This window comes from Taudactylus pleione, unplaced genomic scaffold (assembly GCF_031769625.1).
Source record: "Taudactylus pleione unplaced genomic scaffold, aTauple2 ptg001123l, whole genome shotgun sequence".
NCBI classification, from domain to species: domain Eukaryota; kingdom Metazoa; phylum Chordata; class Amphibia; order Anura; family Myobatrachidae; genus Taudactylus; species Taudactylus pleione.
Window position 1 is genome coordinate 782,619 of NW_028285524.1, and position 144,179 is coordinate 926,797.

Consider the following 144,179-nt stretch of genomic DNA (forward strand, 5'->3'; position numbering starts at 1 on the left):
CAGTCCAGCCAGCCCCTATGGACTTTGGAGGAGTGGACACAGCCCCTATGGACAACAGCAGCACAGCACAACACAGCCAGCCCCTATGGACTTTGGAGGAGTGGACACAGCCCCTATGGACAACAGCAGCACAGCACAACACAGCCAGCCCCTATGGACTTTGGAGGAGTGGACACAGCCCCTATGGACAACAGCAGCACAGCGCAGCACAGCACAACACTACACTGCACTATACTACACTACACAGCCCAGCCAGCCCTAACTCCCACCCTCCCTCTTGACTATCCACAGCCGAGTGAGAAAATGGCGCCGACGCGGGTACCTTATATAGGATCCAAAACCCGCAAGACCCGGAAGGCGGGACGATGACGTATTGCCTCGATTTCAGATCTGAGTCAGGCGGGAAAAGTCGAGTCTGACTCGGATCGGGAGGGGTTCGGATTTCAGAAATCTGAACCCGCTCACCCCTAATATATATATATATATATATATATATATATATATATATATATATACACACAGCCACATATAAACGGAGATAACCATATATATATATATATATACACACACATAGCCACATATATACACAGATAACCATATATATATATATATATATATATATATATATATATATATATATATATATACACACATAGCCACATATATACACAGATAACCATATATATATATATATATATATATATATATATACACACAGCCACATTTATACCAACACTGAAATATAAGGAACATATGTGCTATTATTACCTTGTTATGGTACCACGTTATCCCTGAGCCGGGTGCTCTCCTGTGATGTACTTAACAACTACCTCCACAGCCTGCACTCTGCCTGTCTCCACCTCAGCACTCTCCCCAATCAGTTCCCTCTTACAGTGTCACTAATAGCTCGATCCCCACAGCTCCTGGACCTCACCTAACAGAGAGGAAGGAAAGGGGGGGTGGGGGTGTATTCAGCATGCGGGACTCGGGAGCCGGGCATGCTATCCTGATGGGAGATGGTCCTCGGGAAAATGGCTGCCACTCCTTAACTCTTGCACACACACCTGTTACTATACATATTCACACTCTAGTGCCCAGACCTCCCCCTAGTGCCTGCTTCAGCGTGACATGACCAGCTGCTGGATTCTATGGGGACGCGGAGCGCTGTCCAGCGGCAGCGGAGTCTGTGCTGCTAGGAGGTGACTTCTAGGGTGGGGCGATCGCCACAATCGCCCCCCCCCCTGGATCCGCCAGTGAGCCATGCTGCAGCACAGATGGTTAAATCAAATTAACTGGGATACTAATTAAGTCACCTGTGCTCAAGTATGGCTATCATTAAAACCAGGACTGTTAGTGTGCCTTGAGGACCGTGGTTGGGAACCCCTGGCTTAGTGAATAGACCCCCTTGTGCCAAACCACCACTGCTTCCACCGCCTATATTCCCAGCCCAGGGCTAAAACTGATCTCGACAGGACTTGGACATTGCGGTAGTAGACGGGGCTGACAAAGTGTTCTGCTGCTGCCTGCATGTAAATCACGCCATCTATTCAGCACCTAAATTAGACCCAAACAGAGCAGACGAAGATGGGTACCAGGCCAATCTCAGGCAGAACTGGCTAATACGCTAGATTGTAAGCTCTCATGAGCAGGGCCCTCTCTACCCTCTGTCTCAGTTCTGCTCCTTCTTTAGCTGCCTCATATGTTGTGGTTCTGCTGTAGGATTTTTTTTTTTTAATGTATGATTTGTTAAACCGACCGTCCGTCACTGAGAAGTTTTGTGTCTCCTTACAAATAACGGATAACCTACGGAAAAAAGGGGGAGAAGGACAAGCGCCTGATAGTGTAATATACAGTATTAAGTAACAATTAGTCCAAATTAGGTATTCCGATGTATATGCGTGCCCAGGGGCGTTTTAAGACAGGAGGGGGCCCGTGTGCACTCCTCGTGCGGGGCCCCCTCCTCTCTCCCTGGTGGCTGGCAGCCGACTGACGCGGCTGGCCAGCCACTGGAGCATTAGTAGACTCCGGGCACTAGAGTGTGCCCGGAGTCTACTGCGCATGCGCAGAACACCGGAAAAATGGCCGCGGTGGCCATTTTTACGGTGTTCAGAGCAGCAGTGACACCCGATGTGGGACCTCGGACAGGTAAGTTTAAAAAAAAATGTGGGTGCAGTGTGTGCGGTGCGGGGCCCCCCTGGACCCGGGGGCCCTTGTGCCCCGCACACACTGCACCCATTATAGATACGCCACTGTGCATGCCATGTATACACTTGTCAGTTAAGCATATAAAGCAAATCTAATGCTGCCCATCCACTAGGCGATTAAACCTAGTGATGGATCGATAACGACGGTCGTTATCGCTCTGTCGCTTGGTAATCGCCTGCAAATCGGGCAGTAAAATGTTAAAACGACCAGCGATACGCACGCCCGCTGGTCGTTTTTAACATCAGTCATCGCCCGAACATGACGGTCAATCTGACGACCGCCATCATGTTGCCAAGTTCGGGGACAATTGATCTGCATACACTGAATGTTCAGTGTATGCACTTCACCCCGCGGGAGACGACGACGTCGTAATCGTGCCGTCATCCCCGCATCGTGTAGTGGATGGACAGCATTAAACAATCAGCTTCAGGGCTTCCCACCAGGGAACAACTTCAGATACCTCCTTCCGCTTAGATATACGTTCGTCACCAATGATATCACAGCAACGATTTATGGATATCTGACGCGTATACTGCTGTACTGCCAGTTGCAGACGGTCTGTCTTCGCTCTTCAAATAAAGACTGCCTGCGGTGCCAGCTCTCTTATTTTCTCCTATCCCACAATTCTCCTTCTGGTTGTTACTGATAGGCAGAGGGAGGTTGGATCTCATCTCCTCATCTCACAGCAACAACAAAATGGCTGCTGTGGAGGATAACCTACAACTGAATGGACAGATGTTCCTCTGACGTTCCGGCCAATGATATGGCTATATTCTGGACAGATAACTTGCTAAGCCTGAATTTAGGAATCAGCGTTTGCACTGCTCTATAAGAAACCAAAAAGGCAATTGCAACTTGCACCAGTTAAAAGCCAATGGGCGATCAGTTAGTAAAAGTGCACGCAAAAGTACCGTATGCCATCGAGCCATGGGGTCTGATTCTGAGCCGCACTCCACGCCGATGTTCCCGGAGTACAGTGATTTTCTGCTACTGTGCATACGCAAAAAAAACCCCTAAGAACTCTTACAGTGCATGCGTTCCACTGTGTGTACTCAGAGAGGGGCAGATGACACGGAGAAGCAAGGTATCAGAATTGTACTGGAAATTTGCTGGGCGGTGACTGTGAGGCGGCTATTCACAGACACGGAGATGGTCCATCTTGTGGGCGTGTTATGGGAGTGTCAGGGGCGTGCCACTGAACTGATTGCACACACAGATGCTTAATCGCTCACATTGGCGGCCATTGGTGTGGATTAACAGATAGACAGTAAAAAGGTCGACAGTGTCTAGATAGACACCAGATGTTAGACAGTCAATAGGTCGACACTAAATGTCGACATGTAAGAAGGTCGACATGTACAAATCGGCGACAAAAATTGTCGCCACATGATTTTTTAATATTTATTTTAGCCATAATCTTCACCCTAACCCTCCCTCCTGGTGCTTAACCCTAACCGTCAGGGTAGGTGCCTGAGCCTAACAGTCCCTTCTAGTACCTAATGGTGCATACACACTGTCAGATTTTTCTTTATTTAAAAAATCGTTCAATCGCTCATATCTGAAGGAAAATCTGACATATCTACAAATAGAAAGTATGGTGGTCGCTCAAATCAGCTTAATGATATTGCCCAGGTGCTTGTAAAGGGCGGGGTTTACACTGAACCAGAGAAAAAAAAGGGATATTCCCTCCAGCACACTGCAGCAATATTGGCAAAAATACTTGAATCCTACATGATAACAGAAGTCAGAGGTATTAGTTGCATACATTTGCGTGAGGTCACTGGTACCTAGTGAATTAGGCTGCAGTCTAGCAGACGGCTTTCACTTTGAGATATTCCGTTTGACATTAGCTGAACAAGAATATAACACCAGAGCACAAATACATAATATTATTTTTTATTATTATTATTAATAATGAATATCCTGCAAGTAAACACGTCCGCTAACTAACGAGTGACATGCAATCAGGAAGCCTGATTAGAGAAGATAATTACTGGTTTCTGAATATCAATGCTACTCTTTGGGAAATATTAATTGAATAAGTCATGGTTTACTTAAAAGTAAGCGCCATCTGGAGACGCCTCGAAAACGCTTAGTCACAAAAAAATGAATAGATGTGAGCGATTTGTCTGAGTAAATAAAGCAATATAATTATACTAATGATTAAGGCTATTAGTAAAATAGCTGCAAACTACAGCAAAACATGATGCACCAAGCTATAAAGCATGCCCATCTGCTCTAATGATTAATTTGGCATTAAACAGAAGGATGAAGTCCACGCTTGCACTCTACGTGAACATAAGGCGTGGACAACATTGCACATCTGGGTCTGGTAGTGGAATGGACATATACAGATTATGGGGGCAACCATGCTGGCTGGACCAGTATGTACCTAATCATTTACTAGGAACCAGTGACATCATAAAGGCACTGCCTAATATTCATGAGGCCTGCCTAATATTCATGAGGCCTGCCTAATATTCATGAGGCCTGCCTAATATTCAGTGAACAAGTAGATCAGCATGCAAAATAGCTGCATTTGTCATGAGGTTATGTAACAACTGCACAGCATTCTCATACCCCTTTCAGGCATACACCAAAAACCCGGGTTTTCGCTATATGTGAACAGAAATGACCCGGGTCGAAGTCCTGGGTCCATGACCCTGCTCTGTACCAGGGTTTTCCCGGGTGAACCCCTGGTAGGCTGTAGTGTAAATACTTCCAACTCAGGTTTCTAGACCCGGGTTTTAAGAAAACTTTCTCATTGGCTGTTCCGTGCACCTGCAGATGACATCAACTGCAGTCACCCGGACCACGACAGGGGAGCAAATTAATTCAAGTGTGTATTATTTTACGTTTAACTTTTTTATGTGAAAATTTTGTCTTTGTATAGACCAAGACTTATATTCATAATTATCTTATATTGTAATGTAAACATTTATTGGTTTTCAATAAAAAAAAAAAACACATTGGAAACAAAGTTTGTGGCCTTTACTCTAAAAATGGTAATTTTTATACTATGTCATTACTGTGAATAAAAAAAATAAAAATAAAAATGTTCCTTTTAAATCCATACCAAATTTCAGGGCAGACCCGGGTTTAGTGTTAATGTATCCGACCCTGGAATTTCCCGGGTTTTGGTGTAGTGTGAATGGGGGTCTCATCGATTTTGTCCCTCACTATTCTACCTTCTCCATCCATCGACTTCAGCTTTGTCCCTCACTATTCTATCTTCTCCATCCATAGACTTCAGCTTTCTGCCTCATTATTCTACCTTCTCCATCCATCGACTTCAGCTTTCTGCCTCATTATTCTACCTTCTCCATCCATTGACTTTGTCCCGCACTATTCTACCTTCTCCATCCATCGACTTCAGCTTTGTCCCTCACTATTCTACCTTCTCCATCCATAGACTTCAGCTTTCTGCCTCATTATTCTTCCCTTTCCTTCATTATAAATCATTATTCTACCTTCTCCATCAATCGACTTTGTCCCTCACTATTCTACCTTCTCCATCCATCGACTTTGTCCCTCACTATTCTACCTTCTCCATCGACAATGTGCCTCACTATTCTATCTTCTCCATCCATCAACTTCAGCTTTCTTCCTCGCTATTCTACCTTCTCCATTCATCGACTTCATCTTTGACCCTCACCATTCTACCTTTTCCATCCATCGACTTCAGCTTTGTCCCTCACTATTCTACCTTCTCCGTCCATCGACTTCAGCTTTGTCCCTCATTATTCTACCTTCTCCATCCATAGACTTCAGCTCTCTGCCTCATTATTCTACCTTCTCCATCCATAGACTTCAGCTTTCTTCCTCATTATTCTACCTTCTCCATCAATCAACTTTGTCCCTCACTATTCTACTTTCTCCATCCACTGACTTTAGCTTTGTCCCTCACTATTCTATCTTCTCCATCCATCGACTTCAGCTTTCCTCCTCGCTATTCTACCTTCTCCATCCATCAACTTTGTCCCTCACTATTCTACCTTCTCCATCAATCGACTTCAGCTTTGTCCCTCACTATTCTACCTTCTCCATCAATCGACTTCAGCTTTGTCCTTCACTATTATTCTACTTTCTCCATCCATCGACTTCATCCTTCACATTTCTACTTTCTCCAACCCATCAACCTTAGTTTTGTCACTTAGGATTTTACCTTCTCCAACCCATCATCATCACCTTTGCCTCTTACGATTCTACCTTCTTCAACCCATAGACTCCATCAACCTTAATTTTGTCCCTCGCGATTCTACCTACTCCAACCCATCAACTTCAACATTGTCCCTCACAATTCTACCTTCTCCAACCCATCAACTTCATCCCTCGCAATTCTTTCTCCATACCAACAACTTCAGTTTTGTTGCTCACGATTCTACTAATTTTTCTGAAAACTTCTAAAACAAATTATAAATAACCAATACTTAAAATAAATTGTTTTTGCAGCAGTCACCTACAAGCAACTGTAGCAGCTATTTTGTCAACCGATACACAAGAACGCCGTTACGGAACCAGCGACACCACTGAGGAACTTCACAGCTATCCCGTATTGTACCTGTAACACTCTTTTGGTAGTGTCTACAAAGCACCACGCAATGACCCACAGATAGCACTACATGTAAGGAATGAGACTGTGCTTTTGTGCACAAGTTACTCTATGCTATAATCCTATCTCGCTGCGGATCTCACCTTTTCTGCAGGGTCTGTGCTCGCTTTGTCAAACTTTGAGGGTTTAGGAGCCACGATGGATAGCAGCTGAAAGAAACCAAAGTCAAGTAATCGTTATCACGAGATATAGGTCGCTTCCAGGTATTTTCAAATCAGAGGCCCTGCGCATTTTCAAGAAATCACACACTACAATTATCGGGGCGTTTAGTGGATATCGGGTGGGTCGCTCCGATAATTGCATTCTAGGGTGTAGAAGTTAATTTTATTTATTTTAAGTTAAAAAAAAAAAAAGTATCAAAATCTGCACTAATGGTTGTTTTGATGCCATCTAGTGGTCAGTGTTAGAAAATGCCAAGTCCAGACAAGAGATAACAGGCCTGATTCATTACGGATCGCAATATTGCGCCCTCATGCATGCAGTTCAACTGCGATAACATGCAAATCCATTGCAATCGCAATGCAAACTCAGCACTATATAAGGACGCCCACTTTACATTGCACACATGCGTAATACTTAGCAGAATAGCGAAACCATCGGTACAATCGAGTACCATCGCAGACTCATGCACATTTGAACAAGCCCTGACCTTACTCAGAAATTGCTAACAACCACGCACACTTTGAGACCATGTATGGTAATGGACAATTTATGCACGCCCCTGCAACGGCGTGCAAACTGGCACACCTGCGTTTCCCTGACCACCACCCCCAGTCACCACCCAGAAACGGTGCTTCCTGTCAGTCTGCGTAGCCTCTGCGATCGCAGTCCCGATCACAAAAGCTAGTTTGCGCACTGCAAAGCATATGCATGCGCGGACGCAACAATCAGGCGACTGCGTGCGTAATCGCCGTTGCGTACGGTAATGAATCAGGCCCAATGTTGGGTTTGTATCATGGAGATGACCAATCCAAGCGCATTCCGTATCTGAAACCCCTAATCCTGGTTTCCCCGGTTAAAATTTTTTAATTCTGTTACCTACACATCTCAATTCATATGTTCAGACAATAGTAGCCGTTTAGCATGTATGGTACACAATACACGTACAGGACCAGAAAGCCGTTTAGCATGTATGGTATACAATACACGTGCAGGACCAGATAGCAGTTTAGCATGTATGGTATACAATACACGTGCAGGACCAGATAGCAGTTTAGCATGTATGGTATACAATACACGTGCAGGACCAGATAGCTGTTTAACATGTATGGTATACGATACACGTGCAGGATCAGATAGCAGTTTAGCATGTATGGTATACAATACACGTGAAGGACCAGATAGCATTTTAGCAGGTATGGTATACAATACACGTGCAAGACCAGATAGTTTAGCATGTATGGTATACAATACACGTGCAGGACCAGATAGCCATTTAGCATGTATGGTGTACAATACACGTGCAGGACCAGATAGCCATTTAGTATGCATGGTGTACAATACACGTGCAGGACCATATAGCCATTTAGCATGTATGGTATACAATACACTTGCAGGACCAGATAGCAGTTTAGCATGTATGGTATACAATACACGTGCAGGACCAGATAGCAGTTTAGCATGTATGGCATACAATACACTTGCAGGATCAGATAGCCGTTTAGCATGTATGGTGTACAATACACGTGCAGGACCAGATAGCAGTTTAGCATGTATGGCATACAATACACGTGCAGGACCAGATAGCAGTTTAGCATGTATGGTATACAATACACGTGCAGGACCAGATTTTGGGAGTAGCCTCAGTCACATTCATTTCATCCTTGACCCTTCTCTCACTGGTTGTGAGCCACAGAAAGAGTACAGGGTGGGACACACTCCCACCTATAATGGTAGGACCATTTACCATGTATATAATTTAAAAGACTATTTCTGTGCAAACTATCACTCATTAACGTGTGGAGGCAGCTAGGTTACAACTATTTATTTTATGTACTTCCCACCAGTGTTCCTCTCACAGCCAGGTCTGTTACGCATTATTTTATGTACTTCCCACCAGTGTTCCTCTCACGGCCAGGTCTGTTACGCATTATTTTATGTACTTCCCACCAGTGTCCCTCTCACGGCCAGGTCTGTTACGCATTATTTTATGTACTTCCCACCAGTGTTCCTCTCACGGCCAGGTCTGTTACACATTATTCTATGTACTTCCCACCAGTGTTCCTCTCACGGCCAGGTCTGTTACACATTATTTTATGTACTTCCCACCAGTGTTCCTCTCACGGCCAGGTCTGTTACACATTATTTTATGTACTTCCCACCAGTGTTCCTCTCACGGCCAGGTCTGTTACGTATGCACAGCAACCCAACAAAATATAGAGCTCCCTTGCTCAGGGACGAATAACTAATACGCCATTTGATACAATGATCTCTCAGCATTTGGCGCTTTCTCACCCGTAGGGCAGCCGATAAACTCTGGATGACGAAGACGACGGGAATTCCAGCATTTTTAATGGCCTCCACAGCTTCATCGTGTCTGGTTTCTCTCAGATCTACACCCGACACCTGGAAATTATATTCAGAGGCAAATTATACACCTCAAATACAGGTTCTGTGTCACTATTCTATCATAGGAAACATTTTTAACAACTGAAACACATAATCAGTTTTATTGCAAATTTAGTAATGTACAAATTAGTACCAACATTTAAAACAATGCAACTGGAAGGGGGGAATGATCTACATAATGGCCAGACAGGGAGTACAATAATAAAATGCAATAATTCTAGATACCATAGCTTAAACTAATATTTAAATTCACTAGTTGATAACGAAGGCAGAGGTTTTACGGTACTCTGTGTTCGTGGGATGCAATTCCCACACTTGTCTGGGGTAAAAGAATGGTGAGAATGGTAACATGATGGTAACAGGATGGTTGTAATGGTAACAGAATGGGTAAAATGGTAACAGAATAGTTAGATTGGTAACAGAATGGTTAGAATGGTAACAGAATGGTGAGAATGGTAACAGAATGGTTAGATTGGTAACAGAATGGTGAGACTGGTAACAGAATGGTTAGAATGGTAACAGAATGGTTAGAATGGTAACAGAATGGTTAGAATGGTAACAGAATGGTTAGCACCTGTAAGTAACACCAGCGGCGATAGAGGCAGATAATTTATGTAATTGCAACTATTATCCAACAACTTGGTTACCTCTCCTACGGTCTCTGCTATGACTATGCTAAATACTAACAATACAATTATGTCATACAGAAGATTATGGAGATCGTCACAAATATTGGGGGTTGCAAAAAAAAGCTTTGAAGGGCCGCAGCAGACTAAAAGAGCCCTGTATCAGAACATAAGTCATCCGACAGGTCCTTATACTCCTGGCAAGAGACACATGAAGAACATTGAACCTGGTAAACGTCTCAATTGACATATGTAATACTTTAATATTTACAGATATTTTCAAACTTCGCTGCTAAGCAGATGCATGTAACCACACCCTATAGAGAGTCCTGCACTACACGATTAAGCTTCCTTGCAATGCAAGATGCTACCTAAATGAAGTTTGTATATTCATCATATTCTAAAAGGTCCTCCCACAAGTCAAAAATATATTGTTGGGTTATTGGGCTTCGCTTCTGACTAATTTTTCCCTATTGTTTGTGCGCACTTGTGTGCCTATGGTCGGGGGATTAGATCATAGGCTCCACAAATTGTACTGTACAAATGGTTAGATTGAAAAATACAGAAACTGTACAGGAACAAATCTTTAAAGCCTTGAAACTTAGGGTAAGTTGGTAACTATGCCATGGAAGTCCCAGGGGTGAGGAACCGGTAGGCGTCCAGCTCAGTGGAATAAGACGGGAAGGCGACGTCACCAGGAGGAACAAAATTTACAGAACTGTTCCACAAACTATTAGTCCCATGGTGCATTTACAGTGCATCCGGAAAGTATTCACCACGCTTCACTTTTTCCACATTTTGTTACATTACAGCCTTATTCCAAAATGGAATAAATTCATTTTTGTCCTCAAAATTCTACACACAATACCCCATAATGACAACATGTAAAAAGTTTTTCGAGATTTTTGCAAATTTATTTAAAATAAAAAAAAACTAAGAAATCACATGTACATAAGTATTCACAACCATTGCTCAATACTTTGTTGATGCACCTTTGGTAGCAATTACAGCCTCAAGTCTTTTTTGAATATGATGCCGCAAGCTTGGCAACCTAACTTTGGGCAGTTTCGCCCATTCCTCTTTGCAGCACCTCTCAAGCTCCATCAGGTTGGATGGGAAGCGTCAGTGCACAGCCATTTTCAGATCTCTCCAGAGATGTTCAATCGGATTCAAGTCTGGGCTCTGGATGGGCCACTCAAGGACATTCACAGAGTTGTCCTGAAGCCACTCCTTTGATATCTTGGCTGTGTGCTTAGGGTCGTTGTCCTGCTGAAAGATGAATCGTCGTCCCAGTCTGAGGTCAAGAGCGCTCTGAAGCAGGTTTTCATCCAGGATGTCTCTGTACATTGCTGCATTCATCTTTCCCTCTATCCTGACTAGTCTCCGAGTTCCTGCTGCTGAAAAACATCCCCACAGCATGATGCTGCCACCACCATCCTTCACTGTAGTGATGGTATTGGCCTGGAGATGAGCAGTGCCTGGTTTCCTCCAAACATAACGCCTGGCATTCATGCCAAAGAGTACAATCTTTGTGTCTCATGGTCTGAGAGTCCTTCAGGTGCATTTTGGCAAACTCCAGGCGGGCTGCCATGTGCTTTTTACTAAGGAGTGGCTTCCGTCTGGCCACTCTACCATGTAAGCCTGATTGGTGGATTGCTGCAGAGATGGTTGTCCTTCTGGAAGGTTCTCCTCTCTCCATAGAGGAATGCTGTAGCTCTGACAGAGTGACCATCGGGTTCTTGGTCACCTCCCTGACTAGGGAGGTGACCAAGATCCCCCGATCCCCCGATCGCTCAGTTTAGAGGACCGGCCAACTATAGGAAGAGTTCTTGTGGCTCCGAACTTCTTCTTTTTATGGATGATGGAGGCCACTGCTCATTGGGACCTTCAAAGCAGCAAATATTTTTCTGTACCCTTCCCCAGATTTTTGCCTCGAGACAATCCTGTCTCGGAGGTCTACAGACAATTTCTTGGACTTCATGCTTGGTTTGTGCTCTGACATGCACTGTCAAGTGTGGGACCTTATATAGACAGGTGTATGCCTTTCAAAATCATGTCCAATCAACTGAATTTACCACAGGTGGACTCCAATTAAGCTGTAGGAACATCTCAAGGATGATCAGTGGAAACAGGGTGCACTTGAGCTCAATTTTGAGCTTCATGGCAAAGGCTGTGAATACTTATGTACATGTGATTTCTTATGGAGCATACACATGGTCAGATTTGTCAGATCTGTCAGATGAACGATTGAACGATTTTTGACCGCATTAAAATGAATGGAATCGTCCAAGTCTGACTGCAAACACATCAGATGTCAGATATAGTTATCTGACCATCGGGAACGCGCATCATTCAAATCGTTCATCTGACAGATATGTCAGATTTTCCTTCAGATATGACCGATTGAACGATTTTTTAAATCATTATCGTTCAGATCTGAAGAAAAGTCTGACCGTGTGTATGCTCCATCAGTGTTTTTTTTTTAATGAAATTTGCAAAAAAATCTCAAAAAAAATTATTACACGTTGTCATTATGGGGTATTGTGTGTAGAATTTTGAGGACAAAAATTAATTTATTCCATTTTGGGATAAGGGTGAACATAACAAAATGCGGAAAAAGTGAAGCGTTGTGAATACTTTCCGGATGAACTGTAGCTGTAAGTTTTGAACATTTCAATTTTGGAATTTACTCTTAAATTCTCCTATTCCCAATCCAACCACATCACCCGGTAGAATGAAATGATCGTGGCAGTTCTGCAAACCATACTGCAAATTTACAAATACAGTGCAGAATTGAAAAGGAAAAAGCTGGATAATGGGGCAATTCAATTAGCGGCCTGGCCGTGAAGTGCTGTCCAGGAAAGTTACATCGCGACCAGCAACATCGCTAGTTTCTCCTTGCACCCCATAGAAAACTAGCGATGCTCAGCCTACCCTAATAGGCAAATAGGAGCGCAGCCAAACATTGCGGGATGTGTACAGCGGCACAGCGTCTCCAATTCAATTGGTCGGTAAGACTGTATTGTTTGTATTTGCTATTACACTTACTTCTAGAATTTTATCTCCAGTCTTCAAGGCATTGGTTCTCCCCGCGGGACTGTCTTCCAGGACCTGCTTAATAAAAATCCCTTTCAGCTCCTCCCCATTTTTGAGGCGTTTTATAACGGTTTGCCCACCAACAATGCTGATTCCAAGGGAAACTTCAGGCTCTCTCCAAATTTCTACCCTGAAAGGAGATCAGAAAACAGGAGATGGTTGGACAACAGTAATGCAGTTATTGGAAGTGGTTAAAGACAGGGACGCACACTGACAGCTATGACATACACACGTGGGGCGCTCCAGTGGCTGAATGTTGGGGTCTCCTCTCCTTCCCCTTCTTCCCGTTCAGGTGTTTCCTATAGATAGAATAAAAGTGACAAATGTAATACAGAGTACAAGACAGCAGTGCATCTTACTGCAAATGCCATTACTGCCATGCAAGTACCATGTACCAGTACATCCATGCCCTGCACCTGGGGCGAAGCTGGGAAGATAGAGAGCACTGGGCATCACAGGAATTTTTTGAAGTGGCCACTAACTGACTTCCATCGTTTTGTGCTGTTCTGCATAGACGGCTATAGGCTACATGAGCTATCGTATACTACTGGAAAAGAAGGATACAACCGTATATACTCGAGTATAAGCCGACTTTTTCAGCACATTTTTTGTGCTGAAAAAGTACCCCCTCGGCTTATACTCGAGTGAAGTGTAGCGCTGACCGGACGGAGTTCGGTAAGTGCTACACACTGCCAAACACACAGCCGCCGGAGCCGGCAGCTGCGTGTTTGGTGTAATCAGCAGCGGCTGAGAGTCTGTCAGACTCTCAGTGGCTGCTGCTGCTCCCACTGCGGGAGCCATCTTCCGGCTCCCGCAGTGGGTAATGGGAGACACGTCGTCATGACGACGTCTCTACCATGCAAAGCGGCCGGAGGAGTGGATAGCGGCGGGACCAGGAGCGGGAGTTTCAGGTAAGTGATTTTTTTTTTTAATTCTTATCACGTCTCTCTCTATTGGGGGGGGGACTACAGGGGGCACTACCAGGGGGCGTTTACTACAGGGGGCACTACCAGGGGGCGATTACTACAGGGGGCACTACAAGGGGGCGATTACTACAGGGGGCACTACCAGGGGGCGATTACTACAGGGGGCACTAAAAGGGGGGATTACCACTGGGGGCACTACAAGGGGGGGATTACTACAGGGGGCACTATAAGGGGTGATTACCACTGGGGGTACTGCCAGGGGGGATTACTACTGGGGGCACTAAAAGGGGGGGATTACCACTGGAGGCACTGAAAGGGGGGATTACTACTGGGTGCACTACCAGGAGGGATTACTACTGGGGGCACAACCAGGGGGAATTACTATAGGGGGCACTACCAGCTGTTGCCATTTCCCACACTAGGCTTATACTCGAGTCAATAAGTTTTCCCAGTTTTTTGGGGTAAAAGTAGGTACCTCGGCTTATATTCGGGTCGGCTTATACTCGGCGTATATACGGTAATACAACATTAAAGGCACTGTACCATCATTAACGTAATGTCCAGACAAGTTATTATCCTGCTTTAAAGAGACACAGAGGAGAACACATTTGGTGCTTCTTACAAAGTTCGTACAGTGAATATAATGGAGAAAATAACTTCATATTAACTGCTGGCTCGTAAAATAAGTTATTAGACTTCCAATGAAAACCTGGGAAGAGTAACTGTGCAGCCTTTGGCTAATCACTATTGGTACCTCCGATATGGGACCGTTAAAGTGCCCCCCCTTCGTCTACACACAGTGAAGACCGACAATTTTGGGGCAATATTCATCACTGAGGCAATAGGCAAAAAAGTGCCTTGTGCCTCAGTGATGTCACTGATCATTAGGAAATAGCTAAATCAAATATGGGCTCTTCATGCAAAATGTTCCAGGCGCCCTGCAAGTGTGTAAGCGACATTAAAAAATGCACAGTACAGGCAACATTATTAACCATGACAAGGAATTAACGCTGCTACTACAGAAAAAAAAACTTCCAAAATACTAACAGGAAGCAAAATTACAACAAAACTCTACATCTATCTATGTTAAACAAAATTGAATCAAAGACGCAGTCTCACAGCTTTAACATTTAATGCGATCATGCCCAATATATTATTAAGTGTGACACCTACTGTATTTGCCTGAATGTATAACCGTTTATTAGATATCTAGATAGAGCCAGGAGCAATACAGGTTGAGTCTCCCATATCCAAAATGCTTGGGACCAGGGGTATTTTGGATATCGGAACATTCTGTATTTTGGAATAATTGCATGCCATATTAAAATATCTTAGCTATAGGGCCCAAATCTAAACACAGAATGCATTTATGATTTATATACACCTTATACACACAGCCTGAAGGTCATTTTATACCATATTTTCAAACAAAGTTTGTGTACATACATGAAATTTATTTATGTGTCATATACACCTTATACACACAGCCTATTGGTCAATTTATACTTTATTTTTAATAATTTTGTGCCTTAAACAAAGTTTGTGTGCATTGAACCATCAAAAATCAAAGTTTTCACTATCTCAGTCATGCTTAAAATATTCCGTATTTCGGAATATTTGGATATGGGATACTCAGCCTGTATCAGAAATGCATTCTAGAGAAGGCAAGGCAGACAGCACCACCTAGAGGAGACTAAAGAGCCAACAAATTACAACTAAGGCCCGTATTCAATTTGAGGTGAAAAGTCCAGACTTTTCGCCTGCTGGACTTTTCGCCTCCTTCACCTGTTTTCCAGGCAGAAAAGTATTGCGCGCGTGCCCACTATTCCCCGTATTCAAAGGACGCGAAAACGAGACCCGGCAAAACTGGGAGCGGCAAAAACAATGGGAATTTTCGGGAAAACATCCTTGGACCCACCTAAAGATGAAGACATGGGGGTTCACTATGGGTACCCCCGTTTTTGCCTGCTGAAGGGAAGTCGGGTTTTTAAATAGCCGCGGCAGGTGCATAAATGCGGCTTTGAAGAAGGTGATACAGAAGAGGATTTAGCAATTTTTTTGGGGGAAAAAATAACTATGCCCATCAAATTTGGGGTACATGAAAATGGGTGCAAGCATATTTTTAACTCCCTAAAATGATTTTTTAAACATTCTTCAATAATATACCTGCCGCTACCACCCGCAATGCAGAAAACACCTTCCGCATATAAGGGAACCCCTGTGGATTTATTATCGCTATTTTAGAAGTGTGTTCCCTATTTTTTTACAACCAAAATTAAAAGTTCATTTTTTGGGGTGCCCCTTTTTTTTTTTTTTTACATACATTAATTTGAGGGGCCATTCCCAGTGGTGCAGGCTATTTTTTTTTTAAAGCCTGCACCCCTAAACCCCAATTCTGCACTTTTTTTCACCAGCTAAAGGAAGGAGAAAACTTATCCCTGTTTTTTTACAAAGACTTTTCGCACCTATGAAAAGTCTTTGAAATTGAATACAGGGATAATGCAAACAGGCGAAAATGATAACGGGTTTTCGCCTCAAATTTAATATGGCCCTAAATGTGCAACTTTTTTTAAAAAATGTTTCATTTCAGTAACTCTCCAATAGTCATTTTGCTGCAAATGGAGTACCCTCATTTTAAAGTAGGTGGACAAAGATTGGTACAGTAATTTTAATAAAGGAAATTATGTTTGAACTAATAATGATGCACAGTGATTCAGTAAAAGTTGATGCAGTAATGTAGGGAGGAAAAATAAAGATTACACTGAAAGGATGAATAGTTAACGTGCCCTATTTATACCAACTGTGCATACTGTACTTAGGGGCAGATTAATACTACATCACGCCATAGACCCAAAGCCAAATATTTATTTTATGCCTGATAACCCCCTACTTTACACCATTTATTCTGTATGACGCACAATAAGCCTCATGCTTCCAGTATTTGCTGCTGCATCTCCCCAAGTTCATTGTAATATTCTGCACACCAAGATCATTTACATTACTCTGGCAGTCTGAATGGGTCCGGACATTGTGTACAGCAAGTTCCACTGACAGGCGTCACTTGGAGACGTGTTGGGGGCGCTGTCCCTCCAGGAAGGCACCTGAGCAGGATCTTTATTTGGATACGTGAGTGCCGGGGTTTGCCAAAAAGTCTATTATATATATATATATATATATATATATATGTATATATATAAAAATTATCGGCACTCACCAGGTAAAGAGGCATAGAAAGGTTTAATTTACCATTAAAACAATAAGGTGCATAAGATCAGTCGACGTTTCGATCCCATTTAAGGATCTTTATCGAGACATAACAGCAGTTCCCAATAGCAAGACAGCCAAGTGCAAAGTCTATATATAATATATTTTTATATATATACATATCTTGGAGCTGTGGCTGTACATTGTTGATATGTCTGATTGTCGCTATCGTTGATATGTGCTATTGGCTTGAAAAAGGTCTGGATATGACCGAAACGTCGCTATGCTATTTCAACTTTTTGATAATATTGGAAAAAATCATCTTTTTGCTACATCTGACTGGTGAGTGCCTCCATTGGGATATAGATATATATATACACACACATATATACACATATATATACACACATATACATATATACACACACATATATATATATATACACACATATATATATATATATATATATACATATACACACATATACATATATACACACACACATATATACACATATATATACACACATATACATATATACACACATATACATATATACACACATATACATATATACACACACACACCTGTGAATGTTCAATGCAGCTCTTTATCACAAATATACATTTAAATTCCGGCAGGACCATTGTACGCGGACCCAAAAAGGGATGGGGCTTCAGAGGGTGGGTGTGGCTATTGTGCATTAGGGTGAATAAGAGGCACAGACAGTGTAATGGTTAGCGTTACTGCCTCACAGCACTGAGGTCATGGGTTCGATTCCCACTACAGCCCTAACTGTGTGGAGTTTGTATATTCTCCCTGTGCTTGTCTGGGTTTCCTCCGGGTACTCTGCTTTCCTCCCACATTCCAAAAATATACTGGTAGGTTAATTGGTTCCCAACAAAAAATTAATCCTAGTGTGTATATGTGTGTGTACATGTGATAGGGAAAATAGAGTGTAAGCTCCACTGGGGCTGGAAATAAATAAATAAATGAAATAAATAAATGGTTTCCACAGATTATTTTGCCCTGATTTCTCCTGGATAAATGTTAGGAAGTATGACATAAGGCAAGCTGTACCTTCGGTAGGGATTTCCATTGAATGCAATAGTGAGGGGGTATATTGTGCTTGTGTGGGCGCTTCCAGGGTCAGAGCAAGCCTAAACTATGACTGTGATGAGTATCCCTAGTATAAAACTCACAGGAAGGTCAATACTGGCAATGAAAGGGTGTCATCCCATTGAGTGCTCTGCCATCAATAGCTGAAGGTTTTGAACTATAGTCGGACAACAATTTATGGCTGAAACATCAATAGTTCGCAGCCACGCATGCGCAAGCCTCTGAAACCAATGGTAAAACTAGGGGTGTTAAAATGGTAATTGAAGGCTCCATAGCAAGAGTTTGTAAGGGGCCCTTTGTACCACCCAATGGTGAAAAATATATAACACACTTAACTTTGAGAAGGAAGATGAGCCCCCCTCAGCTCTGGGCCCCACTGCAGCTGCATCCTTTACACCTATGGTAGTTACGCCCATGGGTAAAACCATCTACCTTTGCCAGCTAACCATTGATGGTCAACCCTAATTTTTGCCACCTACATAGGAGACCCATGGGATTTCAGGTACCTTTACCATAAGGGTCTTGTGTTATTATTTATGGTCCAATTCCAGAATTTAAGCAAAGGCTTTGTTCTGTCTCTTTCTGTGTGATCGATCAGGATCTACGAGATCTGCTTCACTTTCCTGCCAGCCCTGATTATCACCTTCACCAGTCCACTATCTGCTCCCAAGGGAGATTACTACAATAGGGGCTAGAACAGGGCAGCCAGTCCGCTAATAAACTGCACTAGAAAAACATTGGCCCTCATTCAGAGGCGGTCGCAAGAAGCGATCGCTCTCTCTGAATGAGGGCGGCCGCTTCCTTTTTTTTTTAGTGTGGCCTCCTGGTCGCTAGCTAAGCTGTGGGTTACCACCCACAGCTTAGCAACCGACCAGGGTGATGGTCGCGATGGTGAAGACCATCGCGACCTGCAACGAGACCCTAAGGTTGGGTCTTGGCAAACGCAAGCCCCAGGGAGCTTCCTGCTCTGATTGAGGTCAGTGCGGCCGCCCACAAAACGGCAGGAGTTCCTTAAGGAACGCCTCCATTTGTGAAATAACCCCTCGCCCCCAAAAAACAGGGTGAGCTGTCGATCAACATCGACAGCCGCCCCTTTTGTAGAGAGCTCCGGAGTGAGAGAGATTCCAAAATTGGCCCCTACAGTGTATCACCGGTATAGGGGCATATTCAATTAGATGCAAAAAGTCCCGTACTTTTCGCTGACATCACTGGTTTTCAGTGCGAAGAAGTATCGTGCTCGTCCCCGTTTATCCCCGTAATCAAAAAGAAATCAGCGAAAACGGGACCCGGCGAAACTGTAACATGCGAAAAGTGCTGTCAGATTTGGGGAAATCAGCCTGACACCCCCCAAAAGATGCATCGACATTGGGGATCACTATAGATACCCCCGAATAGCTCTGCTGAAGGTATTTGGGGTTCTTAAATGGTCTCAATAGCTGCTATTTAGTGTCTTTGCATTAGTGGTGAAGAAAATTATTTAGCAGGTTTTTTTGGTGAAAATAAGTAGTCCCAGCAAATTTGGGGTACATGAAAATGGGTGCTAGCATATTTTAAAGTTGCTAAAGTGAACTTTTAATAAACGTAAAAAATCCACCTGCCGCGACCACCTGCAAACTTAAGAACACCTGGGGCATACTTGGGGACCCCCTGGAGTCTATTTTGCTAGTTATTAAGTTTGTAACTCAACTTTGGACTTTTTCGCCCCCAAAATGAAAACACTTTTTTGGGGTGATCTAAAGTATTTTTTAAACTTTTTTTACGCAGTTTACCTTTGGGGGACTGTCCCAAGGGTGCAGGGAGGTTTTCCGAGGTTTGCACCCCAAAACCCCAATTCTGTACTTTTTTTTGACACCTATTCATAGGCAAAACTTTTCACAGGTTCAAATACATTGGAGTTTCCGCACCGGTGAAAAAGTCTCCAAAATTGAATACGGAGGAAACTTTTCGCATGGCGAAATGTCACTCGCGATGCAGTTTTCTGCGAAAAAGTTTTTCGCACCTAAGTGAATATGGCCTATAGAATGGTCGATGTAACCTCCATAGCTGCATCAGTCATGTACCCAGCATCCCAATGCACCCGATTTAGGGGACTGTCCCGCACATCAGGACTATTGTCCCAATTCCAGGAGAACTGTGCCCCACTAATGGATTCCCCTCAATGCTGTGTGTGTGAGGGACAGGTGGGTGGGCACAGCAAGGGTGTTTGTAGAGCAGTATAGAGAGGACTGGGAGTGACCCAGCACTTTGGAAACTCTGGGTATACCCAAGGGGCACATGGCCCTGTTCTATTCTCACACATGGTCCTGAATACTATAATATATAATCTGTGAGGATCTGCCACCTCTTTATCTGGCCTAAGTTGTGTTTTTTCTGTCATTTATGTACCTTGCAATGCCCAAATAATTCTCCCCCCACCTTCCCCCCAAAAATTATATTACAAAAATCATATAACTAGGCCATTCCTTCAAGCTATTGTATGAAGAGGCGATGATCACAAAGAAGGCAGTACAGCAGCAGGATTTACTGTAAACAGAGCATAGGGAAGAGAAGGCAAACAATGGCACCTCTCCTGAACGAGAGCTCAGCAAGCAGATTATACTAGCACCAACAGAAGTTGTTCAATAGCATGAATAATTATTATTATTATTAATCATTTCAGTTTATATTAGACAAATTATAGGGTTACAGTTCTTTTAAATATTTTTCTTACGGATACAACTTTGGTAAAATAGACGACAGCTCATTAATTCTCAGCTTGGAGGTTTGTCCTACACACTCATGCTGTAAGCAGATCTACTTGTGTCACTCAGAGTCTTCAGATGCCCTCCTGATTAGGTCATAACAAAATAAAATAAAATTCTACCCAAGGGAGATGAGAGAGCATAAAACTCGATTGGCAAAAAAGACGTTAATGGCACTGCACGATACCCTTCTGAAACCGAATTTATCATTCCATTACCGAGTCAGAAGTAGGGAGCTCATTATATCGTAATAAAATTATACACCTTCTGAAATGTTGTTAACGAAAACACAATAATGTTTTATGTGCCATCCTTACAAAAGCCAAATAGATCAAGCCTCAGAAACCCTTGCCGCTCTGTTGCCTCTTCTAGATCGTCAAATGATTGATCAGACTTCAACAGAATACGCATAAATATACCGGCACCTCCAGATTTTATACCCAGTTTTTAAACTGAGAATATGCCAAGTTTAATTTCAGTCCAAAAAAAGAGTAATAAAAGTACAGAAGCCTTTGGCCCATTTTTATTAATGATGGAGGAGAGACAAAGATACAGTTACAGAAATTGGCTATTAATGGTTGGTGTAAGGTTCTATACCAGGGGTCTTCAACCTTGGCCCTCCAGCTGCTGTGGAACTACACATCCCAGCATGCACTGCCATAGTTTTAGCATGCTGTTATATCAAAAAGGTGGCAGTGCATGCTGGGATGTGTAGTTCCACAGCAGCTGGAGGGCCAAGGTTGAAGACCCCTTTTCTATACTATATTACTGGGTACTTTGCACTGAAATTTGTCTTTTTGTGATCAGTCTACAACAGAGGTTTTCAAACAGTTCCCGATTTCCAGGTCACCCAGCAGGTGCACAGGTGTACTCATTACTCACTGACACACTTTAAACGAGCCACAGTTGGAGCTAATTATTTCACTTGTGATTCTGTCAGGAGACCTGGCAAACATGACCCGTTTGGGGTCCTGAGGACCGAGTTTGAGAACCTGTGCTCTACAAAGATGATGTTCAAACAATTGCTTGAAGAGCCTTCAAAATACTACAAAACTTCTCCTACTAATAAAGTGTGTTTCAATGTTTTTATTTGGATGACACGTCAGGCCTGAGCCAAGTCTGTCCCTTACAGCCAATATAAAAAGGCTTCAGGGAGATAGATGTGTCCTCCTAAATCTATCCTCAATACGCCATGCAGCGCGACATGCCTGACGTGAGGGAGCCGTCAGGTCCTGTGCAGCACTGGTCGCATCGGTAGTCTTTTTGTGCCGAAAATGCAGATCCTACAATGTGACCCCTTCCACCTGGTACAAAAAGCTCTGCTCCTGGATTTCTCTCTTAATTGATGACTGCAGCTACTTGTGGTGAAACACCTGCCTCATCTTTTAGCTAGCTCTACACAGGTGTCTGTAATCATTAATTAAGAGAGAAATCCAGGAGCAGAGCATTTGTACCGGGTGGAAGGGGTCATGTTGGAGGGTAGGAAAATGCATCTAAGGGCCGTATTCAATTAGGCTGCGAAAAACCCGTTATTGGCGATACTTTATCGCCGATGACGTCATTTTCTCAGTTTTCACTTTTCCCCGTATTCAATTTCAAAGACTTTTCACAGGTGCGAAAAGTCTTTGGCAAAATCTAGGGATAAGTTTTCACAATAGAATAGGTGGCGAAAAAAAGTACAGAATCGGGGTTTTGGGGTACAAACTAAAAAAAAGTACCCTGCACCCCTTGCACTGTCCCCCCAAAAGTATTCTGTGTAAAAAAAAAAAAAAAAAAGAGTTCCACAGGACAGGACACTCCACAAAATGCAAAATGTATTTATTTTTGGGAGCAAAAAATAAAAATTGGGGTGACAAACCTTTTAAACTAGCAAAATAGACTGTGCGGGGGTCCCTAAGTTTGCCCAAGGTGTTTTTTGATTGCGGTTTGTTGCGGCAGGTGGATTTTTTCACTTTAGGGACTTAAAAATATGCTTGCATCCATTTTCATGTACCCCAAATTTGATGGGACTAGTTATTTTTCCCAAAAAATGTTTGTCAAAGACGCATAAAAGCACCTGTAGAGACCGTTTAAAGACCCCACATACCTTTAGCAGGGCTATTCGGGGGTACTCATAGTGAACCCACATGTCAGAGCATCTTTTGGAGGGTGTCAGGCTGATTTCCCCTAAAATTACAGCACTTATCGCAGATTTCCTTTTCGCCGGGTCCCGTTTTCGCCAAAATGCAACGGAATACGAGGAATCGCGTGGACAAGCGCGATAACTTTTCACTTCCAAAACCTCCGAAAAGACCGGCAACTGACTTTTCGCCTCAAATTGAATATGGCCCAAAGTCGCAATGCAATGTCACTAGGAAGCACCAGGAGACTGTGCTGATTAATATAATATGTGACACTTGTATATCTGTGTCTGCGACTGAGAATGTAAACGGTGCTTGGCGTGGGAAAAATCAGTGGTCGCTGCATTGTCGCACTTTGGGCCTGATTCAGACCCACTCGCGAGCGGCTGTACGCTCGCAAGTGGGTCGATGGTCTGCACTGAGCATGCGCACGACGGAGGGAGCTCCGTCGTGCGCATGCGCCAGACACGACGAGCGAAGGACTTTCCTTCGCTCGTTGTGTCCGATCAAAGGGGGCGTGCTGTCAATGTTGATTGACAGCACGCCCCCTTTGGTGGGCGTGCCGGGGGCGTGCCTCCCTGACGGGGGCGTTCCCACGGGAACGCCTCCCGTCAGAAGCCGGCCCACTGACATCACTAGTGATGTCAGTGGGAGTGATTTTGGCTCTGATAGAGCCAAAATCACTCCGGAGCTTGCGGTTGAAAACCTCAACCGCAGGCTCCGGCTCGCAATTTCGATGGTCGCGATGGTCACGACCATCGCGGCCATCAAAATGCACGCTCGTATAGCCTGTGGGTGGTGACCACGTCCAGGAGGACGCTCCATGAAAAAGGAGCCCGGCCCTCAGGTGGCTACGGCATATACAATATTTCAGCAGATACAATTGTATATTCTGCAAAGGGTTCATTGGACCCCACTTACACTTTTTGAGTTTGGAGGTTCTGCCGTGGACTCCTGTCCCAAGCGCCTTGCTCCGTCTGCTGAATTCTGGCATCTCCTCTGGTCACGCCCCTGTATTGCTTTGTTTTGGACTAGTGTGGTTACTGGTGTGCGAGATACGGGTATTCATGTACCTCTATTAACTCCACGTATCTGTTTATTTGGCCTGGACTTGGAGGATTCACTCTCTGGTTTCCATAAATTATATGTCAATAACCTTTTAATTGTGGCAAGGGTTTGTATTCCCCTCATGTGGATGGCCCCTGATCCGCCCACCTTTGCATCCTGGGTCGCCTTGGTTAATTTTACAACATCCAATGAACGCTATTTGTATCAGAAACGTGGCTGTCCGAGTAAATTTAATAAAGTCTGGTCTTTGTGGCAGAGATCCCGTCACGCCCTCTCTAATTAATAGTGATTATGATTTATTAGTTTTTGTGTTTGGAGTGCCTCGTCAGCCGTTTATTTATAAGTGCTTTTCACATAGTATTTTTGTAAGTCATACATGCAAGAGTGATAATGTCAAAATTGAGTGATTGTAATTGTTCACCCTCTGCTTTAAAGTATGTACTATAGAAATATTATTTAGATGTTTGCCGGAATGTCAGATACTCTGCTACTGTACTGATTTGTATGTAATGCTGTACAATACTGATCGTTTATTTCTTTATTATGTGTACTTTGTTTTTCTTTTCTATTGATAAAAGAAAATTAATAAAAATATTTGTTTAAAAAAAAAAAAAAAAAAGCACATTGAGGCAAGAAAATCCCTCAAGTATTTCCCAGAAGGTACAAAAACTTGTACCTTCTCACTGAACCATCCCTGCAACTGTGTTTATTTTATTAAAGACAGATGCATGCATCACGGATCTCCCCGTGCGTGCATCAGTCTATTTTTTTTTTAACAAATGACGCAGCTCGAACGCATGATGCACCGCATACTGAAAAACACAGCACGATCAGCATACGACGGATAATATGGGCTGCACATCTGATCATACGATACATTTTAAGAGTAGCGGGAGCGCGCATCGCATCGTATCCTACCTTAAAAACTACACGATTTCCACACGATTCATCGTACGACGTGTCGCATATCGGGCAATCGGCTTGAAATCGCACTAGAGTATGGCCAGCTTTACATTAAGGATGACCTATGAGTAATCTCCTGTACACACAGTACGATAACATGTCAGATTTCAATGATAATGATCCTATCGTTATTGTTAAAATCTGACAGTTTCTGGGCCCTGCTAACGACCATACGATGGACGATGCGCGTCCACATATGTTAGTTGACGACGAACTACCGTCGTCTGTGCAAGCAGGCAGACCTGGTCGATATCGACCAGGTAAGCCTGTTTACTATAGGGACCAGTGATCGTTGATCGGGGGTCATTATAGTAGTGGAGGGTCTGCTGCATGTGCTGGATGCCCGACCCAGCACATGCAGAACGTTCAGACGATCGTCTGATCGTTATCTGATCGTTGCTGTCGTACCGTGCGTACGCAGCATAGCAATTAGAATGTAACACAATGTAACATTGTATATCCTCAACATCTAAACATATAGGCCCTCATTCAGAGGCGGTCGGAGGATGCAAGCGGTCGTTCAGAAACTGGGTGGCCACTTGCATCCTGACCGGCCGCCTGTTTCGGTCGTTAGGCTGTGGGTTTACACCCACAGCTCTAATGACCGCTAGGGTAATGACCATCGGGGCTTACGACGAGACCCTAGGGTAGGGTCTCACTTGTCATAACCCCCGGAGAGCTTCTGGCTCTGTCAGAGCCGGAAGCTCTCCACTGACATCACTAGTAGACCGTACGGCCGCCTCTGAATGAAGCCCATAATCTCTGCCAGTATATAAAATATTCAGTTTAAAGGCATTTGGTGTATTCTTTCATCAGGACAATATATGCCCACGAACTGTGTTATGCACTACATAAGGAAAAGAAAAACAATTATTATAGTTCATGCTACCAGACTCTTACAAGCTGAATAGGCTACCTATTACAATAGGTTTATTCATATTAGTGTGTACTAAGTGCAGGGGTGGATTGGAAAACTTAAGTGACCCTGGAAAATTTTCATAAAGTGGCACACGTTGGCTAACAGTGATAGCAACCAGCACTATTCACTACTTGCATGGACGGGCCTACACCAAGTAGAGCCGGGGGGTGAAATGTCTGAAGGAAAAAAATGTAACTATTTTTTGTGTGTACTAAATAAAAATACACCTTAATTGTATTGTGGTTTCTCTGCAACGGGGGAACCTCTGAAGAATAGATCCTTCCTGGACTGGCAGTGTCGGTATTCACTATCCATGCAGGTGTTCAAATGGTGCGGAAGCCGCCCGATTGCCTAGGAATAAAGCCAACATCATCATCATGCAATAGCGATTCAACCAGATAATCCCACAATAACAGAAGTTTTGGGGCAGGGCAAAATGTGAGTATCTCTGATCTAACAATTTTATATTAATAAAATATATTTGCTAATTTGGTGCCATTTGTATATATGGTTTTAAGAATTGATGTTTTAATGAAGATTATTGACCCGCCGGCCTTTTTTTCTAATCCTACCAGCGGTCCGGGATGCGGTCATAATACCGACTGTGGGTATTCCGCTGGTCAGAATGCCGGCGCCGGAATCCCAACACCTGACAGAATCTCGGCGCTGGAATCCCAAAGGTAAGTAGTGGCATTGGGGGAGGGTTAGGGGTTGGTTTAGGCGCTAGGGGGAGGGTTAGGTTTAGGGTGCGGGGGTGGGAGGGGGAGGTATAGGGGTAGGGAAAGGGGGGGTTAGGATACAGACCAACCGATGTCGGTATCCTAACCCTGTCGGGATGCCGGCGTTGGGATTTTGTCCGCCGGGATCCAGAGAGCCGGCATCCCGTGCCCAACCAAGTGGTCCTAATGATCGGGTGGGGGCGGAGAGAGTGATATATGAGAGGGACACTGGGCTAGAAGAAGGGACAGTGAGATGGGGGTGCACCTGTCTAGACGGGAATGAAGGGCAGTGAGATTGGGGGTGGGAAGGGGGAACACTGGACTCAATGGGGTGGGCACTGTTACTGGGCTGGCTGGGTTTTTTTAAGAGGTGGAGCAGTGATTGGGGAGATGGTTGTGGAGGGAAAGGGGAGACAATGGGATTGGGGACGGGGAAGGGGTCAGTGAGATGGTGGGGGTTTGAGAGACACTTGGCTGAAGGGGGGTGGAGACACAGGGAAGGGAGTACTTACCTGGGTTGTTGAGCATGCCTGGTCCCCGCAAACTCACTGGAGCAGCATCCGTAGCCACAGCAGCCTCCAGAGCACCTCAGCTGGGATTTGGGAGGCAGGAGCTGAGGTCCAGGAGCAGAGTTGAGAGTGGAGTGGCATGGCATGGTGTGGCGGTCAGGAGAGCCGCACCGGGCCATGGGGAAGGGGTGTGGCCTAACTGCGGGAGGCATGGCCACACCCCCTTAGAGAAAAAAACAACACAGTTTTGCAGCGCCACGGAGGTGGGCTTTGTGAGACCCGGCACATAGCCAGTGGAGGGGGGTGCAATCAGTATGATTGCTCTCCCCACAGGAACTGGAGACTGCTGTGGCTGCTGCTTTAATGTAAGAGGGAGGGGGAGGCAGCACCGGGCCCCTCCATCAAGGCAGGGGTCGGGTAATTAGTACCCGCTCCCCCCCCCTCTCGGGAGCACTGGCGGCAGTGTGGCCCGGTGGGGTGGGACTGCCGAGCAGTCAGTCTAAGGTAGCTGTCTGAACAGAGGCTGCTGAATTCATTGGAGGCAGGCCTCTCTCCAGCTAAGGAACATGATATGAGGGCGGGCCTCCTCCCGATCAGTGCTGACCAAAACACTGGACCTCAATCAGAGCCGCTCGCAAAATGCGAGAGTTCGCTCTGAATGAGGTAGGCCGCTACTTTTTTATGAGCCGGCCTCCTGGCCGCTCACTGGGCTGTGGGTGACCACCACAGCTCTAGCGAGCAACCAGGTTGATGGTCGCGATGATCAAGACCCTACCTTGTATACAGCCTGGCTACACCCTTTCATCATACCCTCCCAGCCTAGAGTCACCTTGTATACAGCCTGGCTACACCCCTTCATCCTACCCTCCCAGCATAGAGTCACCTTGTATACAGCCTGGCTACACACCTTCACCATACCCTCCCAGCATAGTCACCTTGTATACAGCCTGGCTACACCCGCTTGAGAGATATGGTAAGAACTTACCCTTGTTATCTCTCTTTCTTCGAAGTCCACAGGGTTGACCTTTAGGTACAGCTGGATCTGGATCCACGGGCACCACACAGTTAAAAGTTTTAGCTCTCAGGATGCACTTGGTCCATCCTCCTTTTTACCCCGCCCCCGAGCCACAGGCACCTCAGTTGATAAGTAGCCAAGGCCGGCCGAGGAACAACAGAAAGAAGGAAGACTGGAACACACAAGAACCATACTCACAGAAAGTGAGATGGAAAACCAGTGACCAGTAACACAGCCCATATGAAGCCAGGTGCGTCAAGGCGGGTGCCCTGTGGACCCTATGGACTTCGAAGAAAGAGAGATAACAAGGGTAAGTGGTTACCATATCTCTCATTTTCTTTTTCAGGGTCCATAGGGGGTCCACAGGGTTGACCTTGGGGATGTCCCAAAGCAGTCCAATTAAGGATGGAGACGCTCCTGCGCTGAGAGTAGAATCCAGTGCCCAAAGGAAGCATCCTGAGAGGCGAAGGTGTCAAAAGCATAGAACCTCAGGAAGGTCTGGATGGAAGGCCACATAGCCGCCTTACACAGCTGACAGCCGAGGCACCACGGCGAGCTGCCCACGAGGAGCCCACAGACCGAGTAGAATGAGCCTTAACAGAAACTGGAACAGGCAGGCCCGTCTGTGTATAAGCCTCAGAGATAGCCAAACGAAGCCATCTAGCCAAAGTGTGTTTGTTTTCTGGCCATTCCCTCTTGTGAAATCCAAAGAGTACGAATAAGGAATCAGATTTCCGAAGGGAACCGGTCCGGTCCCATAAATTTTGAGAGCACGGACCACATCCAAGGAGGCCTCATCAGCTGTGAGGTCTGGTGACTGAAAGGCCGGTACAACAATTTCCTGATTAATATGGAAATTAGAAACAACTTTAGGTAGAAAACCAAGATGAGTGTGAAGCACCGCCCTGTCCTGGTGAAATATCAGAAAGGGAGGACGACAGGAAAGCGCCCCCAATTCTTATACCCTCCTGGCCAAAGCAATTGCTAGGAGAAAGAGTCTTAGTCGTCAACCACTTGAATTCCACCGACTCTAGTGGTTCAAATGGAGGGCCCAAAGAACTACTGCAAAATCCCAAGGAGCCACTGGGGGGACAAAGGGAGGTTGAATCCATAGGACACCTTGGAGGAAGGTGTGGATATCCGTTAGCGGAGCAAGTCTACGTTGGAACCATACTGACAGAGCAGAGACAAGCACTTTCAATGAGACCAGGGTCCAATCCAGCTTGAAAGAAGGCCAGGACTCTGGAAATCCAAAACACCTGGAGGTCGTAACCTCTGGGACGAAACCATTGGAAATACCTATGCCACACTCTGTGATAGATCTTAGCAGAAGCTGGCTTACGTGCTCTAAGCATCGTGTTGATGACAGAGCTAGAGAATCCTTTGGACCTTAGGAGGGATGTCCCAAGAGCCATGCTGTCAAAGACAGACGACCCAAGTCCGGGTAAAGGCAAGGACCTTGAGACAGCAGGTCCGGTCGTTGAGGCAGCAGGAACTGTGTTGATGGAGAGACTCCAAAGATATGAGTACCAATGACGCCTGGGTCAAGCTGGAGCCACTAGCCGGACAGTGCCTCCGTCTTGTCTGAAATTGCGATGAACTTGAGGAAGAAGAGAGACTGGAGGGAATAGGTACGCAAACTGGAAGGTCCACTTCACTGATAATGCGTCTACAAAGGTTGCCTCGGCATCTCTTGTTCTGGACCCGTACACTGGCAGTTTGTGACTGTGCCGGGAGGCTATGAGGTCCACCTTTGGGAGGCCCCATCTGTTCACTAGGAGTTGAAATGCCACTTGGTGAAGAGACCATTCCCCGGAATACACGTCGTGACGGCTGAGGAAGTCTGCTTTCCAATTGAGAACTCCCGGAAGAAACCCAGCAGAGATGGCTGGAAGGTGACCCTCAGCCCACGTTTGAATGTGTGACACTCCTGTCATTGCTGCCCGACTTTGAGTGCCTCCTTGTGAGTGATGTAAGCCACTGTTGTGGCATTGTCGGACTGAACCTGTACAGGTTTTCCGTGAAGTATGTGCTGGGCTAGTTTGAGGGCCCTGTAGACACCTCGAAGTTCCAATATGTTGATTGGCAGGGTTGATTGGACTGATGTCCAACGGCCCTGAAAGGAATGCGGACTGGTCACTGCGCCCCAGTCCCGGAGACTAGAGTCCGTTGTTAGGATTACCCAGTCCGGGATCCAAAAGGGGTGAACCCTTGATTAGAATAGATGTCTGTAGTCACCAAGATAGAGACAGAAGCACCTCCGGAGAGAGCACCATCGTTTGAGCTTTGATCCGATGTCTTAACCTGTTCCATCTGGAGAGAACTAGCCTCTGCAAAGGCCTGTAATGGAACTGAGCATATTCCACCATGTCGAAGGTGGACAACATGGATCCCAGAACTTGCATTGCTGAGTAGATCGACACTCGGTGACTGTGAAGACATCTGTGCACTCGTACTCGAAGTGTGGAGATCTTGTCTGATTTCAGAAAGATTCTCTGATCCTGAGAATCCAGCAGGGCCTCCAGATGAATCATTCTATGTGAGGGATTCAGGGAGGCCCTTATTTCCAGATGATTAACCAACTGTGCTTGTGAAGGAAAGCAATGATTAGCTATAGATGGCTTTTTAAGCCCCTCTAGGGATTCTGCTAATAGCAGGAAGTCGCCCAGATATGGTAGCAGTCGGACACCCTGACCATGCAGGTGGGCTGCTATGACAGCCATAATTTTTGGAAACACCTATGGAGCTGTGGACAGTTCAAAGGGCAGAAAACCGGAGATATCGGTAATGAGAGGGCGCTATAGGTACATGTATGTACTCGTCCTGAATATCCAGCGATACCATAAAGTCTCCCAGCTCCATAGCTAGGATGATGGAGCATATGGTTTCCACCCTGAACCTTAGCACCCTTAGGGATTTGTTCAGGGATTTGAGGATAAGCCGATGAGACCTATTCAGCTTCTGAACCAAAAAGAGTACAATTATAATCAGTCCCTCGCTGAGATAGCAGGACTGGCACAATTACCCCTGCTTGCAGCAAGTACTGTATGGCCTTCTGGATTTGTATAAAAACTGGTGGGGAGGCAGTCTGAGAAAGTAGAGGGCATACCAATGAGAGACCACTCCTCTCATGGTCTCCAAGCATCCGTGGTGGTTTGACACCAATACTGGGCGAACTGAAGAAGTCGGCCTCCTTCTCTGGGAACCCCTAGAGGGAGGCCCGTCCCATCAGGATAAGGGGTTTATCCTCGGGTTTTGAAGCAGGGCGTCTGCTTGGTTCTGGTTTTGGGGAGCCCTCGTGGAAGCCAAATGCCTAGAAAAGGATTTCCTTTAGGCTTTCCTTGAGGAGGAAAGGACTTAAAAAGATTTAGAGCCTGATTCAGACCTGCTCGCGAGTGCATAGCACTCACAAGTGGGTCGATGTTTGGCCCCTGCGCATGCACCGCCTCTGGCATGCGCGAGACCCGGCTAGCGACGGGCGCTCCGTCGCTACGGGTCTCGTACCAATACAGGTCAGCTGTTGATTATGATTGACAGCTCGCCCTGTTTTGGAGGTGGGCAGGGGGGGTTGGCTGGACAAACGGAGGCGTTTCAAAGGGAACACCTGCCGTTTGTAGGCAGCCCTACTGACATCACCAGTGATGTCAGTATGTGGACTTCCTGCTCTATTAGAGCAGGAAGTCCACTGGGACTTGCGATGGACGAGACCCTACCTCAAGGGTCTCGTCACAAGCCCGATGGTCGCGACCATCACCTGGCCGCTCGCAAAAGCTGTGGGTGGTCACCCACAGCTATGCGAGCGGCCAGGAGGCCAACACACACAAATAAAAGAAAAAGGCCCTGATTCAGAGCGAGCACTCTGAAAGAGCGTCCGGCTCTGAATCAGGGCCATAGTCCGAGGCCTTGTAGTAGAGGTAGCTGAAGGCAGAAATGCCGCTTTTGATACTACCAACGTGGTTACGATATTTGTCAATGGGTCAAACAAGATCTCCCCATTATAGGGTAATCCTTCAAGGCCTTTCCTGGAATCCACATCTGCCTTCCATGATCACAGCCACAGGGTACGGCAGGCAGACAAAGAGGCGGCCGAAACTGTGGAGGTTAGGAGACTGGCATCTAAGGTTGCTTCACCAATATAGGAAGCTGCATCTCGAATGTGAGCAACAAAAGACATCTGATTCCTAGAAGCTTCTGAGGGAAAAGTGTTTTCAAGTGCGTCAGCCCAGCTCTCTATAGGTTTAGCTACCCATGTGATAGCCATGGGTGGACGGGCAACAGTCCCTTAAAGAGAGCATATCGATTTCAGGCAAGCTTCCACCTTCCTATGTAGTTCAAGGAAGTAATTGTAGGAATAGGCAACGTATTTTAATTAAACACGTAACATGGGAATCCACAGGGGGTGTTTCTGACTTTGCACAATGAGCCACAGAAAAAGGGTAACATGAAGTTAGCTATTTTTGTGGTTGAAACCTCTTACCAGACCGATTGCCAGGCTGCAGCCATGTGTTCAGCTAGCTGATCCGATATAGGGAAATCTGCTGAAGTCCCTTTCTGCCATTTAAACAGCGGGTGCTTGGATTTAGGGGCTGGCTCGTCATCTTCTATTAATAAGATGGATCTGACAGCTCGCACCAAAGCAGGAATATTATTTTTGACCGACTCTCATTCTCCTCCAGAAGGGAGTCAGGGTTAAAGAGATCAGCATCTTTTACCTCATCGGATGATACCTCAGAATCTGAAAGTTGCGTGGACTGTGACGATACCACAGGACGCTTAAAGGGGTTACTGGGAAGGGGCTTCTTACCCTGCAACATGGAGTGAAAGCCATTAGATGTAGCCACCAGACTCTGCACTGAGTTAGAAAGTACATCTACCCATGGTGGCAGTACAGGGGGCTTGTATCGCCTGAACCTGTTGAGGCAACCCCAAAGGGGACATTACTGCCTGCTGTGATAACCCCATAGGGGGAATTACAGCCAGATCCGCTATGCGGTCCGCAATAGTGGCTAGTACCTTGGAGAAAATTAAGCTCAGGAGGGCCCTAGCACCGGCTCTGTCTGATGGGCCAGGTGGAGTATAACACTTACTACATAGCCCATCTTGTATGAAATCCTCCTCACTTAAGCCTGCAGCACATAACTTGCAAGATAGCAGTATGTGAGCAGATGCCTGTTGTTACTCTTGCCTTTGCTAAACATAGCTGCAGAGTAAATTGCACACAATATGGCACTGGGTATAATGCAACCTCTGTGTTATTGTAGGATACTAGTAGCAATGCAAAATACTGGTCGTGTCTTATGCTTGGATAAGCAGCATGAGCCCACAGCCCAAATATGGCACAGTGCAACGAACTCCTGTATGTGACAAACCTCACAAATACTTAGTTCTATAGAAGTGAGGCATTGGAAACCCCCTGAATACACCTGTATGTTAGGGTAATAGTCAGAGAAAAGATAAGGATAAATTCCATCCCATCATGGTACCATAATAATCTATGGTATTTAGTGTTCCCTCTAGCTCCGGCGGCAGGCAGGGCGCCGGAGCTAGAGAGGGCAATGTTGTGCGCGCGGCGAAGGCGCGCGCGCCCGAAAAGGGGGCGTGGTTACGAAAATGGGGCGTGTCTATAAGACACGTCCCCTTTTCATCATACTTGGGGGCGTGCTCGGCACTTACGGACATGCCGGGCAGCCCCCAAGCGCTGCAGAAAGGGAGAATAGACGCCGGGCGCATGACCGGTTCACCGCATGTTTGTCCACCCGTTGGACACTGCGTCTCGCGGGTGAGAACGGCTCCCGCAGGCTGTTAGGGCAGGGCGCTTTTTGCCCTCCTCCTGGAGGGCAGGATGCTTTTTGCATCCAGTACACCAGGACGATCAGCCAGCGATATCATTATCGCTGGCTGATCGGTCCATGTGTACGGAGCTTTATAGAGCACTTTCCGGCCCACTTAGCTCCGCCCACCTCATTTGTCAGCCCGCCCCTCAGCCCCGCAGGATGACTGCAGACTGTAATATATGCCTGGCCTCACACTTTAGCCTGCCGTGTGTAATTTAATGCGGTCCGGCCCCACTGCAGGCTGCCTCGGCTCACGGGGAATCTTCCTGCTGACTCCAACAGCCAATCCACCCCTGGCAGAAGACACACAAATGCAGAAGGTCAATGCAGCGATCTTTAGCATCTGTGAGATATGGCAGCAAAAGACCCACCAGAGTGCCCATTAACACTACGACACCGGATACAGCGCCTCACCTGGGCTCTTGACGTACAGTAAGGTGCATAAATATTGGGACATTGACAGAATTTTCATATTTTGGGCTCTATTCACCACCACAATGGCTTTGAAATGAAACAAACAAGATGTGCTTTAACTGCAGACTTTCAGATTTAATTTGAGGGTAATTACATCCAAATCAGGTGAACAGTGTAGGAATTACAACGGTTCTATATGTGCCTCCCACTTTTTAAGGGGACAAAAGTAATGGGACTATCAACTCAAAAGCTATTTCATAGACAGGTGTGGGCTATTCCCTCATTATTTCATTATCAATTAAGCAGGTAAAAGGTCTGGAGTTGATTCTAGGTGTGACACTTGCATTTGGAATCAGTTGCTGTCGACTCTCAATATGAGATCCAAAGAGCTTTCACTATCAGTGAAGCAAGCCATCATTAGGCTGAAAAATCAAAACAAACCCATCAGAGAGATAGCAAAAACATTAGGTGTGGCCAAATCAACTGTTTGAAACATTCTTAAAAAGAAAGAACGCACCGGAGAGCTCAGCAACACCAAAAGACCCGGAAGACCACGGAAAACAACTGTGGTGGATGACAGAAGAATTATTTCCCTGGTGAAGAAAAACCCCTTCACAACAGTTAGCCAAATCAAGAACACTCCAGGAGGTAGGTGTATATGTGTCAAAGTCAACAATCAAGAGAAGACTTCACAAGTGTGAATATAGAGGGTTCACCACAAGATGTAAACCATTGGTGAGCCACAAAAACAGGAAGACCAGATTAGAGTTTGCCAAACAACATCTAAAAAAGCCATTACAGTTCTGGAACAACATCCTATGGACAGATGAGACAAAGATCAACTTGTACCAGAGTGAAGAGAAGAGTATGGAGAAGGAAAGGAACTGCTCATGATCCAAAACATACCACCTCATCAGTGAAGCATGGTGGTGGTAGTGTCATGGCGTGGGCATGTATGGCTGCCAATGGAACTGGTTCCCTTGTATTTATTGATGATGTGACTGCTGACAAAAGCAGCAGAATGAATTCTGAAGTGTTTCGGGCAATATTATATGCTCATATTCAGTCAAATGCTTCAGAACTCATTGGACGTCTCTTCACAGTGCAGATGGACAATGACCCGTAGCATACTGCAAAAGCAACCAAAGAGTTTTTTAAGGCTAAAAAGTGGAATGTTATGCAATGGCCAAGTCAATCCCCTGACCTGAATCCGATTGAGCATGCATTTCACTTGAGGAAGACAAAACTGGGGTGTGTTCATCTAGCATGGGTTGGGGCCACCTGAAAATGTCACTGACCGTTAACCTCTACGTTGCATAGCTTTATGACCATCTGCAGCCCTTCATGGATTTCATGCACCCCCACAATGATGGAATATTCCAGCAGGATAATGCACCGTGTCATCGGTCCCAAGTCGTCTAGTATTGGTTCGAGGAGCATTCTGGAGAGATTTGACAAATGGTGTGGCCACCATGTTCTCCCAACATGAAATCAAATCTAGCATTTATGGGACGTGGTGGAGAGGTTCATTCCTGCATCTACAAATATCAGGGAGTTGTGGGAAGCTATCCAGACAGCATGGGTCACATCTCTCCAGAAGTCTTCCGTCCACTTGTGAAATCGATGTCATGTCGAGTTGCTGCACTTCACCAGTCTAGAGGGCTTTCTACACGATACTAGGCATCTATCCCATGAGTTTTAGCACTTTTTTGTCAGCAGGGATTTATTACAGACATTGCTGCTGCAAGGGAGATCTGTCTCAGGAGATGTCAGATGCTGTTAGCTCTGTCACATGTAATCTAGCAATTCTAATAGTAGGAAAGACCAGACAGAGGCTCCCAGACTAAGCATATGTACATAAGGTGAACGTTCTAAGGCTGCACAATAGAGCTGGCCCTAGCCAATTTGGTGCCCTAGGCAAAATTTTGACTGGTCTCCCTATCAAATAATCCCACCACCAATCTAAGGTCCCTATTTATCAACGAAGCATAACCCCTTTAGCGCTTGCTAAAGGGGTTATGCCATCTTTTCTGGAAAAAACAGTTATAATCAAAGATTACCGCTGTTTGTCATTATAGCTCTCGCTATCTTTTATATATACACACATTTTCATATATATATATATATATATATATATATATATATATACACACACACTATACGGACAGAGGCCGGCGCCACAAAACAGAGACCAAAGCTGACCCCAAACGCAGAGAAGCGCAGCACTCCATGGACTTCAAGGAAATGACCACAGCACAATGCATAATTTTACGAACATTAAGCGCCGTATTCAAACAGAGGCGAAATCGGCCGTTTTCGCCTTCGTTTGCGAATCAGCCGATTTGCGTACGATTTCGCCAACGACGGCGAAAAACTGACATTTTTCGCCTAAAAATTGGAGAAACCTTTTCTCCACCCTAGGGCAGGCGAAAAAATTTACTAAATCCCTATTTTTGCGGAAAAATGTGAGGATTTCTTACAGAACCCTTTGGACAGCCCCCCTAATGATAATTTAGCGAAAACACATTTCGTACGTTGCGTACTTTGTCAAAAAACGGCTGCTGAAATTTCAGTCTAAAGTTTTTTTCCCCGTAAAAAATGTGTTTAACATATTGGGTCTGGTATTTCGGAGGGCCATAAGGCTGCGCCAAGTGTTTTAAACATCGCACATGGCTGGCGCAGGTGGATTTTTAAAACCACTAAAAAACCACCTGTGCCGGCAACGTACGATGTTTAAAGCACTTGGCGCAGCCTTATGTCCCTTCAAAATACCAGTCCCAATACATTAAATATATTTTTCACAAAAAAAACCCAAAATTTCAGCTGTCATTTTTCACCAAAGCACGCAATTTATGAAAAAATGTTTTGCCAAAGTATCATTAGGGGGGCTGTCCAAAGGGCTCTGTAAGAAATCCCCACATTTTTACACAAAAATAGGGATTTTGCCCATTTTCCACCTGTTTAAAAATAAAGGAAAGTTTTCTCCATTTTTACATGATGGCGATAATATCGCCGAAAAATTGGGTGATTGAATACGGCCCTATGCCTTGTGCCGTGGTTATTTCCTTGAAGTCCACAGAGTGCTGCAATTACTGCATTTGAGATAGATGAGAGATCTCTATCTATCTATATATATATATATATATATATATATATGTATTTGAGATATATCTATTTGAGATACATTATATATATATATATATATATAATATGCAAATGGCCCGGCACTCTGCAAACCCTAGTCAGGGTATATACCTTGCTCCAGGTGCCCTCTGGTCCTTCAGTGCACTTGGATTTAGCTTATTTTATATAAATATGCTAGAACCAAGTGGGCTAAAGGACCTTTTATTCTCTGGACAACGTAATTAACCTGTTTTATATAAGTTTGCAGCAGCCACGTAGGCAGAATTACCTGGTCCTTTAGCCCACTTGTATCTAGTCTTTTTAATATAGTTAAGCTAGAACCTAATAGGCTAAAGGACCTTTTATTCTCTTTGCAACGTAATTAACCTGTTTTATATAGGTTTGTAGCAGCCACATAGGCAGAAGGACCTAGGTCCTCATTCAGAGGCGGTCGCAAGAAGCGACCGCTTGCTCTGAATGAGGGCGGCCGCTTCTCTTGAAGTGCAGCCTCCTGGTCGCTAGCTACCCACAGATTTAGCGACCGACCAGGGTGATGGTCGCGATGGTCAAGACCATCGCAACCATCGGGGCTGATCGAGCAGGAAGCTCCCCACTGACATCACTGCTGATGTCAGTGTGGCCATCCACAAAACGGTACCTCCGTTTGTGTAGCCACCCCCTGCCCCGCCTACAAAACGGGGCGAGCTGTCGATCACCATTGACAGCCGCCCCTTTTGTAGTGAGCTCCGGAGAGATTTTCTTTCTCGCTCCGGGGTTTGCGCAAGCGCAGTGCAGCCGCAGGGCCTCAACATCGACCCGGTTGCGAGGGCTTGCGACCGGGTCTAAATGAGACCCCTGGTCCTTTAGCCCACTTGAATCTAGCCACTTTCATATAGTTAAGCTAGAACCAAGTGGCCTAAAGGACCTGTTATTCTCTGGGCAACGTAATTAACCTGTACTATATAGGTTTACAGCAGCCACATAGGCAGAAGGACCTGGTCCTTTAGCCCACTTCCAACTAGCCATTTTTATATAGTTAAGCTAGAACCTAATAGGCTAAAGGACCTTTTATTCTCTAGGCAACTTAAGTAACCGGTTTTATATAGGTTTGCAGCAGCCACATAGGCAGAAGGACCTGGTCCTTTAGCCCACTTGTATCTAGTCTTTTTAATATAGTTAAGCTAGAACCAAGTGGGCTAAAGGACCTTTTATTCTCTTTGCAACGTAAATAACCTGTTTTATATAGGTTTGCAGCAGCCACATAGGCAGAAGGACCTGGTCCTTCAGTGCACTTGGATTTAGCCATTTTTATATAGTTAAGCAAGAACCTAATAGGCTAAAGGACCTTTTATTCTCTGGGCAAATTAACTTACCTGTTTTATAGAGTTATATAGTACATCATCCAATAAGGTCAACGGTCAAGGGGCTTGATTCAGATTTGTACACAAACTCATTAGGCTTGCAGAGTATGATGGTGAGAGATCTGCACTTGCACAGATGTAGCACTACTGATGTGTAGATTTTGTGCTCACATGACCCCTTTACAACAGATCCTTCTCCTCATCTGTGTGCCCTACATACAAACGGCTTTTTCCTCCAATGCCGTCACCTCAGCATGAGCTTATTCCCTACACTGCACAGGCTCCGTATCGTAGCCTCTTTTATTGCATCACGAGGGCCTGGTTCAGATGTGCACGTTATTGTAGCTGCGTCTATGTATTTTTACTCAGCGGAAATGCATCTTTATGCTAATGCCGTAGCCGATGGGTTTCCTACTGAGACACCTGTCGGCTGCGGTGCTAATCCTCCGCTGTGAGCAGTAAGACACACTATTGTTGGCACCATCAGAGATTTCACCAGCACTATGGAGGTGCAATTTATCCTTCTGAACATGGCCGCCATTGTAAGCGCAGCTGTGTCTGGCTAGCCACCCCGTTACCTCCCTGAGATGCTCATATCACTGCATCACTGCATACAATCATGATTAGCATCTTAGAGTGGTAAATCATTGGGACAAATGCACCTAGTGAGAATATCATCAACAATGTGCGCCTGTGACACAGGCTCTGAGCCCGCCAGAACTATCATATTGTAGGGGTGTGGAACGATTGGCAAACTATGGCTCCTATTGATTATCCCCATCTGATGGTATAGAAAACTAATCATCGGTGGTAAAGAATAAATGGATGTGGAGTACGGATGTGCATCAATTTCCAATAATTCAACAGCATTAATGGTCATCTCCCAGGACATGGCGATTAGGATAGTTTCTTTAGGCATGATGTAGTGATAGAATTGATCCTAAAATCACAATGCTGCAAAAATTAAATTACCTTTCATGAATGATGGTCACACACAGCAAACCAATGCTATGTCCTCAATGCAGAAGCGGGTCACAAGAGTCGTCAGGAGACATTTATTTACGCGAGATGCCTCTTGCAGAATTTCAAAATTTGAGCGCTGTGTATAAAGATACACCAGTTGTTCACTAATTAACTTACAATCAGCCCCAATGTCCTATTTTATATAGTTAAGCTACAACCAGGGCCGTATTGTGCCTCCGTTAACACGGAACAGTTGATGCTGTGTGTCCTCAGTGGCTTACCACAGCCCTTGGACTTCCACTTCAATCCACAACTAGCTGGCTACAGGGCTTGATTCAGACTTGTGAATACAGTAAGATAGAGCAAGTAACGGTGCACCTGGACAAACCATGCTGAGATACAAGCGGGCAGATACATACATTATGTGTGCATGCAGGGTAAATACTGGCTGCTTTTGCATGTAGCCCACAAGTACTGCACAATTTTATTATTACACTGCAATTTACATCTCAGTTTGGACACATCCCTCCCAAATGGGATGCGTTCTGCATCACGGCAGCTGCAATGCCTGCCCTGATATTAATCCTGAAGCCTCTGAAAATCCCGGCTCCGGCATCCCAACCACTGGTATACCGAAGGTAAGTAGCGGGCTTGGGGGAGGGTTAGCATGCGGGGAGGGAAAGGTTAGGCACTAGGGGGGAGGTTAGGCACAAATAAGTGTCGGTATGCTAGCCCTATCGGGATGCCAGTGACGGGATCCCGAGCACCGGCATCCCATACCAATCTCCTCAATATCTCTCATTTTAAATCAGACACACCTGCAGTGCAGCATGGTGTTAGCAAAATACTCAGTTACTGCTCAATCTTATTGTATTGGCAACTCTGTATCAGGCCCATAAATAGGTAATTCTGTTGGGGCTGGCGTCACCCCCCCATCACAGCTCCTCTTCATTACAGCCAGCAATGACTTGGAGGCGGCCCCTGCACACGGACTATCTGCGAGGTTAGCAGCCGAACAGATAGAGTGACAGCCGTATGTGCTGACCTAGTGGTCTTACTTGGCAATGGAGGCTCCTCATCTCATGAAGTTCAAAGATGGTAACTGCCAAGGACTACAATTATCATCATACACTGCACCAGCATCATGTTATATGTAGGCGGGTATTTAAATATTGCTGATAGTAGGATCCTGTGGGAGATATATTCCACAGCTGGGCCAGTACTCTTGTACCTGTGCTGTGCCTGTTGTGTGGTGAGTGATGGAGGATGCAAAGACACATTGCGCTCTGTATATGTGAATGAGACCTATGGAAAGGTTACAGCTACAGTATACAGACTGGTCCTTCCCCAGCTCTGTCCGGTTGGTCTGTTATAATCTTGGCTTTAGCAAGGAGATTGTATTGTACAGTGACATCACCTGTGCTAAGCTGGATAGTAATGTGCAAAGCCGATTACTCTTCCAGGTCTCAGACTCAGGGGACTATTCATGATGTTAATTATCGGGGTCCAACTTGCTGCAGAATCCGGAATGTCCCGCTGTGTATGGGGACAGCGGGACATTCCGGGAGAGAAGGGTAAGTAGGAGATATCTGTGATACTAGTGTATGGGGACAGCGGGTCATTCCGGGAGAGGAAGGCAAGTAGGAGATATCTGTGATACTAGTGTATGAGGACAGCGGCCGTTCCGGGAGAGAAGGGTAAGCAGGAGATATCTGTGATACTAGTGTATGGGGACAGCGGGTCATTCCGGGAGAGGAAGGTAAGTAGGAGATATCTGTGATACTAGTGTATGAGGACAGTGGCCGTTCCGGGAGAGAAGGGTAAGCAGGAGATATCTGTGATACTGGTGTATGAGGACAGCGGCCGTTCCGGGAGAGGAAGGTAAGTAGGAGATATATGTGATACTAGTGTATGGGGACAGTGGGTCATTCCAGGAGAGAAAGGTAAGTATCTCCTGCTTTACCTTCTTGAGGAATGGGCCGATAACTTAATTTTTGCAATTACAGGTGAAAATGTTCATTTTCACCTGCTTTTGTAAAACATTAAGTGATGATGAATAGGCCCCTCAGTCTGCATGCATTAGCAGTGAGGGTAGAGAGGCGCAGTGTTAGACCTGGCCCCCAGAGGAAGTGAAAACTTCCTACATGGACATCTTCTATCGACTTGCAGTAATCTGGTAAAGGAGTATGCTATGTAGAGTGCTTCTGTAATGGTCCTGTAGCAGCAGAGGAGCTGAGTTCATCACGTTTGTCTCTCTTTATACCCCTTTCAGACAGAAGGCACAGTAAATACATGGGTCTATCAACCCGGGAAAATTCCCAGGTCTCAGTCCGAGACCCCTATTTACACTACACCAAAAACCTGGGAAATTCCAGGGTTGGATACGTTCACACTGAACCCGGGTCTGCCCTGGTATTTATTGTTAATTTAAAGGGGACGCTTAGTTTTTTTGTTCACAGAAATGACATAAAATAAAAATTACCATTTTTAGATTAAATGCCACTAAGTTTGTTTTTATCAAATGTTTTTTTTTTTAATTGAAAACCAATACATTTTTTATATTACAACAATAGAAGAAAATTAAGAAATGAATATAGCCTCTGGAAAGTTTTATCTTATACAAAGACAACATTTTCACATAAAAACGTTGAACATAAAATAACACATTTATATTTGTTTGCCTCCCAGTCATGTGGTCCGGGCACCCGAAGTTGATGTAATCTGGAGGCGAACCAAACAGCCAATAAGAACGTTTTCTTAAAACCCAGGTCTAAAAACCCGTTCACACTAGAGACACGTTTCTGTTCACATACAGCTAAAACCTGGGCTGATGCATGTTCATGGCCAAAAACCCAGGTTTTTGCTGTATGTCTGAAAGGGGTATTAGTTACTGTAAGCCTATTTTTATTCATTAGGGTAAGGTGTCCGTTGCGTAGAATTTGTTGTGCAAAATTGCACTAGTGCTATTATATCAAGTTAATTCACTCACTGCGAAACTTCTGCGCGACTTATGTAAAAGGCAACACAAATATTATGTAATAGTGTGATATTGTACAAAGCCGCATTATATGAGGAGATAACCAGGGCCGTCCTGGCAAAACTTCACGTCTAAAACAGAGCAGACAGACATTTGCAAATTATTGCAGACCAAGGGGGCCTCAGAACTCCTGGAACAGGGGCTGACAACCACGCTAATGTGGATGTGCTTACAGCTCTACCCCAGGTACCCGTTCCTGGCTTATGCTCAAATCCTCTCCGCTAATCGGTCACTCAAGCTGGCAACAGCTGCTCTATGGACAGGTTCACCTGTATGGTGCCCCTGTAATGGTGCCCCCAGTAGTAAGCCCCCCTGCAAAAGTGTCGCGCAAAACAAAAAACAGAATACTTACCTTAAGCCTCAATCCTGTGTCCGCTGCCGTCCGATGCTCCTCAGAACTATGGGAGAGACGTCATGCCGTCTCTCCCATAGTGCCCGTGGGGGGAGCCGGACGCTCGAGCTCAGGAGTGAGCTCCGGCTGCCGCTGAGGGGAGTCGGGTGCCCGCTGGTAAAATTTCAGCGGTTGCCCGGCAAATGGTGCTTCCCTGTGGCCGGGGGCCCTGCGACTTACCCTTGCAAAACTTGGTTGCCAAGATCAAGTTCTTAGTCGCCATGGCGACCGGTATTTGCTGAGCCCTGAACTAAGCGCTCTCCCTCTTGTAATGCTTAATTGCCACTGGATACAAAATTACCTGCGTGAAGCTACTAAATATCTGCACCAATCATCAGTAATCGTGCTGAGGATAAAAAATGTGTGGATCCCATGGACCCCTCACTCTAACAAATGTGGGTCCTTTTCCACTGTTTCTGGGTCCCATCACACATTATGGGGGTTGAGGGCAGAAAGCAGTTGGGACAGTGCTGGGGGTAGGTAACAGTTGGGATAGAGGGGGATAAGGACAAGCAGCAGTTGGGGTGAGAGTTGGGAGTAAAGGCAGGGAGTTGGGGTAGAGCTGGAGCTAGAGGGGAGTAAGGGCAGGAAGAGCTGGGGGTAGGGAGGGGTAAGTGCAGATAACTGTTGCAACAGTGGTGGGGACCAGGTGGGGGCAAGTGGCAGGTGGTGCTGGGGGTAGGGAGGGGGCAATGGCAGATAGCAGCAATGCCAGTACTAGGAGGCAAGGAAGGAGTTTGGGGCAGGCAATACTGGGGGCAGTTCTGGGGTTAGGGAGGGGATCAGGATAGCTGCTGGGGCAGTACTGAGGGTAGGGAGGGAGTAAGGGTAGACAGCACTTGGGTTAGTGGTTACCTCCTTGCTTTTGCTGGGAGCCCTGGACGGGTCACTATTGCAGCTCCCATACAGTGTCCACCTCCTGCATGCAGGGAGCTCAGCAGGCTGAGGGAGCGCAGGCTGGTAGAGGGGCCCGCCACCACCGACAACGCTGCTGCAACCAAGGAAGAGATGCCCGATGCAGTGCAGTGACAGACTCGGGGAGAGCCCACTGGCGGGCAGGAAGGGAAAGAGGAGGTATCAGGACTCAGGGCAGCGATTGGCTGGGGTCACGCTGCTGGGCGCCATTCGGCTGCTGCAGCTCACACAGCGGAGCGCGTCCTGCAGGACCCGCTCTGTTTTAAAAACCGGGTCCACAAATGCCTGTAGCACGTAAAAACGCGCTAAAGGCACCAGTGTGATCTGTTAATGTCATTTTGAAGGGGAAATGAGAACACAAGTGTGTTTTTTATGCATGGACTTTTTTCTCCCAGTTATAATAATCAGCAGAACTGAAGCTTATTAATCAATTATTTTTTGATGCTCATTGTATGTGTTGTTATATCTATTTTTTTATTTTGTTTTAATAAAATTATACACTAATTGCGCTCCCTTGGTGGAACTTCTCTACTTTATTATAATGCTATAAAATGGCTGCTCAGCATATAGGAGAGGGGAGGAGAGAAGGGAGGATCTGTCTGGGGCTTACTGGTCGCATAGGGAAAGCACACCCAAGGGGTGGGGGAGGGGCAAACAGGGAAGCGCCAGCCTCCCCATCTGGCATAACCCTCAGGGAACATGGCAGGCGCTGCCATGAAGCAGCCCTTCCTCCATATAGTAATCCCTGGTGGTCTAGTGTTGAGCGTGGTTAGACTGGGTGCCCCACTGCCAGCACCGCCTGAAGTCTCCTGCTCCGGCGGTGACACTGCACACAGGGAGTTGACTTACTTTGTTTTCCCCGATGAGTGCCGGCTGCGGCTTCGGATGTGTAGGAGTCCGCGGCCGAAGTCAATGACCCAGTCGGCAGTGCTGCGGCCCCCTTACACTGCCCACTCAGAAAAAAGCTAAGTAAAAATAAAATTAATTAAAAAAACAGTGCAGGACCACCTAAAGACGACCCCCATAATCTGGTGCCCAGCTCCTGCCAGAACCAAATATATACATATATATATATACACAAAGATGCCCTGATGAAAGTGCGCCATAAAAACGTTGGCTTTTGCTACCTGGTGGTCTGTTGTATCTTTTAAATCCCTGAGTGCCGCCGATTGTGTGACTGTGTAGAAGATAGTGGTTACCATCATCTTCATGACGGAGGGCAACGGGGTCAGATCTCCGCAGTATGCAGTGAGTGCCAGGAAATGTGTGTGTGTATATATATATATATATATATATATATATATAAATATAACATGGGGAGAAGGGAACAGGGTGGGAGGGCAGAGTACACAGGAGAGCAGAAGAGGTACAGACATAGGGAGAGGGGAATGGGGCACAGGTGGGAGGGCAGAGTACACAGAAGAGCAGAACAGGTACAGACATAAGGAGAAGGGAACAGAGGTGGGACGGCAGAGTACGCAGGAGAGCAGAAGGGGTACAGACATGGGGAGAGGGAAACAGGGGGCACAAGATAAGAGTACAATATATTTAAGATTTATTTTTACAGCAGTTCCTATAGTAAACATGTGCTAGCTATGTAATAACAATAATACACCACAGCCTGTCCCATCAGTATAACAGGATGCCAAGGTCTGCTTCATTATATAATAACAGGAAACTAGAGCCTTCCCCACCTGTATGATAGTTTCTCCACTATTATTATAAGAGGACACAAGTCAGTCTCCCCATATAATAATAACAGGGCACTAGTGCAGTGGTTCCCAAACTTTTTTGAATCACGGCGCCCTAGAGTATCAGCATTATTTTCACGGCACCCCTAAAGGGGCCTATCCATTTATAGACTTGAAGGTCTGAACGTCTAGCATTCAGACTTTCAAGTCGCCGGGTGCTGAGCGGCACTGAAAGACGTTCGCTGGACATCTTTTCAGTGCAGCCGCTGCTGCACGTCCGGCTTCCTGTCTCCTAACATGCCGAACCTGACGACTGTCGTCATGTTGACCGGCATGTTGGAGAGATAGTCAGGGTTGGCAAGGACCCAGCGTGCACGCCTTGCCGGCTATCCATTACCCGACTTTGTGAACAATACGACCAAAACCTCCTGGTTTTTCTTCGGATTGTTCACAAAGTCGGGTAATGGATAGGCCCCTTAAGTTTAAGTTTGTTGTTGAGAAATTCAGAAAAAATTTTTGTAAAATGAAGTAAATTGTGCTGACCTGTCATCCCTGGGTTCAGTTATGTGGTGGTGGACAGGTTTGCACTTCTGTTTATTCACATTACATTGATCATAAATTTGATTTGGTTATGGACCACCAACCTCAGGTGCCCCTGCAATTGTCCAAAGGCACCCCAGGGTGTACAGTTTGGGAACCACTGCACTAGTGGGTGCTGAAGCTGTATTATAACAGGGCACTAGAAATTCTCCCCTGTATAACAATAACTTTAGGACACCAGGCTCTGCTAATGTGCTATAAAATGAGAGATATGGTAAGAACTTACCTTTGTTATCTCTCTCTTTCTTTGAAGTCCATAAGGTCCACAGGGAGACCTATGGGGGCTTAGGTGATGGCAAGGGCACCACGCAAATAATTTTTTGTCCCAGGATGCAATGGGCCTCTCCCTATACCCCGCCCCCGGGCCAGAGGCACCTCAGTTCATAACAAGCCAAAGGCCGGAGGAAGATAAAAGAGAGGGAAGAAAGTCTGAAACACTAAATAATCACATTCTCACATATAAGGAGACGGAAAACCGGTGACCAGAGCGAAGCCCATCTGAAGCAAGGTGCATCAGGGTGGGTGCCCTGTGGACCCTATGGACTTCGAAGAAAGATAACAAAAGGTAAGTTCTTACCATATCTCTCATTTTATTCTTCAGGGTCCATAGGCTCCACAAGGAGACCTAGGGCATGTCCCAAAGCAGTCCTTTAAGGGTGGGGATGCTCCTGATCTGACAGGAGAATCCGGTGCCCGAAGGAAGCATCCTGAGAAGCAAATATATTTTATTTATTAACAGTTTCTTATATAGCGCAGCATATTCCGTTGCGCCTTACAATTGTAAACACTAACAGAATAAAACGGGGTAATAACAGACAGATATATAGGTAGGAAGGCCCTGCTCGCAAACTTACAATCTATAGGGAAATAGGCATTGATACACAAGGATAGGTGCTATATATTGGATTTTGGTCCAGCCAGCACAGTTTCTTGGTGGGCTGCATGATCCATTCACACCGGAATGTCGGCCAAATGTCATGAGGATGTGAGAGAAAGACGATGTGTGAGGTTGTGTGTTGACTGTGAAAGGGGATGTAATTAGATATGGAAGCTATGAAGGTTATGTGGGCAGTTCTGGGATCTGATAAGGTGAGTTTTCAGGGATCGCTTGAAGGATTGGAGTCTAGAGGAAAGTCGTATTGTGCGTGGTAAAGCATTCCATAGAGCGGGTGCAGCCCGAAGAAAGTTCTGTAACCGTGAGTGGGAGCAAGTAATGCATGGGGATGAGAGACGCAGATCTTGTGCTGAGCGGAGAGGTCGGGTAGGGAGATATTTTGAGATGAGTGAAGAGATGTATGTTGGTGTGGTTTGGTTAATAGCCTTAAGTGTAAGTAAGAGTATTTTGTATTGAATACGGTAGAAAACCGGCAACCAATAGAAGGACTGACAGAGCGGAGCAGCAGATGATGAACGTTTGGCAAGGAAGATAAGCCTTGCAGCTGCATTCATAATTGATTGTAATGGCGATAGCCTGTTTTTGGGAAGACCAGTAAAGAGGCTATTGCAATAGTCAATGCGGGAAATAATGAGTGCATGGATTAGAGTTTTTGCAGTGTCTTGTGTGAGATATGGTCAAATTTTGGATATGTTTTTTAGATGTATGTAACAGGATTTAGAGACAGATTGAATGTGGGGAACAAAGGACAGTTCAGAGTCAAGGATGACACCAAGGCAGCAAGCTTGTGGGGAGGGTGGATTGTCGAGTTATCAACAGTGATAGAGAGATCAGGTTGGTAACTGTTATTGACTGGTGGAAATATAATTAATTCTGTTTTAGAAATATTAAGTTTCAGGTGGCGAGATGACATCCAAGATGAAATTGCAGAAAGACATTCAGTGACACGTACCAGTACAGATGGTGATAAATCTGGGGAAGATAGGTAGATTTGAGTATCATCCGCATACAGATGGTACTGAAATCCAAAAGAGCTGATTAGTTTGCCAAGAGAGGAGGTATAGATTGAGAATAACAGAGGCCCTAAGACAGAGCCTTGCGGTACTCCAGCTGATAGAGGTAGCGAAGAGGAGCCAGAATCAGAAAAACGAACAGTAAAAGAGCGATCAGATAGGTAGGAAGAGAACCAAGAAAGAGCAGTGTCCTTAAGACCTAGGGATTGTAGTGTTTGTATGAGAAGAGTGGTCAACAGTGTCAAAAGCAGCAGAGAGATCTAGAAGAATTAGGAGTGAGTAATGGCCTTTAGCCTTGGCAGTGACCAGATCATTTACTACCTTAGTCAGTGCTGTCTCTGTGGAGTGTTGGGAACGGAAGCCGGACTGAAGTGGGTCCAATAAGTTGTGTGAGTTAAGGAAGTGTATGAGGCGGGTGTAGACAAGTCTCTCAAGTATCTTGGAGGGGCATGGGAGCTGGGAGATAGGACGGTAATTTGAGAGAGTGTTGGGGTCAGAGTTTTGTTTTTTTTCAGAATAGGAGTAATCACTTCATGCTTGAACAGTGATGGAAAGTTGCCAGTAGAGAGAGAGAGAGAGAGAGAGATTACAGATTTTAGTTAGGGTTGGGATGAGCACAGGAGACAGAGCTTTACTGATTTGTGAGGGTATAGGATCTAGAGGAGAGGTAATAGAGTAGGAGGATGAGAAGAGGGAAGATACTTCATCTTCGTTTGTGAGATCAAATGAAGAGAAAGTGCCAGAGGATTCAGGTAGGGAATTGAGCAGGTCACTAGCTGAAGAAGAGCATACCAATTCATTTCGGATCTCATCAAAATATATCAAATGCATAGAACGTTAAAAACGTCTGGAGAGAAGACCACGTGGCCGCCTTACAAAGCTGAACAGCCGAGGAGCCACGGCGAGCTGCCCACGATGGAATCACAGACCGAGTAGAATAAGCAGTAACAGAAGGCAGTACAGGAAGGCCCTCCTGAGTGTAAGCCTCAGATATGGTCATACGAATCCACCTAGCCAATGTCTGCTTATTGGCTGGCCATCCCTTCTTGGGAAAACCATAGAGGACAAAGAACGACTCTGATTTCCAAAGGGAACTGGTATGGTCCACATAAGTCCTGAGAGCACGTACCACATCCAATAAGGCCTCATCTGCCGAGAGGTCTGGGGATTGAAATGCCGGAACAATAATTTCCTCATTAATGTGGAAAGTAGAGACCACCTTAGGAAAGAACCCAGGGTAAGTCCAAAGAACCGCCCCTGTCCTGGTGAAAAATCAGGAATGGGGAACAACAGGAAAGCACCCCTAAGTCTGACACCCATCTGGCCAAAGCAATGGCCAGAAGAAAAAGTCAACCACTTGAGATCCACTGAGGCCAGTGGTTCAAATGGAGAACCATAAGGACAACAGCCAAATCCCAAGGAGACACAGGAGGGACAAAGGGAAGCTAAATCCACAGGACACCCTGCAGTAAAGTACGAATGTCCGGTAAAGGAGCAATCCTACGTTGAAACCAAACTTATAGAGCCGAAACATGCACCTTCAGTGAGGCTAAGCGGAGACCAAGGTCCAAACCCGCTTGAAGGAAAGCCAAAATTATAGGTATCTTATATCCCAGAGGGTCATAACCCCTGTGACGACACCACTAAAAATAAGTATGCCACACTCTGTGACATATACGAGCAGAGGCTGGTTTACGGGCTCTGAGCATGGTACTGACCACATAGCTGGAAAAATCTTTAGACCTTAAGAGGTAAGTCTCAAGAGCCACGCCGGCAAAGACAAACGACCCAGATCCGGGTAAAGGCAAGGACCCTGAGACAACAGGTCCGGACACTGAGGCAACATCAATGGAGTGTCGATGGAGAGACTCAAAAGATCTGAGTACCAAAGTCTTCTGGGCCACGCTGGAGCCACCAGCAGGACCATTCCTCCCTCTTGCTTGAACATTTGAATGACCCGAGGAAGAAGGGAGACTGGAGGAAACAGGTATGCAAACTGGAAGGTCCACTTTACTGACAGAGCATCGACCAGGAGTGTCCCGGCATCTCTTGTCCTGGACCCGTAACTTGGCAGCTTGTGGTTGAGTCTGGAGGCCATGAGTCCACTTCTGGAAGGTCCCACTTGTCCACTAAGAGTTGAAACACCTCTTGGTGAAGAGACCATTCCGCTGGATGCACCTTGTGCCGGCTGAGGAAGTCTGCATCCCAATTGAGAACCACCGAAATGAACACTGCCGATATGGCTGGGAGATGGCCTTCCGCTGTCATCACCACCTGACTTCGAGTTCCTCCTTGATGATTGATGTAAGCCACTGCCGTGGCATTGACTGACTGAACTTGCACGGGCTTTCTGTGAAGTACGAGTTTGGCTTGCTAAAGGGCGCTGAAGACCGCCTGAAGCTCCAATATGTTGATTGGTAGAGCAGACTTCTCTGCTGTCCACTGCCCCTGAAAGGAGTGTGGACCCATCACTGCGCCCCAACCCCGGAGACTGGTGTCTGTCGTCAGGAGGACCTATTCCAGAATCCAAAAGGGGCGCCTCTTGGTGAGGTGACACGTCTGCAGCCACCAGGCAAGGGACAGATGCACCTCTGGAGAGAGCACCATCAGTTGTGCCTTTATCCGATGGGGTAATCGGTTCCACCTGGAGAAGATCAATTTCTTCAGAGGTCTGGAATTAAACTGGGCATATTCCACAATGTCGAACGGCGATATCATGGACCCCAGTTTTTGCATTGCTGAGTGGATTGACACTTGGCAACTGTGGAGGCATCTGCGTACTCGCATCTGCAAAGTTGTGGTCAGAAAGATTCTCTGCTGTTGGGAATCCAACAGAGCTCCCAGATGGAGCATCCTCTGAGATGGAGTAAGGGAGGACTTTATCCAATTGATCAACCATCCGTGAGCCTGAAGCACAGACACTGTCAGCTGTAGGTGGTGTTGAAGTACTTATGGAGACCCTGCCAACAATAAGAGGTCATCCAGGTAAGGCAACAGTCGAACCCCCTGATGCCGTAGATGGGCTGCCATGACAGCCATAACCTTGGTAAACACTCGAGGAGCTGTGGAGAGACCAAACGGTAGCGCCCGAAACTGGAAATATTGTTGCTGTATAGCAAAACGGAAGAAACACTGGTGAGATGAAGCAATTGGAAAATACTGGTATGCATCCTGAATATCCAGCAATACCATAAAATCCCCCGGTACCATAGCCAGTATAATTGAGCGGAGGGTTTCCATCCTGAACCGAGGTACCCTGAGGAATCTGTTCTGGGACTTGAGATTGAGGATAGGCCGATATGATCAGTTTGGTTTCTGAACCAGAAAGAGATTGGAGTAATAACCAGTTCCTTTTTGAGGAGACGGGACCTGGATGACAACTCCTGCTTGAAGCAAGGATTGTATTGCTTTCTGGATTTATAATGCCTTGTCTTTGTCTGACAGAGGGCTTGTGCAGAAGAATTGCTGGGGAGGCCTTCTGCGGAAGGCAAGGGCGTACCCGTGAGAGACCACTTCTCTTACCCAAGTGTCTGTTGTGATCTGGCACCTGCACAGGGGGCGAACTGAAGAAGTCGACCACCCACCTTGGGATCCCGGCACCCAAGCTCCACAGCACAACGCGGCCAACAGGAGAAATGCGATGGCTGCACACTGGGGGTCGGGAGCTCTGGCTTCCGATACCCCAGTGCGGAGGAGAGGCAACAAACTGGGAGACTGAAGAGACCGGCTGGCTCCCAGTGCAGCGCAGCAGCAGGGCTGTCTAGGGCAGTGTGGCCGCAGGTTGGGGGGACAGGGAGTATTGGCTCCCTGTACCCCCAGCACTGAGAGGGGACCAGCAGCTGAGCGCAACTGGGTGTAAGGTAAAGCTGCTGTTGCTGCCAGGGCAGGGTTCCAGGCTGCAGAGCTGAGAGCCCTATGCTGGGGCCCGGGAGCTCGGCTCCCAGTGTCCAGCACAGCAGGGCTGGCTTAGTAAAGCCCAGCACTGAGCGCTGGGCACAGTTAAAAACACACACCCCTAGGTACATAATGTTAAATAAAGTGTATACGGTATATTAATTTCCTGTATTTTAAATGTATAATTAAAAGTGAAATGCACTTACCTGTAATTTCTCTGGACAGCCAGGGGATCCAGAGTCCTCAGTGGGCTGCTGGATCCCCCAGCCCCTTCCAGAGAAATAAAATGTCCTCCTATGCAGCCTCATGGCTGGAAGTCGTATGAGGAGGTGCATAGGAAGCTGGCTAAGGCAGCCAGCTAACTGTTCTAGGGAGCTCCAAAGAGCTTCCCTTCCGTGGCCAGGAAGCCGTACACGGGGACCCTGCTTGCCCACCTTTGGAGCTCAGATTCAGGTAGAGATGGCAGGTTTGGTCCCTTAGCAGATTCCTGGAAGTACATTTTGGAGGGAAAACTTTTCCCTTGCAGATGGGATGGAGCCGAGGGTGGCCGATCCCAGTGGGCGGGCTCGGACACCGAGGAGTGACCACTCCCCACTGTCCATAGGGGACAATGTTAAACGTGCATGTGCCCAGCACATGCCCAGGTCATGCACTTAAGGTAATTCACTGGAAACCACAGGGTGGGTTTACCCCCTGTGGTAATGTGTAGCATAAAAGAAGTCTTCGTGCCTGTTAAAATTGTACAGCTTTGAAAATCCTTTGTGGAGAACTGATGTTTGATTTCTGTAACATCTCGTATGCTGATTATTCCCCTTCAATCCAAAGGGACGAGTCTTTTTTAAGACTTTGAGCAATATACACCTTTGCCTTTACTTCGACTTCATCTGTACCCTGTGACTAAAAGAATTGCGCCAAACGCTATTCCGTTCTCCTACTGTTCTGGGTTGATTCAGGCATCTCCGAAGCAAGGCCCCTGCCAGCTACCGTGCAGAGCCTGGTCCACTGTGAGGGATCAGGAGGAAACAACCGACACCAATCAGGGGGTGTGGCCGCAGCTAGTCGACGCATACGCAGCAGAGTGGTTCCAGGCGCCAGCAGTAGGAGCCCGAGTGTACCTAAGAAGCGGTTCCAAACGCCAATGGTAGAATTTGGTGGTGGCAGCATTGTTACGCCCATGGCGCAGTGGTGAAGTCAGTGACAGGCTTACTGACGGTAAGCGGGAATCCCCGATACCCCAAAGTCAAGTGGGGATCGAAACCCCAACCTGTGATCGGGAGTCGGCAAGAGGCCATCCGGTCACAGGGTGCCTGGGGGATGTTAGAAGAAAGCACAACCCGTCCAACACCTGGAGCAGTGAAGTCAGGTGAAACGCACAGTCAGCAGTGATTGGATGAGACGCCACCATGTAATTGGTTGGTAAGATGCTGCCGGTGGTGATTGGAAGAGAACGCCGCCAGCGGTGGATGGCTCTTGCGGCCACTGCATGTGCACCGCAGCAGCCAGTCACTGCCGGCAGAATCTCCCCAGTGGTGGTGATTGGCTGCTCTGCGGCATATTCCCACTAGGCTATTTTAGCTGGGCGCCGTGCCCTGCACGATTTGTAAAGGACAGAATGCGCCCTGCCCCTCTTAGCGGCACCCCATTAAAACAGCCTGCGGGTGGGGAAATTAGGGATGCAGACGTCACCGCCGGTGAATGGATGCCGGGTGCATGCCCAGCACCGGCCCTAGAATGAACACTAGGAGCGCACACAGCACATCACTCACTATTCTGCAATCACTGATTAGGGTACCGGGTGTGTAGAAGGGTACTGGCAGCAGTATTAGGGTACTCTCAGGGTATTGGGGTGTGTATAAGGGTAATAGCAGCAGTATTAGGGCACTGTCGTGGGTACTGGGGTGTGTATAAGGGTAATGGCAGCAGCATTAGGGTACTGTCGGGGTACTGGGTGTGTATAAGGGTAATGGCAGCAGTATTAGGGTACTGGGTGTGTATAAGGGTACTGTCGGGGTACTGGGGTGTGTATAAGGGTAATAGCAGCAGTACTAGGGCACTGTCGGGGTACTGGGGTGTGTATAAGGGTAATAGCAGCAGTATTAGGGCACTGGGGGTACTGGGGTGTGTATAAGGGTAATAGCAGCAGTATTAGGGCACTGTCGTGGGTACTGGGTGTGTATAAGGGTGCTGGCAGCAGTATTAGGGTACTGTTGGGGTACTGGGTGTGTATAAGGGTACTGGCAGCATTATTAGGGCACTGTCTAGGTACTGGGGTGTGTATAAGGGTAATAGCAGCAGTATTAGGGCACTGTCGTGGGTACTGGGTGTGTATAAGGGTAATAGCAGCAGTATTAGGGCACTGTCGGGGTACTGGGTGTGTATAAGGGTAATGGCAGCAGTATTAGGGTACTGTCGGGGTACTGGGTGTGTATAAGGGTAATAGCAGCAGTATTAGGGCACTGTCGGGGTACTGGGGGGTGTATAAGGGTAATAGCAGCAGTATTAGGGCACTGTTGGGGTACTGGGGTGTGTATAAGGGTACTGGCAGCAGTATTAGGCCACTGTCGGGGTACTGGGGGTGTATAAAGGTAATATCAGCAGTATTAGGGCACTGTCGGGGTACTGGGGGGTGTATAAGGGTAATGGCAGCAGTATTAGGGTACTGTCAGGTTACCTGGGATAAGAATGAACTAGACAGGAGCTGGCCGTTGGCGACACCTGATCAGTCAGCCCAAACCAATCCAGCGCCGAGCACTTCCTCATCCAGAACCAATAGTACGCAGCAGAACGCTCCCCCAGCCGGCAACATCTCCCCAACCAATCACCGCCGGCGGTGATTGGCTGCTCTGTGGCGCGCACACAGTGCATTTTGTGAGACCCGGTCATTTATTTTTTTTTAAAACCGATACCCTCACCTCCGGTATCGCGTAAAAAATCACTACAGCGTGTATTTTGCGAACACTGATTATAATAAATATATATACATACATACATACATTATATACACACACATAATATATCCATTCACACTGTATATATATATATATATATATATATATACATATATATATATAATTAGTGTTCCCTCTAGCTCCGGCGCGAGGCAGGGCGCCGGAGCTAGAGAGGGCATGTCCGTGCATGCGCCGATGGCGCGCGCGCGACCGAGAAGGGGGCGTGGTCATCGAAAAGGGGGCGTGTCTATAAAACGCGTCCCCTTTTCGTCACTCTTGGGGGCGTGCCCGGCACTTACGGACACGCCGGGCAGCCCCCAAGCCCTACAGACAGGGAGAAACACACACATACGTATACATACACTATATACACACACACAGTATATATACACACACACTGTATATAAATACAAACTATATACAAACATTATATACACACACATAGTATATATACACCTACACACACATATACGTATACATACACTATATATACACACACATTATATACATACACTATATACACACAGACTATATATATACACACACACGTATACATACATTATAGACACCCACATATATATATACATACACTATATACACACACACTATATACAAACATACATTATATAAACACTATATACACCTACACACTATGGCCCTCATTCAGACCCACTCGCGAGCGGCTGTTGTCCGCTCGCAAGTGGGTCGATGGTCCGCACTGCGCATGCGCACGACAGAGGGAGCTCCGTCGTGCGCATGCGCGAGACACGACAAGCGAAGGACTTTCCTTCGCTCGGAGTGTCTCATCAAAGGGGGCGTGCTGTCGATGTTGACTGACAGCACACCCCCTTTGGTGGGCGTGTCTGCCAGACGGAGGTGTTCCCAAGGGAACACCTACCGTCTGAAGCCGGCCCCACTGACATCACTAGTGATGTCAGTGGGAGTGATTTTGGCTCTGATAGAGCCAAAATCACTCCTGGCCTTGCGGTTGAAAAACTCAACCGCAGGCTGTTGCTCGCAGTTTCGATGGTCGCGATGGTCATCCTGCACGCTCGTATATGCTGTGGGTGGTGACCCACAGCTATACGAGCATCGAGGAGGACGCTCCATATTAATGGAGGTGGGCCCTGATTCAGAGCGAGCGCTCTGGTCAGAGCGTCTGGCTCTGAATCAGGGCCTATATACACACACATATACATACACTATATACACACACACACACATGAAATACACACACACTATATACATACACTATATACACACACACACACATGAAATACACACACACTATATACATACACACAGTATATATATATATATATATATATATATACACACACACGTATGCATATAGTCACATATATAAATACATATACACATACACACACTATACATACATACACACACAAACACAGTGTATATATATATATATATATATATACACACACATGTATGCATATAGTCACATACATAAATACATATACACATATGGGATATTTCTTGTTACTCATAAAATAGTAAAAATGAAACTAGGGCTGGGACACAGCAGCGTGTAATGTATGATGGGGATAAGGCATGAAGGAGCCGAGAGCTGCAGGCTGAGACTGACCTCTGCATAGAGAGACACTGACACCGGCACCCCGCGCCTCACTCTCTCCGGTCACTGTCAGCAATTACTAACATCAGTCACCTATCAGTCATCAGGAATCTGTACCTGATAACACGCAGCTCCTCCATGCTGCAGCAGCACTCACTGACTGACTCTGATACACTGACTCCGCCCCCAGCCAGTCACATGCTACTGACATCATCAAAGGTCCTTTAGCCCACTTGGATCTAGCATCTACCCAGGCGTCTCCGTTGTTATGGTGACCAGGCGCAGGTATGGCGGAGAAGAAGAAGTTTAGTGGAGCTCCCTTCGGCAGCCAGGAGGCCAGGTACAAATGTCCAGCCCAGGACGCACAGGCTGCGGGAATATAATGCTTTTGGGACAGTGGGAAACTAAAGCAAACAGAGACATAACAGCACACCTTGGTGTATGAGAAGGTCTATAATGTTACAGCCTAACTTTCTTTAATGTATCGTTAAGTCAGGGGCGTATCTACATCCAGCGCTATCACACACACACAGCAGCTGGCTGGTTAGTTCTTCTATCATGTATGTGAAACAATGTAGCTGCAGCATGACAGGACACGCTGTCCTGGAGCTGAGCAGCCTAAGCCCGTCCTCCCTCCTCCCTGACTGCTCTGTGTATCGTGTGTGTACTGCTGCTGCGGGGATCACTGATTTAGAGCAGACAGGCAAGAGGCAGCGTCTGCTCTTAGTCACAGGCAGCAGCTTCTATAGCACAAATCCTCCTCCCCAACGCATAAAATTGGCTGGCAGCAAAGTGTTAAACACATAAATTACATACAGTACTTGAAGTTGTCTCTGTCTCTGTCCTCTCTGTCACCCGTCCACTACACCCCACGCTGATTGGATAAGGTCCAATGGTGGGGGTGGGACAAACTTTAAATGACAGGCTACTGGACAAATGATTGCCTGTATAGTGGTGAGTGGACTTGTGCTGTGTGTACACAGGAAGGGAAGTAGAAAGGAATTATGCGTTCCACCTGCACATGGATTCTACTTCCCTATGCTGAGTCTGCATGCTGCATCTGGTTAGACAAGCAACCTGCCAGCCAGGGAGCCCAGCAGCCAGCACCAGCCAGGGAGCCCAGCAGCCAGCACCAGCCAGGGAGCCCAGCAGCCCGCTTACCAGTGACAGGGACCAGCAGTCTTCCAGCCCACCAGAGACCTGCCAGCAATCTGCAACTTCGATGGCATATGCAGCTTGGGATCTCACTGCGTGCGATGAGGTTAGCAAATTCTGACCTTGTGCAAGTGTGCGTGAGGGTCTGATGGTACTCGATGCTACCGATGGTTGCACAGATTTGCAAAGTATTATGGATGTGAGTAAGGAGAAGTGGTCATCCTTATTTTAGGCTGCGACGGCACTGAGATTGCAAACATTAGCATATTTTCGCTGTGCAATCCGTAATGAATCAGGCTCTTTGACCCTCCACACTGTTCCAATAGTTTGGCATTTTGACATTACACAATGACAAAGTCCATTTATACTGAACTCTACCAATAATGATGTAAATTTGCCTTGATGACCTTGAAAAGACACTTTGAAATTTTTAGGTGAAATGCCAGTTTCATGTTTGGTAAACAGCGAATCGAATTTTAAATGGAAATATAATTTTTTATGTTGTTGATAAATGTGCACTATTTCCCTAGAGTCTATGTTTCTAAAGCATCATATACGGTTCTTTTACCAAAATAAAATGGGCAGACTAGATGGGCCAAGTGGTTCCTATCTGCCGTCAAATCCTATAGTGTATTTTAGCTAGTGGCAGGATTAGCAGTATGAAAGCTCCCACCCATGTTAATACATTTAAACGTGCAGTTGCAGATATGTTATGCAACTTACAATTAGAACTAAATGTTTATAGAAAAATAAAGTGAAGTTAAACCTACTTAGAAAAATATTTTTTTACCATGAAATGCTCTAGTGCTGTCCTTCTGTTGAGATCTTCCTGTCAGGTGTCATACAACAGGGCACAAAAAGCATTTTAAAAAATATATTTTTTTGGAATAACCGAAAAACTGTGAAATATGGTCTGGTAATTGATGTATATAATACTGCACCAACACTCATGAAGGGATACACCATATTCTCCAGCTGAACTCTAACTTCGCACTATAGGGGCTTTATTTACGTAGTGGCAGGTTTTATAAGCTGACACTTCCAGGGCCGGCGCTTCCATTAGGCAGCTTTAGGCAGCTGCCTAAGGGTGTCGGGACCTGATGGGGGGCCCGCTGAGGCTGTCTTGGAGAGAGGGCATTGTCTTCCCTCTCTTAGAAGCCACTATTGCAGGCTGAGACCCGGTGAATCCCAGTGGCGGTGCCCATTACACCCGCTCCCTCCCACCCAACCGCGGAGAAGACAAACTAAACAGACACACATAGAGGGGAATTCAATTAGAGGCGAAAAGCCATATTCACCTGTTTTTTTGTGAAAAATTTGCCTAAAAAAAAATTCGCCAAATTCAATTCCAGGACAATTTTGCCTAAGTGGAAACAATTCTCCAAAAATGAATCTCCAATCAATAGCTGGTGAAAAGAAATGCAAAATCTTTATTTTGGGGTGCAAACGTGGTGAAAAAACTCAGACCCCTTGGGACAGCACCACCAAAGGACAAATCTGCAAAAAAAACAGAAACAAAAACCTAAGAACACCCCAAAAAAGACATGTCATTTTTGGGGTGAGAATTTAAAAAGTGGGGGGATAAACATTAAAAGTATCGAAATAGACTTCTTGGGGGTCCCCAAGTATGGGTCAGGGGTTTTTGAGATTGCAGGTGCATGCAGCAGGTGGATTTTTCAAGTTTTTTAAAAGTTCACTTTAGAGACATAAAAACATGCTAGCACCCTTTTCAAGCACCCCAAATTTGACTGGTTTACTTAATTTCACCAAAAAATACAGCTTTATGCCATTCTTCACCACTTTTACAAAGACGCTAATAGCAAGCAATTTACACAACTTAAGTACCCAAAATAGTCTTATTAGGGCTATTAGTACACATTTATATTGATTCCCTAGGTTAATATATCTTTTTCTGGGGTACAGACTCATTTCCCCAATTCTTTCAGTACTTTTCGCCTGTTACGCAGTCGCCTATTTCCGTTTTCGCCTGTTTTGCAATTGAATTAGGCGAAAAGCGGGGACGAGCATGGAATAAATTCGCCTCTGAAACAGGCGAATGAAGCGAACAGTCGGACAGGTGAAAACTTCGCCTCTACTTGAATATGGCTCACAATGCTAGAGGCTGCGGCAGCTGCCTGGGTCCTGTGCCGGCGATGTCATTGGCCGGCCCACTCTGCTGCTCCGCCTCCAGTCTTCAATGTTCCCTGAGTCCTGGTGCTATGTATGCGCCCCTCCTGTACTGATTCCGGGGGTGGATTGGGCTGCCGGGATGCCAGGTCAGTTCACACTCAGCCCGCCCTTCAATATCTGACCCCCCTCCATGCGATCAGGCAGCTGGTTGCTTGATGGAGTTAAAAAAAAAAATGGCTGACGGAGCCTTTGCTCCGTCTCTAGCCCCTGCGCCGTCAGCCTCAGACTTCAGACCAGGCAGCAGATGTAATGCAGCACTGAGCCAGGCTGCCAGCGCCCAGCAGCAAACTGCCCAATATTATTGTACTGTACTGCAGCACCAGGTAGGCACCAGCAGAAATATATATAATTCTATAGTGTCCTGTGTGGGTGTGTATGTGTGTGTATATATATATATATATATATATATATATATTGCTATAGTGTCCTAGTGTTCACTCTAGCTCCGGCGGCAGGCAGGGCGCCGGAGCTAGAGAGGGCAACGTTGTGTGCGCGCCCAAAAAGGGGGTGTGTGTATAAGACGCGTCCCCTTTTCGTCATACTTGGGGGCGTGCCCGGCACTTACGGACACGCCGGGCAGCCCCCAAGCGCTGCAGAGAGGGAGAATAGATGCTACCCGGCGTCTATTCTCCGGCGGTGACTGGGTCACCGCACATTTCTCCCCCTGCGGGACACTGCGTCCCGCGGGTGAAGACGGCACCCGCAGGCTGTGAGGGCAGGGCGCTTTTTGCCCTCCTGGAGGGCAGGGTGCTATTTGCCCTCGTATTATATATATATATATATATATATATATATGTGTGTGTGTATATATAGATAGATAGAGAGAGATATAGATATATAAGCAACAACTCCGGCACTCCTTCACGCAGTGTAACTTGGACAAACAGCCCACACCTTGCTCCGGTGCCTTCCTTATTAGGAGGACAGCACCCCCAATACACACTGTACAAAAAAATAGGCAGCACTCGGAGACTGGATAAGACTCGTGAAACCCTCAGCCGAGGGACTTTTAATCAATCATAGGTCGACGTTTCGGGGTCTTGCACCCCTTCCTCAGGACAGCAGAATAACACAATACAAAAAAACAGACATATTTATATCATAACTACTCACCACTAAACAGGCGCCATGCACACCTGAGCTCCGTCCAGCAGCCGCACTTTCGGTCGCGGCAAGTCCGCAAAAACCGGAAGTGACGTCACCCGGGCGGGACCCGGCGCCATGGCAACCTGCAATAACATACACAGTGCGATCGTGAACAAACGTAGTCATTATCATAATGCAATAGATCCATAAAGTGTATATATCTCAGCACATGTACACTGTGTAAAAAACATAAGATCTGCGTACAAATATCATGCACAGAAAGGATTATACAAACTCTGTTGTGTATAAAAAGTGATCCATACAAAAAGTGTAAAGTGAATACACATACATATAAATACTCAAATAAAATACACATATTCTAACGTGGACATATAACTAAAGATAAAAAATGCATTAGTAACACTATAAAAAAACATTTTGCCACTAATGACATTGCCTCTTATTGTCATCAATATGACAAGTAAAAAATCAATACTACATAATGGAGAAATGGAGCCATCTAGTGGGCAAAAAACACCACTACTACCAAATTTTAAATGCATATACTATCCTTAATGAACATATTCATGTCATAGAAGATCCACAACATTGGCATATAAAGCCATCCAAAATTACACAAATTTCTAAGAAATTAATAAGACCCAAAGAGTCATTTAACCCTCGAGGAAAAAGAGTATCCAATCTACAGATCCACTGTGTCTCCAATTGCAGGAGTTTCCTTCCTCTATCACCACCCCTTAGTGACAAGGGTACATGGTCAATAATCTTATATCTGAGGGTCGCTATACTGTGTTTGTTATGCGCAAAGTGGCGTGCTACCGGTTGTTCACTACCATTAATGGAGATAGCTGTTCTAATTGCCGATCTATGTTGAGCCATTCTGATTTTAAATTGGCATTCAGTTTTGCCTATGTAATATAGGCCACATGGGCATATAATAACATAGATGACGAATCTAGAGGTACATGTCAAAGGCCATTTAATTTTATATCTTTTCCCCGAGTATGGATGGAGTATGGTATCCCCGGTCTCAAGATATGAACACGTCGTGCACCCTATGCACTTAAAACATCCATCTTTACGTGTCAAGAAATTGGGCTTAGGCATAGGTTTTAAAAAATTTGTCACATCAGTTTTAACCACCAGATCTTTGATATTTCTCCCTCTGGTATAGCTAGGTAATAGTTTAGTATTGTGCAAACACTTTAGCTCTGGATCAGATGTAATAATGGGCCATAACTTCTTAGCTCTTTTGTTGGTATATTTGCTCTTAACATCGTATTCATGGACCCATGGTAGCTGATTTAGCTTTTTGTCCTTAGGATTAATTCTCAATAACTCTTCCCTACTCAGACAATGCTTTTTGTCTAGCCTTAATCAATTCTTCCACCGGATACCCTCTCCTCTCAAATTTTTTAGACATGATATCTAATTGTCACTTTCCGGTTTTTGCGGACTTGCCGCGACCGGAAGTGCGGCTGCTGGACGGAGCTCAGGTGTGCATGGCGCCTGTTTAGTGGTGAGTAGTTATGATATAAATATGTCTGTTTGTTTGTATTGTGTTATTCTGCTGTCCTGAGGAAGGGGTGCAAGACCCCGAAACATCGACCTATGATTGATTAAAAGTCCCTCGGCTGAGGGTTTCACGAGTCTTATCCAGTCTCCGAGTGCTGCCTATTTTTTTGTACAGTGTGTGTATATATATATATATATATATATGTGTGTATGTATGTAAAAATGCGATGTCTGTCAGAAAACAGCAACAGGCGGCACTCCACGGTCTTTATAAATGAAGAAAAGTGACTTTATTCGCCAACGTTTCAAGACCTGGGCGGTCTTGTCATCAGGGTGTAAAAGTGTGACAAATAAGGAAGCTTACCTTAAATAGCGGTGTATTAACAATGGTGTCCATGAACATCCTCAATCCTGAATATTCAAAATATTCTCCAGTACAAACAGGAATTAGATAATCAACTTTTGGACACTGCAGTATATGAAAAATTAACATATGACCCTACTTTAATATATGTCGGAACTGGATTCCACTTTACACACGGCGGTACTTAATCAGCATCTAAGTTCTAATCTGCTCAAACAACTGGTGCAACCATTTCCAAGGGTCCCGGTGATTTATACAGTCCTGAAAATCCACAAAAATTCAGAACTACCCCGTGGTAGGCCAATAATATCGGCCAATGATTCTTTATATCAACCCATTGCACAATTCCTGGATACACTTATCCAACCTTATATTGTGACGCAGCCCACATATCTGAAGGACACCACTACTTTGTTGAATCTTATCAAAGCTTTGGACAATGTTCCGGATAACGCTATTTTGTGCACATTGGATGTACATAGCTTGTACACTGTGATACCTCACCAGGAGGGATTGAACGCTGTGGATTCTTTTCTGCATAATTGCAGGTTTGATAAATTGGATATCAACTTGTTTTTGAATTTACTGGAATTAACACTCTAGAGGAATTATTTTTTGCATAATGGAACATTTTATTTACAAATTAGTGGATGTTCTATGGGATCTAATGTATCGCCCTCATTTGCTAATATTTTTATGTTTGCGCAGGATCATGTTTTTTTTCTTCACTGATCCTGATATTTTCCAACACATTTTATTTTATAAACGGTACATTGACGACCTACTATTGATCTGGACAGGCGACAGGGACAAATTGATATATACCATTGACAACATCAATGCATCATCCAACGCTATTAAATTCACTTATCAGTGCAGTGACACCAATGTTCACTTTTTGGATGTTAATCTAACTTTGAATAATAATCGCATTGAAACCTCAGTATATACCAAAGATACTGACAGAAATACTCTGTTGGTTTCTAGTAGTTTCCACCCCCCGGCCCTCAAAAGGAGCCTGGCCAAGTCTCAAATGGTGCGAGTAGCCTGCATAACAAGTGGTAGAAGTAAGGTTCATTCTGAGCTAGACAAAATCATCCATAGGTTCATACAAAGAGGCTATGAAGCGGCCTTTTTAGCACAACAAAAGGCAGAAGTATTGAATATACCTAGAGAACAGTTATTGAACTCTAACCAGAAGCGTACTTCAAAAACACATAATCCATTTGTCTCTGAATATACCTTGGCCAGTCCAGTCATTTCAAAAGCCACCAAAGCACTCTGGCCCATCATATCCACAGACCCTGAGTTGCCTAAATTAGCTAATTGTAAACCCCTTATTAGTTATAAACGAGGTCGTAATCTCAAAGACATCTTAGTAAAAATAGACATCACTCCTTTTTTCTCACAGAATAGTGAGGTGATGTATAAAAAACCCGGGTGTTATCGCTGTGCCTCGTGCGTCACCTGTGGTTATTTAGAAGTGGGGCATACATTTAACCATCCGCACACGGGCAAGAGGTATCATATGAAGCATGTACTTACATGCTCTACGCGATTTGTTATATACCTCATCACCTGCCCCTGTGGACTTGCCTATGTCGGCCAGACGACACGCATGTTTAAAGAGCGCATGGCCATGCATCGCTCCTCCATTAGAGCAGCCTTGGCAGGAAAAGACTCCGATCAACCGGTAGCCCGTCACTTTAAGGATGCTCGGCACACACTGGCATCGTTGCGTTATAAGGTCATTGACCACGTTCCAGCACAAATCAGGGGAGGTGATCGCACTAAGCGATTGTTGCAAGTAGAGGCTAAGTGGATTCATTTACTTGACACAATTTATCCACGAGGGTTAAATGATAAAATTTCCTGGAATGCATTTACATAGTACATACACCGTTATCCACTTGTTCCATGTTTTATTCCTCTTTAGCGATGCATATATTTAGCGGGTTGCCATGTATTTGCTATTATACCTTCATAGTCTCTATGGTAACCATGGGTAACATATTCAATAATATATTGTGTATCCACATGCTGCTTTTGCCAACTAGCAGCTAATTATGAGGCTAACCCATATATCTTGGTATACTTAGTGTATTTTGTATATTTAAGCTAGTATATATTGGTCCTCATATGCTTTTATATTCTCTCCCTGTATCACCCCATAGCACTATTGTGCTTTAATGTGATTTTTCTTTGATGCATGTATCGATGTTTCATTTATGTTCTGGATTAATTTATGTTTTGGATTCTTATATTTATATTCATATTTATTGTACTACATAATTTGTGCGCATACACCTAGGCACTTTTTGTTTTTTGTTTGTGTCACTTTTTTGACTCCTCCCCGCTTCATGCAGGCAGCCGCGCAGTGTATCTTTATGTCTCATTTCTTTTTCCGTACCCTTCTTAGCGTCCAGCGTTACCTTGGTGTTTTACTCCTGGACTGCAATTACACGCGTCACGAGCCGTGACGTCATACACTGTGCGCCTTCCTCCCTGACGGCGCGTGAGGATGTTCATGGACACCATTGTTTGTACACAGCTATTTAAGGTAAGCTTCCTTATTTGTCACACTTTTACACCCTGATGACAAGACCGCTCAGGTCTTGAAACGTTGGCGAATAAAGTCACTTTTTCATTTATAAAGACCATGGAGTGCCGCCTGTTGCTGTTTTCTGACAGACATCGCATTTTTATATCATTTTAAGGAAGGCACCCCGGTATTAGCATATTGGAATATTGAGTGCCCCTCTACATGTTCTATATATGTATGTATATATTTCTATAGTGTCCTGTAGTGTGTGTGTGTGTGTGTGTGTGTGTGTATATATATATATATATATATATATATATATATATATATATATATTATATAATATAGTGCTCGAAGTGGGGATATGGAGATTGAATCCCCCCCTCCGGCCCCTGTTTCCATATCACCCCACTGTACTTCTCACCCCCACTGTACTTCTCCCTGCCTGCTCCCCTCTCTCACACCCTGCCCTTCTCACTAAATGATTCCCTCTCTCTTTCACCACCTACAATACTAACTACCTGCTTCCCTCTGTCTGCCCCCTATTCCCTCTTTCAACCCTCCTCTCTCTCTAATTGCTACTTTGCATTGCTGGAAAGGAGCCACCAGGAGCATCGGGTCTTCTTGGTTGCTGCAGTTTAATCCAGCGACGCTTCTTAGCCAATGAGAAGCTGCCACTTGGCTGCTTCTCATTGGTTGGCCACCAGCGAGAGCCCTGATAGGCTGGCCGCCAGCGAGCCCTGCTGATTGGCTGGCGGCCAGTGAGCCCTGCTATTGGCTAGCCGCCAGCGAGCCGGCCAGTGCATGCTGCGCCTGTTACCTTACAATGCAGCCGGGACCTAATGCTCTGTCCCGGCTGCTACATGCCAGCGCCTCAGTTGATTGAGATGTGTCCCCTGCGGGACACATCTCTACACATTGCCGCCGCTGTTCCAGCGCTGGGATCCCATTCTGGATCCCAGCGCTGGTACATTCCCTTCTGTGGCTAAAATGAAGTGGGGCCGGGAAGTGGCGGTATGTCATACCGCCGTATACCGCCCCACTTCGACCACTGTATGTATGTGTGTGTGTGTGTATATATATATATATATATATATATATATATATATATATATATATATATATATATATATACATACATATACACACACACCTATCTGGCACTTCACCTGCCCAAAGGATGGGGAGTGGGCGTGGACGCGGGCAAAAGTTTTGCCTGGGGTGCCTAGAAGCCTTGCACCGGCCCTGGACACTTCCCATTGGGTTGGACATGAAAAATGTAAAATCCCACTCGCAGTCACTGTAAAGCACACCAAACTTTACACTGATTGTAAGTGTCATTTTATATTTTCACTTCCAACCCCCTGGCAAGTGGTAGCTTACAAAAGCCGCCACTTCGTAGGAAAAAAAAAGCCCTAAGTGAAAATTCCTGGCAAAAATCTTTAAAATCTGAATTTTGGTATAGATGCCCGGTTACCCTGTACAAGATGCATGTTGGGGCACACAATCTTCGTTGGAGATGTTCTGCAGACCCTGGCTCTCCACTACACATTTGGTGGGAATGTTTTAAACTCCATCCATTGTGGAATACTGTAATACAAGTTTCCACTGAGATCCTTGGGGAGGCCCAACTGATTTCACTTTCCCATCATCTCCTAATACAAGAAATATCTGTTGAAACCTTTGAACAATGCCGCAAAGGCAGTAATCCACATTCGATGAAGATCCTTCCCCCATCTGAACGGGTTCCACTGGTTTTCTGAAATTGACATCTCTGCAGGGGATAATTGTGAAGTTTTTAGACAGATCACTTTAACTCCTACGTTGATACACCACTATAATAGCTAATGGGCTCCCTGGTAGTCTGGTAGCCCCGACCTCCTTACCCAATCTCTTTTATTCCACCTCCTTATCTGTGATGGGTTTACATTTGATTCACATGACTGACCTCAAACCCACCTTCTTTTCCCTGATGCCAGGGGGGGTAGGGGGAATGCATCGTCGGAGAGGTAGGTTTACACAGGACATCTCCGGCAAGCGCAATTTGTTAAATAACGGCGCTAACACATTCTGTATCTCTGCAGTAAATGGCGATACTCAATGTGTTTCAGCGCATATAAAAAAGATGGAATGATAAATATACGCCTTAAATTGTAGATTTCAGATGAAGGATTTAAATCTTACATATTTCTCACTAGCAAAATCATTATATGGCAGAGGTTCCCAAACGCTGCCATTACAGTCCAGGTTTTAAGGATAAATCCATGCTTGAGTCCAGATAGTTAAATCAAATTGAGTGAGGTACTAATTACCTTATATACTTGAGTATAAGCCGACCCGAATATAAGCCGAGGTACCTACTTTTACCACAAAAAACTGGGAAAACTTATTGACTCGAGTATAAGCCTAGTGTGGGAAATGGCAGCAGCTGGTTGTGCCCCCAGTAGTAATCCCTCCTGGTTGTGCCCCCAGTAGTAATCCCTCCTGGTAGTGCCCCCAGTGGTAATCACCCCCAGTGGTAATCCCCCCTTTTAGTGCCCCCTGTAGTAATCCCCCACTGGTAGTGCCCCCTGTAGTAATCCTCCCCTGGTAGTTCCCCCAGTGGTAATCCCCCCCCCCTGTAGTAATGCCCCCCTGTTAGTGCCCCCTGTAGCAATCCCCCCCTGGTAGTTCCCCCAGTGGTAGTGCCCCCTGTAGTAATCGCCCCCTGGTAGTGCCCCCTGTAGTCCACCCCCCCCCCCGCAGTAGAGCGAGAAGTGACAAGAATAAAAAAAAAAATCACTTACCTGAAACTCCCGCTCCTGGTCCCGCCGCTATCTGCTCCTCCGGCCGCTTTGCATGGGAGAGACGTCGTCATGACGACGTGTCTCCCATCACCCACTGCGGGAGCCGGAAGATGGCTCCCGCAGTGGAAGCAGCAGCAGCCGCTGAGAGTCTGACAGACTCTCAGCGGCTGCTGATTACACCAAACACGCAGCTGCCGGCTCCGGCGGCTGTGTGTTTGGCAGTGTGTAGCGCTGACCGAACTCCGTCCGGTCAGCGCTACACTTGACTCGAGTATAAGCCGAGGGGGTACTTTTTCAGCACATTTTTTGTGCTGAAAAACTCGGCTTATACTCGAGTATATACGGTAGATCACCTGTGCTCAAGCATGGATATCCTTAAAACATGGACTGTATGGCGGAGTTTGGGAACCTCTATCATATGGTCAGGAAGCAATTAGTTACTTATGTAGAATCAGTCATGGTTTGCGGTCACTGGGCCTGATTCATTACGGATCGCAAATCGGCGATGGTACGTAGTTCGTATGCATTGCAGTGCGCGTACGTGAGTTAGCATTGCGATCGATACAAAGCCATCACAGACTGAAGGACAGGAGGGTGTTTGGGGGTGGTGATGGGGGAGTGGCTGGAGAAACGTTGGTGTGTATGTCCGTTTGAACGCCGTTGCATGGACGTGCATAAATTGTCCACTGCAACGGCATACACAGCTTGAGTACTCACTGCGTGCAACGAGCAATTTCTGAGTAAGGTCATACCTGCTGTAATTGTGCGTGAGGGGCCGATGTTACTCGATGTTCCCGATGTATACACAGCACTGCAAGGTATTACGGATGTGACATAGCGGTAGTGGGCGTCTTTATGTTGGCTGTGCGACGGCATTGCGATAGCTTTCATTAGCATATTGTTTCAGCACACCTGTGTGCGTAATCGCAGCCGCGATTGCAATAGTTATCCGTAGTGAATCAGGCCCCACTGTTCTTTAATGTTTACACACTTCTTAGCCACGAACCAATGAGTGAACAACAAATACATTTTTTTAAAATAAATAGTTACATTTAGATTTTCTATCTTATCCCATAGATTTGATGTATCTGCGGTTTATCCTGAATTTAAGAAACCTGGTTCCTACACACAAGTACCTTACTGCAAGAGGGCAACTTCAGAGACAGTGAGTACATATATGATACACCACTGGCTAAGAAACTCTAAAGAACATATTTCATAAAATATTAGGAGGGGAACATGCAGTAGCCAATGGCAATTACATAAATTAATTTGTGTCACTAGAGTTCTGTAAAGTGATATCTGGTTGGTTGCTGAGGATTGAAACAGTTCATGCTCATTGCACCATGTTATTACATAAGATCCAGTTGATGAAGTTGATTTTAGATTCAAGAAAGTTTATGAAAGATGTACAGTTCAAGGCTACATCCGAATAACAATAATGTCCTTTTAGAGGTCACAGGACACCACTTACCCCCTCTGTCCCTCATCTACCTAAGCCTCTGTTGATTGCAGGGCTGTATTTTATAGGGTAAGACTGGATTTCTCTATATGTTTTTCTAGAGAAAGAAAACATTTTTCACATTTTTTCTTATTTTTAAGTAAGAATGTGAATGTCGGACATAAATTGTATCTGTAAAAAGACTGTGATTTAATCCAGGCAAGACGTTTAGGGCCTGGAACCTATAATCCCAGAACTGGCGATTTTAATCCTTTCGTTCTGGAGCGAGTTGCATCTACGCCTGGATGGAAAAGAGCAGAAGAAACAGAACGGCTGACTGTGATGCCACATGTCCTGTACAAGGAAACATGGGAGAGGAACCGTTTGCTGGTGAGGTGAAGCTGTAATTTACACTCTGGGAAACATGAATCAATTTTCTGAAACGTTTGTATGCTTGATTACTTTAGAAGCAAAACATGGGGCCGGGTCGATACAACATAAAGTCATTTCTGGAGCTAATGGAAAAGAAACCTGCCAGCGTGCGAGGACTGTGTAACACTAAAGATGTGCGATTCAAGGACGAATTAAAGGTAGAGCATGTTAAACAGTGATAGAGGAGTTCTAGGAATATGCACAATGATCCCCTACACATTGTGGGTCAGCCAAACTGTAGGCTAGTTCTAGGTACACACTGTGCATTTATGGGACCGATTAACCAATTCCCAGCCTAGTGCTGCCGGCGAACGGTCACAGTAATATAAGCATGCCCTGGCAGCGCCCCCTCTGTTTTACACGGTAGCTTGACCCGACGCTGGCGAAGCAAAGTATTTCCATTTTTGCATGTTCCCGTTGTCGGGTACAGTGTAACGCAATCTGAATAAATCACAGTAAGCTGCCATCTCCATAGAGATTTATAGGGGCGGGGGTAAGCCTCACAAACTGATTTCACTGGTGCTAATCTGTTAATAATGTAATAAAAGCACAGAAAAGCCCTTTGGTGAAAACACCAGAGAAAGGACTTTTCTCATCTTAATAAATAGACACCTGAATCAGTTCTGTACCCCCTTCCTGGCAGTGTGTGAATGATGTCACATGCAGATGAATGTTTGCTATGTGATCTATTTTGTTCATGATTCCTGTTTCTGTCCTCCACACAGAATTGTACCCCAGGACCTGGAACTTACGGCAAAGCAGGGAATCCACACACTCATAGAAGAGAGGGCTTCAAAGTCTGCCAGCTCCAAGGGTATAATGGACAGCGAAACGACTAAATGTGGCTCAGCAAGCAGCAATGTAAGTGATTATGGGATGAGAGGGGCCGTGTGTCATTGCTTTCCTAATGCACTGCTCATATTTCAGGAATGTGTGCCGGGACCAGGAACCTACAACCTAAAATGCTCCATAGATGAAACCTTGAAGCACGTTGTGGGTAAAAGAGGACCTTATGACCTATTCACCGGGCCAAGATCACAGCACATCCTGTACGGACACTTTGCTACACCTGTAAGTATGCTACAAAGTGGAACGCTTCCATTAGAGGTCATTGAATGGAAGATGCTGACCACATATAGTATGTACATGTATAAAACTGAATATAAGAAATTAGGGAACCAGTATATGACGAACGGTACAGGAGGTATACAATAGTATATGCCTGTACTTTTTTATTTTCAATTATTATATATCATCATAAATATAAATGGTATACTTCTCTTTAAGTATTGTTTGTGATTTATGGCTACCATGTAATGATCACAATGTTCCCTTGTTTAAAAAAATAAGAAAAATCAATCTTATCTGTTCTGTGGCCAACTTGGAAATCCAGAAGACTCGGGGCCTGATCAGAGATGGGTGATAATGCACAGACTGCGACTCTGCATGCAGCGGCTGTGCAATAATATGCTTATGCCACAGGTGGCGTCTAGTTTAAAATGACGCCTACTGTATGCATTGCAGATCCGAGGGGTGCAGCATCGGCTCACTCTGTGGGAACATCTGCCATCTGAGTAACCCTGTGTTGCAAGACGCAGACACTGGCCACGGCGTGCCTCAAAAACGGGGCCGACACATCTGTTTTCAAGACCACCCAGTCCCCAAACTGCCGCAGCTTGTCATTCATGTTGTGGCTTAGGGGGCACTGCTAGCGATCTCTCAGAACGAGATCTGCACATGCACAGATCTCACACCATTGGGTTTGCGTACATCTCTGAATAAGGCAGATCTGACCATCAGGAGGTGAGGTTGAATAACTGCACCCTATACAATACAGTACAATAAAATACAGCCACCCACAAGATTTTATGACCTCTTGATCAAAGACACTGCAGGGGTGGTAAATGAATAAATTGGATGTGGAAATTGCCAGATTTGGCCAACTTTATCTGGAGAAACTTGTAACATTGTAGGTCAAATTGGTGTTATTATTGTCCCACTTGGTGCAGTTATGGGTGGAATGTCTATAATTGTTTACGATTAGGGAACTAATACAGAAAACATTTGAATTTGTTTATTTAAAATATATTTATGCAGCAGGCTCCATAGGGTATCCACAGGGTTACCTTGGGTTATAGTCATGGCTTGGCCATCGGGCACCACACAGTTAACTTTGTGCTCCCAGCATGCACTGGGCCCCCCTCCTATAACCCCGCCCCCAGGCCAAGGCACCTCAGTCTCAGTTGGTACCCGGCCATAGTCGGGTCACTGCATGGGGGCTGCTGGCAAAAACAGCCCCGAAGTTAAGAAGACTGCAAGTGCGGCTAGTGGGGACAGTCCAGCGGAAGCCCCCACTACCGCACCTACACCCCTGCTGGCGCTGAGCCACCGGTACTGAACCAGGGAACTCGGCAGGCTTTTCTGGGGGTCCCAGCTAGCAGGACTGTGGTCAGGTGCACAGGGAGCAACAAGGTAAGCACAGGGGGCGTCTGCAGACGGAGCCCACTGTGGCACAGTCCAGTGTCCTCAGGGCTGGGGGCTACCTGAGGGGTGCAGTTAGTGGAGCCAGGTACTCATCCTGCGCTACCACTAGACCACCAGGGATATGGGGCTGGAGCATTAAGGAAGCGCTCCAGCATCCTGAGGGTTAATGGCCTGCCAGAGAGGGTGCTTTTCCAGTTTTAGACTATGGGAAAGACCCCTCTCTCACTGCACCAGCTGCCTTTCTACTGAGGCTTGGCGCGCTGGTGCTTGGGATCCTCCCCCACGGCTCCGCCTACAGAATGCTCGGCCATCTTGGATGCACAGCAACGCTGAGTAGGAATGTGGAGCCTGGGTCCCCCACCATCCTACCTCTCCTACAGCTTAATGTTTGGTCAGGTAGCGCTATTCCCACTTCAGACTTAGCATCTGAGTGGTTGATGATAGCGCTGTTAGTGCAGGCATTTATTTCTGCATAGTATGTGACTTTATGCTAGCAAAGCTGTATATTTTCTTCTGTCATCCATTTTTACTGTCCCTGTTTTCTGCTCTGTTCTACCCTAATCGGTGCACACTACTGTCAGGGTGGATATTAAACCTCACAGTGGGTAGTGTTTTACTTACTGTAAGGGGTCATATACTAACATATCTGGTAGTGAGGATTCCGCACATAGTGCTACCCCCGGTTCACTGTTCCAGGTGTAACGTGTGTTGGGGAGGGAGAGTTTCCGCAGGATGGGATATGCAGCACTTGTTTGTCCCTGCCTGTCACCCCTGTAGTGGCCAGCACGTCCCAGGAGCCTCCTTGGGCGGCGCTTAAACTAGCTGTTAAAGCCTTGGTTGGGCGATTGTCCGCTCCTCCTGCGTTCCATCAATTGGGGTTCACGCATCAGGCGGCAGTCCCTTCCCCTGTACTTGGGGCACCGGGGCAGTTGATGGTGGCACAGGGTCCTCCTCCTCAGAGGCTGTCCCAAGAGGAACCTGCCTGGGTGAGCACTCTGGACCTGATTCAGACCCGCTCGCAAGCGCCGGTTCTGACGTGCGCACGCGCGAGACCCGGCTAGCGACGGGCGCTCCGTTGCTCCGGGTCTTGCACCAAAACGGGGCGGCTATCAATTTTGATCGACAGCTCGCACCATTTTGGAGGCGTGGCGGGGGGGTGGCTTCACAAACTGAGGCGTTCCCAAGCGAACGCCTGCCGTTTGTGGGTGGCCCCACTGACATCACCAGTGATGTCAGTGGGAGAGATTCCGGCTCTATTAGAGCCGGAAGCTCTCTGAGGCTTGCGTCCACGAGACCCTACCACAAGCCCCGATGGTCGCGATGGCCTGGCCGGTCGCAATAGCTGTGGGTGGTCACCCACAGCTATGCGAGTGGCCTGGAGGCCGCACAAAAAAAAAAAAAACGCCCTGAATCAGAGCGAGCGCTCTTTCAGAGCATCCGTCTCTGAATCAGGCCCTCGGTCCGCCACAGTACAGAACTTAACGGACGTTTTGCAGGTGCCCGCTCTACGGCCTGCTGAGAGACCATTAGTAGCGCCACTGTTACCACATTATGACGATGATGATGTCAGATGAAGGGGAGCTCCCGGAATCTGATTCGGAACAACCCACTTAAGCGGTTGAGTATAAGTGCAGGATTTATGTATCCGGGCTAATTAAAGCTTTCCGCAGGGTTATGGAGGATGACTGTCTCCCTGAGACTGCATCGTCTTACGCATACTTTAAAAGGTAAGGCGTCAGTTTTTCCTCTCTGGTCAGCTGGTGGACCATATGGAGGAAGCGTGGAAATTCCCAGGCAGAAGGTTTCAGCCCCAAAAGAGACTCATATTCTTATCCCTTTGCAGAGGATTACTTCACTAAGTGGGACACCCCTCCTCAGGTGGATTCCCATGTGACACGCCTGATTAAGAGTGCAATCTTACCCATGCCGTCTATGTCCTCATTTAAGGACGTTTCGGACCGCAAGGTAGAGATTTACTTAAAATCCATTTACTCTTTGGCCGGGGGATCCGCCAGACTGCTCATGGCGGTCTGTTGGGTGGCTTGGGCCATGGAAAAATGGGCTGATGCTCTTTAATCGTCATTCTCCTCTGATGCTTCTGAGGAGCAGACGGTGCTGGTAGTATCCGTGATTCTGCTACTTATATTAGCGAAGCAGCGTTGGATGTTAGCCTGCTTACTTCCAGGATTTCAGCAGCAGCAGTTTTGGCTTGCCGATCGTGGTGGTTACGTTCTTTGAATGCAGACGTGGAATCTAAGAAGGGCCTGGAAGGCTTGCCGTTTAATGGTCTGGTCCTCTTCGGCCCAGACCTGGATAAAATTGTAAGTACATTGGCAGCTGCAAAGTCTGCATGTCTGCCATCGCCTCAGGCTCCGTCTAGGACTGCTACTTAGGCTGAAAAGACGATCGTCCTCAAGGTAAGCAGAAGGTGCAGTCTTTTCCCAGGCCATCAGGAGCCACCAGGAAGACACCCTAGTCCAAGAAGCGACCTTGGAGTGCTAGACGCCTTGTCACCAAGCCTAGGGCAAACTCTCAGCATGAGTTGGGCCTCCCCTTGGGGAACCCCAGGGTGGGAGGCCGACTTCTTTGGTTTGCCCAGCACTGGTGGATGATTATCACAGACACCTGGGTCAGAGAAGTGGTTTCTCACGGGTACGCCCTCTCCTTCAACAGAAGGCCTCCCCATCAGTTTTGTTTCCTACACTCCGGAGGTAGGCCTTCATTCCACAAAGGCTCTGGAAATCCAGAAAGTGGTAAGTTCTATGCTCCAAGACGGGGTCATAGTTCCAGTCCCCCCGTCCCTCAGGGGGACGGGTTCTTATTCCAATCTCTTTTTGGTACCAAAACCGAACGGTTCTGTCCGTCCTATTCTCAACTTCAAGGCTCTCAACAAGTCTCTGAGGGTCCCTCGGTTCAGTATGGAGACTCGACGTTCCATTATATTAGCTATGGAACCTGGGGATTTCATGGTGTCCCTGAATATTCAGGATGCCTACCTGCATATCCCCATTGCTACGGCTCCTCAGAGGTTTCTCAGATTTGCTGTATTGGATCACCATTACCAGTTTCAACCGCTGCCGTTTGTTCTTTCCGTGGCTCCGCAGGTGTTCACCAAGGTAATGGCGGTCATGGCGGCTCGCCTGCGGTTACAGGGGGTTCGCCTGTTACCTTTCATGGACAACCTGCTTTTCCTAGCAGGGTCTCCGGAGGTACTTCGCAATCATCTGCAACTGACAATATCGGTGTTGCATACTCACGGCTGATCAATTGGAAAAAGTCCTCACTGATGCCATCTCAGAGGATGATGCATCTGGGAGCACTGTTGGACTCTCAGCAGCAGAGAATCTTCTTTACAGAGGAGAAGATCTCAGCCCTACATACCAGGTTACGTTCCTGTCTCCAGGGTCGCCAGGTGTTCATTCACTTGGCATTGAGATTACTGATTTCCATGGTGTCGACATTCGACATGGTGGAATATGCCCAGTTTCGTTCAAGACCTCTACAGAGGCTGATCCTCTTCAGATGGGATGGATCACATGGTCGGATTAAGGATTCTGCCTTTGAACCTCTATACACCCCTGCCTATACCTTCTGATATCCTGCCTATAAACCTCTAAGGACGACGCTATTTTGCGTACGCAGTTATACAGTAAATAAAGACTCCAGACCTAGAACCTGTGGTTCCAAAGCACAAAATATTATTCAAGCAAAAGTACAGTCAGTTACACGCTAGTTATAAGTACAATTTAGCGCAAAGGAATTATACAGACCCAAGTACAGTTATACATACGCAGCGCTCTGGACCAGATGTAGGCATCAGCAAGAAACCCCTCGTCAATCAGCATTCAGCACGAAGACTCGAAACCCAGGGTCAGAGCACACATATTTATACCCTCCAGAAATAGACAACACAATAGAGAAGTTTGTTGCTAATACCATTGGTCCTAAAGGAGAGGGCATATGTTACAAGGCATTTAACAGGTTGGTTCAAATATACACAGTCCAGCCTCTAACAACTGGTGGTCTCTGGTTTCCCACCTCATGCAAATCCTAATGGTTGGTCATATAATGTTCATTTTGTTGCTTGAAGTCTCTGCGGTCCATAAGTTGAGAATGCCTGTTGCGATCTCTACATCGATGTTACCGGAATACTGTTGAGAGAGTATGCATCAGTACAATACCAAACATGGCTTACTTATCACATATAAAACCTTAGTTACAAAATAATCTTTATTTCATAGCAATTACAGTAAATGTGCATACTTGAATCTTATAACTTAAAGCTTATGGAACCTTGTATGTGAATATGTAATGTGTGAGTATGTGGGGTTTGATGTAAAGACGCTAGTTAGGTTTATCTGATTTGGGGCAGATGTGCACGCATGCAGCTAATAAACAGCGTTCGCATGCAGGATATTGTGCATTCGCTACTGAGCGTCATGTTAGCAGCTTAACTGTGCATAATGTGCGGTGTTCATGCATGAGATTCCATACACATGTGTATAAATATATATATATATATGTGTGTGTGTGTATATATATAAAATATATTTATCCATACACACACACACACACACACACACACACACACACACACACACACACACACACACACATCTCATTCCTTATTTACAGTTCCAAACTGTAATGCAAATGTGTTACCCCCAGCTGTGAAGGTGGGGGCTATTCTGTCTGGGTGTGGGACTAAAACCTGTTTAGGATTCAGACAAATTCAATTGTGTAGATCAATGCCTGGGTTATATTACAATTGCCACAACTATACTTGCCTACATACAGAGATTCCCAATTTGTATGTAAAACACTCACAGTATCCTGGTGCTTTGTCTATTCTGTTTACTTTTCTCAGGGGCTGCATTTCTAGTTGTTTTTGGTAGATTATCAAAAACATTGCTATCTGTACTTAGCTCGTAAGTTGTAACTTAAAATGGCGCTAGTCGCAAAATGGCGTCTTGCAGATTCTTGTTTCTAAAATGGAGTTTAGCTTCCATTCGCAAGATGGCGTCACGCACGCCAATTTCTACGCTGATTCCGTCTCAGCCACTAATCCAGCTTCGACAGGATAAAGACACAGACAAGGGTGCTTTCTCCGGAGGTGTGCTTATCTCTGACTTGGCAGTGATCGCGGTGAGTGACAAAATATGTGGGTCCCAGGGACCCTCCACTTTAAAAAAATGGGGTCCTTCCTGACCATTTCTGGGTCCCATCATAATTTATGCTTTAGATCTCCCTATATAACTCTCAGACCTCCCCTAACCTCTTACAAATGATGCCACACAGCCATGCCCGGCCTTTACACATTATGCCGCACATTACTGCCCTTTACACATTATGCCATGCAATAATGCCCAGTCTTTACACATTTTGCCATACAGCCATGCCCAATCTTTAAACATTAGGCCGCACATTAATGCCACACAGTAATGCCCCTTACAACTGATGCCACACAGCCATCCCCAGCCTTTACACATTATGCTGCACATTAATGCCCTTTAGTCCCCCTATGCATTGCCCCCAGCAGATGACCCCCCTATGCATTGCCATTAGCAGTAGTCCGCCTATGCATTGCCCCCAGTAGTAATCCCCCTATGCATTACCCCTAGTAGTCATCACCCCCTGTGAATTGTCTCCAGTAGTCATCCCCCCTCTGCAGGGCCCCCAGTAGTCATCCCCCCTCTGCAGGGCCCCCAGTAGTTGACCCCCTATGCATGCCCCCCAGTGACCTGGGTCTAATGCCCAGGTCACTCACCTATTTGTGGGGCAAATACCTTCATTTGGGCCTAATGCCCCCTATGTAGCCTAGGCCTTGTGCCGACCTATATACCAACAGGCCTTTTGCCTGAATTTATGCCACGGGCCTAGTGCCGACAACCCTGGTGGTCTAGGGAGGGGTAAATAATGGTGGCCCAAGGCCGCCTACCCGCATGGTGGAAGAGGCTGCGGGGGGGTTCTTTGATAGCTCTTTTTCTTCCCACCCCCGCAGTCCTCTTCGGTCCTCCGCTTCATACTTCTGCCACTGGCCCGTTCTGGCCAGCGGTGCCGCCTCTTCCTTTCTTCCTCTTGATCACGCTGTCTTCTGGCCTCTTGCGCGGCCGCTGGAACTGTTGCTGCGCTGCTCTTTGGGAGGTCTTCTCTCCTCCCCTCCGCCATCGGTATAGAATTTTCCCGCTCAGCGGCGTCTAAATCAAGATGCCGCGAGTGGGCGGGTCTATGACGCAGCGAGTGCAATTGACTCGTCGCGTCTGCCTCCTATTGGCTGCTGGACCGCGAGCTGTGTTTGGCTCGCGGCCTGTGCCAAACAACCGCCGCCGACCGCCGCTACTTGGCTTCCGGGCAGCGAGCTCCGCTTAGCTTGCGCCCGGAGCCAAGCTACTCCCGCCAAGCGGTCCCTTCACTAGGTACCCGCCGCAGTAGCTTACTGGGCGCTGGGAACAAACACTGTCCCAGCGCCGGGCACGGACGCTGTGCCGCTGCTGGGATCAGACACTTGATCCCAGCACGGCTTTACACAGCAGCAGCCAATGAGAGTCTATCTGACTCTGGCTGCTCTAACAGCGTTGTCTGTTACTGCAGGGGGACGCGCTATGCTGCAGCCGGCTGTCAGGGATTGGCCACAGCATAGCGCGTCCCCGGGGACCCGGATACTTTAGAAAAGTGGGTCCCCGGTGCCCGATAGCTGGTAAAATACGCGTTATAGCACGTATTTGCGAACACTGCTTGGTGGTTAGACATCTCACCTAAACAAGAGTTGCCCATTTTGGATCCCGGATTGGGTCCTTCTCACGACGGATGCCTGTCTCCGGGGTGGGGGCGCAGTGACAGGTCCATACGTTTTTAAGGACGGTTGACTTCAACGGAATCTGCCATTCCGATCAATATATTGAAACTTCGGCCAGTGTTCAGAGCGCTGCTCCATGCAAGACTGGTTCTGCAAGGGAAACCCGTACAAGTTCAGTCAGACAACGCCACCATGGTGGCTTACATAAGCCGTCCGGGCGGAACTCTAAGTCAGGCAGCTCTAAAAGAGTATACCACATACTGACTTGGGCGGAAGACAATATCCCAGCCATCTCGGCAGTGTTCATTCCAGGAGTACTCAACTGGGAAGCGGACTTCCTCAGTCAACACGATGTACATCCAGGGAAGTGGTCACTTCACCAGGAGGTCTTCCAACTCCTGGTGGACAAATGGGGTTTTCCAGAGATAGACCTCATGGCCTCCAGACACAAATGCAAGCTAAGAGTGTACGGGTCCAGAACAAGAGACGCAGAGGCTCTCCTGGTAGACGCTCTGTCGGTTCGGTGGACCTTCCAGTTTGCGTACCTGTTTCTTCCTTTCTCCCTTCTTCCTCGGGTATTGAAGAAGTTCAAGCAAGAGGGAGGCATGATCCTGCTGGTGGCTCCAGCGTGGTCGGACGTCACTGGTACTCAGATCTTCATAGTCTCTCCATAGACGCTCTGTTGCTGTTTTCTCATCGTCCGGACCTGTTGTCTCACGGTCCTTGTGTTTACACAGATTTCAGTCATCTGTCTTTGATGGCGTGGGTTTTGAGACATCCATGCTTCGGAAACCTGCTTCTGCCAGGATTTACCACAGGGTATGGCATACCTTCTTTGAATGGTGTCGCCCCAGGGGGTACGATTCCCAGGTATTTCGGATATCCAGGGTTCTGGCTTTTCTCCAGGCAGGATTAGATAAGGGTCTTCGTCTAGCCTCATTGAAAGTACATGTTTCCGCACTGTCTGTGTGGTTTCAGTGGAGGATTGCTCCACTCTCGGATGTTCGCACCTTTTATGCAGGGTGCTCTTCGCATACAGCCTCCCTTTGTGCCTACTGTGGCTCCTTGGGAATTGACCTCCATTTGAACTACTGGGCTCAGTGGATCTCAAATGGCTCACAGCTAAGACTGTGTTTCTCCTGGCTATTGCTTCCGCCAGGAGGGTGTCAGATTTGGGGGCTCTTTCTGGTTTTTCACAGCAGCAGGGCAGTGCTTCGGACTTGCCTTGGGTTCCTGCCTAAGGTGGTCTATAGTTTCCACATTAATGGGGAAATTGTAGTGCCGGCCTTTAACTCACAAGACCTTGTGGTACGAGCTCTACGGTTTTACCATACCAGTTCCCTTAGGAAGTCGGACACTTTGTTCGTCCTCTATGGTTTCCATAAGAAGGGTTGGCCGGCCAACAAGCAAGCGTTGGCCAGGTGGATTCGCATGGCGATTTCTGAGGCTTACAGTCATGAGGGCATTCCTGTTCCGCCCTCTGTTACTTCTCATTCTACGAGGTCTGTGGGTCCATCATGGGCAGCTCCTTTCTGCACAGGAGCGCCCCCACCGTTGAGGATACTTCTTTGGGAACTCCCAAGGTATCCCTGTGGATACCCTATGGAGCCTGCTGCAGAAAATAAGAGAGATGGTAAGAACTTACCTTTGTTATCACTATTTCTGCAAGGTCCATAGGGTTCCACGAGGAGCCCACCCTGTCGCCCTGTGCTTCATATGGGTCTGGTTCTGGTCACCGATTTTCCGTCTCCCTGTTGTGAGAATGTGATTCTTGTGTATTCCAGACTTCCTTCTCTCTTTTTCTCTCCTCCTATGGCCTTGGCTTATTACTGAATTGAGGTGCCTTGGCCTGGGGGAGGGGGACCCAGTGCATACTGGGAGCACAAAGTTAACTGTGTGGTGCCCGATGGCCAAGCCATGACTATAACCCAAGGTATCCCTGTGGAACCCTATGGACCTTGCAGAAATAGAGATAACAAAGGTAAGTTCTTACCATATCTCTTATTTTATATTATTTATATATATATATATATAATAATCTCACAAGTTTCACACAATGGGGCCGATGAGGGGTTGAATGTAAGTTGGATGCAGTTATACGCTACTGTGCGCACAGGAAACTAATGTGGTTGATCACCTGTTTGCAGAGCTGTAGGCATTTATTTATTTACATTTAGAATATATAATGCTACGCTTTACAAAGAACAATGCAGTCCTTCACTGCCCCAATGGTTCTTACATTCTATGGTCCGTATCCCATGAACATACATACACACTAGGGTCCTTTTTTATCAGAAGTCAGTAAATCTACGCTATGTTTTTTGGAGTCTGGGAGGAAACTGGGAGAGCCGAAGGCCTTGGTCAGGAACTGAACTCCTGATCTTGGAACTGTGAGGCTGCAATGCTAACCACTATACCAACTGTGCTGTCCCATCTGTTCAGCCCACTGTCCCTATCCATTTGCTCGCTTTCATAGACACCATTGTTATGAATGCACCAGTCTGATAACAGCCGTATCGCTGTGTACACACTACTCTGCATAGCACGCAATTCTGTTGATAGGCCTGCGAAGTGGTCATGCGACTGAGTTGCATAGGACTCGGCTATGGAGCATACACAGCACAAAAACACTCAGAAGCCAATTGCAAAACAAACTGGCGTTCAAAACTGCATCGGCCCTTACATTGGGTTTCCTGTTCTTTGGAGAACTGGACACAAACTGCCTCATCTTTTTTGCATTTACTTTATAAGCATAGATACGGTTTTACATACCATGCCTACCTATAAGATTAGTGCTTTGAGTGGACATCAGGGACATGAATATCCACAGGATTTTTTTTAATGCAAAACTCTGCCTTTCTGCTATGAGTGCTGCTACGCCAATCATGTGCACAAAATTCTACTAGGGTCGACCAACAACGGCTCTGTTATCCATGGCTAATGGTTTCAAACCATCAGTAAGAAACCATCAATGATTGAGCCATCAATGGTTTAACTCTGCGCATGCGCAGAACACAGCCGGCATTAGCCATTTGGATTTTGCCATTGATGTTCACCATTGGTGGCCTCCGATTGACGGTAAAACTAGTTATGATCGACATCAGACCATCGATGGTTGCCAATCATCAATGGTCGATGGCCAACCCTAAATTCTGCTTCTAGTATTCCTGATTCAATACAGATTGAGGTTAAAAATATGACTGGATGTGCTAATAGAAGTGTATGAAATATATTCACAGTGCACATGATATAGCTTCAGAACATCACGTGCTAGACTCAACCCAGCTACATTCTCCCAAAAAGGCAAAAACAAGTGGCCAGAATATGGTGGTTATTCTGTGTGTGTATTTATGTCTGTTTCATTATATCCCTAGGAATGTTATCAGACAGAGCTAGGATACTTTGATGCAAAGTCATTCATTGAAGATCTTGAAAATGATCAAAAAAAGAAACATGGCAAGTTTGGAACAATTCATCGCTTTCCAAAAACTCCAACGGACAGGATATTCTACAGCTCGCTTGCCCACTGTCCCCGGCCACTTGTCAGTATTCAGGATTTGATTATCCAGTACAAACCATTTGCAGGATGTCTGCTTCAAAATCTAGCATGTATTACCATGGAAACTTGGATGGGTGTGAATGTATACAAATGCACCCTGTATGCAAATGTACACAACTATGGATGGGCCATATAATATGTTTCCATTACTTAATTGCATATTAAGACTTAGCATGATAAAATAGTATTTTGACTCCTGGCTGTAACAAGTGTTTTGTGCACTAACATTCCTGTAAACTCAGAATTTGGGTTTAGTTGGCTGAATCCCATGGATCTAAATGAATCCCAAATGTTTGAGTTGCTGTTAAGGTCCATCCAAGTCTCCAACAGAATCCTGAATTTGATACATTCCTTAATACAAAATGTATGTACTGTACATATAGAACACAGCTTTCCAGAGCTGGTTATTTAAAAGGACTGCACATACAGTATGTTAAAGATGGAAGGAACTGAGGGGCTAAATAAGGCATTGGAACTGCTGTGCTGGTGTCTATTGGGCAGCATGAATCGTGCAGAAATGATATATTGGGGAAGCTTATACTTGGCCATCCCACTCTTGCGTCTCATATATAATTATAGTAGCCCACTGATGCTGGCTGGTGATCACGTACTTTCATGCAAGTGCTACACCACATATGCTACATAAAGGTAAATGAAGACACTAGGGGATATATTTAATAAAGTGAGAATTTTTAGAGGTGGATATGTTGCCCATAGCAACCAATCAGATTCTACTTAACATTTAACTAGAATCTAATAGTTAGAATCCGATTGGTTGCTATGGGCAACATCTCCACTTCTAAAAACTCACTTGAGTAAATGTACCCCTAGGAGCCCTAATCTGAGTTAGTTCCAATGCCGATATTCTCGCATTGGTCAATGTTTTTTCAACTTTGCATGCGTTTAAATTTCAGCTTGAGCGTCCCACAGTATGTGGGTACAAAGTCGCAGGACCCAATGATACCTTTGCATGGAATCAGAAATGTATTGGGCATTCCTGAACGGTAACTGGGAGGTGGCTCTTCTGACACAGGAAGATGCATCTTATGGGTGTGTTATGGGAGTTTTGCGGGTGTGTCGCAGGAGGGGTTTTGGAATCAGATGCTTAATTGCGTGCATTGGAGGCCACACTCTGACGGAGAATCTGCACCTAGCAGTGACGCACCAAGCAGTAATGTAGCACCTACAGATGCACAAAGTGGCTGTCTCAGTCCTTGCACATTCCTGCGCACGGCTGTACACCAAGTGCTTATTGTAGAATTAGCATAAAGTCACAGGTGAGACTGTGACAGAAGAGCGCAAACACGTACGCCACTTTGTCTGGCTCAGAATCAGTCCCTAGAGGGAGCAATAAAGTGCACATGGTTAGTGGGGTGATCTGTGACAGTCCTCCTAGTGACTAGCTTCCAGTATCAATACTAATGACACCTAGGCAATAACATCTGCAATGTTTATGTACGCGCAGCAAGAGTTCTTACAGGAAGTGTCTGTGCGGCCTGTTATGCCTGTGTTATACTAATATACTGTGTGTCACTGCATCTTGATCTATTGTTTTTCATGATAGCATTCCCCAGGTCCTGGTTCCTATGATGTAAAATCAGTGTTCGCTTCTGTGAGGCAGTCCTCGGTTCCCTTCCTGACCTCTGCTAAGCGATTTGACAGAAAGTCATGCAGAGTCCTCTTTGGAAGTAATGTAAGTTTATTGTGCATAGAATATAGATGTTCTTTTTATTTCTGCATTACTGGTGCTGACTCGGCCTAAGTTAGCTCTTCCTAAGATTTTGGGTTGCTCTGCACAAACTTACACAGTAACTCCCTGAGATCTATGGGTATTTCGCACTCACATTTACAGCAAGCTTTTTATTTTTTTGCTTTATAGTATAAAAATAGTTTCAAATACTTTTAGCATTTTCCTTCTGTTCGCCACGTTTATGAATATGGACCCTGAATTAGTACTGTCTTCAAATTGAAAGCTTATGTCTTAGACAGAGTATTAGAACCTCCGGATTATCCAGTCCCCTTGTTTCTCACATTCAGTTAATCTACTGTACTTGTCACATTGCAGAACCCAGTCGGCGTTGGTCGATACGATATCAACAAATCCACAAGTGGCAAAACTTACCGATCCGCATTTCTCTCAAAAACCGCACGCTCTTTCTCTGATCGGGAAAAAGAAAAAGCTTTCAAGTGAGTTACAATTTGGTTCTTTTGCATTCAATGGTTAACATACCCTAGTACAGTGGTTCCCAAACTTTGTTTGGTACATGGTCCCCTTAGGTCCTCAGCATTTTTTTCACAGCATCCCTAGGCCAGGGGGGAGCTATTTACTAAGATCAAGTGCATTCCAATCAGCTCCTAACTGCTGTGTTTGAAAAATGACAGCTAGGAGCTGGTTGATTGGTACTTTAGCTTTGTCCACTTTATCTCCATCTAAAGCTTAGTAAATAGACTCCTCCATTAGCTTCGAGGTTCTGTTGGAACCTTGTGCACTAATACAATGTGGGTCCTATGACGGGAATTCCTAACACGTTTTTTCTTGCACCCCATAGAGGTGCAAGCAAGAGTAAGCTAGACTTTTCATCAGTAATAACCTGCTGTGTGCACAGTTGGAACTTCATACTTAAATGAATCTCCCCCCAAAAAAACATAGGGGGAATAGCTGGGATGAGGGACAATGGGAGATATACCCACAAAGGATTGACAGAGAAACAGGTACATATTACATTTTGGAGATAGAGAGGGACAGATAGGGACACAGAGAGGGAGCAGAGATGCACACAGAGGATGTGACAAACTTGGGTGGGTGGACCAAAGTCAGGGCTGGACTGGTGAAGAAGAGACAACAATGAATTCTCCCATCAGGACAGGAATCTGTGCAGAGCGCTCATTCACCCTTGTTGTATTGGCAGCAAATATTTGGTGCTCATTAACCTCTTCTCACTTTGCTGCACAGAGAAGGAGGGAGGAGAAATGAGAAGACAGATGGGGCTGTACAGCACAGCCACACACAAGTAGTGCAGCCTGTGTAATTGGCTGCACTCTGACGTTCTAAGGCTAACAGGTAGCACATGGCCCAGCCTACAAATATGGTGGCCCAAGTAATTTATTTGCACCCCAGGTACCACAGAACCCAGTTTGGGAACCACATCCTTAGTATAATATATACTAACATGTGATTAGCAACCAGTGGGCTCACTGAGGCTAAAGAGCTCTAGATGCTGCCTTTAATTTATTCAAACTGTACTAGAAAAACTGATTGGTTGCTGAGTTACAGCAACTTTTGTGTTCTGTTATCTGTGCATCAGTCTCAGAAATGTCCCCCTCAGTAGTGTATTGTTTATACATCCTCTTAACATGTAAGTTGTGCCCTACAAGAAGATGGACTTGAATTCTCATTCTGACGGCCATTATATTTTCTAATTCCACTGTTTGTTGTTCTAGGGAACGGATCCAGAGATCACACAGTACTTTGCCTGTTCAGCCATTAGTAGCACCGGCTAATGGTCCTCTACTACAATCTACTACTACATGAGAGAGAGGATGAGGCTTACCGGACATCATTTTGGCTGAGAACTTGAAATGATGGATAATCTAATGTTTTATGTGTTAAGAGGAACTGTGGGAATTAATCATTAACATCTTAATGCAAAAATCTGTCTATTGCTATTAATTGCACACGTTACTCATTTTCATCAGGATAATTGTTATATATAGTGGTCTGTTTCTTATATGTTCCAGGAGATATTCAATAGTTATTACCTCTTGTTATTTTATGAAGCACTCCCAGGTTTTCCAACAGCTCAATTCATAACACTGTCCTTCAGTGTAATTGAGGGATTCAGCATGGATGGGTAAATGAATTAGAGTCCTATGAGGGAGTAGTCACTGCTGTTATCTTTCAATAATAATTGTTGGCAATGATATCCCCCTCCGATTAAATAACTTCACCATTGACACTATAACAGATTTATATTCAACTCATAGGGTGCTACCGCTAATAACTACAACATGATCATGTTCAATGAAATGAGAAAGGAAGTTATACTATGGTGGTGTACATAAGTAACCCACTAATTATATACTGCAATACAAATTTTAATGATATATTAAATAATAATATACTAAAAGCCCAACAAACAAGAAAAAGAGGTAAACAAAGGAAAGCCATAGTAAGTTTTTCAGCGAATAGAACTCACAGTATTATGCTTTAACACACTAGAAGGATCCAATTTTAAAACCACACTTTATATACATGAGTGCCTCCAACTTGAAGTATAAATGAATGACAGCACAGTAGAAGCAGATCTCACTACTTGTACTTATGTGGATGACAAAGGAAACGAATCTGAGGAATCTCCTAGTGGTGCAGGACATAACCCTGCTCTCTGGTAGGAAGATGTGCACTACTATGGTTGGAGAGAACAAAGATTTTATGCAGGGCTATATTTTATTGTTGTAAATGTGAGTGTTTTTTATGTGAAAAATGTATCTGTAAAAGGCAGAATACCAGATCTGTTGTTTCCCTTCATTTTCCACCACAATCGCAACCAGAACCAGAACCAAACCCACCACTTATTAAATGTACCCCATGGTCTATAGAGGAGATAGTTCTCCTACACAAACTACAGGGTCAATGCAGAGTTGAACGCAACTCTACCGCAGATGCTCCCTCTTTACGTGCATGGAAAAGGATGCGTATGTTCGCCTGGAAGCAGAGCTGTACGCATCTGTGCTCTGCCCTGCCCACTATCCATATGCGTAGCTTATTACTTATCAACATCAGCTCACACGTGCACCAGCCTATACTTGGGGTAAAAGAATTGTCTGAATTAGCTGTATTTACGCTTCCATCCAACTTTGTATAGCCTGCAATTATGCACTGTAAGGAAATGCAAATATTCATACCACATAAATTGATATACAATTAATTAAAAAGGAGGACTTATGACTGTTAGAGGGAAATGAATCAGACCCTCTAAAGTAGGGGTGGGCAATAAGCGGCCCCCCAGCTGTTGTAGAACTACAAATGCCAGCATGCCCTACTAAAACTGTTACAATGCATGCTGGGATTTGTAGTTTAACAACAGCTGGAGGGCCTCTTTTGCTCTAAAAAGAGTGGACAAGTGAAGTTGCCCATAGCAACCAATCAGCTCCGAGGTAGCATTTATCTAGTATATTCTATAAAATGATAGGTAGAAGCTGAGTGGTTGCTAAGCCCAACTTATCCACTCTTTAGAATGTTTGATACATCACCCCCCAAGTCATCTACTATAGCATACACTACACACATCACATCTCACACACACACAGTTAGGGCCTTGCTTAACTGGCTACAACTTATCGAGTTGTGGAGGCTTACGCTACTTCCCACAAGGTTGCCTTATAATTACATCTTTCTCACTTTCCTGTACCTCTGTTCAATTCTTTTGTATTTTTTTCCCTAGTATTTAAAGCTCTAATATAGGTGGCGTGATCCTGCAAGTCATATTGTAGGACATCAGAGCACCCATGAAAGTGTTACAGGAGCACAGAAGAGAGATATATGTAATAACTAAATGTGCGAATGTTGGAATATTCTATTAAAACGACTTACAGTTTGATGTGGTCTTTGATGGAACCAAGTAAACACCTGCTGTCACAGCACCAGCAATATACCCACTTTCTACTAGTAGTTTGTGCTGGCTCACATGGGGGATTGGTCTAGTGAATACCCCAGTATGGAACAGGGCCACCCCAAGGACATAATGTGCTTTGTTGCGAGCTATGCACATTCTGTGACCCCCTGGCTCCTCCAGGCAGCAACTGAGAAGTTCGGGCTGAGATGACAATAGAATCATGAGACATGTTGTTGTTAGGGATAGGCCGGGGGTCAGGAGCTGGCAGCACAGCACTGGGAATCAGTACACAAACCAAAGGTCAGTCATTAGCAAGCGTAGGGTTCAAAGTTGTACGCTAATCTGATGTTCACGCAATTGAGCGATTATCGGTGGTCTGCGCATGCGTCACAGCCACAATGAGCACACGTGGCGATTGAATTGCGATTACGGTGCAGTGAGGATTCATTTGCAAGTGATGGACAGGAAGCGAACATTTTGTGGGAGGTAACTGGGAGTGTCGACTAAAATGGAGGTATGTTCCGGGCGTTTCTCCAGCTGTGTCTGCGATCCAGTACGCAGATAACACGGCTCTGGTGGACATTCTGATTGGCCAAAGACTCACTCGGGGAGTCGATGTTTGCATTATCTGTGGGGGTCATTCAGACCCGCTCGCGAGCAAAGTTCGCTCGCTAGCGGGTCGATGTTGTGAGAATGCGCATGCGCACGACGGAGGGAGAAATACGTCGCTCAGGGTCTCGCACCAAAAGGGGCGTGCTGTCGATGGTGACTGACAGCACGCCCCCTTTGGTGGGCGTGGCGGCCAGACGGAGGCGTTCCCATGGGAACGCCTACCATCTGAGTCCGGCCCCACTGACAGTAATGATGTCAGTGGGAGTGACTTTGGCTCTGATAGAGCCAAAATCACTCCTGGGCTTGCGGAAGCGAGACCCTACCGCAGGGTCTCGTCGCCAGCCCGATGGTCGTGATGGTTACCCACAGCTATGCGAGCGGCCAGGAGGCCGTTCTAAAAAAAAAGAAAACCCGGCCCTGATTCAGAGCGACCAGGTCTGAATCAGGCCCTGAATTCCCCCCAAATTACTTCGCAGTAGTTAAACACCACAGCTCTAGAGCAAAGCAAAGATAATTAGCAGTTTAATCTCACTTTAAGATGATGAGCAACTGCATGGAAAGTCATATGGAAAGACTGAGCTGTACGCAGATAACAGGCAGATATAGATGTAGATGCGAGAAGAGAGATTCTATAATTATGGCAGTTACTAAATATAACAAACAGAGGTACCGGGCCTTACTCCGAGGTGGAGGCAGGAAGGTAGCGGCTGTAGGGTAATGCTGCGGCGGATGTGTGTTTTATAGAGAAGCTCACCGGCTGCAATGCGAATCCATGGCCGCACCATTGGACCTGCTGTGGGTCCATGGCCACCAGTATCATGGGCATGACCGCTCCCGTTAGCCCCCACCCCACAGTCATCGCCCAAGAGCCCCACTGCAATTGCATGGATCTTTATGCAATATTGATCTGCGATCCCTACTGGTAACCATCAGGACACACGTGTAGTGCTTCTCGGACGCATGCGCAGTTGGGCCCAATGCTTTGCTCTGAATCGGGCCCACGGAATGATTTGTACAGGCAGATGCTGTAAGTATATTGGTGTACTAGCATTGCTCATATGCATTTCATAAATAGTCACAGGTGGCTACACACAACCCAATATTTATTATGACATAATAAAATATAGACAAACAAACAAAGCATTTGATTAAACCATTTATGCTTGTTGGCACTTCCCAATACACAAACATTACCATTATTTGGTTTCACATTTCTGAAAAAAAAAACTCACATTCAGCCCCGGATAGAAATTCGGTCTTCATTTCCCAAACTTGTGTTCCGTTTTGGACCTCTTATCACAATTATTATGTCTGAATTACATGGGTCCTAAAAATCTGTGGCGTTGGACAACAATAGGTTACACTGGGACTGCCCAGGTGTAATTGCACAAGGTTGTACAAGGTGCAGCTTCTAAAGAGTCTTTGCGTCAGTGATGGCACAATATTAGGCTCAGAGCCCCTACAAGCGGCTGGGAAAAGGCTTGTAGTATGGGTTTTTGTATACAGTCCATTTCTGTAGCTTATGTCTTTTGCCATCAATGACGTGCGGCTTTACGGATTTTATTATACACCTCTGGAAAAGCGTTTTTGCAGTTCAGTTTCTCTCACAGCTTCTGAGCGTCCGGCTCTGAATCAGGCCCTTTATCCCCCAGTTGGGAAGAGCACGTGCTAGCTCAAATTTAAATTCCAGTGTAAAAACAAAATTGCTCCTGGACATAGCTGCATCAAGCTCAACTCATAGGGCCTGATTCATCACGAATCGCAATTGCAACCATGTGCGCAGATTGGTCGATGGGGCGTACTGCGCTTGCGTATGAAACGCTGTGCGCGTGATAGCATTGCGATCGCACAGTGATCACCCACGCAGAAAGAAAGCCATCGCAGAGTGAGTGATGGAGGTCAGTGTTTGGGGAAGTGGTCGGAGAAACGCAGGCGTGCCAGTCCTTTTGAACGCCGTTGCATGGGCGTGCATAAATTAGCCACTGCAAAAGCATATGCAACTTGAGTACTCACTGCGTGCGATGCGGATAGCAATTTCCGAGTAAGGTCAGACCTGCTGTAATTGTGCGTGAGGGGCCGATGTTACTCGATGTTCCCAATGTAGACACAGGACTGTAAGGTAATACGGATGTGAGATAGCGGTAGTGGGCGTCTCTATGCTGGCTGCACGACGGCTTTGCGATTGCATTCATTAGCATATTTTCACAGCAGACATGCATGTGTAATCGCGATAGCGATCCGTAGGGAATCAGGCCCTTAGTCTAGAATTCTTGACACTAAAGCCAGGTACACATTACCCGACCCGCCAATGCGACATCTGATGGTACGATTGGAACGATATACCGGGCAGTTCGTACACACTGCACTATGCGGTGTCCCACCGACCAATACATCGTTCACCTCTTGGCTTCGGCAGATGGCTCGCTCCATACATGACCCCCATGTCGCTGTGCAGGGGTGCGCATAGTGCATACACACTACACGATCCAGATGATATGTCCGTCCAATTCGCCATATCCTCCGAGAAATCGTCTAGTGTGTACCCAGCATTAGGGGTATATTTGCTAAAAGTTGATTTTAATTGATTTAGAAAATCACTCAAAATATATTACCATCGATGTTGTGTGTGGGGCTAAATCACACATTTACTAATACTTAAAAACACAATAAAAATGTTGATGGATTTTGAATGATTTTCAATCGATTAAATATGATCTTCAGTAAATATACCACTAACACTGACTACAACTGAAATGAAATACAAACAGGATATACTGTATGTAGAAATATTGCACCAAAGATCCATCAACATGATAAGCTCTCACTAATATCTAAGTATATCACATTTAAAAGAGTTAGCAACAAATCAGGCTACAAATAAACACAGCAGCATTTGAGTCTTGCACACATGACGTGTCCAATAGTAGGAGTTATAGAAGCAGTTTCGGACTGGTCGGGGACCTTGCACTTTACAGATGCATGTGCCTACTATCTATAACCAGTCTCCAAGTGCTTCTTCCTCCCAATTGTCCTGCCACATCAGCCTGCGTATGGCCCGGACCAATGGTAACTACCCAATGAGGATGGTCTCCTGTTTGTTTCTTACCTACTCAGGGAAGGGTTTTGTCCTTTTACTCTGACAACTAGAAAGCCTAAATCATTTTAGTGATCTACAGGATTGTCTTGAGCCTTAATCCTTGCATGATGCAGATAATGGCTGTGACAAATGTCAGAGTAAACTACCTGCAGATTAATCAGGACTTTGTTCTGCCTGTATCCTCCTGCAGTCCTGGATAGCAACCCAGGGCAACCTGCCTTCCTACTATAGATAAGGGAATGATTTAGCAGAGAGTCTTCTCCAACAGCTAACAGGCTACAGAGTGTGGCTCTATTGGGGCCTAGTAGACAGGGCAAACAGAACTCCAAGGGAAAATTGGACGTGTGTTTAAATGGTGGAGGTAATTCCATCTCTGGGTGGTGGGGTGCAAGTTCCACCACTGTCCATATTACGGGTGTCACACACAATTTTTTTTTCTCTCTGGAAAGGGTTCAGACTCTGGGATCCGATATATTTCAGGTTTTCAGTGCATGAGGGTTGTCAAAACCCAGGTTTCAGCTGACCTCCAATGTCCATTCCTTACTAGCCTCACTTTCTCACAAAATATTAAGTATTCCTTCCTGTGGTAGCAGGAGGCGCACCATCTGTCTACAGGTGAGCCATTACCAACAGTGGCGTAACGAGGCCAGGGTGAGCGGGGCACGTGCCCTGGGTGCCATGACAGGCCCGGAAGAGAGGTGCGCCGCCGGCCAGGGCAATGTAGAGTGTGGAGATGTGCTACACACTGGGATCGAGTGTGTGATTCCAGCACCAGCATTCCTGCAGTCCAGTGAGAGGTGTCCCCAGTGGGACACATCAGTGGCCGGCGCTGGGATAGTGGACCTGATTCAGTGGGCGATCACAGCTGCGAATGCTAATTGGCAAGCATTTGGCTAATGCTTGCCAAAGCACCGCCGACATAAAGACTCCCACTGCTGCTATCTCACATCCGTCCACTGTCGGTCTTCTGCATAAACATCGGTGCCATCGATGCACATCGACCACTCACGCAGCATTTAAAGCTGGTCTGACCTGATGCAGACACTGCAAGTATCTTAGCAAACAGTGGGCTCTCAAGCTGCATATGCAATCGCCGTGGCTGATTTAGCAGAAGAATGCAGCAGAGGACTGGAGAGTGGGAAAGTAAAAGAGCTAACGAAGCTCTCCACTGCAGCCTCTTCTGCCAGACAGGTAGGCCCTCTATGAGGCCTTCCCGTCATTAACCCCTCCCTAGACCACCAGGTTGTCGGGCACTAGACCCGTGGGTGTAATCAGGCCTTAGGCCTGTGGCACTGATTAGTGGGCATCAGGCCCATGCTCCTGTAAGTGACCCTGGGCAATAGGACCAGGCCACAAATTTTTTTCGGAGGGGGCTCCTTCTTTCAATTCGCCTAAACTCCTCGAACACCCCTGATTACCAATTCCTATCTGGTAGGGAATCATCATGGAAGACTGTTTCAAGGATTGTGGGACATAGGCCCTCATTCAGAGCCGTACGCTCTGAGCAGAGCGCACTCTCTGAATGAGGGCCGGGCTCCATTTTCATGGAGCGTCCTCCTGGACGCTCGTATAGCTGTGGGTCACCACCCACAGGCTATACGAGCGTGCTTTGTGATGGCCGCGATGGTCGAGACCATCGCGACCATCGAAATTGCGAGCCGGAGCCTGCGGTTGAGGTTTTCAACCGCAAGCTCCGGAGTGATTTTGGCTCTATCAGAGCCAAAATCACTCCCACTGACATCACTAGTGATGTCAGTGGGCCGGCTTCTGACGGGAGGCGTTCCCGTGGGAACGCCCCCGTCAGGGAGGCACGCCCACCAAAGGGGGCGTGCTGTCAATCAACATTGACAGCACGCCCCCTTTGATCGGACACGACTCCGTCGTGCGCATGCTCAGTCCATAACATCGACCCACTTGCGAGCGGACAGCCGCTCGCGAGTGGGTCTGAATCAGGCCCATAATGTTTTGGGGCAAGAAAAGCATCCAAATCAGATCCAGTAGTCTGAACATTTTAAAAAAATTTTTTTGCAAAACAATAACAAAAATGTATTTTTTTTTAAGCTTGCCATATTCTCTGTACATTGCAGTAACAATTGTTTAGAACTCACATTAATCTCCTTGTGGAAAGCAGTGATGGATTTTTGTAGGCATTTCATGGGAACAAGCATATCCTGCACCACGTGGTGCTGCTCATACAGCCTTCGGATGGTCTCGCCCTGGGTGAGCTTTAATAAAGAGATTTTTGGAGGAACCATCCAACCAAACAGGTCCCGGAACACTGGGTGGTTACCAAAAGGAATTATGTCCTAAAACATAGGGAGAACAAAAAGAAAAAAAAAAGTTTATTACAAATTTATTTATTTTTTTGACACACTGTTAATAAATCATTTATTAATAAACGTTAAACTCTTAATACTTCGCTAACGTCTTGAGACAGGCGATGTTTATCGACATGATATTACAAATCTAGTCCTACTAGCAGCACTGGTACAATCCTATCTTCCTAGAGCACTTGTGCACTGGCGGAGCTGGACACCTACCTGCAACTCCCAGAAGATACTCCGTGTGTGTCTGTGATAGTAATGCCGTAGGGGGATGTACTCTGTTCCACTTCGGTTACTCTTCAAATAAGACTTAACATGTTGGAAAAACCAAGGTTTCCAATAATTTCCAATATTATTGATCTTTAAAATGAAATAAAAAAAGTTTTTAAGGATTAGGTTTGGGTCAAAAAATAAGACAATTTATAAAAGAATATTAGATATGGGAAATCCCTAAGCAAAACATTACAATATGCTGGTATTACACCTCTCACATGTTGAAGTAGACAGGACCCGATTCAGAATTAAATGTGAGTCAGTTTCACAGACAGATCTTACAATTTTTAGCAACAGGAGCCAAAATGTATCTATAGGTGATTCTGAGCCATGCAAATCTCAGTCACGTCTTACTAGAGGCTGAATGGGTGTAACTGGGTAGCAATTGGGCATTCGCATGTAGACGAGGTTTACAGAGGGGCGTGTCGTTGGCGTATATGCAGAATTATGATCTAAGCAGTGTTGAGCATTTGCAGAGGTCCATCTGATAGCAGACGGATCTTTTACACCATTTATAGGTCTGACGCTGATAGTGATGACGGCTACGTTCACGGTAGGATGGATAGGTGCAGTCGTATAGATGCGCCCAACTCTGAATATGGGACAAGATCTGGATTTATCTCCGGGCACACAATGCAGCTGCACTTGCAACCAACTAACATTAACTCTAAAACAAGTCCACAGTGAGTACATTTAACAAGTACATAATGGTAACCCATTCATAGTCATTGGATCTAACAAATAGTCATTGTAAAGCAATTCTATAAGCGGCTTTAAATTGTCAGAATACCCTTTAATAATTGTAATGCTCTCTCTGCACTGACATGTAGGATTTACTAAGAAAGCAGAGGCAGAAACTTGGGGGTAGATTTACTAAAACTTCTAAAAAGTGCAGGTGTTGCCTGTAGCAACCAATTAAGAGTGTAGCTATCATTTAACTAGTATATTATAGAAAATTATGTCTAAAATCTGATTGGTTGCCATGGGAACAACATCCCTTTTCCTTTTTAGAAATGTTATTAAATCTACTTATACTGTAGGTCTTTTCTTTAGGATAATACGCCTAATAACAAAAGACTGATTCAATCTATGGTGCTTTCCCTAATGACTACCTTGGTATATTGGATATACCACACAGCTCTGCACTTCATCAATGGCCTCCCCCTCTCCATCATTGATCTTTATAGGAAGCCGTAGGTTAAGACCTCCCTACACCACAGACAAAATAACAATGCAGCTCTCTGCACATACAGAACGGTCACTGGCAAACTCCCGTAGTATATTGTTGTGATCTGTCTCACAATATGCCTGGAAACTATGCCCTCACGCATTTCTTTGTAAGTACCCAAAGTTTTAACGCGTTTTGGAAAAGTTGCTATAGGATTTGTGCTACCATCACTCTAGAATGGGCTACAACAATCACTGAAACTGAGGACTCCTGTTAGTGTTCCTGTGTTTAAAAGCATATACTGTATGTAATTATGTTCCATTCTCTTCTTCAACCTCCACATTTTCCCATCCTTCTTGCATCAGAGCATAACCTGTCTCCCAGTCAGCTATTTACCAACGGCACTAAATCTAATACTATTCCTTCTTTACTTACAACACTTACATAATATTGATACAGTAATAAATAAAAATGCTAAGTTTTTGTGTGTTCCTGTTATCTACCTGCTATGGGGTTGGGTATGGGATACCAGCGGTCGGGATGCCGGCGGTCAGAATACTGACAGCGGTATCCCGACAGTCAGAATCCTGACATATTTAGGTAAGTGTCCTAACCCTGACCCTCCCCCAAACTCTAACCCACCTTTCCTGCAGCCTAACCCTAAGCCTCCTCCCCTGCAGCCTAACCCTAACTCTCCCCGCAGCCTAACCCTAAACGCTCTCTGCCCCCGCAGCCTAACCCTAACCCTCCCCCTAGTGCCTAACCCTAAACCCAACCAACGGTCGGGATTCAGGCACTGGTATTCTGAGCGCCGGGATGGTAACTACATCTCCAACTATGACATACATCCTTAAATACCTTTAGTAAATAGTTACTTTCACCTCATTCAACCTCCTTGCATATAGTGCTACTTACCTGGTCGGGCTGAGGCTCGTCAGTCAGGACCCCAGTCATTATCACTGCCTCATCAGATGAGTAAGCCAAACCTTCCACAAAATAATTATCTTTTTTTTGGACTCCATGGCAAACTTCTCACAGATCTTCTCCAAACCCCTCACAGGAGTGTACTATAGCTTCACATACTTCTTAGCTGGGACTATCTTTATTTCCACAGCAACCAAGAACCCCAGAGTACCACAGGACCAGGGAACGGCATAGAAGAGGTCAGAGTTTTCCGTCTGAAATGAGGCTTTATTACAGAACTGTTCCAGTACACAGAGCATACACATTTTAAATCTGCATACAATATAGAAGTACCTTAATATATCAATAGTAAATAGGAATTGTGTCTTACTGGTGTACACCGCACAAGGCTTCCATCCGCAAGGAGAAGTTCATAGGCCAAGGAGGTGTGTTGGAAGAGTCCAAAATTATGGGATGAAGATTCAATTCCTGTTCCCATAATCAGACCACCTGCAGAAAAAGAAATACATCATCATTGACCATTCCCACTGTATCCAAACGCTGAGTGCCCAAATTACTACGACAGGCGATTTTATGCAAAGTAGCTATTCCGCAGATAATGCCGACGTAGGGTGTCTGAATCTGTGTAGGAGGTATCTGGATGGTAGATAGACAGTAGCAAGATAGACAGTCAATAGGTAGACAGTGAATAGGTTCACAGGGTAAAAATGTCGACAGGTAAATGGTTGACAGTGCATTAGGTCAACATTGTCAAAAGGTTGATACTTTTTTTTGTTATTTATAGGGTAGGGTTACGTTTAAGGTTATGCTGTGGGTTAGGGTTGGGTTTGGCCTAAAAAAAAAAAAAAAACATGTCAACCTTTTCTGTGTTGACCTTTTGACCATGTCAACCTAATACGCTGTCGACCATTTTGCCTGTCACCTATGCACTGTCTTCTTTCTGGTGTCTGTCTAACTTAGTACTGTCTAGTTATCAATGCACATCCACATGAAATCGGAAAGGCAAAGATATGCAGAGATAATGAAGCATATCACTCATGAAGCAATAGGTAACAACGTGATGTGACAGACTTTGAACGTGGAATGATTGTTGGTGCTCGCAGCAGCAGCAGTGCAAGAATTAGCAAAACGGCTGCTCTGGTTCTATTTTTGAGGGTGGCAGCTTTTAAGGCTACACAGAGTGAACCAGCAGACAAAAAACAGAAACTGGGTCCGAGTGCAAGGCCTGTGGTCGTAAAGGCTACTAGATGCTCAAGAGGAACGGCGAGTGGGCAGACTGGTTCAGTCTGACCATCCACTAGCAGCCCTCAAAACGACTGCACGTTTACGACATTGTAATCGTGCAGTCGTTTGTCAGTCTGTGATGTGCCTACACTGAACGAGCAGTCATTCAGAGTATGCACATCAATCATCTACAAACATGCTGAACCTGACGTTATCGTCAGGTTGTCCAGCATGTTTTCCCGATGATAGATGTCTAAACGACCAGCTAGAGCGCGCATCGCTGGTTGTTTTCGAATTTTTCTTAATGATTTGCAAACAATTAATGAACGATTGAACAATATCGTTATCATTCAATTTAATCGTCTAGTGGATGGGCATCTTAACAGATGGCAGCAGTGCATCAAATTACGGGTAATCTGAATCAGGGAACAATTCAGATGGCCTCTCAACGAATAGTACGCAGTATATTGCATCTTATGGGCTACTCAAGCAGAAGGCTTGTCCATAGGCCATTTCTATTTGCTGCAAACAGGGTGAAACACCTGTACACCATGCAGATGGTAGGGTGAATATATGGAGACAACAGTACGAAAGCATACATCCTTCTTGTATTGTCACAACTCTTCTGGCTGGCAGAGGCAACATTGTGGAGATACAGTTCATCACATTTTGGCTAATATTCCCCACAAAACATACCGACAGTAAGTAGAATCAATATCTAGAGGAATTCAAGCCATATTAAGGGCAAAAAGCAGTCCAACAAAGTACTGATCATAATGATTTGGCCAATCGCTATATGGCCTTCCAAGAGCAACCATTATACGTCAACCTGTTTCTTATATACAAGCTGACAGATGACAGAAACAGAAAAGTACAAACTTTCTTCTTACCTACTGTCAAATCATCGAGCTCGGGCACCACCGGCAGAGTCCAGCCAATAGAATTAAGCAGGGCAGTCACCTGACCCATATTCACCAATGGTTCCAGACGGACAACCTAAACAAAAACAATTTCAAATGAGAAAGGGAAGAGGGAAATGGCGATTCAGAGCAAAGATTGCTGTGCATTAATTTCCTGGGAAGATATTCTTATTATTTAAACAAAAAAAATATCTAAAAACATATATCTATAGTTACACAAAATCCTCAAGAAAACAGCTGCAAACTCCGGTCTGTGACCTACCTGCTTCTTGGTGTCAACCTCTAAGATGTCCATAAGATTGATCATTATGTTCTTATGCGTGTCCTTGTATTTCCCAACACGAAATGACACTGTTAGCCAGCCTGGTCTACCGGTACACATGAAGTTTTTACTTCCATCGGTCTTCCACCGGCGCACCTGGGAAATCATGCACAGCATTCAGCAGACAATCAATGTCATGTGATAATCGTGTACCAACACTGTACAATGGATTAACTGTTGTAATAATAATAATAATAATAATAATAATATGATATATAAAACTAAACATACTAATAAGGGAATCACAAAACAAAAATATTGTTTTTCAAATAGAAAACATTGCAAAATTCATCTACACTTAAATAAAACACTACATCAATGAACGTTCATACATACAAGTCTCCTACCCATAGAACCCCTGCATTAAACTTATTATTTATTATAATGTTTGTCCAATCCTAAACACAATAAGGTCGCCTATTTGACATGTGCAATCTCACGTACTACCACTGAACTCTTAAAGTTACAATATAAAAATCTAAGAACCAAGTGTATTCTTAAGGTGTGTATCTACTACACGAGAGTGGAACGACTGTATGATTACAACATTGTAATCGTACAATCGTTCATCATCCTGTGCAGTGGATAATGTACCCACACTGAACAATATGTCGTTCAGTGCAGGCACCCTCCCTCATCCCCTAACATGCACAACCTGTCGATATTGGCATGTTGGCCTGCATGTTCAGGCGATGATAGATGTAGAAAATGACCAGCGGGAGCGCGCATCACTGGTCGTTTTGGAAATTTTACTGCACATTTAATGATTGATTGAACGATAACGATGTTGAAATCCTTCAATCGCTCATTTTAATCGTGTAGTGGAAACGCGCCTTTAGAGTGCGGTGTCCTACACAGAAGGAAACATACAAGAATTCATGAGAGTAAACCGGATTTGGAGTTGGGAAGGGTAGACCTCTTAGCTCAGTGCTGAATTACACTGTAAATATAAAGCTGCCTAATAGTTGTGTGCTACATACAAAAGCAAGACAATTGCATGTGCACCATTTGCATCCCAACATGACTTGTCCGTGTACAAATCTTCACCCTTTAGTTGGATTTGCCCCAAATTGTAAATCAGGTTTTATTTGTGACCAAAGAAAAGAGCTATAGAGCTCATTCAGACTCGCTCGCTAAGATGCAAATGCTTGCTGCTGCCCGATGCTATGCAGTGTGTATGCATTGTGTGCATGAATCGCAGTGCGCGTGCGTATACCTTATCGAAGTTCACAATGGGCACGATTCTATTCAGCGCGAAGTGAATAGCGCCGAGAATTAGCTCCCGGGGCTATTCAATTCATATGCGCTGCCTGACTAGGATTTCTTCTCTCATTCCTCCGGGGATGCGAGCAGAAATCCGACAAAAGTCCAAGTGCGATGCTATTTTTAGCCCATAGCGCCGGGAAAACAGCATCGCGCCAGGAAGTTTAGCCGGAGAATGCCCATTCTCGCGCCTAAACACCCTGTTTAAGGCGTGAGAACGAACCTTTCCCGACCTAACTTCTTGCAGAATAAATAGCTCCGGGAGCTAATTCCCGGCGCTATTCACTTTGCACTGATTAGAATCGTTCCAAATGCGTTCACTCGCTGCGCAAAGACAGCCCAGCAGAGTGAGTGACAGGGGAAGCCATTTGTAGGTGGTAACAGGGGCTGGCCATTAAAAACGGTGGAGTGAAGGTGTATATGCAGGCGTGCCTGAGCATCTCAACTGAGTTTTAGAGATGAGCATAATTAAAAGACAGCATCATAGTACACGTCACCTGGCTTTTTTTTACACTGAAGTGCTCGCAGTGCTTGCGGCAGGGTATGGTCAAACTCAAGCGCTGCGATCGCATCCGATGTTCCCCGATGTACTGATGGTTGTATACACTTCCTGGACATGCCGTGCTCAAGTGGGCATCTTAAAACAGGCTGGTGGACTTCCGGTTCCGGCTGCCGCATGGAAAGCAGCTTATAGAGACAGCTCCGTTACCACCCGTCCAACATACCTTTTACAAGGCTACTTTAGCCTCTACAACTGGACGTAGTGAGAACCCTGCACAAGTGGAGAGCTGGGCGCTGCATGGAGAAATATTTTCTCCCTCTCATGCCGAGTAAACAGCAGAGGCAAAAGCAGGAGAGGCGCCGAACAGAAAACAAAATGGCGCCGTCCACCGCTACAAGTGCAGAGCAAGAGGACTCTTCTCCTGCGCAGTATACAGAGGAGACTTCTGCATATTCCACCAACTCCTTGACTTCTGGAGATAAGGGTGAGCACTTATCATTACCTGCAGCAGACACTCCGGTTACATACGGGGGCTTGGTTCAGGCGGTGAGAGAGGCCATTAACCCATTATTGCAAGCCCAGACAGAGGATATTAAACATCAGATTGCCCAGATATCAGGCAGAGTTTTGCAGACGGAGCAGCGTTTGGGGGAAATGTTCCATGATGTGCAGGAGATGAAGCAATCAATTGCTAAAGTCACAAAAACACATAATCAACTGTGGAATAGGGTGGATGATTTGGAGAATAGATCACGCCACAATAATCTCCGAGTGGTCGGTGTACCTGAATCGATAAAAGGAGTTGAGCTGGCAGATTTTGTTCGCATGACATTACCTACGTTGCTTATAGTGCAAGATAAATGCGCTGACATTATAATAGAACGAGTTCATCGTGTGGGACCTCAGCGTAACTCTGACGGATCCAGGCCTAGAGTGCTATTATTTCGATGCCTGAATTACCTACATAAGGAGACACTCTGGATTGCATCACGTAAAGTGCGTAATTTAGTTTGGGAAGGAAACAAACTTTTCATCTTTCAGGATTATTCTGCTGAACTCTCCAAAGCTAGAAGAGAATTCTCCCCATTATGTGCGCGTCTTGTTCAGCAAAGCAAAAAATTTGCACTTTTATATCCTGCACGTCTCCGTTTGTATGAGGGCACGACATTTACTGACTTCCGCACAGTTGCTGATGCCGAGGAATACTTGAAGGAATTAGAAGATGATCACAGACCCTCTCTTTCACCAGGTTCTACTTGAAATATGTTTATGAGGGAATACTCTCACCTTTTCCCTTATGTGTATAACTAAATTAGCACTATTGATAAAGTTTATGTACATCAAAGTTCAGGAAATTTGTAGTTATACTTGCTGGTGAATTATGTGTTCTGTTCTAAACACATATTACCTAAGATGATAACTATTTCATCAGTTTGGAGTACTGATGGAGAATTCTGAGATATGTTTTATGTTTTATTCCTCAATATATTATATATTGCAAAATATATTTCATGTTTATCACTGCGGTCACTTTTGTAATAATGTGATAAAGACGGTGTTGGTTAGGAGTTAAAGAAAAAAGAAAAAAGTCTCTATTTTGGGGACGTATAGATTACGTTCCTCAACCGGAAGACCACATTGCGTAGTTCATGATAGTAAAATATTTGAGTGAGTGGTTGATTCCACTGATATATATGTATCAGAAGCTGTCAATGTGTATATCCAGTATATACCCCTGTTTGTTTTTATTTCTTTTTCTTTTTCGTTTGTTTTTCATTAGATTATGTTTTAGATGATTGTTTTTTCCTTTTTTCTTTCATTTCTTTTTTTTATTTAATTAATGTGATGTTTGTTATATATTTACGGATTGACATATACATGCTTGCAATTACTCTAGAGTGGCATATGGTTAAACAAATTTTTTATCACTGACAATGGTTAACTTGAAAATAGGATCCTGGAACATTGGTGGATTTAATTCTCCACAAAAACGTAAAAAAACTCTATTGTATTTAAATAAGTTGCATTTAGATGTGATATTCCTACAGGAGACGCATTTGATCCATAGTGAGATTCTCAAGTTAAACATATTAAAATGGAAAGTTATTACTTCGGCCCCTTACTCCTCAAAGGTCAGAGGAGTAGTAATACTTGCCAAACAACATTTACAGATAGAATTAAGATCTACTAAAATAGATCGTGAGGGGAGATTTGTTTTATGTGATACTCTGATAGAAAAACAAAGATTTATTTTTTGTAATGTCTACGCTCCCAACGTATATTCCAAATCATTTTTTCAAAAATTGATAGCTGATCTTAGTCCTTATACAAATGTCCCTATGATTGTTGGTAGAGATTTCAATTTAGTATCCTCGATCCAACTAGACAAACAATTTCCGAAGATGGGTAGAAGTAGTACTCCAAAATTAGGTATTCCTATGTTTACAAAACAATTACAATTGCTAGATACTTGGAGGGTGTTTCATCCCACAGATCGTGAATTTTCTTGTTTGTCGGCTGCTTATGGTACTATGTCTAGGATTGACTACGTTTGCATCCTCGTCCTTATTGCCGAGGATCTCACGTGTAGAAATAGAACCCATTTGTTTGTCGGACCATGCTGTGATTTGGTTAGACCTAGAGCTAATGGGGGAAAAAAGTTCTTATCGGTCGTGGAGATTTCCTTCTTCCCTGTCTCAATCCATCAAATTTCGTAATAAAGTGGAATCAGCATGGGAAGAGTATAGATTGAATAATTCGCAATCGTGCTCTGATGCCCCAATATTGTTCTGACAGGCCTCTAAGGCTGTTATACAGGGAAATATAATCTCATATACGTCAGCGATAAAAAAAACATTGGCTGAAGATTACCTTAAGGCACAACAAACTTTAACAAATGCTTTCCAAACTTATAAAACCTCTCCTACATCATATACTAAAACTAAATATTTAGAGTCCAAAACCCATTTTGATAATTTATTCATTAAGATGGAATCTAATTATTCCTTTAGAAAAGAACACATTCTGTAAATTTGGGAACAAATCTAGTCGTTTATTAACAAATTTATTGAAAGGACAGAGGCCAAGGATGATGGTACATCCACTACGCTTATCTAATGGTAAATTGACAATCTCCAATGCACAAATAGCACTAACAATGAAGAATTTTTACTCAAATCTTTATTCAGAGCCGTCTTCTGACGCCTCTGAGTCTTTACATTTTTGGAGAAATCTACATCTGCCAAATATTTCTGAAGAACAAAGTAATGTCTTAGTATCGCAGATTGAGGAACTAGAAGTTTCAAGGGCGATATTGGGATTGAAAACAGGTAAAGCTCCCGGCCCAGATGGCCTAACGGCAGAATTTTATAAGTTCATGTCACCTAAAATTACACCTATACTGATTGAGGTATTCAACAAAATTCTGAATTCGGGAAATATGCCTCTTTATTTTAATTCGGCGGTGATAAATGTAATTCCAAAGATGGGGAGGGATTTGTCAAACCCTGGCTCTTATAGGCCTATATCTTTATTAAATATCGATTACAAGTTACTAACAAAAATTTTGGCAGAACGCCTGAAATATATACTTCTATAATACATTGCGATCAGACAGGATTTATAATTGGACGAAATTCGGTTGTAAATGTTCGTAAGGTATTATCAGTATTACATCACAGTAAAATTTCTACAACTTATATACCAAAGGCCATACTGACTTTAGACGCTGAAAAAGCGTTTGATATGATTCACTGCACACATTTAATTGACACATTAAATAGGTTTGGTTTCCCACCAAAATTTATTGATTTTTTTAAAATATTATATTCTAGCTCCACATCTCAAGTATTATGTAATGGGTTTTTGTCAGATCCACTTTTCATATTTCGAGGAACAAGACAGGGGTGTCCCTTATCACCTTTGCTCTTTGCAATTGCAATAGAGCCTCTGGCTTTGTCTTTACGTCAATCACCTTTGTTTCAAGGTATTGTAATAAAAGGTATAGATTTCAGGGCAGCGTTTTTCGCAGATGGCATGTTACTTTTTTTGTCATATCCTCAACATGCTATCCCGGTAGTTTTTGAAATAATAGAACGATTTGGAAAGTTTTCCGGTTATAAGATTAATATTGATAAGAGTGAAATTTTACCCTTGAATACTGACTCATTCATTTTACCTGACTCTGGACCATTGCAAAATATCAAAATAGTCACCACACAATTTAAATACTTAGGTATCTATATTCCCTCATGTTTATCCTCATTGTATAAAATAAACTATACCCCAATTATAAAAAATAATATAAAAAAATTGGATAGTTGGCATTTATTACCCCTTTCACTTTTAGGACGAATAACAGTGATCAAGGCTATACTGTTTCCTAAACTCTTATATATAATGCAGATGATTCCACTGAAATTATCTAACTCCGATATAAAATTACTAAACATTGCTTTCCAGAAATTTATTTCGAAAGGAGGGAAATCTAGAATTGCCCGTGCAAAATTACAATCTTCATGTACGGAAGGAGGACTAGGATTACCAGATCTATTACAGTATTCTCATTCAATACTTTTCAGATATATAATAGACTGGTTGTTAAATAAAAATGATTTTACGATTTTGGCCTTAGACGCTGCTCTTTTGACTCCTTTTTCACCTAGTGCCTTACTACATACCCCGATAGCTCAAGTACCATCACACCTATTTAGTAAAATAATGTTTAGAGATACGTATAATACATGGTGGGCCATAAATAAGAAATTAGGAAGGAATCCTAGGCATTCCAATATGATACCATTTGTGGGAAACCCCTTGTTCACCCCGGGTCTGGAAAATGCAATATACTTGCGCTTAATTAAAAAAGGTATTCAAATTACTGCTGATGTATTTGATCCAGGGGGAGGACTATTATCTTTTCAATTGTTACAAGATCGATACGGTCTCACTAAACAATTTTTTTATGCCTATCTTCAAATGAAACATTTTATTGCATCAATTCCGATGGCTATGACATCTCCTGACAAAATGGATCCTTTGATCATTTGTCAAGCAAACTAAATACAAACTTAGATATTTGTATACAGATCTGATATGTCCTAATAGAAATATTTTATGGAAAAGTACTATTAAAGCTTGGCAGAAAGATATACCGTCTTTTGTCCAGGTGGAGATATTAATTGATCAATATGAAGATGTATTGAGTATTTTACATTCATCTGATCTCCAAGAAATACATGTAAAAATGGTTCATAGGGCATATATCTCCCAGCATCAAAGAAGTCATTATATATCTTCAGAAACAGGTGTTTGTCCGAAATGCAGAAGGGAAAAAGCTACATTTGTTCATAATTTCTGGTACTGTCGATATATCCAACGTTTCTGGAATAAAATACTTACTTTCATAAACAATATTTTTTTAACACATTTTAAGCTAGATCCTTTAGTCTTTCTTAGTGCAAATTTTATGTCTTGGAATCTAGAAGCAGAGGGAAAAAAAATATGAAACCTTTTTTGACTATTCTAGTAACAGTCGCAAAAAAAACAATACTGAGATCTTGGATATCGCATAGATCACCTAAACTATCAGAAGTAACTCAATTATTACTGAGAGTATTGTATAATGATAGGCATTCAGCTATTCCGGAGATAGAGAAGGGAGTAAAAAAGTTTTATAGTAAATGGGGACCATATATCGACAATTTACCTTCAGAAACACAGAAACAAATATTTACAGTTTTTGAATCGACAGAACGGTATATGTATAAAAATTGTATAGAAGTTACATAACAAAGAGTATGTTTTTTATATGATAATATCAAAAGGAGATGTTTAATCTCCGTTCAATTGTTCATGCTTAATTACTTTGCTAGCTTAAATGTATATGACAGATGTATCTATGTGACCGTTCCTTTTTATTATTTATTTAATATTGTTATTAATTTATTTTATTTAAGTTATATTATATTATTTTCTTTAAATAATACTTTCTCATTATATTCTGTTATTGCTTCTATTTTCTTTTCTTTATAAAATTCTTAATATTGGAACAGGTTGTTGTCTTGCTACGATCAACAAGATTGAGATTAGTTATGTATTATATGCATGTAATTTCACTAAGATATTTTATATGGCTGATTATACTTTGTTAAAGAATTGCATTCTAAGACATGAACCAATTGTTGTCAAATATATACTTTAATGAAAAATCCAATAAATATGATGTGAAAAAAAAAAAAACAGGCTGGTGGGTGTCTGCATACACTATGTGATCGCTCTCTAAGAAATAGTGGGTGTGCTAAAGCAATGCTGTGTGATTGCACTGCCTACGCAATTTGCATACACATCGTGCGAGCGAACACATCTAGCGAGCAGCTCTGAATCAGCTCCTATGTTCCATATTATAGCCTTTCCCCCCACTATAAACAAATGCAGAATCTCAGCTGCTGAGAGGTATGTAGGCAGCTTCCTTCTGCATCACAGATCCTCTTTAATAATTATACTCCCTCACTATGCAAAAATATTCACGAACACCATAGGGTAACCATATCTCACCTGGTCCTGAATCTCCTTTACTCGGCGGTCATGGAGTTTGGGAGCACTGCAGATCTTAAACACTAGCCATGCTCTCAGGTAACAATATACATCAAAGACTACCGAGAGAGGAAGCAAAAATAAGCAAACGACGACCCATCTATGGTGGACGATGATGTACTCAAAGCCCTTTGCTCTGATCCACAATAGCAGCAGCACCAGGACACTGGCCAGGTATATTAAAACATCCATTGTTTCATAGAGGAGGAAACCCTAGAAAGTAAAATGAACATTAATGCATAGACTTTCTTTTTTTTAACCTTTAAAATTGTGTCTATTTTTGTCAAAAAGTTTTTACATTTAAACAAATAGATATTTAAACAAAAAGAATACACAGGGCCTGATTCAGAGCGGCCGCTCGTTCGCTCTGAGCGATGTTCGCACAACTGCGCATGCGTATGCGTCGTAATGTGCATGCGCAAACCAGTCATTGCGGTCGGAAATCGTGCGCTCGCAAAACAGCGAGGGGCTGCTAATGTGATTGACAGAATGTACCGTTTGTGAGTGGTAACGGGAAGGTGCTTGAAAACGGGGGAGTGGAGATCCGAATGCAGGCGTGCCAAACGGTCAAAAGGGCGTTTAATGCAAGTGTATAATTAGTAAAGGAGCGTCATCGACCACGTCACTTGGTTGTCTTTTAGCCTGAACTGCTCGCAGTGATAGCGGTAAGAAAAACCTACCACAAGCACTGCGAGCAGTTCAGATGCCTTTCGATGTACCCGATTAATCTAATAAATACCGGAGATGACGTGTGTTGCGAACGGCAAAGGGGCGTCTTTACAAAATAGCGAGCGCATTTTTCGTCCGCTCTGTCAGACATAGAGGCATCAACAAACCGCAAAGAGCGAGTGCTCAATTTAAATAGCCGGCCCCTTTATTGGAAAGACCGTCCGCAAATAGTGTCCGGCTCTGAATCAGGCCCACAGAACACACGGAAACTGGACAAAAACAAAAAATGTCAACATAAATACAATCACAGTAAAAAATGTATGATATATGAATAAATAAAACAGCAACGCCATACAATACAAGGTAATGATGTCAAAAACTGATAGTAAAAGCACGTAATGTACTTTTTTGTTTATATTATGGAGCAGGAGCCCAGTGACGACCCAGTATTTATAGGCCTGTATGGAGGGATTTTCTAGTGGCTCATTGATTAATAATGAGGCAACCATGTAATCTATGACAGTGGATGGTGAAAGCACATTAATACCAAATAATAATAAAACTCAAAATCAGTTGACGCAAAGTCAGGTGCTAAAAAACGACAGGTAACAGGGATGTACTAAAAGGATGATCACAAAAAGGGATGATCGGGATGATCTCCTGTAGTTCCCATTCACAGCTATAGATGTCACTATTTTTTACACCATCTGAGAATTAACAAACTACAGCAAGTCCATATATATGTTACCAGTAGGTAGATCGCTATATCTTTTTTATTTCCGTGGGATGATCACGTTTTTAGCGCATATAATTATTATACCTGGGACTGTTTTCTATGTTACCAGTAGGAAGATGCCTATATATTTTTATTTAAGTTGGATGATCACGTATTTAGCGCATATAACTATACCTGGGACTGTTTTCTATACGTCTCCAGTAGGAAGATGGCTACATCTTTTTTATTTCCGTTTGATGATAATGGTTTTAGCGCATATAACTATACCTGGGACTGTTTTCTATATGTTACCAGTAGGAAGATGGCTATATCTTTTTTATTTCCGTGGGATGATCACATTTTTAGTGCATATAACTATACCTGGGACTGTTTTCTATATGTTACCAGTAGGAAGATGGCTATATCTTTTTTATTTACGTGGGATGATCAAGTTTTTAGCGCATATAACTGCACCTGGGACTGTTTTCTATATGTTACCAGTAGGAAGATGGCTAAATCTTTTTTATTTCCATGGGATGATAATGTTTTTAGCGCATATAACTATACTTGGGACTGTTTTCTATATGTTACCAGTAGGAAGATGGCTATATCTTTTTTATTTACATTGGATGATCACGTTTTTAGCGCATATAACTATACCTAGGACTGTTTTCTATATATTACCAGTAGGAAGATGGCTATATCTTTTTTATTTCCGTGGGCTGATCACATTTTTAGCGCATATAACTATACCTGGGACTGTTTTCTATACGTTACCAGTAGGAAGATGGCTATATCTTTTTTATTTCTGTTTGATGATAATGTTTTTAGCGCATATAACTATACCTGGGACTGTTTTCTATACGTTACCAGTAGGAAGATGGCTATATCTTTTTTATTTACGTGGGATGATCACGTTTTTAGCGCATATAACTGCACCTGGGACTGTTTTCTATACGTTACCAGTAGGAAGATGGCTATATCTTTTTTATTTCCGCGGGATGATAATGTTTTAGCGCATATAACTATACCTGGGACTGTTTTCTATATGTTACCAGTAGGAAGATGGCTATACCTTTTTTATTTCTGTGGGATGATAACATTTTTAGCGCATATAACTATACCTGGGACTGTTTTCTATACGTTACCAGTAGGAAGATGGCTATATCTTTTTTATTTCCGTGGGATGATCACGTTTTTAGCGCATATAACTATATCTGAGAATGTTTTCTATATGTTTCCAGTAGGTAGATCGCTATACATTTTTTATTTACGTTGGATGATCACGTTTTTAGCGCATATAACCATACCTGGGAATGTTTTCTATATGTTACCAGTAGGAAGATGCCTATATCCTTTTTATTTCCGTGGGATGATCACGTTTTTAGCGCATATAACTGTACCTGGGACTGTTTTCTATATGTTTCCAGTAGGAAGATGCCTATATCCTTTTTATTTAGTTGGGATGATCACGTTTTTAGCGCATATAACTATACCTGGGAATGTGTTTTATATATTTATAGTGGGAAGATGCCTATATCTTTTATATTTACGTGGGATGATGAAGTTATAAGCACAGATATGTAAACTTGGCACTATGGCTGGGATATACTGGTTGTGGTGAACATTCCGCCAATCACTGCAACCTTACTAATCACATATGTACTAACATATGTGATTAGTATCGTAGATAAGAGCTGCCCTTTGCCCCGGGAGCTTCCTGCCGGCTCCTCCTCGTCCTCCCTGCACCTGGAAGAAGAATAGGAGGAGGAGGAGCCCGGGACGGTGACCATGGAGAGCAGGTGAGTGGGGGCCAGCGCTGGGCGACGGCAGGGCGCTGTAAGAAGCCCATAGGCTTCTATAGGGTAACGCCAGGTTTTTCTGGCGTTACCCTCTGCACCTATAAAAGTGCGGCCGGGGCTTAGTACATATGGAAATGCGGTAAAGAACCCGAAACATGGTTATTACTGCATTTTTCCTTTAATACATCCCAGACTTTTTTCTGTTTTTCTAGGAGGATGTGTTGGCTTTTTCTCTTTTATTTACAATGGATGATAGCGTTTTAAGTGCAGATATTTATAAACCCATGTTTCTATAAAATATACAATAATGCATATCTCCAGTGTCAAATTATCGATATCCAAGGCATACTTCATCTATTTCTAATTAAATGAGAGATGTACTAACGGCAAAAATGCGATAAAACCCGCATAAATGCAGTTTTGGGGGGTTTTACCGCATTCCCCGAATGTACTAAGCAGCAGAATGCGATGCATTCTTCTGCTTCGCGTTGCTAAGTAACGCCACCTTCAGGTGTTACCCAATATAAGCCTATGGGCTTCTTAACGCGACACTCCTGGCTGGGAGTGATCCGATCAGTTCCCTCCCACGAGCCCCTGCGGCCCGCGGCCTTCTGCACATGCGCAGAAGGTCTTCTGGGTGTTTAACCCGGAAGTCCCTCTGCCCGGCACCATCGCAAAGGACAGCTCTTATCGGGAGAGCTGTCTTTTGCAAAATCCTTGGTACATACCACGGTAATGAACCGCAGTATGTATGCGAAGTCAGGGGGGATGTACCACATCACGGAAGCAATGCTTAGTACATCCCGCCCTTAAGCTCTAAACCTACAGTACCACCCTCTCCCTCTCTGATCGCTTTCAAATCCCTTCTTGCCCCCTCCTCACTCTGCCTTTGACTTTGCCATACACTTTACATCTAATATTGACTCCATGAAGTTAATTTATTTTGACGTGAGGTTTAGAGATGTAAAAAACCTTATGTACCTTATGCTTAATTTTGAATTACTGCATTTATGTACACTCCAGATACCATACCTCACAACTTTTAAAAAAAGTGAACAGGAACATTTGTGTGCCTGAAAACAGGGGCGTGGACTACCAATAATGGGTGTGGCCTTGCTTTAAAAGCCACGCTCCTATTTTCATTATGTTAGGGTCTTGCCCTGCACTCCTGAAGCTGCTGGACTGTCCCTTAGCCTCATCCAGATTTGGCAGCTAGCTATGCAGAGCAGCGCTGTGAGGTGTCCTTCCCAGGTGTTTCACACTGCGGCCTGCGGGTGGGACAGTGCCTGTAAAACGGGCTGAAATAGAGACAGTTGGAGGTATGTGATACCCATGCTATTTAGTTTAATAAAACGGTTGCAGTGTTTGAAAAAAAAGGTAATTACCTGTCCCCTTGTCTCTGGGGGTCTCTCTCCCATCTTTACATTGGGGAGTGGGTTGTTTGAAGTCTCAGGGGCTGCTGGGTGGTGCAAGGTCTGCTGGGAGATGTAGATCTCCCAACTGTTGCATCTGGGGGGAGGAATTCACTACACAGGGGGTGTCACACACACATTGGGTCACTTACACACACACACACAGTCAGGGGTAAATTTAATAAGAATCGAGTTTGGTCGAGTTTTTTAGATTTTAAACTCACTTTACTTCACCAAAACTTGGATGAGTTTTCCCTTTAACAACTTGCAAATTACTAAGAAGTGAGTTTTTCAATGGTGAAGCAGATCGAGTTTTTTCCAAATTGTGAGTTTAGAGGAGATTACTCACCTGAGATTGCAGTGTTTTCTCTCTTCAAAACTCACCTGAGCAAGCATCCTACACATATCAGTGAGATATGTGTAAGATGCTTGTGTGAAGACCTGTAAAAACAGGGTTAAATAATATAAAAAAAAAATGACATAGGGTCCCCAGCTTAACCAGCCCCTGACTTGCCAGCCTGTCCTGGTACCTACAATTACGGGGAACAAAAGAGCAACCAGTACCCAGTGCTGGTTGTGCAAAATACAGGGGATAAACAATGTAGGTATCCCCTGTATTTGAGCACAACCAGCACCAGGCTCTGATCTACCGGGGAAAAAATGTGTAGGGTTCACCTGTATTTACCATAACCAGCACCAAACTTTTTCTAACGGGGGCTAATGCCACAGTCAGGGAGCCCTCTCACCGGGTCCCCTGGCTGAAGCATTAACCCTGACCACCAGACAGCCCAGGCCCCCCCCAATAAAGGGGGGGGCTTGCATCTAACGACTGCCTCTAAATGAGGTCCTCAGTCTTAACCACCATCGCGCGTTTAAACAACTGAGGGCCTGATTCAGCAAGGAACGCACAGGAGAGAACGCATGCACTGCGAGATTGTGCTAATCAATGCATAAGCACAGAGACTGCTGCACAAGAGACAGACGCCCAGCCCTATATTAAGCCGCCCATCTCCCTTTACTGAAAGCCTGATCAGTACGCAATCAGTTTGCATAAACATCAGTAACATCGATAACCATCAGACCCATTAGCATATTGGTGGTTGACTTGACCTGCCAGATTTTGGCCACTTCCTGTGTACAGCTTACGGTATGGCTGCGTATGCCTCTGCACTGCCTTAATTATGCACTCCCCTGTAACAGCATCCCAATGCACTGGCACGCCTGCGTTTGCCCAACCACCATCCCCGTCACCACCCACAAACGGCACTTCCTTTCAATCACTCTGCCTTGGGTCTGCGTAGCCACTATTCATGCAGTTCCCATCGCAGTTGGTAGTTCACGCATGCGCAGTGCAGAAACATTGGCCAAGTGCGTACATTCTCTCACTTGCACTCCTTGTTGAGTCAGACGCTGAGCCTTATACCTAGGGGCTGGCCATCTTCATTAAAATTAAGGAAAGATGTGACCGCCCCCGACCAGAGAAGGAACAACTACTGCAGAAAGATCCCGGAAGATAGATTCCTGAGAAGAGCCCTCTTCCTCTGATGATAAATCAGAATTCCCCATCTGAGCAGACTGATCTGATGGTGCCATCCTCCAATGAGCCTTATTGGCTACCTGTCTGTTAGTCTGCAACATTTGCTGACCAGTTACAGATGATTGAGCCATACTCTGACTTGAGCCTCCATAAACATCCATCCAGGAAGGATGTAGGTGTGGTATAAACAAAGCAATCTAAAACTGTTGTGGGTACCCCAATGTGGGTGGGGGGGGGGGGCAGCGTGGGACCAGACAAGTGGTCCACTAGCTGCGTCATAACCTAAGTCAAGGAAGACACCCAGGGTGGATCCTGTACGGCAGCTGGTATACTGGCCTGAGGTGGCCGTCCATTATGAAATCCTGAGAGGACAAGCCCGACAAACAGGATTTGCATGTAAAAAGCACAGGGGCTTCAACCTCCTGTTTACTCTTAGCTTTAGGCATATCAATAGCACGAAGGTAAAAATACAATGTGACACTTCACAAATATTAGAAAATGTGAAGTACAACAAAATCCCCACACACCTGTACAGCGGGATGAGGAGAAAAAGCAGTGATAGTTATAACATGACAGTATAGAATTAAAGGCAGTAAAATAACACAGAACTAACAAGACTCACAAAAAAGTTTATTAAACATACACGCACTCACACTATCTCACATACTCACCTATGTATCCCTGTAGCCCATTGGTCCTCTTCTCCAAGAAGAATCCATAGGGTACCTGTAAAAAAAAAAAAAAATACCACACTAACCGTCTCTTATACTAAGTTCGGGACCTCTTTGTTCCATGGGGATCGGTAAGAATTTTAAAATCCCAACGCTGGAAGACCGGCAGCAGTGAAGATCCCAACAAGGTAAGTGAGTAACTATCCCTAACCTTCCCCCCCTAACCCACCTTTAGGGGTGCCTAACGATAACCTCCCCCTCTAGTGCCTAACCCTAACCCCCCGTAAGTGCCTAAACCTAACCCCACCTTCCCCGCAGCCTAAAAGTAAAACCTAACCCTCCCAGGGAGGGTGGTGCATAACCCTAACCTCCCCTTCCTCTAGCCTAACCCTCCCAGGGGGGTGCCTAATCCTAAATTCCCCCCCCCCCCCCAGTTGTCCGCGCCTGCCGCCCGGCTTGCCTTTGTTCGGTATGTCGGGATTGCACAGTCGGGAAACCGGTGGGTGGCATTTCGACAGTCGGCTTCCTGACTGTATCCCGTTCCATATAGGCAATCCATGGACATGGGCAAAAATCAAAAATGAAGTTTGTGAGTCACTGGACAATAGTACCGTCGTCTACGGACGCAGAACCGAATGAACAGGGGCGGGGCAACAGGGGCATTTGTCCCATGGCCCACACACATTAAGGGCCCCCACACCCACCGTTATTAAAGTGGTTCGGTCCGGGAGACGGAATCAGTTCCGCCTTCACCGGCCCCCCTAACCCCGGCACCGCAGGGAGGCTCTATTTGCCAGGTGCCCACTGAGATTTTGTTATCAGCGGGCACCAAGCACCCTCCCCAATGCGGCAGCCGAAGGCTGGAGCTCAATCTCAGCCAATGAACAGTTCCCAACATTGACTTCAATGGTGAGAACCACGAAAGTAACCTAGTTACCTGTGCGGTTCTCACCATTGACAGCATGTGAGCGTCATCCAGCTATAAGATGCCGAGTCTGGATGAGGCTTGGGAACAGGTCCAGCAGCTCCAGGAGTGCAGGGCAAGAACCTGTCGAAGCCGGATGATTGGCTGAGACCAGATCTTAAGTTAATATCGGGTGACGCCATCTTATGTTGCCCCTGACAACGCCATCTTGCGTCGTCCGCATGAAACCATTGTGTGCGATGCTAATATGCTAGTATTAGCGTCGTGCAACTGCATTGCTACCGCATATTGTTAAAAGTCCTACCATACCCCATACGCACATTAAATCATACATATAATATACAAGACGCACAGCGCACAGTTGCACTGTTTATCAAAGCACACTACACATAAAATGCACCACGCATATTAGCGACTATACGCAATATTCTCGCACTTACACATACAATAACTTATAAAAAGGTTCCTCCACATTAAAAGCTTAATATTAGAGGTTATTTATGTTGTGAAATGTAATGTATACGATATTTCAGGTACATAAGCTAGTAGACATATCATGTTTGGTACCATTCTAAAGCACTGTTTGTTTGCAAGATATAAACTATATGAAATTAGTGGTTAGAATGTGAAAATGTATGAAGTGTTTTTTACTAGTATAAACCAGTTCTTCGGCGGGAAAACCACACAAAGCAACATCTGAGGAACTGGGACATACCCCTAGTGATGCTATATGAACTGTCCAATGACCTGCATCGTACCAGACTGTCCAGGAGCCAGACCCAATGGAAATTAGTTATCTAGTTTCTTTGTTCTGGGAGGGTATATAGCTTGCATACTGGTTATAGCATATAGCCATTCTTTCTTGGGTGACCACAGGCTTCTGGACTGATGACTGTATGCTGGGACCATTGCGCACGCGTATGTATTGGGCTGTATCGTATATTCTGTACTTAATTGTCTTTGCGCTAATTGTGCTAGATGAAAGCGTGTAACTTTCTTTTATTACAATAACAACTTTTGTGCATTGGAAACACAATTATTGTCTGGACAGCGATGATTTCTCTCTAGCAATTTAAAGGTATTCATAAACCCATCATGAAGAAAACAGGAGCGTAGATTTTCCTGTGAGGCCACACCCCTTATTGATAGGCCAGCCCCTATAATATTCCTGTTCACTTTCTTTAAAAGTTGTGAGGTATGGTTTCTGGAGTGTACATAAATGCAGCAATCCAAAATTATGCATAAAGTACATGAAATTTTTTACATCTCTAAACCTCACGCCAAAATAAATTAACCCCATGAAGTCAATTTTAGATGTAAAGTGTATGGCAAAGTCAAGGCCAGAGAGTGAGGAGGGTGCAAAAAGGGATTTGAAAGTGGCTAAAAGAATAAAGGGGGAGATGAGGTTCTTGAAATAAGTGATCAAAAAGGGAGAGGGTAGCATTGTAGATTTAGAGCATAAATTAGAAAGAGATGAAGTATGCCTTGGATATCGATTATTTAACACTGGAGGTCTGCGTTATTGTATATTTTATACAAACGTGTGATTGTATTGTAGATAACTGCACTTAAAATGCTCTCATCCTTTGTAAATAAAAGAGAAAAAGCCAATACTCCTGGAAAAACATAGAAAAAAGTCCCAAATTTACATATTTACGCTTATAACGCCATCATCCCACTTAAATAAAAAAGATATAGCCATCTTCCCATTAAAACACATAGAAAACATTCCCAGGTATAGATATATGCGCTAAAAACTTGATCATCCCACGTAAATAAAAAGGATATAGCCATCTACCTATGGTAACATATAGAAAACATTCCCAGGTATAGTTATATGCGCTAAAAACGTGATCATCCCACCTAAATAAAAAAGATATAACCATCTACCCACTGAAAACATATAGAAAACATTCCCAGGTATAGTTATATGCGCTAAAAACGTGATCATCCCACCTAAATAAAAAAGATATAGCCATCTACCTACTGGTAACATATAGAAAACAGTCCCAGGTATAGTTATATGTGCTAAAAATGTGATCATCCCACATAAATAAAAAAAGATATAGCCATCTTCCTACTTTAAACATATAGAAAACAGTCCCAGGTATAATTATTTGAGCTAAAATCATCCCACGTAAATTTAAATATATTTTTATACTCTTTACAGAACAGAATATATTAGTAAATTGTACTATATCACACTATTCAATGTTATATGTACAATTATTATAATATATAATACATTATGGATAATGTACTTTTTACTGAAATATTAAGGATATTATAAATTACTTAGGGGGTCTGACTAATATATAATTTTATATAATATGTGTTTTGTAGGTTGTAACATTTGAAATTAAGGTAAAAAAACCTGCCACGTAGTGTCTTGGAGGTGAACTGCATGCAGTCATCCTGACCATTCCTTTTTGTGATCATCCGTTTATTACAACCCCATTTATACACACAGCCACATATATTATATACACAGATAACCACATATATAATTATACACACAGCCACATATATACACAGATAACCACATATATACACACAGCCACATATATACAGAGATAACCATATATATATATATTTAATATATATATATATATATATATATATATACACACAGCCACATATATACAGAGATAACCATATATATATATATATATATATACACACAGCCACATATATACACAGATAACCATATATATATATATATATATATATATATGTATACACACAGCCACATTTATACCAACACTGAAATATAAGGAACATATGTGCTATTATTACCTTGTTATGGTACCACGTTATCCCTGAGCCGTGTGCTCTCCTGTGATGTACTTAACAACTACCTCCACAGCCTGCACTCTGCCTGTCTCCACCTCAGCACTCTCCCCAATCAGTTCCCTCTTACAGTCTCACTAATAGCTCGATCCCCACAGCTCCTGGACCTCACCTAACAGAGAGGAAGGAAGGGGGGGGTGGGGGTATATTCAGCATGCGGGACTCGGGAGCCGGGCATGCTATCCTGATGGGAGATGGTCCTCGGGAAAATGGCCGCCACTCCTTAACTCTTGCACACACACCTGTTACTATACTTATTCACACTCTAGTGCCCAGACCTCCCCTAGTGCCTGCTTCAGCGTGACATGACCAGCTGCTGGATTCTATGGGGACGTGGAGCGCTGTCAAGCGGCAGCGGAGTCTGTGCTGCTAGGAGGTGACTTCTAGGGTGGGGCGATCGCCACAATCGCCCCCCCTCCCCTGGATCCGCCAGTGAGCCATGCTGCAGCACAGATGGTTAAATCAAATTAACTGGGATACTAATTAAGTCACCTGTGCTCAAGTATGGCTATCCTTAAAACCAGGACTGTTAGTGTGCCTTGAGGACCGTGGTTGGGAACCCCTGGCTTAGTGAATAGACCCCCTTGTGCCAAACCACCACTGCTTCCACCGCCGATATTCCCAGCCCAGGGCTAAAACTGATCTCGACGGGACTTGGACATTGCGGTAGTAGACGGGGCTGACAAAGTGTTCTGCTGCTGCCTGCATGTAAATCACGCCATCTATTCAGCACCTAAATTAGACCCAAACAGAGCAGACGAAGACGGGTACCAGGCCAATCTCAGGTAGAACTGGCTAATACGCTAGATTGTAAGCTCTCATGAGCAGGGCCCTCTCTACCCTCTGTCTCAGGTCTGCTCCTTCTTTAGCTGCCTCATATGTTGTGGTTCTGCTGTAGGATTTTTTTTTTTAATGTATGATTTGTTAAACCGACCGTCCGTCACTGAGAAGTTTTGTGGCTCCTTACAAATAACGGATAACCTACGGAAAAAAGGGGGAGAAGGACATGCGCCTGATAGTGTAATATACAGTATTAAGTAACAATTAGTCCAAATTAGGTATTCCAATGTATATGCGTGCCCAGGGGCGTTTTAAGAGAGGAGGAGGCCCGTGTGCACTCCTCGTGCGGGCCCCCCTCCTCTCTCCCTGGTGGCTGGCAGCTGACTGACGCAGCTGGCCAGCCTCCGAAGCATTAGTAGACTCCGGGCACTAGAGTGTGCCCGGAGTCTACTGCGCATGCGCAGAACACCGAAAAAATGGCCACGGTGGCCATTTTTACGGTGTTCTGAGCAGCAGTGACACCCGACGTGGGATCTCGGACAGGTAAGTTTAAAAAAAAAAATGGGTGCAGTGTGTGCGGTGCGGGGCCCCCCTGGACCCGGGAGCCTGTGTGCCCCACACAAACTGCACCCATTATAGACACGCCACTGTGCATGCCATGTATACACTTGTCAGTTAAGCGTATAAAGCAAATCTAATGCTGCCCATCCATTAGGCGATTAAACCTAGTGATGGATCGATAACGACGGTCGTTATCGCTCCATCGCTTGGTAATCGCCCGCAAATCGGGCAGTAAAATGTTAAAAACGACCAGCGATGCGCGCGCCCACTAGTCGTTTTTAACATCAATCATCGCCCGAACATGACGGTCAATCTGACGACCGCCGTCATGTTGCCATGTTCGGGGACAATTGATCTGCATACACTGAACGTTCAGTGTATGCACTTCACCCCGCGGGAGACAATGGCGTAGTAATTGTGCCATCATCCCCGCATCGTGTAGTGGATGGACAGCATTAAACAATCAGCTTCAGGGCTTCCCACCAGGGAACAACTTCAGATACACTCCTTCCGCTTAGATATATGTTCGTCACCAAATGATATCACAGCAACGATTTATGGATATCTGACGCGTATACTGCTGTACTGCCAGTTGCAGACGGTCTGTCTTCGCTCTTCAAATAAAGACTGCCTGCGGTGCCAGCTCTCTTATTTTCTCCTAGCCCACAATTCTCCTTCTGGTTGTTACTGATAGGCAGAGGGAGGTTGGATCTCATCTCCTCATCTCCCAGCAACAACAAAATGGCTGCTGTGGAGGATAACCTACAACTGAATGGACAGATGTTCCTCTGATGTTCCGGCCAATGATATGGCTATATTCTGGGCAGATAACTTGCTAACCCTGAATTTAGGAATCAGCATTTGCATTGCTCTATAAGAAACCAAAAAGGCGATTGCAACTTGCACCAGTTAAAAGCCAATGGCCGATCAGTTAGTAAAAGTGCACACAAAAGTACTGTATGCCATCGAGCCATGGGGTCTGATTCTGAGCCGCACTCCACGCCGATGTTCCTGGAGTACAGTGATTTTCTGCTACTGTGCATACGCGAAAAAAAACCCCTAAGAACTCTTACGGTGCATGCGTTCCACTGTGTGTACTCAGAGAGGGGCAGATGACACGGAGAAGCAAGGTATCAGAATTGTACTGGAAATTTGCTGGGCGGTGACTGTGAGGCGGCTATTCACAGACACTGAGATGGTCCATCTTGTGGGCGTGTTATGGGAGTGTCAGGGGCGTGTCACTGAACTGATTGCACACACAGATGCTTAATCGCTCACATTGGCGGCCATTGGTGTGGATTAACAGATAGACAGTAAAAAGGTCGACAGTGTCTAGATAGACACCAGATGTTAGACAGTCAATAGGTCGACACTAAATGTCGACATGTAAGAAGGTCGACATGTACAAATGGGCGACAAAAATTGTCGCCACATGGTTTTTTAATATTTATTTTAGCCCTAATCTTCACCCTAACCCTCCCTCCTGGTGCTTAACCCTAACCGTCAGGGTAGGTGCCTGACCCGTCAGGGTAGGTGCCTAATGGTGCATACACACTGTCAGATTTTTCTTCAGATCTGAACGATAACGATTTAAAAAATCGTTGAATCGCTCATATCTGAAGGAAAATCTAATATATCTGACATATCTACAAATAGAAAGTATGGTGGTCGCTCAAATCAGCTTAATGATATTGCCCAGGTGCTTGTAAAGGGCGGGGTTTACACTGAACCAGAGAAAAAAAAGGGATATTCCCTCCAGCACACTGCAGCAATATTGGCAAAAATACTTGAATCCTACATGATAACAGAAGTCAGAGGTATTAGTTGCATACATTTGCGTGAGGTCACTGGTACCTAGTGAATTAGGCTGCAGTCTAGCAGACGGCTTTCACTTTGAGATATTCCGTTTGACATTAGCTGAACAAGAATATAACACCAGAGCACAAATACATAATATTATTTATTATTATTATTATTATTAATAATGAATATCCTGCAAGTAAACACGTCCGCTAACTAACGAGTGACATGCAATCAGGAAGCCTGATTAGAGAAGATAATTACTGGTTTCTGAATATCAATGCTACTCTTTGGGAAATATGTTAATTGAATAAGTCATGGTCTACTTAAAAGTAAGCGCCACCTGGAAACGCCTCGAAAACGCTTAGAGGGGTATTCAATATGAAACGTTGACTTCTCTGTCGAAGTTAACGTTTCATATCGGAGTTTTTACCTGCATTAAAGTATGGTGCGCGCTCCCGCTTATCCCCGTATTCAATATAAAATTAACGAAAACGGGAAACTCTGAAGTTGGATTTGCGTAAAGTTATGAATTTTTCCTTAAAATAATTGTAAGACCCCCCTAAAGTTGTAAAAACACGGGGGAACACTATGGGTACCCCCGTTTTAGCCTTTAATTGAAAGTCGGGGATTTAAATAGCCGCAGCAGGTGTTTTTTTCCCGACATTGAAGAAGTGTTGCAGAAGAGCACTTAGGTTATTTTTTTCGTTTTTTTAAGTGGTCCCATCAAATTTGGGGTACATGAAATGGGTACTAGCATATTTTGGTGTCCCTAAAGTAAGTTTTAAAAAATTCTGCATTTGTGCACCTGCCGCTATAATTCTATTCTTCAAAACACCTGCCGCATAGTTGCAGAATAGCCCTGAACCTATTTCCCTATTGTTAAACAATTTTTTCCCTTTTTTTTTTTTCACCCCAATTTTTAAATAAATTTTTTGGGTGTCCCTATTTTTTTTTCCAACTTTTTTTGACATGTCAGTCCCAGGGGTGCAGGCTACTTTTTTTAAGCATGCACCCCTAAACCCCAATTCTGCACTTTTTTTCAACACCTATTCAATGGTGAAAAGTTATCCCCGTTTGTTATCAAAGACTTTTCAAAACTGCGATAAGTCTTTGATATTGAATACAGTGTAAAACTAAAACCTGCGATTATGACGTCATAGCTCCGATATTAACGCAAAAACGATGTTATCGCTCCCATATTGAATACCCCTGTTAGTCACAAAAAAATGAATAGATGTGAGCGATTTGTCTGAGTAATTAAAGCAATATAATTATGCTAATGATTAAGACTATTAGTAAAATAGCTGCAAACTACAGCAAAACATGATGCACCAAGCTATAAAGCATGCCCATCTGCTCTAATTATTAATTTGGCATTAAACAGAAGGATGAAGTCCACGCTTGCAGTCTACGTGAACATAAGGCGTGGACAACATTGCACATCTGGGTCTGGTAGTGGAATGGGCATATATAGATTATGGGGGCAACCATGCTGGCTGGACCAGTATGTACCTAATCATTTACTAGGAACCAGTGACATCATAAAGGCACTGCCTAATATTCATGAGGCCTGCCTAATATTCATGAGGCCTGCCTAATATTCATGAGGCCTGACTAATATTCATGAGGCCTGCCTAATATTCAGTGAACAAGTAGATCAGCATGCAAAATAGCTGCATTTGTCATGAGGTTATGTAACAACTGCACAGCATTCTCATACCCCTTTCAGGCATACACCAAACACCCGGGTTTTCGCTATATGTGAACAGAAATGACCCGGGTCGAAGTCCTGGGTCCATGACCCTGCTCTGTACCAGGGTTTTTCCCGGGTGAACCCCTGGTAGGCTGTAGTGTGAATACATCCAACTCAGGTTTCTAGACCCGGGTTTTAAGAAAACTTTCTCATTGGCTGTTCCGTGCACCTGCAGATGACATCAACTGCAGTCACCCGGACCACGACAGGGGAGCAAATTAATTTAAGTGTGTATTATTTTATGTTTAACTTTTTTATGTGAACATTTTGTCTTTGTATAGACCAAGACTTATATTCATAATTATCTTATATTGTAATGTAAACATTTATTGGTTTTCAATAAAAAAAAAAAACACATTGGAAACAAAGGCCCTGATTCAGACCCACTCGCAAGCGGCTGTCCGCTCGCAAGTGGGTCGATGGTGTGCACTGCGCATGCGCACGACGGCGGGAGCTCCGTCGTGCGCATGCGCCAGACGCGGCGAGTGAAGGACTTTCCTTCGCTCGTTGTGTTTGATCAAAGGGGGCGTGCTGTCGATGTTGATTGACAGCACGCCCCCTTTGGTGGGCGTGCCGGGGGCGTGCCTCCCAGACGGGGGCGTTCCCAAGGGAACGCCTACCGTCAGAAGCCGGCCCACTGACATCGCTAGTGATGTCAGTGGGAGTGATTTTGGCTCTGATAGAGCCAAAATCACTCCAGGCCTTGCGGTTGAGAAACTCAACCGCAGGCTCCGGCTCGCAGTGGCGATGGTCGCGATGGTCAAGACCATCGCGGCCATCAACCTGCACGCTCGTATAGGCTGTGGGTAGTGACCCACAGCTATACGAGCGTCCAGGAGGACGCTCCATAATTATGGAGGACGGCCCTCATTCAGAGCGTGCGCTCTGCTCAGAGCGTCCGGCTCTGAATGAGGGCCAAAGTTTGTGGCCTTTACTCTAAAAATGGTAATTTTTATACTATGTCATTACTGTTAATAAAAAAAATAAAAATAAAAATGTTCCTTTTAAATCCATTCCAAATTTCAGGGCAGACCCGGGTTTAGTGTTAATGTATCCGACCCTGGAATTTCCCGGGTTTTGGTGTAGTGTGAATGGGGGTCTCATCGATTTTGTCCCTCACTATTCTACCTTCTCCATCCATCGACTTCAGCTTTGTCCCTCACTATTCTATCTTCTCCTTCCATAAACTTCAGCTTTCTGCCTCATTATTCTACCTTCTCCATCCATCGACTTCAGCTTTCTGCCTCATTATTCTACCTTCTCCATCCATTGACTTTGTCCCTCACTATTCTACCTTCTCCATCCATCGACTTCAGCTTTGTCCCTCACTATTCTACCTTCTCCATCCATAGACTTCAGCTTTCTGCCTCATTATTCTTCCCTTTCCTTCATTATAAATCATTATTCTACCTGCTCCATCAATCGACTTTGTCCCTCACTATTCTACCTTCTCTATCCATCGACTTTGTCCCTCACTATTCTACCTTCTCCATCCATCGACAATGTGCCTCACTATTCTATCTTCTCCATCCATCAACTTCAGCTTTCTTCCTCGCTATTCTACCTTCTCCATTCATCGACTTCATCTTTGACCCTCACCATTCTACCTTTTCCATCCATCGACTTCAGCTTTGTCCCTCACTATTCTACCTTCTCCGTCCATCGACTTCAGCTTTGTCCCTCACTATTCTACCTTCTCCGTCCATCGACTTCAGCTTTGTCCCTCATTATTCTACCTTCTCCATCCATAGACTTCAGCTCTCTGCCTCATTATTCTACCTTCTCCATCCATAGACTTTAGCTTTCTTCCTCATTATTCTACCTTCTCCATCAATCAACTTTGTCCATCACTATTCTACCTTCTCCATCCACTGACTTCAGCTTTGTCCCTCACTATTCTATCTTCTCCATCCATCGACTTCAGCTTTCCTCCTCGCTATTCTACCTTCTCCATCCATCAACTTTGTCCCTCACTATTCTACCTTCTCCATCCATCGACTTCAGCTTTGTCTCTCACTATTCTACCTTCTCCATCAATCGACTTCAGCTTTGTCCCTCACTATTATTCTACTTTCTCCATCCATCGACTTCATCCTTCACATTTCTACTTTCTCCAACCCATCAACCTTAATTTTGTAACTTAGGATTTTACCTTCTCCAACCCATCATCATCACCTTTGCCTCTTACGATTCTACCTTCTTCAACCCATAGACTCCATCAACCTTAATTTTGTCCCTCGCGATTCTACCTACTCCAACCCATCAACTTCAACATCGTCCCTCACAATTCTACCTTCTCCAACCCATCAACTTCATCCCTCGCAATTCTTTCTCCATACCAACAACTTCAGTTTTGTTGCTCATGATTCTACTAATTTTTCTGAAAACTTCTAAAATAAATTATAAATAACCAATACTTAAAATAAATTGTTTTTGCAGCAGTCACCTACAAGCAACTGTAGCAGCTATTTTGTCAACCGATACACAAGAACGCCGTTACGGAACCATCGACACCACTGAGGAACTTCACAGCTATCCCGTATTGTACCTGTAACACTCTTTTGGTTGTAGCTACAAAGCATCACGCAATGACCCACAGATAGCACTACATGTAAGGAATGAGACTGTGCTTTTGTGCACAAGTTACTCTATGCTATAATCCTATCTCGCTGCGGATCTCACCTTTTCTGCAGGGTCTGTACTCGCTTTGTCAAACTTTGAGGGTTTAGGAGCCACGATGGATAGCAGCTGAAAGAAACCAAAGTCAAGTAATCGTTATCACGAGATATAGGTCGCTTCCAGGTATTTTCAAATCAGAGGCCCTGCGCATTTTCAAGAAATCACACACTACAATTATCGGGGCGTTTAGTGGATATCGGGTGGGTCGCTCCGATAATTGCATTCTAGGGTGTAGAAGTTAATTTTATTTATTTTAAGTTAAAAAAAAAAAAGTATCAAAATCTGCACTAATGGTTGTTTTGATGCCATCTAGTGGTCAGTGTTAGAAAATGGCAACTCCAGACAAGAGATAACAGGCCTGATTCATTACGGATCGCAATATTGCGCACTCATGCACGCAGTTCAACTGCGATAACATGCAAATCCATTGCAATCGCAATGCAAACTCAGCACTATATAAGGACGCCCACTTTACATTGCACACATGCGTAATACTTAGCAGAATAGCGAAACCATCGGTACAATCGAGTACCATCGCAGCCTCACGCACATTTGAACAAGCCCTGACCTTACTCAGAAATTGCTAACAACCACGCACACTTTGAGACCATGTATGGTAATGGACAATTTATGCACGCCCCTGCAATGGCGTGCGAACTGGCACACATGCGTTTCCCTGACCACCACCCCCAGTCACCACCCAGAAACGGTGCTTCCTGTCAGTCTGCGTAGCCTCTGCGATCGCAGTCCCGACCACAAAAGCTAGTTTGCGCACTGCAAAGCATATGCATGCGCGGAACGCAACAATCAGGCGACTGCGTGCGTAATCGCCGTTACGTACGGTAATGAATCAGGCCCAATGTTGGGTTTGTATCATGGAGATGACCAATCCAAGCGCATTCCGTATCTGAAACCCCTAATCCTGGTTTCCCCGGTTAAAATTTTTTAATTCTGTTACCTACACATCTCAATTCATATGTTCAGACAATAGTAGCCGTTTAGCATGTATGGTACACAATACATGTGCAGGACCAGAAAGCCGTTTAGCATGTATGGTATACAATACACGTGCAGGACCAGATAGCAGTTTAGCATGTATGGTATACAATACACTTGCAGGACCAGATAGCATTTTAGCATGTATGGTATACAATACACGTGCAGGACCAGATAGCAGTTTAGCATGTATGGTATACAATACACGTGCAGGACCAGATAGCTGTTTAACATGTATGGTATACAATACACGTGCAGGATCAGATAGCAGTTTAGCATGTATGGTATACAATACACGTGCAGGACCAGATAGCATTTTAGCAGGTATGGTATACAATACACGTGCAAGACCAGATAGTTTAGCATGTATGGTATACAATACACTTGCAGGATCAGATAGCCGTTTAGCATGTATGGTATACAATACACGTGCAGGACCAGATAGCAGTTTAGCATGTATGATATACAATACACGTGCAGGACCAGATTTTGGGAGTAGCCTCAGTCACATTCATTTTATCCTTGACCCTTCTCTCACTGGTTGTGAGCCACAGAAAGTGTACAGGGTGGGACACACTCCCACCTATAATGGTAGGACCATTTACCATGTATATAATTTAAAAGACTATTTCTATGCAAACTATCACTCATTAACGTGTGGAGGCAGCTAGGTTACAACTATTTATTTTATGTACTTCCCACCAGTGTTCCTCTCATGGCCAGGTCTGTTACACATTATTTTATGTACTTCCCACCAGTGTTCCTCTCACGGCCAGGTCTGTTATGCATTATTTTATGTACTTCCCACCAGTGTTCCTCTCACGGCCAGGTCTGTTAGGCATTATTTTATGTAGTACCCACCAGTGTTCCTCTCATGGCCAGGTCTGTTACGTATGCACAGCAACCCAACAAAATATAGAGCTCCCTTGCTCAGGGACGAATAACTAAAACGCCATTTGATACAATGATCTCTCAGCATTTGGCGCTTTCTCACCCGTGGGGCAGCCGATAAACTCTGGATGACGAAGACGACGGGAATTCCAGCATTTTTAATGGCCTCCGCAGCTTCATCGTGTCTGGTTTCTCTCAGATCTACACCCGACACCTGGAAATTATATTCAGAGGCAAATTATACACCTCAAATACAGGTTCTGTGTCACTATTTTATCATAGGAAACATTTTTGACAACTGAAACACATAATCAGTTTTATTGCAAATTTAGTAATGTACAAATTAGTACCAACATTTAAAACAATGCAACTGGAAGGGGGGAATGATCTACATAATGGCCAGACAGGGAGTACAATAATAAAATGCAATAATTCTAGATACCATAGCTTAAACTAATATTTAAATTCACTAGTTGATAACGAAGGCAGAGGTTTTATGGTACTCTGTGTTCGTGGGATGCAATTCCCACACTTGTCTGGGGTAAAAGAATGGTGAGAATGGTAACAGGATGGTTGTAATGGTAACAGAATGGGTAAAATGGTAACAGAATGGTTAGATTGGTAACAGAATGGTTAGAATGGTAACAGAATGGTGAGAATGGTAACAGAATGGTTAGATTGGTAACAGAATGGTTAGAATGGTAACAGAATGGTAGACTGGTAACAGAATGGTTAGATTGGTAACAGAATGGTTAGAATGGTAACAGAATGGTTAGAATGGTAACAGAATGGTTAGATTGGTAACAGAATGGTTAGAATGGTAACAGAATGGTTAGAATGGTAACAGAATGGTTAGCACCTGTAAGTAACACCAGCGGCGATAGAGGCAAATAATTTATGTAATTGCAACTATTATCCAACAACTTGGTTACCTCTCCTACGGTCTCTGGTATGACTATGCTAAATACTAACAATACAATTATGTCATACAGAAGATTATGGAGATCGTCACAAATATTGGGGGTTGCAAAAAAAAGCTTTGAAGGACCGCAGCAGACTAAAAGAGCCCTGTATCAGAACATAAGTCATCCGACAGGTCCTTATACTCCTGGCAAGAGACACATGAAGAACATTGAACCTGGTAAACATCTCAATGGACATATGTAATACTTTAATATTTACAGATATTTTCAAACTTCGCTGCTAAGCAGATGCATGTAACCACACCCTATAGAGAGTCCTGCACTACACGATTAAGCTTCCTTGCAATGCAAGATGCTATCTGAATGAAGTTTGTATATTCATCATATTCTAAAAGGTCCTCCCACAAGTCAAAAATATATTGTTGGGTTATTGGGCTTCGCTTCTGACTAATTTTTCCCTATTGTTTGTGCGCACTTGTGTGCCTATGGTCGGGGGATTAGATCATAGGCTCCACAAATTGTACTGTACAAATGGTTAGATTGAAAAATACAGAAACTGTACAGGAACAAATCTTTAAAGCCTTGAAACTTAGGGTAAGTTGGTAACTATGCCATGGAAGTCCCAGGGGTGAGGAACCGGTAGGCGTCCAGCTCAGTGGAATAAGACGGGAAGGCGACGTCACCAGGAGGAACAAAATTTACAGAACTGTTCCACAAACTATTAGTCCCATGGTGCATTTACAGTGCATCCGGAAAGTATTCACCACGCTTCACTTTTTCCACATTTTGTTACATTACAGCCTTATTCCAAAATGGAATAAATTCATTTTTGTCCTCAAAATTCTACACACAATACCCCATAATGACAACATGTAAAAAGTTTTTCGAGATTTTTGCAAATTTATTTAAAATAAAAAAAACTAAGAAATCACATGTACATAAGTATTCACAACCATTGCTCAATACTTTGTTGATGCACCTTTGGTAGCAATTACAGCCTCAAGTCTTTTTTGAATATGATGCCGCAAGCTTGGCACACCTAACTTTGGGCAGTTTTGCCCATTCCTCTTTGCAGCACCTCTCAAGCTCCATCAGGTTGGATGGGAAGCGTCAGTGCACAGCCATTTTCAGATCTCTCCAGAGATGTTCAATCGGATTCAAGTCTGGGCTCTGGATGGGCCACTCAAGGACATTCACAGAGTTGTCCTGAAGCCACTCCTTTGATATCTTGGCTGTGTGCTTAGGGTCGTTGTCCTGCTGAAAGATGAATCGTCGCCCCAGTCTGAGGTCAAGAGCGCTCTGGAGCAGGTTTTCATCCAGGATGTCTCTGTACATTGCTGCATTCATCTTTCCCTCTATCCTGACTAGTCTCCGAGTTCCTGCTGCTGAAAAACATCCCCACAGCATGATGCTGCCACCACCATCCTTCACTGTAGTGATGGTATTGGCCTGGAGATGAGCAGTGCCTGGTTTCCTCCAAACATAACGCCTGGCATTCATGCCAAAGAGTACAATCTTTGTGTCTCATGGTCTGAGAGTCCTTCAGGTGCATTTTGGCAAACACCAGGCGGGCTGCCATGTGCTTTTTACTAAGGAGTGGCTTCCGTATGGCCACTCTACCATGTAGGCCTGATTGGTGGATTGCTGCAGAGATGGTTGTCCTTCTGGAAGGTTCTCCTCTCTCCATAGAGGAATGCTGTAGCTCTGACAGAGTGACCATCGGGTTCTTGGTCACCTACCTGACTAGGGAGGTGACCAAGATCCCCCGATCCCCCGATCGCTCAGTTTAGACGACCGGCCAACTATAGGAAGAGTTCTTGTGGCTCCGAACTTCTTCATTTTATGGATGATGGAGGCCACTGCTCATTGGGACCTTCAAAGCAGCAAATATTTTTCTGTACCCTTCCCCAGATTTTTGCCTCGAGACAATCCTGTCTCGGAGGTCTACAGACAATTCCTTGGACTTCATGCTTGGTTTGTGCTCTGACATGCACTGTCAAGTGTGGGACCTTATATAGACAGGTGTATGCCTTTCAAAATCATGTCCAATCAACTGAATTTACCACAGGTGGACTCCAATTAAGCTGTAGGAACATCTCAAGGATGATCAGTGGAAACAGGGTGCACTTGAGCTCAATTTTGAGCTTCATGGCAAAGGCTGTGAATACTTATGTACATGTGATTTCTTATGGAGCATACACATGGTCAGATTTGTCAGATCTGTCAGATGAATGATTGAACGATTTGAACGATTTTTAACCGCATTAAAATTAATGGAATCGTCCAAGTCTGACTGCAAACAGATGTCAGATATAGTTATCTGACCATCGGGAACGCGCATCGTTCAAATCGTTCATCTGACATATATGTCTGATTTTCCTTCAGATATGACCGATTGAACGATTCTTTAAATCATTATCGTTCAGATCTGAAGAAAAGTCTGACCGTGTGTATGCTCCATTAGTGGGGTTTTTTTTATGAAATTTGCAACAAAATCTCAAAAAAACTTATTACACGTCGTCATTATGGGGTATTGTGTGTAGAATTTTGAGGACAAAAATTTATTTATTCCATTTTGGAATAAGGGTGAACATAACAAAATGTGGAAAAAGTGAAGCGTTGTGAATACTTTCCGGATTAACTGTAGCTGTAAGTTTTGAACATTTCAATTTTGGAATTTACTCTTAAATTCTCCTATTCCCAATCCAACTACATCACCCGGTAGAATTAAATGATCATGGCAGTTCTACAAACCATACTGCAAATTTACAAATACAGTGCAGAATTGAAAAGGAAAAAGCTGGATAATGGGGCAATTCAATTAGCGGCCTGGCCATGAAGCGCTGTTCAGGAAAGTTACATTGCGACCAGCAACATCGCTAGTTTCTCCTTGCACCCCATAGAAAACTAGCGATGCTGAGCCTACCCTAATAGGCAAATAGGAGCGCAGCCAAACATTGCGGGATGTGTACAGCGGCACAGCGTCTCCAATTCAATTGGTCGGTAAGACTGTATTGTTTGTTTTTGCTATTACACTTACTTCTAGAATTTTATCTCCAGTCTTCAAGGCATTGGTTCTCCCCACGGAACTGTCTACCAGGACCTGCTTAATAAAAATCCCTTTCATGTCCAATCATGTCCTGATTTCAGCTCCTCCCCATTTTTGAGGCGTTTTATAACGGTTTGCCCACCAACAATGCTGATTCCAAGGGAAACTTCAGGCTCTCTCCAAATTTCTACCCTGAAAGGAGATCAGAAAACAGGAGACGGTTGGACAACAGTAATGCAGTTATTGGAAGTGGTTAAAGACAGGGACGCACACAGACAGCTATGACATACACACGGGGGGCGCTCCAGTGGCTGAATGTTGGGGTCTCCTCTCCTTCCCCTTCTTTCCGTTCAGGCAGTTCCCTATAGATAGAATAAAAGTGACAAATGTAATACAGAGTACAAGACAGCAGTGCATCTTACTGCAAATGCCATTACTGCCGTGCAAGTACCATGTACCAGTACAGCCATGCCCTGCACCTGGGGCAAAGCTGGGAAGATAGAGAGCACTGGGCATCACAGGAATTTTTTGAAGTGGCCACTAACTGACTTCCATCGTTTTGTGCTGTTCTGCATAGCACGGCTATAGGCTACATGAGCTATCGTATATTACTGGAAAAGAAGGATACTACCGTATATACTCGAGTATAAGCTGACTTTTTCAGCACATTTTTTGTGCTGAAAAAGTACCCCCTCGGCTTATACTCGAGTGAAGTGTAGCGCTGACTGGACGGAGTTCGGTGAGCGCTACACACTGCCAAACACACAGCCGCCGGAGCCGGCAGCTGCGTGTTTGGTGTAATCAGCAGCGGCTGAGAGTCTGTCAGACTCTCAGCGGCTGCTGCTGCTCCCACTGCGGGAGCCATCTTCCGGCTCCCGCAGTGGGTAATGGGAGACACGTCGTCATGACGATGTCTCTCCCATGGAAAGCGGCCGGAGGAGCGGATAGCGGCGGGACCAGGAGCGGGAGTTTCAGGTAAGTGATTTTTTTTTTATTCTTATCACGTCTCTCTCTACTGGGGGGGGGAATACAGGGGGCACTACCAGGGGGCGATTACTACAGGGGGCACTACCAGGGGGCGATTACTACAGGGGGCACTACAAGGGGGCAATTACTACAGGGGGCACTACCAGGGGGCAATTACTACAGGGGGCACTAAAAGGGGGGATTACCACTGGGGGAACTACCAGGGGGGGATTACCACAGGGGGCACTACCAGGGGGGGATTACTACAGGGGGCACTATAAGGGGTGATTACCACTGGGGGTACTACAAGGGGGGGATTACTACTGGGGGCACTAAAAGGGGGGGATTACCACTGGAGGCACTGAAAGGGGGGATTACTACTGGGTGCACTACCAGGAGGGATTACTACTGGGGGCACAACCATGGGGAATTACTATTGGGGGCACTACCAGCTGTTGCCATTTCTAACACTAGGCTTATACTCAAGTCAATAAGTTTTCCCAGTTTTTTGGGGTAAAAGTAGGTACCTCGGCTTATATTCGGGTCGGCTTATACTCGGCGTATATACGGTAATACAACATTAAAGGCACTGTACCATCATTAACATAATGTCCAGACAAGTTATTATCCTGCTTTAAAGAGACACAGAGGAGAACACATTTGGTGCTTCTTACAAAGTTCGTACAGTGAATATAATGGAGAAAATAACTTCATATTAACTGCTGGCTCGTATAATAAGTTATCAGACTTCCAATGAAAACCTGGGAAGAGTAACTGTGCAGCCTTTGGCTAATCACTATTGGTACCTGCGATATGGGACTATTAAAGTGCCCCCCCTTCGTCTACACACAGTGAAGACCGACAATTTTGGGGCAATATTCATCACCGAGGCAATAGGCAAAAAAGTGCCTTGTGCCTCCGTGATGTCACTGATCATTAGGAAATAGCTAAATCAAATATGGGCTCTTCATGCAAAATGTTCCAGGCACCCTGCAAGTGTGTAAGCGACATTAAAAAATGCACAGTACAGGCAACATTTTTAACCATGACAAAGAATTAACGCTGCTACTACAGAAAAAAAAAACTTCCAAAATACTAACAGGAAGCAAAATTACAACAAAACTCTACATCTATCTATGTTAAACAAAATTGAATCAAAGACGCAGTCTCACAGCTTTAACATTTAATGAGATCATGCCTAATATATTATTAAGTGTGACACCTACTGTATTTGACTGAATGTATAACCGTTTATTAGATATCTAGATAGAGCCAGGAGCAATACAGGTTGAGTCTCCCATATCCAAAATGCTTGGGACCAGGGGTATTTTGGATATCGGAACATTCCGTATTTTGGAATAATTGCATGCCATATTAAAATATCTTAGCTATAGGGCCCAAATCTAAACACAGAATGCATTTATGATTTATATACACCTTATACACACAGCCTGAAGGTCATTTTATACCATATACTTTATTTTTAATAATTTTGTGCCTTAAACAAAGTTTGTGTGCATTGAACCATCAAAAATCAAAATTTTCACTATCTCAGTCATGCTTAAAATATTCTGTATTTCGGAATATTTGGATATGGGATACTCAACCTGTATCAGAAATGCATTCTAGAGAAGGCAAGGCAGACAGCACCACCTAGAGGAGACTAAAGAGCCAACAAATTACAACTAAGGCCCGTATTCAATTTGAGGCGAAAAGTCCAGACTTTTCGCCTGCTGGACTTATCGCCTCCTTCACCTGTTTTCCAGGCAGAAAAGTATTGCGCGCGTGCCCACTATTCCCCGTATTCAAAGGACGCGAAAACGAGACCCGGCAAAACTGGGAGCGGCAAAAAAAATGGGAATTTTCGGGAAAACATCCTTGGACCCACCTAAAGATGAACAGACATGGGGGTTCACTATGGGTACCCCCGTTTTTTGCCTGCTGAAGGGAAGTCGGGTTTTTAAATAGCCGCGGCAGGTGCATAAATGCGGCTTTGAAGAAGGTGATACAGAAGAGGATTTAGCAATTTTTTTGGGGGAAAAAATAACTATGCCCATCAAATTTGGGGTACATGAAAATGGGTGCAAGCATATTTTTAACTCCCTAAAATGATTTTTTAAACATTCTTCAATAATATACCTGCCGCTACCATCCGCAATGCAGAAAACACCTGCCGCATATAAGGGAACCCCTGTGGATTTATTATAGCTATTTTAGAAGTGTGTTCCCTATTTTTTTACAACCAAAATTAAAAGTTCATTTTTTGGGGTGACCCTTTTTTTTTTTTAACATACATTAATTTGAGGGGCCATTCCCAGTGGTGCAGGCTATTTTTTGTTAAAGCCTGCACCCCTAAACCCCAATTATGCACTTTTTTTCACCAGCTAAAGGAAGGAGAAAACTTATCCCTGTTTTTTTACAAAGACTTTTCGCACCGATGAAAAGTCTTTGAAATTGAATACAGGGATAATGCAAACAGGCGAAAATGATAACAGGTTTTCGCCTCAAATTGAATATGGCCCTAAATGTGCAACTTTTTTTAAAAAATGTTTCATTTTAGTAACTCTCCATTAGTCATTTTGCTGCAAATGGAGTACCCTCATTTTAAAGTAGGTGGACAAAGATTGGTACAGTAACTTTAATAAAGGAAATTCTGTTTGAACTAATAATGTGATTCAGTAAAAGTTGATGCAGCAATTTAGGGAGGAAAAATAAAGATTACACTGAAAGGATGAATAGTTAACGTGCCCTATTTATACCAACTGTGCATACTGTACTTAGGGGCAGATTAATACTACCTCACGCCATAGACCCAAAGCCAAATATTTATTTTATGCCTGATAACCCCCTACTTTACACCATTTATGCTGTATGACGCACAATAAGCCTCATGCTTCCAGTAATTGCTGCTGCATCTCCCCAAGTTCATTGTAATATTCTGCACACCAAGATCATTTACATTACTCTGGCAGTCTGAATGGGTACGGACATTGTGTACAGCAAGTTCCACTGACAGGCGTCACTTGGAGACGTGTTGGGGGCGCTGTCCCTCCAGGAAGGAACCGGAGCAGGATATTTATTTGGATACGTGAGTGCCGGGGTTTGCCAAAAAGTCTATTATATATATATATATATATATATATATATATAAAAATTATCGGCACTCACCAGGTAAAGAGGCATAGAAAGGTTTAATTTACCACTAAAACAATAAGGTGCATAAGATCAGTCGACGTTTCGATCCCATTTAAGGATCTTTATCGAGACATAACAGCAGTTCCCAATAGCAAGACAGCCAAGTGCAAAGTCTATATATAATATATTTTTATATATATACATATCTTGGAGCTGTGGCTGTACATTGTTGATATGTCTGATTGTCGCTATCGTTGATATGTGCTATTGGCTTGAAAAAGGTCTGGATATGACCGAAACGTCTCTATGCTATTTCAACTTTATGATAATATTGGAATAAATCATCTTTTTGCTACATCTGACTGGTGAGTGCCTCCATTGGGATATAGATATATATATATATATATATATACACACACATATATACACATATATATATACACACATATACATATATACACACATACATATATACACACATATACATATATACACACACGAGTGTAAGCTCCACTGGGGCTGGAAATAAATAAATAAATTAAATAAATAAATGGTTTCCACAGATTATTTTGTCCTGATTTCTCCTGGATAAATGTTAGGAAGTATGACATAAGGCAAGCTGTATCTTCGGTAGGGATTTCCATTGAATGCAATAGAGAGGGGGTATATTGTGCTTGTGTGGGCGCTTCCAGGGTCAGAGCAAGCCTAAACTATGACTGTGATGAGTATCCCTACTATAAAACTCACAGGAAGGTCAATACTGGCAATGAAAGGGTGTCATCCCATTGAGTGCTCTGCCATCAATAGTTGAAGGTTTTGAACTATAGTCGGACAATTTATGGCTGAAACATCAATAGTTCGCAGCCACGCATGCGCAAGCCTCTGAAACCAATGGTAAAACCAGGGGTGTTAAAATGGTAATTGAAGGCTCCATAGCAAGAGTTTGTGAGGGGCCCTTTGTACCACCCAATGGTGAAAAATATATAACACATTTAACTTTGAGAAGGAAGATGAGCCCCCCTCAGCTCTGGGCCCCACTGCAGCTGCATCCTTTACACCTGTGGTAGTTACGCCCATGGGTAAAACCATCTACCTTTGCCAGCTAACCATTGATGGTCAACCCTAATTTTTGCCACCTACATAGGAGACCCATGGGATTTCAGGTACCTTTACCATAAGGGTCTTGTGTTATTATTTATGGTCCAATTCCAGAATTTAAGCAAAGGCTTTGTTCTGTCTCTTTCTGTGTGATCGATCAGGATCTACGAGATCTGCTTCACTTTCCTGCCAGCCCTGATTATCACCTTCACCAGTCCACTATCTGCTCCTAAGGGAGATTACTACAATAGGGGCTAGAACAGGGCAGCCAGTCCGCTACTAAACTGCACTAGAAAAACATTGGCCCTCATTCAGAGGCGGTCGCAAGAAGCGATCGCTCTCTCTGAATGAGGGCGGCCACTTCCTTTTTTTTTTAGTGTGGCCTCCTGGTCGCTAGTTAAGCTGTGGGTTACCACCCACAGCTTAGCAACCGACCAGGGTGATGGTCGCGATGGTGAACACCATTGCGACCTGCAACGAGACCCTAAGGTTGGATCTTGGCAAACGCAAGCCCCAGGGAGCTTCCTGCTCTGATCGAGGTCAGTGCGGCCACCCACAAAACAGCAGGAGTTCCTTAAGGAACGCCTCCATTTGTGAAACAACCCCTCGCCCCCAAAAAACAGGGTGAGCTGTCGATCAACATCGACAGCCGCCCCTTTTGTAGAGAGCTCCGGAGTGAGAGAGATTCTCTCTCGCTCCGAGGCTTGCGCACGCACAGCGCGGCACATGCTGCGCGTGCGCAAGGCTAACCATCGACCAGGTTGCGAGCGCATCGGCACTTGCAACCAGGTCTGAATGAGGCCCATTGTTTCTTATTGTCAATAACAACTTTTTTTTTTCAACAGTTTCCAAAATTGGCCCCTACAGTGTATCACCGGTATAGGGGCATATTCAATTAGATGCGAAAAGTCCCGTACTTTTCGCTGACATCACTGGTTTTCAGTGCGAAGAAGTATCGTGCTCGTCCCCGTTTATCCCCGTAATCAAAAAGAAATCAGCGAAAACGGGATCCGGCGAAACTGTAACATGCGAAAAGTGCTGTCAGATTTGGGGAAATCAGCCTGACAACCCCCAAAAGATGCATCGACATTGGGGATCACTATAGATACCCCCGAATAGCTCTGCTGAAGGTATTTGGGGTTCTTAAATGGTCTCAATAGCTGCAATTTAATGTCTTTGCATTAGTGGTGAAGAAAATTATTTAGCAGTTTTTTTGGTGAAAATAAGTAGTCCCAGCAAATTTGGGGTACATGAAAATGGGTGCTAGCATATTTTAAAGTTGCTAAAGTGAACTTTTAATAAACGTAAAAAATCCACCTGCCGCGACCACCTGCAAACTTAAGAACACCTGGGGCATACTTGGGGACCCCCCTGGAGTCTATTTTGCTAGTTATTAAGTTTGTAACTCAACTTTGGACTTTTTCGCCCCCAAAATGAAAACACTTTTTTGGGGTGATCTAAAGTATTTTTTAAACTTTTTTTACGCAGTTTACCTTTGGGGGACTGCCCCAAGGGTGCAGGGAGCTTTTCCGAGGTTTGCACCCCAAAACCCCAATTCTGTACTTTTTTTTGACACCTATTCATAGGCAAAACTTTTCACAGGTTCAAATACATTGGAGTTTCCGCACCGGCGAAAAAGCCTCCAAAATTGAATACGGAGGAAACTTTTCGCATGGTGAAATGTCACTCGCGATGCAGTTTTCTGCGAAAAAGTTTTTCGCACCTAAGTGAATACGGCCTATAGAATGGTCGATGTAACCTCCATAGCTGCATCAGTCATGTACCCAGCAACCCAATGCACCCGATTTAGGGGACTGTCCCGCACATCAGGACTATTGTCCCAATTCCAGGAGAACTGTGCCCCACTAATGGATTCCCCTCAATGCTGTGTGTGTGAGGGACAGGTGGGTGGGCACAGCAAGGGTGTTTGTAGAGCAGTATAGAGAGGACTGGGAGTGACCCAGCACTTTGGAAACTCTGGGTATACCCAAGGGGCACGTGGCCCTGTTCTATTCTCACACATGGTCCTGAATACTATAATATATAATCTGTGAGGATCTGCCACCTCTTTGTCTGGCCTAAGTTGTGTTTTTTTCTGTCATTTATGTACCTTGCAATGCCCAAATAATTCTACCCCCACCTTCCCCCCCAAAATTATATTACAAAAATCATATAACTAGGCCACTCCTTCAAGCTATTGTATGAAGAGGCGATGATCACAAAGAAGGCAGTACAGCAGCAGGATTTACTGTAAACTGAGCATAGGGAAGAGAAGGCAAACAATGGCGCCTCTCCTGAACGAGAGCTCAGCAAGCAGATTATACTAGCACCAACAGAAGTTGTTCAATAGCATGAATAATTATTATTATTATTATTAATCATTTCACCTGGTACAAAAAGCTCTGCTCCTGGATTTCTCTCTTAATTGATGACTGCAGCTACTTGTGGTGAAACACCTGCCTCATCTTTTAGCTAGCTCTACACAGGTGTCTGTAATCATTAATTAAGAGAGAAATCCAGGAGCAGAGCATTTGTACCGGGTGGAAGGGGTCATGTTGGAGGGTAGGAAAATGCATCTAAGGGCCGTATTCAATTAGGCTGCGAAAAACCCGTTATCGGCGATACTTTATTGCCGATGACGTCATTTACTCAGTTTTCACTTTTCCCCGTATTCAATTTCATAGACTTTTCACAGGTGCGAAAAGTCTTTGGCAAAATCTAGGGATAAGTTTTCACAATAGAATAGGTGGCGAAAAAAAGTACAGAATCGGGGTTTTGGGGTACAAACTAAAAAAAAGTACCCTGCACCCCTTGCACTGTCCCCCCAAAAGTATTCTGTGTAAAAAAAAAAAAAAAAGAGTTCCACAGGACAGGACACTCCACAAAATGCAAAATGTATTTATTTTTGGGAGCAAAAAATAAAAATTGGGGTGACAAACCTTTTAAACTAGCAAAATAGACTGTGCGGGGGTCCCTAAGTTTGCCCCAGGTGTTTTTTGATTGCGGTTTGTTGCGGCAGGTGGATTTTTTCACTTTAGGGACTTAAAAATATGCTTGCATCCATTTTCATGTACCCCAAATTTGATGGGACTAGTTATTTTTCCCAAAAAATGTTTGTCAAAGACGCATAAAAGCACCTGTAGAGACCGTTTAAAGACCCCACATACCTTTAGCAGGGCTATTCGGGGGTACTCATAGTGAACCCACATGTCAGAGCATCTTTTGGAGGGTGTCAGGCTGATTTCCCCTAAAATTACAGCACTTATCGCAGATTTCCTTTTCGCCGGGTCCCGTTTTCGCCAAAATGCAACGGAATACGAGGAATCGCGTGGACGAGCGCGATAACTTTTCACTTCCAAAACCTCCTTTGGCTCCGAAAAGACCGGCAACTGACTTTTCGCCTCAAATTGAATATGGCCCTAAGTCGCAATGCAATGTCACTAGGAAGCACCAGGAGACTGTGCTGATTAATATAATATGTGACACTTGTATATCTGTGTCTGCGACTGAGAATGTAAACGGTGCTTGGCGTGGGAAAAATCAGTGGTCGCTGCATTGTCGCACTTTGCGCGCTGATTGAGACAGCCAGTCGCACACAGAAATACAAGTGTCACATATCAGACTAATCAGCACACTGTCTCCTGGTGCACCCTAGTCGCATCGCATTGCGACTTAAGGTGCCCACACACATACCGATGTCCTCACGATACGATTTTATGGCCAATTTCCTCATGAACTTTCACGGAAGCTCCCTTGCCGTCGTGATCACTATTTTGGAAAGAAGACACCCAATCTGTGTTGCGATCTCACGATCTATCGGATCGTACACATCGTGAGATTGGCCATAACAAATCGTGAGTTAAAAAAAAAAAAAAAAACAGGCTCTTGACTATTAGTGGGAAATTTAAATAGCCATAACAATGGGAGGGGCTATCTAGGGAGTATAAAAAGCAGGCATCCTTTAAACTCTGTGTACATTCTGCTCTGCTACTAGATGAGGCTAGGTGTATTCCTGCTGAATCCTGTACATTGCTACTGTGCTCTTTGTATTTGGCTTGCCTTTTATAAAGGTTATTCTACCTGCAAGTGTGAGGTACCTACCTGCATTCTAACCTGTTCCTGAATTCTGTACTGATGCATCCCTATCGGTATAGAGTGTTGGTCGCTGAAGCTGGCGTCCTGGAGATTAGGAAGAGGGCCCAGCGAAGAAGGACGAGAGCATGCTGGACCAAGGAGTGGCTGCTACAAAGGGATACCCGCTCTCACATGTCCCTGCTGATGGAAATCAAGGAGAATAACCCGGACGACTATCGGAACTACCTGCGCATGGATGACGCCAGCTTCCAAGAATTGCTGCATCTGGTGACCCCCCACATCCAGAGACAGGACACAAGGTGGCGGAGGGCAATCCCTGCTGAAGACAGACTGGTGGCTACCCTAAGGTACCTGGCTACAGGAAGATCACTGGAAGACCTAAGTTTGGGACACTCATCTCACCTCAGTCTTTGGGCGTCATCATTCCGGAGACCTGCAAAGCCATCGTAAAAGTGCTACAGTACCAGTATTGCAAGGTAAGTAAAAAAAAAACACCACACATTGGTTTCTTGTGCAAAGAATAATTTTTATTTTTTACTCAACATAAAGCAAAAAATTGCCTTCTTTTAGTACAATGTGCACTGACCTGCAGGCAACTGAAAGTGTGCACTAAACTGTGTGCAATATACTTTTTTTGTAACAAGTTCACAAAAGAACATTATCACCAAATTTTATGAATCCCAATAGGTAGCCGGCTGTATGTGATAGGGTGGGTCAGACGCCAGTTTGCACAGGCCAATACACATATGGCACAAGTGTACATTGTGGCCCCAGCTTCCAGCAATGTGTACTTGTGCCATGTGCGTAGTGACCTTGTCCAAATAGCGTCATCACCACCCTATCCCATGCAGCAAGCACCTATTAGAACTCATAAAATTTGGTGACATTAAAAGCAAGACAGAAAAAACAACCAAATTACTTATCAAATAAATTTACATCTCTGTATATTGGGGCAACTCATCTGCATCCAGCAGAGCATTATACAAGGTCGTGCTGGTGCTTGGGGTGCTTGGTGGGGGAGTAATATCTAACTGGGCAGGGGGGGGGATGGACATACCTATTTGGGGCAGGGGAAAATAGTATTGGATCTGCAATTATGTAGAATTTGTGAGATTTTTGCTCATATAGTGACTCAATAGGTCGTGGGTTAACCTTAGAAAATTTCTTTGGATATCTGTATCCATATTTCTCAATGTGCTGTTCACATGAGCTGTGAAATCATCTATTGCATCTGGGGTTTTCTGCAGCAGCCGTTCTGCGTTTTGTAAAATATTGTCCTCACGTTCAGTAAGATTCTCCTTTCTCCCTTGTTTTTTTTTCTTTTTTTGGGGTTGTTGAGAAGATGAGGGTCCAGGTGGAAGTGGAGTTTCCACTTGTGTGCTATTCTCCGGATCACTGTCACCACCGAGCAGACTGAGGTCCGTTGTGGATGCTAAATCAGGGTGTTGGGTGGGAGTCTATATAGGAAAAAAAGATATGAAAAAAATTATAGTCATGTTTTAACCCCTTTTTTACTATTTTTACAGTTTCCTAACATCGTGGAGGAGTGGACCAGCATCACGGAAGATTTTGAACAATGTTGGAATTTCCCTAACTGCGGAGGAGCCATCGATGGGAAACACATCCGCATCAACCCACCTGCCAACACGGGATCATACTACTACAACTACAAAGGATTCTTCAGCATCGTTCTCATGGCAGTGGTGAATGCCAACTACGAATTTCTGTTTGTGGATGTCGGCAAGAATGGCCATGCTTCAGATGGTGGGTCCTTCAAAAAGACGGCTTTCTACCAGAGACTCGCCAACAAAACCCTCAACTTGCCCTCACTGGACCAGACAAAGCACGGCCTAAATTACGTTTTCGTTGCAGACGAGGCTTTTGCATTACATGAACATGTGATGAAGCCATTTGCACACAGGGGCCTGACCAGAGAGAAAAGGATCTACAACTACCGTCTATCCCGGGCACGACGCATTGTGGAAAATGCGTTTGGAATAATGAGCAACCGCTTCCGCATTTTCCACACCACCATCAATCTACATGTGGAGAAGATAAACTGGGTCGTGATGGCGTGCTGTGTGCTGCACAACTTTCTGCGAAGAAAATCTACTCAACGAGGACCTGTCCCAGCTAGAGCAGAAGATGTAGGACCCCTGGAGGACATTGAACATTTGACATCTGTGTCTGCACCACCAATTACAACAACATCCACCGCACATGCCAAAGAAGTGAGGGAGGAGTACATGACCTATTTCAATGGACCAGGTACTGTACCATTGCAGGAGGACTGTCTGTGAACTACTGACTAAATTGGACATTTGGGATTTAACAACAAAAATATTAAGGATTTTGGTTTAAACTGTGTCACTACTTACCAAGACTTCTGCAACCTCCTCTTCTCCCTCACGCTCAGACATCAAGATGATAGATTCCCTTTGAGGCTCTTGTTCACTGATGAATGACATCATATGGTAGTACCACAGTGCAGGAGTATATATTTCATCTGTGCCCGCTCCTGATTTTTTGGAGTCATCCACCTTCTTTTTTTCTTTGATGTACACTGTCCTGAG

At 44.6% G+C, this 144,179-nt stretch overlaps 1 protein-coding gene, 1 long non-coding RNA gene and 1 pseudogene across 3 annotated transcripts; 1 reads left to right on the top strand and 2 right to left on the bottom strand.

Moving 5' to 3' along the window:
• Positions 1–9,310: 9,310 nt before the first annotated feature.
• Positions 9,311–57,258, bottom strand: LOC148453628 (uncharacterized). 2 transcript variants are annotated; one of them, XR_015874889.1, is made up of 5 exons: positions 57,205–57,258; positions 26,396–26,519; positions 13,336–13,406; positions 13,060–13,237; positions 9,311–9,382 (listed from the first exon to the last, which is right to left on the bottom strand). It is a non-coding gene; the product is annotated as an uncharacterized LOC148453628 (long non-coding RNA). The 2 variants fall into 2 exon arrangements; XR_015874888.1 differs by lacking the exon at positions 57,205–57,258 and adding an exon at positions 57,100–57,147.
• Positions 57,259–57,371: 113 nt separating this feature from the next.
• LOC148453629 (ciliary microtubule-associated protein 2-like) lies at positions 57,372–83,594 on the top strand. The gene is made up of 6 exons (XM_088461913.1): positions 57,372–57,427; positions 69,824–69,911; positions 70,407–70,582; positions 71,345–71,480; positions 71,547–71,690; positions 83,274–83,594. The coding sequence occupies exons 1-6, from the start codon at positions 57,375–57,377 to the stop codon at positions 83,592–83,594; spliced, it is 918 nt and encodes a 305-aa protein (XP_088318039.1). The 5' UTR covers positions 57,372–57,374.
• Positions 83,595–90,164: 6,570 nt separating this feature from the next.
• Positions 90,165–108,503, bottom strand: LOC148453630 (delta(24)-sterol reductase-like; annotated as a pseudogene).
• Between the last annotated feature and the right edge of the window lie 35,676 nt (positions 108,504–144,179).

Excerpts from the sequence above, each read along its gene's own strand:
- LOC148453629 (XM_088461913.1), top strand. The coding sequence starts at position 57,375 with ATGGCGGAGAAGAAGAAGTTTAGTGGAGCTCCCTTCGGCAGCCAGGAG. Across the intron at positions 69,912-70,406 it reads AGAGGGCAACTTCAGAGACA|GCAAGACGTTTAGGGCCTGG; the intron begins GTGAGTACATAT and ends GATTTAATCCAG. Across the intron at positions 71,691-83,273 it reads ACGGACACTTTGCTACACCT|GAATGTTATCAGACAGAGCT; the intron begins GTAAGTATGCTA and ends TTATATCCCTAG.